At 50.7% G+C, this 140,006-nt stretch overlaps 4 protein-coding genes across 11 annotated transcripts in view; 3 read left to right on the plus strand and 1 right to left on the minus strand.

The window, feature by feature from the left end:
* Positions 1-2,867: 2,867 nt before the first annotated feature.
* Positions 2,868-16,228, minus strand: GABRD (gamma-aminobutyric acid type A receptor subunit delta). Its single transcript, XM_084787558.1, has 9 exons — positions 16,040-16,228; positions 7,107-7,219; positions 6,771-6,838; positions 6,456-6,676; positions 6,126-6,208; positions 5,464-5,601; positions 4,754-4,909; positions 4,263-4,474; positions 2,868-3,549 (listed from the first exon to the last, which is right to left on the minus strand). Exons 1-9 carry the CDS (start codon positions 16,105-16,107, stop codon positions 3,259-3,261), a joined length of 1,350 nt encoding a protein of 449 aa, XP_084643684.1. The 5' UTR covers positions 16,108-16,228; the 3' UTR covers positions 2,868-3,258.
* Positions 16,229-25,298: 9,070 nt separating this feature from the next.
* Positions 25,299-78,793, plus strand: CFAP74 (cilia and flagella associated protein 74). 3 transcript variants are annotated; one of them, XM_084786044.1, is made up of 39 exons: positions 25,301-25,510; positions 30,540-30,614; positions 31,990-32,068; positions 32,184-32,327; positions 33,945-34,043; positions 35,169-35,273; positions 38,045-38,218; positions 39,664-39,774; positions 40,386-40,488; positions 42,125-42,282; positions 43,387-43,591; positions 44,970-45,128; positions 46,037-46,216; positions 46,537-46,655; positions 50,622-50,688; positions 51,008-51,097; positions 53,183-53,347; positions 53,962-54,097; positions 55,203-55,279; positions 55,982-56,104; positions 56,800-56,921; positions 60,805-60,933; positions 63,939-64,026; positions 64,565-64,738; positions 65,204-65,337; positions 67,496-67,772; positions 70,164-70,262; positions 71,772-71,911; positions 74,536-74,670; positions 74,800-74,909; positions 75,066-75,121; positions 75,216-75,335; positions 75,572-75,727; positions 76,803-76,932; positions 77,092-77,246; positions 77,469-77,601; positions 77,832-77,962; positions 78,160-78,294; positions 78,421-78,793. In XM_084786044.1, exons 2-39 carry the CDS (start codon positions 30,548-30,550, stop codon positions 78,520-78,522), a joined length of 4,887 nt encoding a protein of 1,628 aa, XP_084642170.1. In that variant the 5' UTR covers positions 25,301-25,510; positions 30,540-30,547; the 3' UTR covers positions 78,523-78,793. The 3 variants fall into 3 exon arrangements, 1 of the variants encoding a protein (XP_084642170.1); XR_014780061.1 differs by lacking the exons at positions 63,939-64,026; positions 67,496-67,772; positions 70,164-70,262; ... (10 more) ...; positions 78,160-78,294; positions 78,421-78,793 and having other exon boundaries at positions 25,299-25,510; positions 65,204-65,334; XR_014780062.1 differs by lacking the exons at positions 63,939-64,026; positions 64,565-64,738; positions 65,204-65,337; ... (12 more) ...; positions 78,160-78,294; positions 78,421-78,793 and having other exon boundaries at positions 25,299-25,510; positions 56,831-56,921.
* Positions 78,794-80,927: 2,134 nt separating this feature from the next.
* On the plus strand, positions 80,928-82,648 carry TMEM52 (transmembrane protein 52). Its single transcript, XM_084785377.1, has 5 exons — positions 80,928-81,067; positions 81,161-81,204; positions 81,320-81,361; positions 81,823-82,001; positions 82,086-82,648. Exons 1-5 carry the CDS (start codon positions 81,002-81,004, stop codon positions 82,328-82,330), a joined length of 576 nt encoding a protein of 191 aa, XP_084641503.1. The 5' UTR covers positions 80,928-81,001; the 3' UTR covers positions 82,331-82,648.
* Positions 82,649-89,218: 6,570 nt separating this feature from the next.
* Positions 89,219-140,006, plus strand: part of GNB1 (G protein subunit beta 1) — a 68,870-nt gene continuing 18,082 nt past the window's right edge. For 3 of the 6 annotated variants that reach the window (XM_084785162.1, XM_084785164.1, XM_084785163.1), the window contains exons 1-6: positions 98,679-98,891; positions 116,021-116,069; positions 123,300-123,396; positions 130,718-130,756; positions 132,116-132,222; positions 138,537-138,600. In XM_084785162.1, the coding sequence (XP_084641288.1) occupies positions 123,340-123,396; positions 130,718-130,756; positions 132,116-132,222; positions 138,537-138,600 (267 nt within the window). In that variant the 5' untranslated portion in view covers positions 98,679-98,891; positions 116,021-116,069; positions 123,300-123,339. Of the gene's footprint in view, positions 89,239-98,678; positions 98,892-116,020; positions 116,070-123,299; positions 123,397-130,717; positions 130,757-132,115; positions 132,223-138,536; positions 138,601-140,006 lie in introns of those variants that run through there. The other 3 variants (XM_084785161.1, XM_084785160.1, XM_084785165.1) reach the window with 3 other exon arrangements.

The following is a 140,006-nucleotide window of genomic DNA, read 5'->3' on the forward strand; positions in this document are numbered from 1 at the left end:
TTAATGTGGCACCTACGCTCGTAGGTAAGCAGTGGTAGGGGTGGGTTGCAGGTGGCCTGGCTGGCCCTGGCTGAAACAGCAGCCAGAGGGCACAGAGCTCACTCTCTGCTAGTACTGCAGCCTGGGGGTGTCCACCCTGCTAGCAAGCATTAGGGACCTGGGGCAGTCGCTCGCTGGTGGTGCTTAGCGGGGAGAGAGAGATGCCCAGTGGGCTGCCCTCTCGCTGCCAGGAATTTTCCCCTTTCCCTTTCTCTCCCGGCCACGTCTCCTGTTTCTGGGGTTGCCATCTGTCCTGACTGAGTTCACTAGCTTCCCCCCTGGAAGCTTCACGCCCCAAACCTCAGAAATGTAGCTTATTTGGAAGTAGAGATTTTGTAGATATATAACTGGCCAAGGTGAGCCATACTCACGTATGCAGGTATCTGTATAAGAAGGGAAGGGACAGAAACAAGCCACGTGACAAGGACAAAGAGATCAGAGCGGTACATCACAAAGCCAAGTACAGGCAGCACGGGAAACGGAGGGAGGTCGGGTAAACTCTGCGCTGGAGCCAACCCTACCTGCTCCTCAGGTTAGAACTCACGGCCTCCAGAGCTCTAACAGAACAGATTTGTAGCCCTGGAAATTAGACACCTCAAGGCCAGCCTTGTCCCAGCTCTTCTTGAGAGCAACACAGGAGAAGTCAGCCCTCCACGCGGGCTCCTTTCGATACCCTGTGTGTCTGCGCACCTCGAGCCTGGGAGTTTGTCTTGTCCTCGCTGTCAGAGACAAACGGGGCTCTGTCTCCTGACATCCAGGCCCCCTTACTCCATCAGCCTCCGGCCTTGTTGTGTGTGTGTGTGGGGGGGCAGTACGGAGCGGTCCACATTCAAAGCATGTGCCCCAGCCCAGGACAAAGAGAAAGGGAGCTATGAACTCCACGAGCTGTCCCTGCTAGAATGAAAAGCCTCCTGCCTGTCACCCTTCCGTCCCCGCAGGCAGGAGGCTCTGGCATCCTCTTTCCAAGCTGGCTCTTCTCAGCTGCAGCCCTTGATCCACCCCCTAGCCTGTCCTCACCCTTGTCCTCACCACCGGAACAGAAGCCGGTGTTTGAAAAGCATCAGTCCTTCCCCGTCCTTCCTCCTGCCCTGTAAACATGTGGGCAGAAATAGAAGCCTGCAGGCTGGAGGGAGTGATTGCTGGTTGCAGAATCAGGCGAAGGCTGCTGCCCGGGTGGGCCCGGCTGCGTGGGAGCCCAAGGCAATCGCAAAGGCCGCTTTAAATAGCTCCCCGTGGGTACATGCAGCAGAAAGAGGGCAGACCGCAGGCGGCAGGAGGCAGGGCAGAGGAGGGTGCTGAAGCGGGTGGGTCGTGCAGTAGGAGAGGGGTAAGGCACCGGCCTCTGGGTCCAGGGGAACTCATCGGCTCTGAGAACTTAAACCCACCAGTGCCCCCCCCCAAGAGCTCCGGAGCTGGCCGTGCCTGCTCCCTTCCCTGGGAGTGGGGCCTGGGCTGCAGGAAGGCTGAGAATTGACGATGAGTAGTCCTGCACTATCTGCAGTGGGCACCGTCTAGGATCTGGTCCCCTACCCCAGGCTGAACCATGAGAGGAAACTGTAACCACGCATGCAGGAGCGCGTAAAGGACAGAGAGGTACAGCGGTGAAGAGGTGCCCCCACCCCCACCCCCACCCCCACCCCGGTGCCTCTGGGCCCGAGTGGGGGCATTCCTGTTCCTTGGCTGTCCCAGGATGGTTGGGTTTGTTCTGCCTGTCCTGCTGTCAGGAGCTGGATCCCCAGCCAGCCCAGATCTAGCTTTGGTTGGCCGCTTGCCCTCTGCTGGCTCTTAGGCCCGTTCTATTGTAGCTCTGGCCTCACTAGGGCCCAGTGGCCCCACCCACCGATGGCCTGTAAAGCCACATGACCTCCTTTAGCACAGAGCAGCCAAGGTGCCCAGAGGGAGGAGTCCTTAGGTCATGGATCTCTGGGATGGAGACAAAGAATGAGCACTGGTCTGGTCTGAGCAGGGAGGCCAATGCCTGCCTCTGCGCTTTGAGAACAACGTGCTTCTGTGTCCCTCCTGAGCCCTTCGGTGACTTTACGGTCCTGCCACCTACAATGGTTTGGGGCTGTACAGGGCACTGGCCAGGTCCTACTAAAGACATTCTTACTGGGCCACACAGTGACTTGCCATGCTCCTTGGCAAGTGGGGAACCACCAGGACTAATGGGTCATGGTGTGGTGCCACCCTGGTTAAGCAGAGTGGTGAGTCGTGCTGACTCTGTCACCCCTTGAGCCGTTAGCTGCTGACTGTGACCGAGGTTGAAAAGCTGTTCTGCTAATTGTACCCTTTGCCTCTTCTACATGGGAAAGCTGGACCCCTTTATTAGGAGTCGCCTGTCACATGCTCCGATGGCGTCAGGGCCCCCAGCTGCTGTGGGAAGTAGCCTGGCTTCTGCATCTCTGCCTTTCCTGATGCTCCAGACACAGAGCTCACCGTCTGGGGTGCAGCCCCTGAACTTCCCTGGCTCCAGATATGTTCCAGTTCTGAGATTTTTTTTTTAGGGAGGCATTTCAAAAGCATGGGGTGTTGGAATCAAGGGTTCTCAGATCTGCTTCTGCCCTAGTGAAAAAAAATGGCCCCAAAGTAGCCCAGTGACAGGGAGGGACAGATGCCGGCATCACCAACCCAAGCCCCTCCCCCAGTGTCATTCTCTGTTAGTCAGCCTCCTTGCTGGGCCCCTAACCCCCTTGCTTTCCCTGCATAGTGTGTGTTTACTCTAGATTTTATGTGTTTCCTAGGCCACCCCTGGCTACATCCTTCCTGTATAGCCCGTGGCAGAAAAGACAACAGTGCAATTACCACGTGCAGCAAAGACAGTAACCGGCTGCCAGGTCAGAGCTTTATTTCATGCTGGGACCAAAGAGGCCTCAAATGCCCTTCTCCCCAGCTCACCATGAGATTGGCCATCCACCCACACCCGCTTTCTCTCTGATCCTGATCCCCACAGAGCAAAGGGCCTGGAAATCAGGATCATCCTGAGTCCAAAAAATCCACAGCTCTGCCAAGGGCCCAGCTAATGCTAGGCTCAGCTTCAGGGGTCAGGCTGTGTGGTCCTCTATGCAAAGCCCATCCTGCTCCAGCAACAAGGACTGCAGGCTGCTGGTCCTCAGGGAAAAGCCGAGGCTCCATCTCTGTCCCACTTTGAGACCCACAGAGAGGGCTGTTCCTCCAGGAGTTTCTGGCTGCCACCTCACGCAGCGGCACACGGACCTACTGTCACATGGTGTACGCCGCCCAGTAGATGATGTTGACGGCTGCAAAGGCTGCTGGGAACACAGCTCGGGCGTAGATGTCGATGGTGTCTGCATCGATGGGCTTGAGTCTGGACCGGATGCCTCCTGGGCCCCCTGGGCGGGCCCCTCCCTCTTTCTTTGCCTCCACTTCCACAGACCTATAGGAACCCATGAGGTTCCCAGGGACACGGCCCTGACGGCGGGAGATGGCCAACTCCTGGCTGACCCCGGCAGCCGAGAGTGAGAAGAGGACGATGGCGTTCCTCACATCCATCTGCAGAGGGGGGATGGCGGGGGAGAGGAGAGTGCTGAGGATGCCCTGGCTGACCAAAGCACTCGTGCAGTAAGTACCCTGTTAAGGCCGATAGAAGTCTCCTGTCTGCACTCATCAGGCACGCTGTGACCCTGCAGTGGACTGTGCTGAAGAGCTGCCTTCAGGGAGAGGGACTCAGGGTGAGCAGTGACCTCAGAGCCCACCAGCAGAAAGTTAACGGTTCTTGGGCTGGAGAGATGGCTCAGTGGTTAAGACCTGCTCCTCAAGAGAGGTCCTGACTTTAATTCCCAGCAACCACATGGTGGCTCACAACCATCTGTAATGAGATCTGCTGCCCTCTTCTGTAAAAACCACTCATATGCAATAAATAAAATAAATAAATCTTAAAAAAAAAAGATAACAATTCTTTCTGCTCTCATGAGCCAGGTAGGAGGAATCCATCCTTATTTGTTTTTTTTTTTTAAGATTTATTTATTTATTATTATGTATACAGTGCTCTGCCTGCATGTACACCTGCAGGCCAGAAGAGAGCATCAGATCACATTATAGATGGTTGTGAGCCATCATGTGGTTGCTGGGATTGAACTCAGGACCTCTGGAGGAGCAGTCAGTGCCCTTAACCTCTGAGCCATCTCTCCAGACCCTGTCCTTGTTGTTTTGTTTTTTAAATCCTTGACTCTGAACCCTGAGACAAGCCCACCATACTCTCTCACCTCTGCCCTTGGCTTTGTGACCTTGACCTTGGCCTTCTGTTTCTTCCTGTAGTCGGCATTGAAGTGTGCGAATGCATACTCCACCAGGGCAGCGAACACAAAGACGTAGCAGATCCAGAAATACACATCCAGAGCTTTGATAGCCGATGCCCGCGGCAGGGAGGAGCGGGCGCTAACCATGAGTGTGGTCATTGTCAGCACAGTGGTGATGCCTGGTTGGAATGGGTGGCCATTGCTGGAGCCCTACTGCCTCCTTCCTGCCCTGGTCAGCGGGGCCTGGGTCCCAGGAGGAGGAGGCAGCGGAGGAGAGCTTTTCAGCCCTCCACTCCCACCCTGGACTCCTGGGACCGACCTTATTCTGGCTGGCCACTGCCCAGGGCAGACAGAATGAGGCTGAACGTCCATAGGATTGGCCCACGGCTAGCAGGGCGGCCGAGCCCTCGTACAGTCCTATCCCGCCGGCCCATGGGGAGGAGGGACAAGCTTCATACCTAGAGAGACCCGGGCAGGCACGGCTGCCTGGCTAACCCAGAAGGAGACCCAGGACATGGCGACCAGGAGGACAGAGGGCATGTAAGACTGGATGATGTACACGCCGCGGTTCCTCCGAAGCTGGAAGTGCAAGCTGAGCCTTGGGAACTGGCCCGCTGTGGGGACAACCCAGTGTTAGACCCGCTTTCCCCCAAACCACTCCATCTACTCATAACGCCTCAGGGAAGGGGTTTGGCTGTTGGGCCCATTATGAGGCTCGGATGGAAGAGCCACCTCTGGCCATGAGGGTGTTTGTTGCGTCCCTCAGAGAAGAGAAGGTTTCAGGTTTTCTGAATTCGTTCTGAGCAACCAGCCCAGCTAATGTCAGGGCAGCCGCCTCCGTCTCTGTGCCTTCTATCCACCTCTGTGATATCCCCCACTCCGAAAGGAAAGCTGACCGAGGAAGGGGCTTAGCCCTGGGGCTAAGGGCCTATAACACCCACTTTCAGGTTCTCTCTAAGCTGGAGTAGTGGGAAGGAATAACCCAAGAATCAGAAGGCGGAAGCCTGGCTGTGTGGCACCGCAGCACGGTCCCCTCCCCTCCGAGCACAGCCAGCAGCACCCAGCTAATGCCTAACTCGCCGGCTTTCCAGCCGCGCACCCTTGGTGCTCAGAACTGGCTGGCAGCTCAGGCATAAGGCGGGCGGGGCGTGGGAATGCCCGCGTTTACCCGACTTGAAGTTCATCAGCTCTGTGGTGAAGCGGTAGCTGGTGATGGTGAACTGGGCCAGCTGCAGCCTGTCCAGCCCGTGGATCTGCTCCTGGTTCTCTGACCAGTAGTAGACAATGTCCTCAGAGGAGTAGCCATCTGTAAGAGAGCCCATCGGCGGACAGGCTCAGCTCTTGGCAGCCTCAGAGGGGGCACCTGAGGGGTGGGATTGACCAGGTGACAGCAACAGAGACCTCATCCATCCGTGTTCGGTGAGGGGCCGGGCGGGCGGGGGAGTGGGAGGTTGGGGGGGAGTGGAGGCGGGGAGGAGAGAGCCCTCAGCTCCAGCACAACATTCTGCACCTCTGAGAAGGTTGATGGGGTCAGAGGTGCTGACAAGATTGGAGCCGTCATTGGTGGGGGTGCAAAGAGGCCCGGGCTACCTATCCGAGGTCTGTTGTATTGTTATAGCCTAGTTGCCACAGCCACTTGTGCTGGCCAGCTTCCTTCAGGTCTCTCCGAGCCCGCTTTCCTCCTACTTAGGCTACTGGCTCGCAGGGAAGCCCTGTCCCGGATGCTCCCCTGTTCCCTGATCCAGGCCATCCTGGCCCTGAGCTTTAACAACCTCGCCATCCTGAGCGCCCTGCTGGAGCCTCTACCCCACCTTGGGGGAGCGCACTCACAGCTCTCCAGGTCCAGCATGCACTCCTGCTCGTCCATCGGGTACTTGGCGAGGTCCATGTCGCAGGCCACCGTGGAGGTGATGCTGCGTAGGCAAAGTGGGTTAGTGAGGTCACAGCGCCCTTCGGAAGCCAGCAGGTCCCCCGCCCCTAGACAGTGGACATGAGGCCTCCTGCAGCTCCAGCTGCCTCCTGTGACTTCCGAAAGCCAGAGGGGTACAACGGGCACCATAGTCTACCATCCACGTCCCTGTGTCCTGGAGGACTGAGAGTCTGAGCCTGAGCCCAAGGCATGCCCTTGCAGAGGGCATGGGGGACGTAGGCCCAGCTCACCGGATGCTGTATAAGATCACGCCATCAGGCTGTAAGCGGATAAGCTTGTTTTCCACGGTCACGTCGTGGAACCAGGCCGACTTAGCATTCACGATGAAGGTGTCGGGGAGCCACAGCTTGTCCACGAAGCGGCTGTCCAGGCCTAGGGTCTCGTTGGTGTGGTTGTAGGAGAGCCTGCTGTCCCGCCAGCTCTGGTGCAGAAACACTGTCATGGTGTATTCCTGTAGGGAAGGAGGGCGGCGCTGGCACCACTGGCTCTTTCTCTCCTCCTGGTGGCACACAACCCGGCGGGGGGGGGTGTTGGCTGGCACCTACCATGTTTGCCTCTGAGATGTGGTCGATGCTGGCCACCTCTAGGGCGAGTGCCACATTCACAGGGGGACCTGTAAGAAGGGGCGGGGCGGGGCGGGGGCGGGGCTGCTAAAGTTGTAGTAGGAACCCCAGCCCAGACCGGGGCAGAGGGATAATCAAGGCCTTTTCAGGGTTGTTACACATTTACCACAGAGCCTGGGGAGATCCCTCTTTCCCCTGGGATGCCCAGAGCTTGAATTCCAACGGGCCCCTGGAGTTGCCAAACCAGAGCCCACAGCAAACCCAGGGTTGGAGCTGCGTCTGCCTGGCCGTGCCCCTGCCCACATCAGCTGCCTGTACCTCCAATGCCTGGTCGGAAGTTTCGGGCATAGCCCTCCATGAGGCCATCCAGGTTGGGGAGCCAGGATATCTCCAGGTTGGAGCCCACGTAGTCCCCAATGTCATTCATCGCTCTGGGAATACAAGGCCAACTGGTCACATCAGGGGGAGCACCAGGGCCCCAGGGCTTTGTGAGGGTCTCCCTGGTCCCCCCTTCCTCCACATGTCTACGGAGGAAGGATCAATGGCTTGGCGAGCGTTGACCAGAGGAGCCCCAATCCCCAGGGCTTTTCTCCAAAGCGGAGAAACCCAGTAGAGCACGTGGCCTCCCTGTCAGCCCGTATCTCTGGATACGGCCTAAGAAAAGAAGTGTGAGAGATGGCCAGAGACTCCAGCCCTGTCTTCTCAGGAGGGCCCAGCCCGCCTCCCCCAACCCCTCAAAAGCAGCCCAGGGAAGGGAAGGCTCAGCTGGAGCAGCTGGGGGCAGGTGAGTAGCTTCCTGTTCCCAGCACAGTTACTGGGCAGGACAGAAAGGCTTGGGAAGGGAGGAGCTCACTCACTTGGGAATCCAGTTGACTACTCTTCTCCCCACAGAGAAGCGAGAATTTAACGCAATCAACAACTGCTTAAGCCCAGTTTGTTCTACCCAGCTGTAAATTTGCAGTTTTCTAGGACTCTCACCAGAAACCCCACTTATAGTTACAGGGAAAGGATGTATCCTAAACCCCTTGTGCAATCCTGGTGTCTTCTGGTTCTACCAGGTTATAATCCAGGGCATTGCCTGAATCACCATATAACCTCACTTGGGGGGGGGGGTGCTTTTTAGCAACCTTTTGAGAAGCAACTTGAAAGCCACAGAAAGGGTTTTTATGGTTAAAGCTAAGACAATGCACTGAGGCTCTCCCATGAGAAGCTGGATGTTCCTCACTTTCCCCTGCTCGCTTTCAGGATGGAATCGGCATGCTAGCTACTGCCTTCTTCCTGCGTGATTTTTCTTCTCTTAATCCTCCTGCTTAGTTAAACCTATATTGAAACATCGCTAATAAAATCTGGCCCTGAAACTCAACACTCAAGAGGCAGAGGCAGGTGGGTGCCTATGAGCCAGAAACTCTAACCTGGTTTATACAGTGCGTTCCAAGCCAGGCAGAACTACATAATGAGATCCTGTAAATAAGTAAATAATGAGTAAAATCTCCATCTCTACTTGATGTACTAGCTAGTCCTGAAATTTTTCTGTGCTGAAGCCACAAAAACCCAATTTGACCTGAGTTGGGGTCCCTAAAAGTTTGGGGGCAGCCCCTCCCCCAAGCTGTTGAGGGCAGCAGGGTAGACATCCCTCCAAATGGATAAAAAACTACACTTGAGGCAGACATCGAGACCCACCCTGCCACCACATCTGAGCACAAAGCCCTCAGCAGCCTCTCCACCGCCTCTGCCTACTGAGGCCTTCCTCGCCCTCCCAGACCTCATGTCCACTGAGAACCTCAGCCTGGGACCTCCTCTGAGAATAAAGCCTTTGTGAGTGTGGTGAGGGGGAAAGGCCACATTACAGGAGGGCAACGGGCTGGCAGAGGTGGGAAGGCAGGTGAAGACAAGGCACAGGCTGGGTCATGCCTCTACAGGATGGCCGCCACAGGAAGGAGGAGTGGAAGCCCAGGGCAGCTGTCTTCACAGGCAATCCAGAGGGGTTGGCATTTCCGGCCTTTAGAAATTAAAAAAAAAAAAAAAAAGTCTGTTGTTTGAAGCCACCCTATTGTGTAATGTGCTGTGGCAGCCTAAGACGTTAATGCATTCCGTGCTCCTGCCCACAGGGGATGGTCCACCGTGAGGGAAGGAGGGGCTCTCCTGAACAGAGCGGCAATGATGGGGGAGGGGAGGCAAGGAGTTAGACATGAGGGAAAGGCAGCCTTGGTAACTGTGTTCGCTGTTGGTCGGGGTGCCCCTTTGTGCTTAAACATCCTTGAGGCTTCAGTGAGGCCTCTACGTCAGAAACAAAAGCACCAGAACATTCTCCCACACACGTGCATTGAGGCGTCCTTAAGACACCTTATGTTATTACAATATCTCCTGCATTATGATGCTGACACACAACGTTTTGTGCAAGTCATGAGGAGAAACAGCCTAAAGGAAGATCCTGACCAGCACGGTTTGGGAGGGGGGAAAGTGGTATTTTACTCCGTAAGTGTACCCCCCAATACCTCGTAAATATTCATTAAAATGTCTTTTAAAGTCCACAGTCCAGAGCCACTGAGCTGCTCCCTGCCTCGGGGCGGCCCACTCCAATCTCTTTTAGAGTGCTTGTTTTGCTAAATAAACTTCTCCTTAAATTGTCTATGGCTCTGGGTAGAATTCCCTTCTTCAAGAAAGTCAGCACCAGTGGACCTCCTGTTACGTCTTGTTACTCTGCCCACCCTGTCCAGGGACAGGAGAGGAACTTTGGATATGGCCTCCAGGTCCCTTGCTCTGGGATGGTGGAGAGAGATGCTGAGCCAGTACTACCTGGCACTACCAAAAATGAGGCTCCTGCTGGGCCACCTTGTCAGGCTACTGCAACAGTCCCCTCAGCCCTCCTGGGTACCGGATGTCTGCCTCTCCTCTGTACACTGCCTGTTTCCTCCAGATGCACTTATTTTTATTTTTTATTTTTGGTTTTTTTGAGACTGGGTCTCTCTACGTAGCTCTGGTTGTCCTAGACTTGACTCTGTAGATCAGGCTGGTCTTAAACTCACAGAGATCCACCTACCTCTGCCTCCCCTCCCCAGGGCTGGGATTAAAGACCTGTGCCTTGAGGCCCAGCTGCCTGCGTGCTCTCTCTCAGTGCAGGGTCACTACTTAATCAGGCTCATCAGACTCCTGTTTCCTCAGAGGTGGCACATGGGAATCGCAGCACCACCTCCGCTCCCGGCTCTGGGTGAGCACCACCACCGCACCCCACTCTGTGTGAGCACCACTATCACACCCTGCTCTGTGTGAGCACCACCATCACATTCTGTGTGTGAGTACCACCACCATGCCCCGCTCTATGTGAGCACCATCACCGTACCCCGCTCTGTGTGAGCACCACTATCACACCCCACTCTGTGTGAGCACCACCACCACACCCCACTCTGTGTGAGCACCACTATCACACCCTGCTCTGTGTGAGCACCACCATCACATTCTGTGTGTGAGTACCACCACCATGCTCCGCTCTATGTGAGCACCATCACCGTACCCCGCTCTGTGTGAGCACCACTATCACACCCCGCTCTGTGTGAGCACCACCATCACACCCCGCTCTGTGTGAGCACCACCATCACACCCCACTCTGCTCTGGGTGAGCACCACCATCGCATCGCACTCTGTGTGAGCACCACCACTGTGCCCTGCTCTGTGTGAGCACCATCACCGCGCCCCACTCACTCTGTGTAAGGACTTCTACTACACCCTGGCATGCCAGGCAGACCAGCTTCCCCCACCGTCTCACACCCGTGTATCCCACTGCTTTCCTGAAGGCAGTGACCCTCCGCTCTCTCTTCCTGCCCCTCCTCCTGCCCCTTCAGCTCTCTCCAGGCTGCACTTGCCCACCCCGACCCCCCCACCTAACCCTCCAGTCTTTCCATAACCCTAACCCTCTCCTCTGCCCCAGGTGTCATCGCCCCCTTCTCTATCACCTTTTTGTTTGTTGTTTTGTGTTTTAAGACAGGGTTTCCCTATGTAGCCTTGGCTGTCCCAGACTCCCTTTGTAGACCAGGCTGGCCTCGAACTCACAGGGATCTGCCTGCCTCTGCCTCCTGAGTGCTGGGATTAAAGGCGTGTACCACCACGCCCGGCTCTCTATCACCTCTCTGTTTTGTCTTGAGACATAACCCCAAGCACTCTTCAGGAGTTATTCCTAACCATCCATCCGTCCACTCCAAACACCAAGTGATGCCTTGTATGTGTGTGGGTATGTACATGCAGGTGTATATGCGTGCATGCATCTTCATGTATGTGTGCGTGCATATGTGTGCAAATGCATGTTGAAGCCAAAGGTTAACTTTGGGTGTTACTCCTCGAGTGCTGTCCACTTTGATTTTTGAGACAAGTTCTCTCTCGGTAGCCTGGAACACACCCCAGTCAGGTACACTGGAGTATTGGTTTATGTAGGAATGACCACCATAGACTCATGGGTTCGCATGCTTGGCAATAGGGAGTGGCCTTGTTGGAGGGGGTGTGTCACCGCGTAGGTGGGCTTTGAGGTCTCCCACGCTCAAGCCTCTCCTGCTGCTGCCTGTGGGTCGAGATGTGGAGCTCACAGCTCTTCCTCTAGCACCATGTCTGCCAGCCATGGCAACCATGGGCCGCACCTGTTATGAAGGAACAGGTTTAACTAGGGCTGGATTACAGTTTCTTTCTTTCTTTCTTTCTTTCTTTCTTTCTTTCTTTTTTTTAATATTTTATTCAATTTTAACTTATGTGCATTGGTGTGAGGGCGTCAGATCTTGGCATTACAGACAGATGTGAGCTGCCATGTAGGTGCTGGGGATTGAACCTGGGTCCTTTGGAAGAGCAGGCAGTGCTCTTAACCACTGAGCCATCTCTCCAGCCCCATGGATTACAGTTTCAAAGTGTTGCTATGGCCTTGGTGTCACTTCACACCGATAAAATCCTGACAGAGACAGGTAGCAACCTAGGGTCTGGCTGCCCCAGAGCTCCTGTTTGGACCTTCACATTGCTGGCATAAACTACCTCTGCCCAGCATTTTTACACATCGGTGTTCGAACTCATGACCCTACGCCTGTGTGGCAGACACTTTACCAACTGAGCCATCGCTTCAGACCATCAGGCAACTCCTCTCTACGGCTGAGACACAGACAGCCACACCTAGGTGAGGTAGAGGTCCAGCATTGTGGGGAGAGTCCATACAAGTGGTGTTAAGAGCAGTGCGTCCTAGAGGTGGGGGTCTCGGGGTCTCTTCTGCCTGGGCTGGAGGCTATAGAGCCGGACCGAGAGGGTTCTGCGTCGTGATCAGTGGCCACAGCAAAAAGGAGGTAGATGTGAAAGGTCGTGAAGACAGGAAAAACCTCAATCTGGGGTCAGGGCAGGGATTCCGAACAGCAGGCCTCATAGTTAAATTCACGGTTTAAACCCACGCTTATGTCAGATGTGGTAGGACATGCTGGTAATGTCACAGGTGGAGGGCAGGAGGATGGGGCGTTTAAGGTCAGCCTCAAATCAGGAGTTCAAGGCCAGGCTGGGCTACTTGAAATCTTGTTTCAAAGGACCAAACTGGGGGTTTGGGGGAAAGCAAACAAAATTAAAGTGACCCCGGGCAGCCAGACACAGCCCTGCCTTTCTCTGCACATGGTAAGATCACACTCCTAACTTTATTTACTCTTAGGTGTGTCTTAGAGCACATTTCTTTCACCTGCTTCATGTACTGAACTTTGAAGAGTCAGCTTTCTGTCAAGATTTCCTTAGCTAACAACATGAAGTGCTGCTGCTTTAGCCATCATGACAGGGGAGGACAAGGTGTCCGGGTGCATTGTTTACTCCAAACCAAGAGCCACTGCTCCCCAGAACTCCCCTAAAGTGACAGAGCGGGGAGAAGACAATGTGGTTACAAGGTATGAAGTGGTTAAATTAAGTCCCAGTCTCTCACAGAGTACAAACCAGAATGCAAATGAAAGTCATCCTGGTGGCCCGATGTGAAGGGACTTGACAGGCTTTATGGGCTGGAGAGATGGCTCAGTGGTTAAGAGCACTGACTGCTCCTCCAGAGGTGCTGAGTTCAATTCCCAGCAGCCACATGGTGGCTCACAACACATCTGTAATGTGATCTGATGCTTTCTTCTGGCCTGCAGATGTACATGCAGCCAGAGCACTGTATACATAATAAATAAATAAATATTTAAAAAAAAAAAAAGAAAGAAAGAAAGCAGGCTTTATTTTTGGACTACCCAGCTGTCATCTAGCCAGCTCAAAATGAGGCCATCAGGAGACACCGTCCTTCCTGGCCCTGTCTCAGGGCCACAGCATACGTGTGTGCACAGCTCTTCTCTCATCCAGGTACTAGGTCCCTTGGAATGTCAAAGTAAGCCTTCAGGAAGAGTGCCTTGGGATGGCAGGGCCAAAACACTCACTACATTCATGGAGCAAGGAAGGAGGAGAGACTTCACTCTCTCTCTCCCCTCTGCTGTGTACAGGCGACTGGGGTGTGAGAAAGACTCAGCCCATGCCACATTCTGGAACCTGAAAGCCACAGCTCCTCACCCTTCGGACGAGGCCACCGTACTGGCTCGTGGCAGGTTTCACGGAGCGGGAGCGCTAACGGTCTGGGAGTAACCATGATCTGTACTCAGGAAATGCGGCGTGCAGGCAGGAAGGCCTCCAGCTTTCCTAGTCAGTTACAGTGATCTTGGCGGAGGGCTTTTGGCTCTCCCAGGTCCCTTGGAGACCACTGCTAGCCTGAAGCTGGGGCATTATTTTAATAGATAGACAGAGAGACAGCCTCCGGGACACATGTCAGGCTTTGGTTTAGGGATTCACAGTCTTGGGGACAAAGCAGGGGCAGTGAAGGCACACTAGCTGACCCCCTTGAACCACTTCTGGTGTGTTCTGGGAGCTTCTCCACTCCTCTCCCACTGAGAGACGAACCCACCCTTACACCTCTGGGGACAGGAAGGGAAGGTGGGTGCAGCTGAGCCAGGAGCGGCTGCTCCTCCCTGAGCGTGCATCCACTGTGCACACACAAGCCCACGGATCCCACAGCTCTGCTTTTAGAGCAGCGTGCTCCTTGCTAGCATCCCAGTTACCAAGGCAAAGAAGAGTATTGAGACCATCGCACTGTGAGTGCCAGAGAGGTGGGGGTGCCAGCAGCCTGGGGGCGGACACCCACACGGGTATGCAGTTGACAAGCTCAGTGCCCGCTGTGTATGCAGGCCTCCATACTCTGCGCCAGGCCCACAGATATGACATGTACACCGTTTTCTACCACACAGCCTTCCCCACAAGGAACCACTGAGGTGAAGACTGAGGGGGGTCTGGAGACTAAAGGAAGAGGGGACGCTGTCTAAAGTAGACAGGGTGAGGGTGGGAGGCCCTGCACATGGATAGCCCCTTGCTAAATCTGAAGGTCACCACAAGGGCTGAGCTGACAGCCATCTCTGGCTCCTTCCTCCTCCGGAGAGACCCTTTAGCCCTGCCACCCTGCTCCACACTGTGTCAGACCAGGTCAAGAGAAGGCGGTCTGGCCAGAGCCATCTAAGGACTACAGACTTTGAAGGTAGGACAAGACCAGGACTGTTTTCACACAGAGGACGAAATGGGAGCTCAGCAGAGCAGTGGCATCCTTCACTTCTGCATGGCGCTGTCCACATAAGGCTAGGGTAATGACACGTCTCAACTTGGCTCCCTCGGCTTCCCTGCCCAAGAAAGCGGATACTCAACTCCTCACCCAATGCCTCAGAAGCCTCACGCAAGCCAGGATTTAAATTCTTTTTTTTTTTCCTTTGGTTTAGGGGGAATAGGCTACACATGCAGACTTGAGGGAGGGGTCTGGAGAATTTCCCAGCAAGCATCCTATAAATAGGCCCCCTAAATAGAATAAATAGACAGAAAATGAGCTTCATGTCAGCACGGGACAGGATTTGCCACCAAATGAGTTTTGGTGTCATGCTCAGACTAAAATGTTGGAGTGTCGGAGCCTCTCAAGTTTTAAATTCTTGGCTAGGTAGTCATGGACAAAGCCAACATCTGACCTCAGAGCATCAAACACAACAGCTGAAGCTGTGTTACTAGGCTTCACCTTTCTGGGTAAAAACAAAACAAAATAAAAGGAAGTAGAGCCCACAGGGACTAAAGAAGGAACCCAGGCTTCCCTGGGCATTGGCTGGTCAGAGGCGCACGGTCAATGCCCGTTCTCTGGTCTCCAACCTAGCTGTAAGGTTTGTAGCCAGACCTAGGCCTTCTGGACCTGTCCCCACCTGCCGGCAGCTGCATGACCGGCTCCCTGGGTATCTACGGCCAAAATAAAACTGGCAGGCAGCCATATCTGTTGTCTAACCCTCTCCCGTGCCCATGTCAGCTGGTCCTCAAGTCCAGAGTGCAAGGGACCTGTTCCAATGGTTTGCTTGCTGCCTTTTCATCCAAATTGTGTTCAGAGAGTCCCTTCACTTGCCTCTTATGACTCTTATGGCAGGTGGATCAGCACAAAGTGACCAAGGTGACCAAGGTTGGGTTTTGGGTCCCAGCGAGCAGAGAAAGAAGATGGGGATTGTGGGGTGTTGGAAGCCCCAGCCTTAGGCCTCCCTTCGTAGACCCTTCCTGCTCTAGACAAACAGACCTCCTTCTCCTCAAGAATGTAGTCTCCTTCCATGGCGGCCATGTGACAGGACGACTTGGCTAGTCACCTACAATCAGGAGAGTCTGTAAACTCTGAAACAACTCCTGAAAGAAGACCCACTGTCGCCTTCGCTCCACTGACAGGCTTGGGACAAATCTTCCTGAGGCGTCCAACCGAGCCAGAGGTAAAGGATGGTCATTCCTCCCAGCTCCCTCAAGGGCAGACCCTCTCCTCAGTGTCCCCCCACCCCGTTCTCAAGCCTCGCCTTTCTTCCTGCTGTCAGCTCATCCGGGCCGAGCTTCAGCTCTGCACCTGGAAGGGCACCAGCAGCGCAGGAACCAGTTCAAAGAGATGCGGTCAAGGACAAGGCTGAAGAGAAATGTCCACATTAACTCGACCTGGCAGTTCCAGCCCAGCCCTCAGAGCAGCGTTCAGCACCGAAGACGACGGACAGCACCCGGACAGCGGGAGAGAGGTCCGTGAGGTCCTCAGAACTGAGAGAGCAGCAAGCGCAAAGCCGACCCGGGGTGGAGGTGGGGATGAAGAAGATTCTGGGTCCTGACAACTCGGAACTCTGCCCCACCGAGGGTGCCCGCCAAAGAACGGGTCCCTCCAGCCCCACATCGTCCCCGGCCCAGGAGCAGCTCACCTGGCGCCGTGGCGCGGCTGCGCGCACAGCAGCAGGAACGGCGGCAGCAGCCAGCCCAGAATGTCCATGGTCGTGCGGGCTCTGCGCGGGACAGGTCCGGCTAGCCTCAGCGCAAGCAAAGTTGCTTCGCCTGTGGCCGCGCCGCAGCACCAGAAGGGCGGGAGCGCGAAGGAGACTGGCGCGGGCGCGAGGGGAGGACGGAGCGCGGAGGGTGCCCCGCCCCGCCCCGCCCCGCGTTCCAGTCCCACCCCCGCTTAGCTCGCGCGCCCCGGAGGCTCCAGCGCACCCTACAGCACCCAGTAGTCGCTCCATTGCGATCCGTGAGCCTCAAGCACAGTGGCCTCTCTCCACTGCTCGCCAGGAGTGAGGTGCCCCAGACCCTCTAACTGTTGCCCTTGATGTCTGCAAATAGCTTCCTTCGCGTGTCTGCCTGGACCAGCGCGCAAGACCTGTGTGGACTCCCGTCGGACAGATAGTGCAAAAACCTTATCCCTGAAACCGTGCTTGCTCGGGCGGTTTGTCAGGTCTCAAGCCTGAGTTGCCTAAGCAGGGGGCGTCGCTAAAGCCACCATCCCTCTATCAGGGAAAAGATCACCACGGCACCTTCCCTGGACACTCTCAACTTGGACATCCACCTCATGAGAAAGCTGGTGGGTACCGTTGGCTACATCTTTGGCCGGCGGTGAAACCCCTACTGGACAAGAGGATGCTGAACCCTGAATCTGGGACGGTCAGGCATCATCCCAGGTGTCCACACCAACTAGGACAACGCCGACATCGACCCCTCCCTAGGAAAGCAGAAGGCTCACACATCTTTCATCTTAAATTTGTCTTTTACTTTTGAAATTATAATCTAACATTTCCTGCTTTCCTTTCCTCTCTCCAACCTCTCCCGTATACTGTTCTTTTCTCTCTTCCCAATTCATGGGCCTTTTTTTTTTCTTTCGTTAATTGTTGTCACATGCAAATATGTTTACACACATATATGCCTAAGTATTGCCTGCTCCGTCTGTATAATATTACTTGTATTTTTCCCTCGGGGCTGACCATTTGGTATTGCATAACCAATTAATATGCCCTTCCCTTAGTCCTTTTGACTATAGAGTTTTGGAGGAGTCCCTTTAAGAGCTGACCACAAGGGGGCGGGAGAGATGGCTCAGAGGTTAAGAGCACTGCCCGCTCTTCCGGAGGTCCCCAGTTCAATTCCCAGCACCCACATGGTGGCTCACAACCATCTATACTGGGATCTGATGCCCTCTTCTGGCCTGCAGGTATACATGTAGATAGAGTGCTCATATACATAAAATATAAAATAAATATTTTAAAAAAGATTTATTTATTTTTTATTATGCATACAGTGCTCTGCCTGCATGTACACCTGTGTGACAGAAGAGAGCATTAGATCACATTATAGATGGTTGTGAGCCACCATGTGGTTGCTGGGAATTGAACTCAGGACCTCTGGAAGAGCAGCCAGTGCTCTTAACCTCTGAGCCATCTCTCCAGCCCCCAACAAATCACTTTTAAAATTAACAATACTGAAACGGAGAGTGGTGCGTCGCGCGTACTCATGTGACCATATAGCTGCTCGCTCTTCAGAGGCCTGCGTCCACGGTTCACGTTCACCGCCAGCCTGGGAGATGCGCCTTTGGGAGTGTTTGTGCGGCTATTTCCAGAACAGTTTAACTGAAAATGGAAGGCCCCCTCCCTGAATGTCAGTGGCACCATTCAGTGGCACCAGCATCTCCCTTGGCTTCTGGACTGCAGAGGCAATCTGACCAGCGCCTCGCTCCTGACACCAAGGGCCTCACAGCCGTGTTTCCTGCTTCAGAATAGACTGTAGCTTTACACTGCAGGAGGAAGCAATCCCCCTCTTTCTTCCTTGAACTGACCTAGTCAGAGATTTTGTCAGAGACTTGAGACACTAATACACACCCACATCACTTCTTAGCTGACGTGCAAAACTCCGGCATTTTCATCAGGTGGAATCTGTTGGACGCTCAAGGCGATGGCTGCTGTCGCTTCATTCCAGGGTAGGGAGCCATATTGCTCTCCCCACGTGATAAGGGGCAGCATAGCTGGAGGGTTTGCCTTCGTGGGCAGCCCCAGGAGTCACCAGCTCATTTTATGCATAGATAACAAGGCCCCATGTGGCACTGCTGTTCAATAATCCTCCTCCTCCTCCTCCTCATCATCATCATTAAGACCCCCAGACTTCTTTGCCTTAAGGTCTGGATGGTCACTGTTGGTGCACCCAGCTGTTATAATTATCTTATTTGTATGGCCTAGGAAGCCAGTAACTGATACAATGAGACCGAATTATATTTTTAAAGCTGCAAGCACTATGCTGGGCAGAATCTAAACTAACACTAATCTACTAGTAAACTAAACTAAACTACTCTAATCCTATGTCCTCATAACCTACATATATCCCGATCACTTGCCAATCTCATCCTCCTCAGGTGGCGTCTCTCCACCAGCTGCCAACTGTCAACTGTCTACTTCTCTCCAGGCTCCTCCCCCTCCCGTGGAAGCCCCGCCTTCCACTTCCTGTCTTTCTGCCCACCTGATTGGCTAAACAGCGCTATATTGACAACTGCTACATCCACTCAAGGCATTCCTTCACAATTCCTCCTTTTCGTCTAATAAAAAGCCCCCGTTTACCTATACATTTATATATATATATATACAGTTAGTTAGCTAGAATTTTATAACAATGAATTTAAAATAAACTTATTTACATCAATATGCAAAATTCTACACCAAGGAATTAAAAATAACCTTGTGCATAACAAATAAGGCTTAAGTTGAAGAGTAGAGTCAATAATCTACCTTTTGTCCTACCATCCCTATATATTTCTATGGTCTCAGAGAGAAATCCCTGAGTCCAATCTCATTCTCTCTCTGAATAAGATCAATAATAACATAACCAATTCCCAGTGAAAGTGAACATCCGAAGTCCCCTTAAGGGAAATGGCATGGCGTTCTTTTTTTAAAGCTTCTTTCATCTCATTTGGGATGAATAATATCTATGTAGGGGCCCGAATTTTAAAAAAAATGGGAAAATGACTAAACAAACTACAGATAGCATTTGTGGCCCAGTCTCTAAATATTGAGAAATTCAGGCTTAATAAAAGTCCTGTGTGGGACGGTCTGAAACGCTGGACCAATTGGAATCAGGAACTTTCCTCAAAGCTGTCCTGGGAGATGTGCTGTTCTGATGATGAACAGCAGCCGAAGCACTTGTGGCTGGAGCATGAGGAATGCAGGATGTCAGCATCTCTGCATGCTGGAGGATGCAGGATGTCAGCATCTCTGCATGCTGGAGGATGCATCCTGTCAGGTCTGATCCAGCATCAGTGTCTGGTTCTTTTGTTCTGAAAATTATATAATTTCTCACAAGCCTTGTACAGTCCTAAAACCATAAATGCGTGAGGTCTGCAGGACGCACAGAACAATCGAGGCTGGTTCTCTGTTCTTTGTATGAGCAGAAGACTGACACCTGCAAATCTTCCTCCAAACCATATAGTCTCCCTTTCATCCAGTTCTGTTTCATTTTGGTCTCCTTCAAAGAGGAAGTATAATATTTTGAATTTTCACAGTCACAGCAGTGAGCATTGATTTGATGTCTCTTGTAGTTTGTTTTTTGTTTGTTTGTTTTTGTCCAACTATAACTGAATCATGAGTATTTACTTCTATGTCTGCAGTAACTTTAATCCATTCATGAAGAGGTGCAGCTTTGCCCTCAAGGGTCTAATAGCCTTTTTTTGCATCCAGAATTAACATTCTCAAAAGCTGGAGGTGAAAGTAGAATTTCTCTAGCGTTTGGGTCTGCTATGGTTCTATTCAAAGCTTCAGTTATTCTCTGTAAAAAGTCAGTGAAAGATTCATTTCAACATTGGGTTGTTTTTGTAAATGATTCTGTTTGTCCCTGTTGTTCAACTTTGTCCCAAGCATTCATGGCTATTGTTCAGCATTGTTCTGAGACAGCATCATCAACGGCGACCTTTACTGTTAATTCAGAATATGGTCCTTCACCTAACAACTGATCCCTGACAATATCGACGCCTCTAGTCCTACTGCGCTGCTCCATAAGTGTGGCCTCATCTTTCCACCATGCCAGCCATTGTAATTGGGGACCCGGCTCTAAGACGGCAGTCATCAAATCTCTCCAGTCTTTTGGAATTTTGAGATTCCGTGTGGCCCAGTTATTAAATATCTGTTTGACATATGGTGAGTATAAACCATAACTACTTGTTGCCTCCTCAAACCTTTTTAAATCTTGTGTGTCTACAGGTTGCCAATCAAAACCCTGCCAACCTTGTGGATTTTCCACATCTCCCAGCAGTTCCCTTATAAAGGCTGGGAAAACTATTTTTGGTCTTCTAACAAATAATGGCTGCCTTGTAGTCTTGTTACAAAGTTCTGTTGCATGTTCTGGCCTGTTTTTCTTCAGGTTCTATCTCAGTATTATTATTTGTAACTATCAGCCTTTCTAACTTCTCTTCTAAGGTTTGTTTCCAAATTTCATATTTTTCATGTTGCTTTGTCTCCCATACCTTAGCGTTTTCCTCAGTCCAATCTATAAATTTTTGTAATTTTTTTTCCTCCAAAGCCTTTTCCTTTGAATTATAGAAAGCAAGAATAATTAAAATAAAAATAGTGGTCACAATCAGTAACACAAGCCGGGCGGTGGTGGCGCACACCATTAATCCCAGCACTCGGGAAGCAGAGGCAGGCTGATCGCTGTGAGTTCGAGGCCAGCCTGGTCTACAAAGCAAGTCCAGGATAGTCAAGGCTACACAGAGAAACCCTGTCTCGACAAACCAAAAAAAAAAAATCAGTAACACAATCTCAATCAATCTCTATTTGTATCACAGCATCATTTAAAAGAGTGTTTAACAAACCCCCAAAACTTTGCATTATTGTGTCTTCCATCTTTATATGCTTTTTGAGGGGAGAGCTTATTCCCACTGCCAGGCTATGATAAACTAAGCTATTTCAAGGGTGTGGATACCTTAAATTCCTTAGGCGCCAATTTGTCACACTGATCTTATTTGTATGGCCTAGGAAGTTAATAACTGATACACTGAGACTGAATTGTGTTTTTAAAGCTGCAAGCACTCCGATGGGCAAACTAACACTAATCTACTAGTAAACTAAAATAAACTACTCTAATCCTATGTCCTCATAACCTACATATATCCTGATCACTTGCCAATCTGATCCTCCTCAGGTGGCGTCTCTCCACCAACTGCCAACTGTCAACTGTCAACTTCTCTCCAGGCTACTTCCCCACTCCCGTGGAAGCCCCGCCTTCCACTTCCCAGCCTTCTGCCCAGCTGATTGGCTAAACAGCACTTTATTGACAACTGCTACATCCACTCAAGGCCTTCCTCCACACCCAGCCCACGGGAAGGGATGGTACAAATGTGAGGCTTGCCCAGGGCAGCTGGCCTAAGCCCATTACTGCAGTGCCACAGCAGCAGGTTGGCCCCAGGAGGTGGATGTGAGTCACACAGCCAGCAAGAGGAAACTACGATTAGCTAAATTTAAAATCCTTGCCTGGTGCATTTGTTAAGTTGCTTTGCTATTTTCCCAGGGAAGTGCGCGAAACAATGATACAAATAAGTGTTTCACTGAGCCTAGAGTGTAATTATTAATCTTGTGATTCCCATATAGAGCCGTTCGTGTGCATTAGTGGGAGGAGCTTGGCAGAAAGGATCGAGTAGAAAAAACTTGGAGCAGACTAAACTCCACAGTCTGCCCAAAGAAAGCACGCGGTCCACTCAGGAAAGGGCTTGGCTGTCGCTCCGTCAGATCTCCATCCCAAATGCCACCTCGGACACTTGGAACATTCGTTCCTGCCCGGAGCACGATGGGCGACAAAGAACCATTACTTGAATTTAATGTAGGGAACTCTGAACTCTACTCTCAAATTTTATTTCAAAAGTGGCATTTTGAAGTCTTTCACATGACAGAAAATGTGAGGTACAAATTAGCATTTCTAACAAAAGAGCTGCCAATCATGTGAGGAAAAACTCTACATCAGACATGAGCGTGATTGAGTTTGTGCCACAAAAACTCCTGAAAATGGCTGTTAGGGAGATCCTACACTAGACTTCATGTGCGAGGGTTAGACTGGAGCTGCCGTGGCTGCCCTGGGGCACCTTGTGAGGGATCGCCACTGGCCTGACTCCTCATGTCCGAGAAGGAAGGAAGGGTTTGCTAGGTAGGCGTGGTTGCCAATACCTGTAATCCTAACACCCAGTCGGCCAAGGCCGGGATGTTCAAGACCAGTTTGGGCCCCGTTAGCATGTTCCAGGCCATCAGTTTACATAACAGCACCCTGCCTAAACCGTCATAGTGGGACTTCGGACTTTATAAATGGAGTCGCACGGTGTACACCTGGTATAGGTAGCCTTCCAAAGCTGCCTCCAATGATCCCGCCTCTGGTTCTTAGAACCTGCTTCCCTTCACATGATCTGGAGCCAGGGAATTGTCGTGCTATTCCTGGGGTGATGGTGAGGAATCACCTGGTCATGAGACCCGTCGGCTAAAATCTTACAGGCTCATCTGGATTCTCCTTCCTTTGATGGAGCCCCATGCTCATTGCGAGCTGACAGAGAGACAGCAGAGCGAGAAACAAGGGCAGCTTTGACTTATTCGTAGCCAGGAGGAACACAGGCCCCGGGCCCCAGATAGAGGAACTAAACCCTGTTTCCATCCTTCACTGAGCTTGGAAGTGAGTAATGCCTGAACTACCACGAGCTCTCTGAATCCTCAGGAGACATATCTGCAGAGCTGGAAACAACCAAATATTTGTTGCTGTGTGCATCAGCATTTTGCGGGGATGAGAAGGAACAACAGAGTCTCACCATGTAATTCTGGCGGGCCTGGAACCTGCTATGTGGACCAGGCTAGCATTCAACTCACAGAAAACTTAAAGCCTTCGCCTCCTGGGTGCTGGGGTTTAAGGTGTACACCACGGGCCTGGCCATCTGCGTTATTTTTATTGCTGTTATTGCCCTGAATATACTTTAGTTTGTTTAATTTCCCTCCTGTCGATGGTCATTTGGGTATCCAGCTTCGGCTGTTATGAGTTTAAAAAAAATGCTTTGAGCTTTCAAGTAGAAATCTTAGAGTGAACATATGTTTTCATTTCTCTTGAATAAATATGTGGGTGTAGGATTGTTGGACTTCGGGGGAACAAATGCTTAATTTATAAGAGATTTCCAATCTGCTCTCCAAGGTGGCTGTACCATTTAGTGCTCCCGCCCTCCATGCGTGAGATTTCATGTTGCCTCGCCTCCTAACATTGCAAATCTCTAATTCAGATCAATCTAGAGCCATGTAGAGGTATCTTATTGGAGATACAATGTGAAATTTTACAATGACTAAGGTGCTGGGTGCCTTTTTAGTGTTTTCTTTTAATGTTTCACTAATTAAAATGATCAGGTTACTTGCCTTCTGTGTATTGAACTGAGTAGTTATGTTGGCTTTAGACTGATATTTTCCAAATATCTTCATCCAGTCTGGGGTTTCTCTTTTTATTTTACATTTCAGTGAAACTTTTGAAGGCCTAGAGTTTGTTTGGTTCTTCTGTTTGGTTGGTTTGTTTTTGTTTTTGTTCTTGTTCTTGTTTTTCAAGACAGGATTTCTGTGTAGCCCTGGCTGTCCTGGAACTCGCTCTGTAGACCAGGCTGGCCTTGAACTCACAAAGATCCGCCTGTCTCGGCCTCCTGAGTGCTGAGATTAAAGGTGTGTATCACTACAGGCCAGCAGGTCCAGAGTTTTTAGTTTTTATTATTTTTTTAAAGATTTATATATTTATTTATTGTGTATACAGTGTTCTGCCTGCATGTACACCTGCAGGCCAAAAGAGAGCATCAGATCACATTATAGATGATTGCGAGCCACTATGTAGTTGCTGGGAATTGAACTCAGGACCTCTGGGAGAGCAGCCAGTGCTCTTAACCTCTGAGCCATCTCTCCAGCCCTTTTAGTCTTTATTAAATAATCCACATTAGGGGATAGAGAGATGGCTCAGAGGTTAAGAATGGTTAGCCATTTTTCCAGGGGACCTGGGTTCAATTTCCAGCACCCACATGGCAGCTTACAACTGTCAATTACTCCAATTCCAGTGAGGGAGGGACAGGCAAAACACCAATGCACATGAAATAAAAATAAATATTTTTTTCTTTTTTTTATTTTATGTGCATTGGTGTTTTGTCTGTATGAGGGTGTCAGATCTTGTAGTTATAGACAGTTGTGAGCTGCCATGTGGGTCCTGGGAATTGAACCCAGGTCCTTTGGAAGAGCAGTCAGTGCTCTCAACAGCTGAGCCATCTCTCCAGCCCCCAAAGTAAATATTTTTTAAAAATCCACATTATCTATTTTCTTTCATTGCTGCTCTTCTTGCCTTGAACACAGCCTGGACACTTTCCTCAGGAGAAGCTGGCATCATCTGAGGGCTCAGTGTGGTTTTGAACAAGAATTGCGCCCATAGGCTTGTATGTTTGAGTGTTTGGTCCCCATTTGGTGGAATTATTTGGGAAGGCTTAGGAGGTGTGGCCTTTTTAGAGGAGGAATGTCACTGAGGGTGGGTTTTGAGGTTTCAGTAGCTCCTTTTATTCCCAGTGCTCTGTTGTTGTTGTTTTGAGACAGGGTTTCTCTGTGTAGCCCTGCCTGTCCTGGACTCACTTTGTAGACCAGGCTGGCCTCGAACTCACAAAAATCTGCCTACCTTTGCTTCCCGAGTGCTGGGATTAAAGGCGTGCGCCGCCATCACCACCTGCCTTGCAGCGGTGTTCTTTCAGCTTACAGTCTTGAAGCTGAAGGTTATCCATCTCCAAGATAAAACTAGGGGAGTTAGTTGCCAGTCGTCCCTGCGAGCCCCAGGGGCCCCGTGGGCCACCACAGGAGTCAGAGATCACCACCTAGAGGGCAGAACAGTAGCTGCACAGGGCCTGGGCAAGCCAGAGCCCAGACGCAAAGCAGCGTTTTAGAAAGAGACGCAGGGCCGTTCCAATTTTCAACATGAGTGTGAGTGGCTTTTTATTTTAAAGTTAGCAGCTGACCCAAGTTTCAGCTGGCTTCAGCCAAGTCATCAAGCACCAGTCTCCAGGAGAACCGTCCAGGCGACCTCCAGCTGGGACTCAGCGCTCGGTGCACAACCCCCGACCCCATCAGGGCTGCACTACGCATGCGCGCTGGCTCTCCCAGAGCAACCTCCCACCCCCACCCACGACGCAGCCTTCCGTTGCCATGGAGCTGCGGGCACAAACTACGCAGCCTCAGACCCACGGTGGCTGAGGGCAGCCAGGCCGTTAGGAGGCCGTCGTCAAGGGGCGGGGCCGCTGCGGAGGAACCGTTTCTGGGGGGCGAGCTCGCTGAGGGACCCCTACCGAGGAGCTGTTCCTGGTGGTGGGGGTTTGCTGAAGTCTCGACATTACTGGACTGGCCAGAGAGGTGGGTACTGATGGATGGCGGGTTCTGCTGTGGGTCTGCACTGAGGATGCGCTGAATATGGGGGTGGCTGGTTTCTCTGCGTGGCTGCACGGCTGCGGGTCACGTGGTTGCCTCGGTGCGCGAAGCGGCAGGCTCGAACCCTGCCTGCGAAGAGCCAGGCATCCTTCTGAGAGGTCGGAGTACGGGATTCACAACCTGCTGTTCCGGTATGGCTTTAAATACTGACCCCTTCATTGGAGGTGGGTGAGCCTCCTTAGCGTGGTTTTCCATAAAATGGCTCCTTTATGTGAGTAAGGGTGCTTAGAGTTGAGACAGGGTTTCTCTGTGAATCCCTGGCTGTCCTGGAACTTGGCTCTGTAGACCAGGCTGGCCTCGAACTCACAGAGATCCACCTGCCTCTGCTTCCCAAGTGCCGGGATGAAAGGCAGGGGTGTGTGTCACCGAGCCCAGCCTGGAGCCCTACCTTTAAAACAAACAAGACAGGCTTCATGCCGACGGAACACGTTTCTGTTATGTGAACAATACAGGTTGGGGTGCTTTGTTATGGCAGCCCTGCAAAGCTAATGTGACAAGTGAGAGTTTCTGCAGCGTCCTCTCTGAGGAGAGGGTCCCTTCTCAGAAGAAAAGGTCGGGTGAGCAGCAGCATGCTGGCCCCAGAGACACCCAACGTCCCAGTCCTCTGAGGCAGTGAAAAGGTGATGTTCCCCGGCTAAGAGGAACTGACGTGACCCATCAGCCGCCTTTGAGGGCCATTTCAGTGGAAGAGGCAGGCAGGGTTGACACTGCCGACCCTGCAGCGTTAAACATGTTAGAGTGAAGGCTGGAGCCAAGCACTGGGGGTGGCTCTAAGCATAAAGAAAATAGACATATTCTGTGGCTTCCAAGAAGGAACGCAGCCCTGCTGTGGCCGAACAACCCAGTCCCGAGCACACTTTACTGCTGGGTATTGGGGAACAGGAGGAACTTCACAAGTGTGCGCCCAAAAGAACCCTGCAGTGTAGGTCAAATTTTCTGGGTCAAGCCCAGCTGTGGTGGCGCATGCAGAGGCAGGCAGATCACTGTGGGTTCGAGGCTAGCCTGATCTACAAAGTGAGTCCAGGACAGCCAGCACTACACAGAGAAACCCTGCCTTAAAAAACAAGCAAAAAACCTACCCCAAACCAAAGCAAACTCATTCTTTCTGTAATGTGCCAACTTATCTTTTAACATCAAAGCTGGACTGGAGAGATGGCTCAGAAATTAAGAGCACTGGGTGCTCATCCAGAGGTCCTGAGTTCAATTCCCAGCTACCACATGGTGGCTCCCAACCAGCTGTAATGAGACCTGATGCCCTCTTCTGGCCTGCAAGTGTACGTGAGGGAAGAACACTGTATACATAATAAATAAATCTTTTTTTTTTTAAAGATAATATCAAAGCTGAATATGACAGCACGATGTTATGATCCCAGCTGCCAGGAGGTTGAGACAGGAGGATTGTGAATTCAAGGCTGTAGTGAGAGAATCAACTGGGGAATCAGGGAGCTCTCTGACATCACATCTGGCTATCAAAGTCCCACACAAGGCACTAATGATCTTACCAACTTAGGCTTTGCTGAGAAAACACAGCTAGGGCTATTTGGAGACGTCAAGATAAATATGACTCAAGAAGGTAATGGCTGTGCCCAGCATCTCCCACACATGCTTGTTAAGCACTCAGATGCCTGGCCTCTGGAGCAGCGGTCCTAGTGCTGTGGCCCTTTAATACGGTTCCTCATGTTGTGGTGACCCCAACCATAAACCATTTCTGTTGCTATTTCATGTGCATGAGTGTAATTTTGCTACTATTATTAATTGAAATGTAAATATCTGATGTACAATCCCCAAAAGGGTTAAGACCCACAGGTTGAAACCTGCTGCTCTAGAACGGATACATTTGTGTCATTTTAAGGCACCAAACATGTGGTGACTTATGAAGAAGTAACAGGGAAAGCAAAGGCTTTGTTGTCTCTTTTCTGTATAACCCTAGCCCAGTTCTTCAGCATCGCCACACTGTTGCCGTGAGAGCCTTTGTCCTGTTCATTCCTCGCCAGCACCTGCCGACTATAACGTAGCTCACTGGCTGTGGTGTGCAGCTCCCTTACCACGAGTGATGCTGAACGGCCTTTCTTCTTCCTTTTTCCCCTTGGTTTTTTGTTTGTTTGTCTTTGTTTTTGAGACAGGGTTTCTCTGTGTAGCCCTGCCTCTGTAGACCACATTGGCCTTGATCTCAGAACTCCGCCTGCCCCTGCCTCCCCTTAAGTAATGATCATGAACTAGTTTATCATTCAAAAGCAGACTCTGTTAAGCAACGCTGGGAGAATAGAGTTACAGCCACGGCTGCATGGCCTGGCTGAATGTGCCCTATAATCACAAAGCTCTCGCCGGCCTTTCATGCAGGCACTGTGTTCTGGGTGGACCCGGTAGATCCTTAATATGGTCTTGATGTTAAACCTTTTAAGTTACGGGTTGTATTTATCTTCTACCCCATAGCTTTTCTCTGAGTCTCAGAGAAGTTTTAAATTCAAATATAGGTAGATCTACCATGCTGCCCTGGACTCGCTCTGTAGACCAGGCTGGCCTCGAACTCTCAGCGATCCGCCTGCCTCTCTGCCTTCCGAGTGCTGGGAGTAAAGGTGTGCATCACCACGCCCAGCCATAAATGAGCTTTTAATTCACATGGAGCTAATTTTGCAGGAAAGGGTCCAGCTTCTTAACATCCCCACTAACATGCGTCCAGTTTTGATGGTGAGTGGTCAGATTTTTACTAAGTGGCATCAGTGTTTAGCAACCAGTGTCTAGAGCCTCTATCCTATTCCACAGGTCTGTCTCTCTTTGCCACAGCACCAGTTTAGTAACTTTAGAATAAATCTTTTTAAAAGATTTATTTATGATTTATTCAGTCTTCTGCCTACACGTAGGCCTGCACACTAGATGAAGGCATTAGATTTCATTATAGATGGTTATGAGCCACCATGTGGTTGCTGGGAATTGAACTCGGGACCTTTGGAAGAGCAGGCAGTGCTCTTAACCTCTGAGCCATGTCTCCAGCCCCGATAATTTTTTTTTTAAAGATGTATTTATTTATTATGTATACAGTGCTCTGCCTGCATTTACACCTGCAGCCCAGAAGAGGGCATCAGATCACATTATACATGGCTGTGAGCCACCATGTGGTTGCTGGGAATTGAACTCAGGACCTCTGGAAGAGCAGACAGTGCTCTCAACCGCTGAGCCATAGAAAATTGCAGGATCACAAAAATGAAGAGAAAGAGGCCAGGGAGACAGCTGAAATGTTGAGAGCATGTGTGGCTCCTGCAGAGACTGAGGTTCACTCCTGATGCCCATTTGAGCTGTTTACAACTACCTGTGACTCTAGGTGCAAGGAACCGGAAACCCTCCGTGGCCTTGTGAGCACACGAGCGTACATACACACAGATAAAAATAAAATAAACAGGAAGGGCGTCATTCTGGAGCCTAGGGTTCTTTTCTTCCCTCGGGGCACCCAGGTGGCACAGGTGCTGAGCCGGGCCGATGGGTCAGCAGGATCCCCATGTGGCGGTGACTCAGCCCCTCAGTGTCCCAACCCTTCCAGTGACACGGCTCTCTTTGTTGGGGGGAATAAGGGCTATATAAACCGTGGGGTGGGAAGGGGGTTTTTGGGTGAGTGAATACCATTGGCTGGGGCGAGGTTCTGGGGATGCTTCATTTGCATGGAGAGGAATTCTGGGTGCTAGCTGGACAGGGCCTGGTCACCAAGCTATATGACTACCTCAAAACCTCAGAGGTAGTGGTCGAAGCACTGTGTGCACAGGGACATGCAGGCTCAGGACAGGCGGGGAGGGATCCTTACTCCACTGGTTTTAGGATTGAGATTTTGAGGATTTGCACACATTTCGACCTCACTCTATCCCCGGTCACACAGACCATGTGCCCTACAGCAGAAGGATAATGTGAGTCCTAGATTCCAAACACCCCTCATCAGCAATATCAGTGCTGTTTTTTGTTTTTGTTTTTGTTTTTGTTTTGGTTTTGGTTTTTCAAGACAGGGTTTCTCTGTGTAGCCTTGGCCGTCCTGGACTCACTTTGTAGACCAGGCTGGCCTTGAACTCACAGCGATCCGCCTGCCTCTGCCTCCCGAGTGCTGGGATTAAAGGCGTGCGCTACCACGCCTGGTTTATCAGTGCTGTATTATTCCTGTTCTAGGCTGGGCTGACACACTCTTATGTCAGAGCTGGGCATGCTCTTATCTCTCTTTGAAAACCTTAGTATGTCCCTCTACTTTTAGCTAACTCACAAAATCATATCAACTCCAACAGAAAAGCAATTTCTTAATAAAATCCAACACCTGTTGCCAATTTTCAGGAATTAGCTCAAGAATGTCCTTTAGGGTTGTCTGCTTGAGTCAGGAGCCAGACAGTGTTCACAGGACATGTGTCTGTATGTATGTATGTGTATGTGTGTGTGTGTGTGTGTGTGTGTGTGTGTGTGTGAACAAAAAGGTTTACTCACCATTTCTGTATCTTGTTTGCAATATATAACTGTTCTGACCTTTTACAATTATAGTTTTATCTTGCTGATGTCTAGGACCTCTGTATTCAGATTACAAACTTTTGCCAAATATCTCTACTATAAGTATTTTTTCTTAGTCTATAGCTTATCCATTTTCTTAATGTTTATATAAGAGACTTTGTTAATTTTTTGTAACTTTGAGTCTTGTTATGAACCACATGGTGGCCTCAAACACCTTCCTCAGCTTCCTGGATACTGGGACAGCAGGTGTGTGTCACTGTATCCTTAATTATTATAAATGTTAAGGTTTGTTGGTTTTTTTGAGCCAGGGTTTCTCTGTGTAGACCTGGCTGTCCTGGACTTACTTTGTAGATCAGGCTGGCCTCAAACTCACAGAGATCCACTGTCTCTGCCTCCTGAGAGCTAGGGTTGCAGTAGCCACCACACCCAGCAAGATTTTTAAATCTATAATCCTATTTATATATATTTATCTTTTGCAAAGCTCCCAGTATGGAAGAGCCGACTTCCCAGCTTTCTGATGAGGAGTTTGTGGACAACTTCCCTACCATGGATGAAGGTAATAGCACCTGTTTCCAGTCAAACACGCTCCGAACAGCATGGAGACCAGGATGCGCCTTGGTTGCCCTTTATTCCAGGGAAAGTACATTTATTTCTCAAATGGGGAACTTCAGCTATTGTTTTTAGCTAAAAAATAATAAATAACAGTTAGGAGTCTGAATGTGGCAACCCATAGGTCTCTGGTTTCCAACATCACCATTAGTAAATTGATGCCAGTTTTATTTATTTTTATCTCATGTGTATTGCGTGTGTGTCTGTGTGGGGGTGTTGAATCCCCTGGAACTGGAGTTAAGACAGTGGTGAGCTGCCATGTGGGTGCTGGGAATTGAACTTGGGTCCTCTGGAGGAGCAGCCAGGGCTCTTAACCACGGAGCCATCTCTCCAGCCCAATTGATGCCATTTTTTATCTTAATCCTTTGAATGTGACCTACTTTTCTTTTTCTGGAATACTTTAGAATTTCTTTTTTAGAGTTCTGATGATCCAAACTTTTCTGAGATGTCCTTGATTTGGTATCCCTTCCAGCTTACAAACTTGACTCCCTGACCATGTTTTCTGGGTCTATGAGGACCCCTGTCCCTGCCCCACCCGGTCCCCACCCCAGCTCGGCCCCACCCTTGACCTTTTTTCTCCCTTGATTTCTATGACCCTCTCTCATCTAATCTAATTCTTGTGGTAGGCTCAGGCCTTTTACAGTTTCTTTACAGTAATATTTACAGAGATATAATGAGTATATGGAGACCAACCCATAATTCTTGAATATATTATGATGTAATTCGTTTTTCTTTTTCTTTTTCTTTTTCTTTCTTTCTTTCTTTCTTTCTTTGTGTGTGTGTGTGTGTGTGTGTGTGTGTGTGTGTGTGTGTGTGTGGTTTCTGAGACTGGGTTTCTCTATGTTAGCCTTGGCTGTCCTGGACTCACTTGTAGATCAGGCTGGCCTCGAACTCACAGAGATCTGCCTGCCTCTGCCTCCCAAGTGCTGAGATTAAAGACATGCACCACCATGCCCTGCTTGTTTTTCAGATTTTTAAAGAACCCTTCTATCTCTCTGAGTTCGAGGCCAACCTGATCTACAAGTGAGTGCAGGACAGATAGCCAAGGCTCTGTTACACAGAGGAACCTTGTCTCAAAACAAACAAACAAACAAACAAACAAAAAACCGTTTTTTTTTTCTTTGTTGTGTCTATTGTTGTTGTGTTTTGTGTTCTGAGGCAGAGTCTCTAAAGCCCAGGAGGCCTCCAGCATCTGGGATCTGTCCTAGAGTTCCTGCTTCTGTGTTTACTGTTCCTGGACAAGGGCTCGAGCCATCACATTCGCTCTCCAGTTTGGCTTTTTGTTGTTATTAATTTGTTTTCACTCTTTCCTTGGTTTTTAGAAAGAATCCAGCTAGATGATCCAGAGTTTGATGTAGACTTGCTTCCTCTGGAATTTGAGGAAACTGTTGGCCTACACTGGTAATTGATGGAGATGCAGCCTTCTTCCTCTGAAGGCGGCTGTGGGCTGCCAGGTGGGGAGCACCCTGTGTGTCATGCTGTGTGTGTGGAGCAAGTGCTGTCTTCTTATTTCAAGTTCACCAAAAGAAGAAGAAGTGAATACCAAGAAAATGCAGAAGACAAGGACCAAAAACACCGTCCAGGCGTTTCATCTCCGCAGGAGCCTGAACCTCCTAGACAAGCTGGATGAGGAGAAGAGCCTCTGTATCCAGAAGACCAGGTTAGCCCGCTTGCTGAAGGCCATGGCCTAGCCGCCCCTCTGGTTGCACAGCATCCATGTAGAGGTCCTGGCTTTTGTTTTCTTGAAAGTTCTGTGTAAGAGAGTCCTGCCAGAGTCTTTATAAGGAGCAACGTCAGAAGCCTGGACAACTATAGTGCCCAGGACTCCACCTCCCCCCAGCCAGCCTGGACAAGATCCCAGAGAGCTCATGGTGCTCCTGAGCCCTGCATAGTCCTCCCCTCCCCGCCTTTAGTCTAGACAAGATCCCAGAGAGCTCTTGGTGCTCCTGGGCCCTGCATGATCCTCCCCTCCAGTCTAGACAAGATCCCAGAGAGCTCAGGGTGCTCCTGAGTCCTGCATGTCCTCCCCCCCCCTCAGTCTGGACAAGATCCCAGAGAGCTCTTGGTGCTCCTGAGCCCTGCATGGTCCTCACCTCCCATCGCCCCTAATCAGGACAAGATCCTAGAGAGCTCAGGGTGCTCCTTAGCCCCACATGATCCTCCCCTGCCTCCCCTCCAGTCTGGACAAGATCCTGGAGAGCTCATGGCTCTCCTGAGTCCTGCATGGTCCTCCCCCCCCCCCCCAGTCTAGACAAGATCCTGGAGAGCTCATGGCACTCCTGAGTCCTGCATGTCCTCCCCCCCCCCCTCAGTCTGGACAAGATCCTGGAGAGCTCATGGCACTCCTGAGTCCTGCATGGTCCTCCCCCCCCCCCCCCCAGTCTAGACAAGATCCTGGAGAGCTCATGGCACTCCTGAGCCCTGCATGGTCCTCCGCTCCCTCCGCCCCCAGTCTGGACAAGATCCCAGAGAGCTCAGGGCGCGCCTGAGCCCTGCATGGTCCTCCATGACCGTCTGACTTCTGCATATTTCCGGTGTAACTGAGGCCTTAGTGCACAGCCTCTTACTCCTCAGGCTCCTCCCAGTCTTGGCCTCACTGGCACTTGGAAATACTGTGTTCCCCAACATATAGACAAGTTGGAAACTAATAAGAGGCAGCTGTCCCCTGTATCCCAACACTAATGGCTGTCTAGCTTTTCCCACTGAACACGTGCCAACATGTGTGGCATAGCTATGACGCTTTTGTTGAATCTGGCACTTCACTCCTACTTTAGTGTCTACATGGCACCCGCACATGACGTCCCCTGTGGGTGTAGGATCTGTCCAGTAGCAATCTCGTGCTGCAGTTCTCCTCATCCTCCTCCAAGAAGCCTTTACAGCTCTTGCTTGAGACTTTGCTCCGTTACTCCGAGCTGTGGTGAAAGTCACACTAGCAGGAGTGAACACTTCATCCGGCCTACAATGGGAGCCCCTGCTCTGTGCTGGGACATGCTGATGAAGGCTGCAGCCATTTGCAGCTGTGTACTCTTACGCAGATTCTCAGCAGCTGCTTTGCTCCCTCGACGCATCACCCTCAGGAGACTTTACCCGACTAGCCCCTTTGGCAGGGCTTTCAGAAAACACCCTGCTCGTGTGACCCCTAGAGTCGGAGAGACGCCTAGAAAGACAAAGTACCCTTAGTCCTTGGCCTGGGCCTTCTCCCCTTCCTGCTCCACTCGCCTCTTCCGAGGCTAGAATTTCAGGGAAACACTATGCCAATTCTTATTTCATGTTTTAGAGGGGAGCTGCATGTCTGTCGTCAGAGGATGGACCTCCTCACCAAACAGCTGGAGAGCCTGGCAGCTGAGATCGCCACGGAGAGAGAAGCCAACAACATGTAGGTCTTCCTGTGGGGGAGGAGATTAGACAAGCGTGTTAGCCAGATAGCAGAGATAGCGCCATCCCATAGGCGGCCACTCACTCAGCCAGCAAAGGTGAGTGCTGAGTGTCTGCTGTGTTCAGTCAGCCAGTGGGCAGCTGGCATCCCTCCAGGGTGGCAAACAGACAATATAACACCAGGAAGAAATGTCAGTGGAGGAGCCGCTCGTTGCTGAAATATTTGCTACACAAGAGTGAGAAGCTGCGTTTGATCCCAGCCGCATGAGCAGAGGGATGCTCACCTGCAGTCCCAACACAGGAGGAGCAGGCCCGGGGCGTCCGGCCTCTTCCTGGCGAGCAAGGCGAGCTGGGTCTGTGAGCTTGATTCCGTTTCAGAGCCTGTTTCAAAAGAGTAAGGAAGAGAATGATTGAGGAAGACATCTCACCACATACATGTACACACATGAGCACGCATACATGCACACATGTAAACACGTGCACACATGAGGGTGCACACATGTAAACATGGAAATGGCTTCTTAGAGAGCGATTATACCCTTTGACTTGGAGACAGAGCTTTGCTCTGTAGTCCCCGCTGCCCTCCAGTCTCATGCACCCCAAGTGCTAAGCCTGAGCCACCACGCCTGGCTCTTTGTGGGATTTAAAACCCCACCTACCTCTGTGAGACCTGCTCACCACTCCGTAACGCGCCTGCCTCTGGTGGCATAATGGGTCCCCACACACTGTGAGGGAGGAAGAGGGGCGCTGTGCAGACCGACGGCTCTGAGCGCGTGTGCCAGGCCCTGGTAGTGGTTCAGCAAGTGTGCCTGCGCCTTATGCTCTGAGGGGCCTGACAAGCAAGAATTTGGCTTCTAGCTTCCCAGGAGAAAGTGAGAGGCCAATAGAGGGATTGCCTGACTGGTGATGAAAGCAGAAACCCCTGCCCAATGGCCTCCAACCTCCCCAGACCCCGTATGAGGCCCTGCCTTGGTGCTATTTTCCCAGCTGAAAGTGGGTTTAGGAAGTACCTTACCTGACACCACAGGATAGATCTCCTCCTGGGTGTGGGTTGGCCGAGGGAAAGCCTGGCTGTGCTCAGCTCTCCTTCTGACGTGGCCATGCTTTATCTGTTGCTGTGCTCCAGGGCTGCTGTGGGCCGCCTTCAGGCTGCATCCAGATGCCGGCACAAGGAGCTGGAGAGTGAGAAAGCCCTGCAGTCCGAGATCGCGGCCCTGCTGAAGGACAGCGAGTACGTTTGGGAGAGCCTGGGAGACCGCTGTCCTAAGTCAGCACCTGGCTGGCGTACCCAGGACACAGAGCAGTCTGTGGGACAATTCCTAATTTGAGTATGAAGAATAATTCGCTTTTCACTCTCTAGATGCTTAGAAATTAAGAGGTGACATGTTAAAGTGGCTGAAAGAAAAAATTTTATGTTGGTTCTTTATTTTCCAATTTTCTCACTTTTGTTTATATTCTTAGTAACTGTATAATCAGCACCTTCCTGCCTTCGGTACTCGTGGGCTGGGGCTCAGTGTAGACCAGTTGAATAGCGTGCATAAAGCTCTGATTTGATCCCTGGCATTAAGATTTAAAAAGTACTCTTAGCTTTTCTAGAATCTTCGGGGGGTTGGGGGAGCATGAATTTAAGTGTTTTGCTAGTGAGAGTTTAGATTGCAAACTAGAAATGCCTCTCGCAAGTCCACACAGAGAGGGCTTCTTCTGGGGTACAAACAGCTCACGACAACAGCAGCAAGGGCCCCAACGCACACTGTCAAGTGAGCACAGGGCTGCTCCCTAGGCTGCGTCCAGAGCACAGATCTGCTGTTACATGACAGCAGACCAGTCTGTGGACAGAACCAGAGCCTGCTAATGGACTGTCCCCGTCCCTGCGGCCCATAGCATCCCTTTTCTTTAAAGCCTCTCTTGCTGTCATGGCTCTCTGACCACACTGGGGATTCAAATGAAGGTCTCTAGTGATGCGTGTATCTATTTGTGTGGATCTGAGATTTGCCACATCCCCAACGCCCTTTACTCTGTTTTCATGGAGATACACTGAGCCCACCTCTGCTCTGGCCAAGCACAGCCACCTGGCTTCAACCTCTCAGGACTCCATCAGGACTCCATCAATACAGAACCCATTTCTTTCTTCCTTCTTTTTTTTTTTCCAAGACAGGGTTTCTCGGTGTAGCCTTGGCTATTCTGGACTTGCTTTGTAGACCAGGCTGGCCTTGAACTCACAGCAATCCACCTGCTGCTGCCTCCCGAGTGCTGGGATTAAAGGTGTGCGCCACCACGCCCGGCTCTTTTTTTTTTTAAAGATTTTATTTTTATTTTTTTATTATGTATACAGTACCCTGCCTGCATGTATACCTGCACACCAGAAGAGGGCACCAGATCTCATTATAGATGGTTGTGAGCCACCATGTCGTTGCTGGGAATTGAACTCAGGAACTTTGGAAAAGCAAGCAGTGCTCTTAACCTCTGAGCCATCTATCCAGCCCAAACTTTGAGTATTTCAACTCTTAGTTCAGATTTCCTGTAGCTGCCATGGAACTGATTGAGGAAAAAGACTGCACTCAACTCTGTAATCATGATTTAAAAAAATAATAATGGAAGAAAGCTTTCTTAATGTAAATGTACTGTCTGGTTTTGTGTGTCAACTTGACACAAGCTAGAGTCACCAGAGAGGAAGGAGCCTCGGTTGAGGAAATGTCTCCATGAGATCCAGCTGTGAGACGTCTTCTCAGTTAGTGATCAATGGGGGAGGGCCTAGGCCTTTGTGGGCGGAGCCATCCCAGGGACGGTGGTCCTTGGTTCTATGAAGAAGCAAGCTGAGGGACTGGAGAGATGGCTCAGAGGTTAAGAGCACTGGCTGCCAGAGGTCCTGAGTTCAATTCCCAGCAACCACATGATGGCTCACAACTATCTATAAAGGCAGTAAGCAGCACCCTCCATGGCCTCTGCATCAGCTCCTGCCTCCAGGTTCCTGCCCTGCGTGAGTTCCTGCCGTGAGCAGTGCTGTGGAAGTGTGAGCCGAATAAACCCTTCCCTCCCCAGTTGCTTTTTGGTCATGGTGTTTCATCACAGTAATAGAAACCCTGACTAAAACAAGTTAACACATTAAACATCTACAGCTTTGCAGGACAGGCTTGAAGTATTTGCTTTACTGTCAGATATGCAAAGTTCAGCTTGAATACTTCTTCCCAGTGTTGGAGTCCCAGAGTCAAGCACCTCTCTCATTAGTTCTGGTCTAGCGGCTCCTCCAGGCAGAGCGAGGCCCCAGGAGAAGGTCTTCTAAGTCACTGTCAGTACTGTGCAGCACACGTCTCGATGCGTGCGCTGTGACGGCTGGAAGCCATCCTTGACTCGCTGCAGACACGTGGCTACATGGCATCCTGCATCCTAGCAAAGACAGTTCTGATTTACACTCTTGCTACTGGTCCCAAATGAAGACGAACTGCAGACTTCCTGGGCTTGTGCTGGGAACCTGCGGGGCGCTATGCACGTCACAGCCGCCACAGCCACGGCACTCACCAACAGCTGATGACAGAGTCAGGCAGACACCTTATGGTCCAGGTCTGCCCTGGGCAGGGCTGACTGCTGCCGTTCTCTGGGCCTCTTCCCAAACTTGTTTGAAGACCTGAAGTGGCCCTGGGTAGCTCCAGAAACCCATTTCCTAACCGCTTTCTTCAGGCCAGGCCAGGCCACCACAGCGAGCTGACTCCATCCGAGGGTCGGGTGAGTGCCGGAGACCTGATGCTAGCTCAGGCTAGACTTGTTGTGATGGTGATTTTCCTGAGTTTAGAGACTAGGTGTGAGACCTCATTCTCTGGTAATATTGAGCCAAGTGGAAGCCTCACAGGAGGGCGCTGACTCCTCATTAGTGGTGTCTGATATCTGCCTAGAGCGCTTATCAAAATAAAGATCTGCCTAATCCCCAGATGGGGGCTCCACGAATGGTTGGACCCAGGTCTGCAAATCCTCAGCTCCCATAAACAGCAGATGCTTTATTTTCACCAGGAACGCCATGTGGCACATTGAGATGCAGAAGGGGCAGTTTGAGGAAGTCCGGAAGCACAGTGAAGAGGAAGCAGAAGCCAGGCAGAGGAGCCTCGAGGTGCACGCAGCGCAGCAACTCCAAAAGGAGAAGGAGGCGCTGGAGAAGGTCGAGCGGAACCACCTGCTGAGGGCCCGGTGAGCGCCACCCAGACCTGGCCCTTGTACACCAAGGCTTTCCAGACTCAGCTCACAGCTCCTTCTGCCTAGGGCAGTCACCATGGAGACCATCAGAGCCTGCCCTCTGCACGTTTCCACCCCTTTCCTCCTGTGCCGTTCTCTGGCCCCATCACACTTCTGGATGCTCCTTTGCCTACACAAGCCTTGGAACGCACAAGCTCAGCTCCTGAGCATGCTCTGGGGTGGCGCCTATCTCTGCTCAACTGGGCTCTGCCCTCCCAAGATAGGAAACCACTCTTTTTGTCTGTTTGTTTTTTGAGACAGGGTCTCACTGTGTAGCCTTGGCTGTCCTGGACTCGATCTGTAGACCAGGCTGGCCTCGAACTCACAGTGATCCGCCTGCCTCTGCCTCCCAAGTGCTGGGTTTAAAGGCGTGCGCCACCACACCCGGCTGAGAAACCACTCTTATCTCTTTTTCCCCCTTTTGGTTTTTTGTTTTGTTTGTTTGTTTTGAGACAGGGTCTCTCTGTGCAGCCCTGGCTGTCCTGGACTCACTGTATAGACCAGGCTGGCCTCGAACTCATAGCGATCCGCCTGCCTCTGCCTCCCAAGCGCTGGGCTTAAAGACCTGCGCCACAGCTCCCACTCTTTTCTCTTTGTATCATCGTCTTTGCTGTTCCCTTCTCCTGCCAGCTCCTGCTCAGCCTGGGTCAGATCCTGGTTTTGATGACTTCCTTATCCCAGAGCCCCAGGGGCACTGTAACACATGTGGCTCTGTGTCGCTGTAATACCTGTGGCCCTGTGTCACTGTCACACCTGTGGCCCTGTGTCACTGTCACACCTGTGGCCCTGTGTCACTGTCACATCTGTGGCCCTGTGTCACTGTCACACCTGTGGCCCTGTGTCACTGTACCACCTGTGGCCCTGTGTCACTGTCACACCTGTGGCCCTGTGTCACTGTCCCACCTGTGGCCCTGTGTCACTGTCCCACCTGTGGCCCTGTGTCACTGTCACACCTGTGGCCCTGTGTCACTGTACCACCTGTGGCCCTGTGTCACTGTCCCACCTGTGGCCCTGTGTCACTGTCCCACCTGTGGCCCTGTGTCACTGTCACACCTGTGGCCCTGTGTCACTGTACCACCTGTGGCCCTGTGTCACTGTCACACCTGTGGCCCTGTGTCACTGTACCACCTGTGGCCCTGTGTCACTGTCACACCTGTGGCCCTGTGTCACTGTCACACCTGTGGCCCTGTGTCACTGTCCCACCTGTGGCCCTGTGTCACTGTCACACCTGTGGCCCTGTGTCACTGTCCCACCTGTGGCCCTGTGTCACTGTCCCACCTGTGGCCCTGTGTCACTGTCCCACCTGTGGCCCTGTGTCACTGTCCCACCTGTGGCCCTGTGTCACTGTCCCACCTGTGGCCCTGTGTCACTGTCCCACCTGTGGCCCTGTGTCACTGCAGGAAATCTTTGCATGTGCAAAAGGAGCTCGGGCTGAGACATCAGAAGCTGGTGGATGATGCCCAGAGGAACCACAGAGTCGCGGTGAAGTTCCTGAAGGCCTCTCTGGGGAGGTGGGTTTTCACCTTTAAGCTTTCCTCTGTCAACACCCTTGAAGAGTCCAGGAATGTGGGTTCCTACATTTCACTTTTGAAGTTCCCTGATTAAGTCATTTCTTAATCATTAGAAACAAATAAATCTGGAGTTCTTTTTTAAATCTGCTATTTGTATTTGAAAAGGAGCATGAGAGACAGTGAGACCCCAGAGTCTAGAGAACACCCCCAGTCACCTGTCCCCGAGGGCAGAGCATGCTCTGCTTGTCTGCTCGTATGGTAGAAATAACCAGCATCTAAGGCTCCCATAACTCTATAATTGGTAGCATTGCCTGCATACGCTCCTATTGAAATTCATATTACAACAAGCGTAGTGGCACACACTTTTCATTTTTTATTTTTTGGTTTTTTGAGACAGGGTTTCTCGGTGTAACAGCCCTGACTGTCCTGAACTCACTCTGTAGACAAGGCTGGCCTCAAACTCATAGAAATCCACCTGCCTCTGCCTGCCAAGTGCTGGAATTAAAGGCATGCACCACCATGCCTGCCTGTGGCACACACATCACTCAGAAAGACCCTGTCTCAAAGCAACAAACAAACACAAAAAATAAATAAAATGTGCATTACTGCAGAATTCGTGAGCGAGAGCAGAAGGAGGAGATGGAGTCCCGCAAGTACATGAGACGGCGCATGGATGCGGTGTTGGCGCTGAAGAACAACATCACCGCCAGCCGGGTAGGCAGAGCTCCCCCCGCACCCCCGCACCCCCCTGTCCCTGCCAGCCACGCGGGCCCCAGCACCACCACCCCCTGCCAGCCATGCGGGCCCCCGCACCCCCCTGTCCCTGCCAGCCCGGTAGGCAGAGCCCCCCCTCTGCCCCCCACCCTGCCAGCCATGCAGGCCCCCCACGCCCCTGCCAGGGCCCTAGCACCACCACCCCCTGCCAGCCACGCGGGCCCCAGCATCACCACCCCCTGCCAGCCACGCGGGCCCCAGCATCACCACCCCCTGCCAGCCACGCGGGCCCCAGCATCACCACCCCCTGCCAGCCATGCGGGCCCCAGCATCACCACCCCCTGCCAGCCACGCGGGCCCCAGCACCACCACCCCCTGCCAGTCCCGCGGGCCCCAGCACCACCACCCCCTGCCAGCCACGCGGGCCCCAGCATCACCACCCCCTGCCAGCCACGCGGGCCCCAGCATCACCACCCCCTGCCAGCCACGCGGGCCCCAGCACCACCACCCCCTGCCAGTCCCGCGGGCCCCAGCACCACCACCCCCTGCCAGCCACGCGGGCCCCAGCATCACCACCCCCTGCCAGTCCCGCGGGCCCCAGCACCACCACCCCCTGCCAGCCACGCGGGCCCCAGCATCACCACCCCCTGCCAGTCCCGCGGGCCCCAGCACCACCACCCCCTGCCAGCCACGCGGGCCCCAGCATCACCACCCCCTGCCAGTCCCGCGGGCCCCAGCACCACCACCCCCTGCCAGCCACGCGGGCCCCAGCACCACCACCCCCTGCCAGCCACGCGGGCCCCAGCACCACCACCCCCTGCCAGCCACGAGGGCCCCAGCACCACCACCACCCGCCAGTCCTGCAGGCCCCAGCGCCAGCCTCTCGAATAGCTAACCAACTATCCTGCTCAGCTGCTCCCTGAGTGTTTGCCATACCTCCATCAAAGGCTTCCTGCCACACAGAAACTATGGTCCAGGAGAAAAAGAACAACTTAGCTCTATCCTGAGAGGGCCTCAGCTCAGTGGAAGGATAGTGAAAGGCCAGGGGTCTGGGGAGGTAGGGATGTATGGTACAGGAGGGGCCACCACAGCAGGAAGACTCAGAGGCAAGGAACCCATAGGAGAGGGTGGGCATCACACAACCACACAGAGTCAGCCGGGCATGGTGGCGCACGCTTTTAATCCCAGTACTCGGGAGGTAGAGGCAGGTGGATCGCTGTGAGTTTGAGGCCAGCCTGGCCTATAAAGTGAATCCAGGGCAGCCAAGATAACATAGAGAAATCCTGTCTCGAAAAACAAAAAACAAAAACAACAACAACAAAACAACCACACAGAGTCCCATACCTAGGGGACCCACAGCTGCAGGCTGGGTGAGAAACACCCAACATGACACAGCCACACAGAGTCCCATACCTAGTGCACCCACAGGTTTCAGCATTGATTCAAAGAAAAGATCTGAATATGAGTATGTGAGTGTGCTTGTACGTGCATACATGCATGCTTGTGTATGTGTGTGTGTGTGTGTGTGTGTGTGTGTGTGCCTGTGTATGCTCATGTGAGTGCCTGTGTGTGCTCGTGTGCGTGTGCACGTGTGGGCACATGCTGGTACTGTGACCTTAGATTTCTCTATCTTCAGGAAACACTAAAGAAGTTCCAAACATGGGGCCAAAAAAGGGCAGAGCTGGCTACGCAGAAGGCCCTTAACGAGAAAGAAGTGATCCTGGCCGAGGGTGGAGATGCGTTCAAGCACCTTTTCCATCAGCGCAGACACCAGGAACTGGAAGCCCAGAGGCGGTGAGAGCTGGGAGACACCTGTCCGGGCCCAAAGAGAACCAGAAAGCTTAGCCTCACCCCTGAAAAGCAACAAAGTGAACTCTGCCCAGACTTTTCAGGAGAAGCAGACGTGGGCTGTGGGAGACTGCAGGACCCGCCCCACAACTCTCCGCAGCAGAGGTCTCCAAGGGGCTCTACCATTTGAGGGGCTTTTGGTCCAGGCATTTAGTGGGGCTAGGATACCACTTTCCTCACTCCTCTCGGCTCCCTGAGCTCCTGTGACGACCTCCTCGGGTGCCTGGGGCTCGCTCTTCCCTCACCACCCATTGCTGCATGCTGTGGTCTCCCCAGGCCAGTGGCCGGTGCTTCTTCCTTGGTCTCACAGTTTGCAAAGAGGCCTGCGTCACATCCGGTCCTTTCCACCCTACACACCTGATCAGGTGATTTGGTGCTGACGGGCTGCCTGGGTGGTCCCGAGCAAGGCATGGCTGTTGTGAGTCTGAGAACAGGGAGGGAGATGTCACCACACCCTAGTGTTGTCTGTGCCTTTTGCTTCATCTGGGTCTCCTCAGCTGTCAGCCTAGACACGAGGGTGGCAGCTCATGAGGGCCAAGCGTTATGCAGGGACTTTAGACTGGACTGAGTGAGACAGGTGAAAGCTAGCTAGGGCAAATGCAGAGCTGCGCCGGGCGTGGTGGCGCACGCCTTTAATCTCAGCACTCGGGAGGCAGAGGCAGGCAGATCACTGTGAGTTCGAGGCCAGCCTGGTCTACAGAGTGAGTCCAGGACAGCCAGGGCCACACAGAGAAACCCTGTCTCAAAAAAACAGAAAAAAAAAAAAGAAAGAAAGAAAAAAGAAAAGGAAAAATAAAGAAAGAAAAACAGAGCTGCCCAGGGCAAAACAGGGAAAAGTCAGGTGAAGATTCACGTCATCTCCAGTCTAGTGTCCCTTGTGAGCTCTGTCTGTCACACTCTCCATGGAGCTTGGAGCTCATCCAAGATATGGCGTCCTTACACCAGTCCCCGCCTAGAATGGAGGACCAGAGAGAAAAAGGAGCACCACACCTAACCCTGTCGCCACTGCCCAGCTTGCACCTGGCTCGTACTGAGGAGCACTACCCACAGGGCTTTTGAAGAGGAGCAGAAACTCCGGAAGCAGGAAATTGTAAGCCGGATTTTGAAAGAGGAAGCTGAGGAAGAGCACAGGAGAAAGAGGCAGCCTCCCCCCTGTAAAGCCACAGACAAGCGGACCCTGAGAGACAGGACCTGGAAGTACATCTCCGACTTTTGTGAGGGGAAACAAACTGTCAAGACCGACACCCGCCTGCTGGTAAGTAGGACATTTTCAAGTTGAGGTCAGGCGGGAAGGGTCAAAGGCCCAGGTGTGACCACGGCCTGTTATGCCCGCCAGGGGCCTGCTCTCCCTCGGGGACGTTCCTCATGTTGGCCGACACAAAGAGCATCGCTGCCGGATGGTGGACGAAAGGGATTTTCTTGTGGGGCCTGCTGAACAACACAGAAAGGCATTCAGTCCTCCATAGATGGGTGTATGTTGTATTCTATTTTATTTTTTGGTTTTTCAAGACAGTGTTTCTCTGTGTAACCTTGGCTGTCCTGGACTTGCCTCAAACTCACGGCAATCCACCTGCCTCTGCCTCCCGAGTGCTGGGATTAAAGGCGTGTGCCACCACGCCAGCTCGTGGAACGCTTCACACATTTGCACGTCATCCTTGTGCAAGGGTCACGCTAATCTCTGCATTGTTCTAATTTTAGTATATGTGCTGCTGAAGCGAGCACTATGTTGTATTTTATTTTTTTTGGTTTTTCTTTTTTTGTTTGTTTTGTTTTGTTTTTTTGGTTTTTCGAGACAGAGTTTCTCTGTGTAGCCTTGGACTCACTTTATATAGGGTCCCAGGGTTTGCTTTCTTCCTGCTCACTATACCTGCTCCGTCCTGTGCTGAGCTTGTCTTACTGTATCACACTCCTGCTGTGCCTGCTCCGTCCTGTGCTGAGCTTGTCTTACTGTATCACACTCCTGCTATGCCTGCTCCGTCCTGTGCTGAGCTTGTCTTACTGTATCACACTCCTGCTGTACCTGCTCTGTCCTGTGCTGAGCTTGTCTTACTGTATCACACGCCTGCTGTACCTGCTCTGTCCTGTGCTGAGCTTGTCTTACTGTATCACACTCCTGCTGTGCCTGCTCCGTCCTGTGCTGAGCTTGTCTTACTGTATCACACTCCTGCTGTGCCTGCTCCGTCCTGTGCTGAGCTTGTCTTACTGTGTCACACTCCTGCTGTGCCTGCTCCGTCCTGTGCTGAGCTTGTCTTACTGTATCACACTCCTGCTGTGCCTGCTCTGTCCTGTGCTGAGCTTGTCTTACTGTATCACACTCCTGCTGTGCCTGCTCCGTCCTGTGCTGAGCTTGTCTTACTGTGTCACACTTCTGCTGTACCTGCTCTGTCCTGTGCTGAGCTTGTCTTACTGTATCACACTCCTGCTGTGCCTGCTCCGTCCTGTGCTGAGCTTGTCTTACTGTGTCACACTTCTGCTGTACCTGCTCCGTCCTGTGCTGAGCTTGTCTTACTGTATCACACTCCTGCTGTACCTGCTCCGTCCTGTGCTGAGCTTGTCTTACTGTATCACACTCCTGCTGTGCCTGCTCCGTCCTGTGCTGAGCTTGTCTTACTGTATCACACTTCTGCTGGCAGGAAAATGAGATGGCGTCTCAACCCAAACCTTTCTGTCTACTGAAAGCCATATCCAGCGAGTCCGTGCAGGTGGACCTGGGAGCCAGCAGTACAGAGGATGAGGTACTGGCTGAACCAGACATCCCAGGGCTTTGGAGCAAAGAGTACAAATCATATCAGGTAACTGCTTTCCTCGGTCAGGTCCTTGCAGGGGTGCCCTGAGCCACAGTGAGAATCCAGATTCCTAGAGGCAGCTGTCCACCCTCTGCCCCAGCCTGTGCCTGCCTCTTCCAAATCTAGGTCCTTCCTGCCTTCCCATAATCACCAAGAGATATGGACGGGGAAGTGGGGGGATGGGAGGATGGGAGGGCGCACGCCTGTAATCCTAGCACTCGGGAGGCAAAGGCAGGGGGATCTCTGTGAATTCAAGGCCAGCTTGGTCTACAAAGTGAGTCCAGGACAGCCAAGGCTACACAGAGAAACCCTGTCTCAGAACACCAAAACCCCATGAGTTCAAACTGTCTTTAGTGGCCCTTTTCTAGAAACCTGCATCACCCAGAATGCTACAGTTTGCAAGAGGCACAGCTCACAAACCATCTGCAGCTGGGTCCTCTCGGCTTCTGTGGACATTAGTTAACACCACTGCCAGGACCAAGAGATTTGGTTTTCCTGCTTCTAGGGAAGCCATGAAGAAGGCAGGCTGGGTTGGCCATTCCATTTAAATCCAGCAGAAAGGTGGTGAGCACAGGCAGGCATCAGGCCCTCTCCACCCTGGAGAACCAGGGAGAAATCTGCCAGTGACATGGACGCTCAAGGCCACGGGCAGATCTCACATAATGGCAAAAGGAAATTTTTAGGCCCATCTTGGATTGCAACTTTTTCCAATTGCCAACATCAGCGAGGTTGCCTGATTTGCACTCACCTTGCCTCTCAGGAAAGTGTACCTTGCAGAATTCTCCAAATCCCCTCCCACCCCTGAAGCCTGAGTCATTTCCTGGGTGCTAGGCCTTTTCTTGCTCCGCCATGTTTGGCCCTTTGCCTTCTTCATTATCAGGCCTTGAACGCGTGTGGGCCTCTGTCTTTTTTAGCTCAAGGTGCCCAGGGAGGACATGGACCGAAAACCCGTGGGTGGGACTAAGATGGAGAAGGACATCCTGGCTCGTACTGTGGAGAGGCTGCGCAGTGGGGTGGTCCACAAGCAGGTGGTGTCTGGGCGAGAGTTCAAGGGTCGCCCATTCAACAGCAAGCCCGAGGTCATCCACTTCAAGGTAAGGCCTGCTGCACGGCCCAGGAAGGAAGCCTGCCTTCAGGCTCCTGCCTCTGATGCTTTCTGTCTGCACTATGGGAACCAGAGAAGCTTTGGGGCGTCCCAGGAAGGACTAAGACACATCCACTGAGGATGAGGCTACAAGGCCGGCCCCTCACTGTCCTTCAGGGGCTGCAAGGAGAGCGTTGCAACTCCGGGAACCCCTTTTTCCCGCAGGGTCCTTAGGCTCCCGTGAGTCGGCACCAGTTAGACCGTCCTCCCTTCACCATGCTCCTGAAGCCTTCTGGAGGCTTGGAGTCGTCACGCCCCCTCTCTCTGCAGGACTTTGATATTGGCAGAGTGTACAAGAAGAAGATCACATTGATAAATGCTACCTACACAATCAACTATTGCAAGCTGGTGGGTGTGGAGGAGGAGCTGAAGGACTTCATCCACATTGAGTGAGTCAAGCAGAGTCTGGGCATGAGACTGTGGGCCGCCCCGCCACCTCCCTGCCTCCCCGCCACCCCACCCTCCCGCCACCTCCCTGCCTCCCCGCCACCCCACCGTCCCGCCTCCCTGCCTCCCCGCCACCCCACCGCCCCGCCTCCCTGCCTCCCCGCCACCCCACCGCCCCGCCACCTCCCTGCCTCCCCGCCACCCCACCGCCCCGCCACCTCCCTGCCTCCCCGCCACCCCACCCTCCCGCCACCTCCCTGCCTCCCCGCCACCCCACCGTCCCGCCTCCTCCCTGCCTCCCCGCCACCCCACCGTCCCGCCTCCCTGCCTCCCCGCCACCCCACCGCCCCGCCTCCCTGCCTCCCCGCCACCCCACCGTCCCGCCTCCTCCCTGCCTCCCCGCCACCCCACCGTCCCGCCTCCCTGCCTCCCCGCCACCCCACCCTCCCGCCACCTCCCTGCCTCCCCGCCACCCCACCGCCCCGCCTCCCTGCCTCCCCGCCACCCCACCGTCCCGCCTCCCTGCCTCCCCGACACCCCACCGCCCCGCCTCCCTGCCTCCCCGCCACCCCACCCTCCCGCCACCTCCCTGCCTCCCCGCCTTGAAGAGCTGGAGAAGTTTCTGCTCCTTCTCTTGATATTGAAGTCACAGAGACCAGCCCAGTGCCCCTGATAGGCTGCCTGTCACGTCACACTTTCACTGGGTGTTGGTTTGGGCACTGCAGCAGTCCCCTTGGCACCTGGCATGCTGTCTCACTATGAAGATTTCAAGACTGTGTTTCTGAACTGAAATTTACTTTTTTCTTTGTGCTAGTGTTTCAGTTTTCTTCTCCTAAGACTCTTGTGTATATATTGTCCCTTCTTTGCTGGCTTTTGAAGTCTTTTTCTGTGGGCCCTTTTAATGCTCATCGCTTCCCCATTCCCACCCTCCCCCTCCAGCTTTCCCACCCTCCCCCTCCAGCTTTCCCACCCTCCCCCTCCAGCTTTCCCACCCTCCCCCTCCAGCTTTCCCACCCTCCCCCTCCAGCTTTCCCACCCTCCCCCTCCAGTTTCCCACCCTCCCCCTCCAGCTTTCCCACCCTCCCCCTCCAGTTTCCCACCCTCCCCCTCCAGCTTTCCCACCCTCCCCCTCCAGCTTTCCCACCCTCCCCCTCCAGCTTTCCCACCCTCCCCCTCCAGCTTTCCCACCCTCCCCCTCCAGTTTCCCACCCTCCCCCTCCAGCTTTCCCACCCTCCCCCTCCAGCTTTCCCACCCTCCCCCTCCAGTTTCCCACCCTCCCCCTCTAGCTTTCACTTTGCAACGTTTTCACTAACACTTTCTCTTTTGTTTCTCTGCATCTGGCCTCATCTTTTCTGTTTGTTTGTTTGTTTGTTTTTTCCTTTTTTCTTTCATTGTTTTTGAAATAAAGTCTTACTCTAGGCCTAGGCTGACCTTGTACTCAGCCTGTAATCCAGACTGGTCACAAACCTGCAATCCTCCTGCCTCAGTTCACAGATAGCTGATACTATAGGTGTGTTTCACTGTATCCAGCTGCAGTCTCCTAATCCCGGGCCCCTGGGTCCTCCAGGCTCTCCCCCTGCACCAGTGTTAGCCGCCGCATGGCGTTTTCTGAAGGAGGAGGAAAAGAGGAGTGGTGTGTAATTTTAAAGTGGGGGCTCATTATAAACTGGTCTCTGATCATCTGCTCAGGTACCAGCTGCCCCTCCCTCCTTCCCTGCATGATGTCTCATGAAGCTGCGCCTGTGGGACTGTCTGGGGACTTTCTCCATGAGCAGCTGTCAGAGCTGGCATAGGTAGATGTGCTGACCTCTTGGGAACTGAGTGGAGGTGGGTGTAGGGTCTTGGATTCTCTGTTCCCTCGTTCTTGCAATTTGCAGAATCTCTTAGCTGTCTGCAAAGTCTTGTATGGAGCGAGTATTGCTAAAAACTGCTTATTTTACCCACTGTGTTAATTTGAGATCTGAGAGCTTCTCTGGCTTTTAGCAGTGTTGAGTCACCTGCTGCTGTTGGCCTGTAGCTTCTGAGAGTGAATGGATGACCCAGGCTAGTGGTCACCATCACCTCGCTGCCGTAGAGCCCTCCTTCCTCCACACGTGAAGGCTGGCGTTTATTTTTGTCTCCTGATTTCTCTTGCTGTTGTGACTCTCCAGCATGTTCCTGAGTTTCCCCTGGCTGCACTGAGACCCCTAGTGCTCAGTGTCCTGCAGCCCTACTGCAGCATCTTTGACAGTGCTAGAAGCATCTTACCCCTGCCCACAGATCTCGCTCCCCTCTGAAACCTCCCCGTTGCAGCCTCCTGTCCTTGTGGCACCTGCTTCACACTCGGCCTATTCAGGGCGTGAGATGTGCCTAGCCTCCTGGTCTCTTCAGCTGTGTCTGGCTGGCTGCCGAAGCTGCTGACTATGTGTCTTCTCTCAGCACTGTTTCTCATTTCTAAAAATTCCTAGTTCCTTTTCAGATGCGCTGGCATTTCTTAACAGTGTCTTTCTTTTTCTTCCTGCCCATGATTCCCTATCTTTCTGACTTTACTATTTTACCACGTGCCTTTTAGAAGCTCCACTAGATCACACAATAGTTCCAATAGTTTATTGCATAAAGTTCTTAGAGTTGGGCCTGCTGCTAACTGCATCTGTTCATGAACATCCCACACACGCATAGCCTTGAACTCTGACCACTCACCAGATAGTCTCCAGGGCAAGAGCCCTGGGAATCTTCCTGTCTCTGCTACCCCAGTGCTGTGATCACAAACACACATCACAACTGGTTTTGTTCTTGAGTTCTGGGGTCAGAACTCTAGTCCCTATGTCTGCATAGCAAGTGGTTTTTTGGCTAAGATATCTTTCCAGCACCCAGAGACACATTTTTATACTAAGTTTTTATGTATTTCCAAGCCAAGCAAATTATGTAAAAAAGTTTTTTTTGAGACAGGGCTTCTCTATGTAGCCTTGGCTGTCCTAGACTCGCTTTGTAGACCAGGCTGGCCTGGAACTCATAGCAATCAGCCTGCCTCTGCCTCCCGAGTGCTGGGATTAAAGGCGTGCGCCACCATGCCTGACATAAAATTTAACATGGTAAAAATAGGCCTGATGCTAGGGATTTTGTAGGAAGACCCTTTAACTTACCCAGAATTCCGATGGACAGACTACCTCCCATCCCAGCCCCGCAGGTGGGGCTGTTTTACTGTAACTTACAGCCCTTTACCTATGTTGCTGTTAGAACTCGACATCCTTGATCCACGGCCTGGCATGTGTCCCGGGCAGCCACACCTCACAGCCTCCACCCTTCTGGAGCTGACTTTTGGAGATGAGCCTTACTCGGTGTGCTGGCTCACTCACTGGACACGGGTTTGAAGATTACCTGGTGTCTCCTGTTCATCAGGAACACAACAGAGCTGGAGCTGCCCAGTTGCCAGTGCATCTAGGCAGAGGCGTGGGCCTAGTGAGGGTCACTAGAGCAAGCTGGCGAAGAAAGGGTTTATCCGGCTTACACCTCCACATCACTGTCCTCAACGAAGGATGCCCAAACAAGGAACTCAAGCAGGCCAGGACCCTGGAGTCAGGAGCTGATGCAGAGGCCATGGAAGGCGCTGCTCACTGGCTTTGCTCCTCATGGCTTGCTCAGCCTTCTTTCTTATAGAACCCAGGACCATCAGCCCAGGGATCATACCACCCACAATAGGCTGGGCCCCCCCACATCAGTCACTAATTAATAAAATGCTATACAGGCTTGCCTTTAACTGAGTCTTATGAAGTCATTTTCTCAACTGAGTTTTGTCTCTCAAATAACTCTAGCCTGTGTTAATTTGACATAAAACTAGTCAGCACAGTTGCAGCCGCTGGAGCAGAAGGGCTCAGCACAGGTGTGGTTGCTGGAACAGAAGGGCTCAGCTGAGTATATAGTGATGAAGTGAGCCCCTACTCGCCATGGTGACCTAACTACTCACATGCTGTGAACCCTGTTCCTGCAGCTTTGACCCCCCTGGTCCCATGTCAGCCGGCATGTCATGTGAAGTTCTTGTCACCTTCAAGCCTATGGTGAGTCACAGGGTCACACAGGGGTGTGGGTGGTTTTCTGGCCTGACAATAACAAAACCAAACAAACAAAATTCAGCACCATTATCAAGTGCTAGAGGAGCGAAGCTTGCTGGGCTTTCTCTCCCTCTCCTACCTGCGTGGCCCTCTTGGGCGGGGAAGCGGTTCTTCAGGATACGCTTAGGTGGGCACTTTGGGACTCTTCCCGTGGGGCTCCACCAGGCAAGTAGCAAGCAGGGCCAGGCCACGATTACACAGATGCAGCCTGGGTAATCGTGTTGTCACACAGATTTGTGGTGACTGGGATTGTTTTGTTTTTTAGATAAATAAAGATCTGGAAGGAAATGTTTCATTTTTGGCTCAAACTGGCGCCTTTTCTGTTCCACTGAAATGCTCAACGAAAAAATGTTCTGTAAGTTTCAGTTCCCTGACTCTGTCTCCACATGAGGGCAGGGGCCAGGGCTCCACCGCAGACCTTGGCCCAGTGGCAGGGCCTCTCCAACTCCGACCTGGGCCTAGGCCCGGTGACATGAGGTACTCTGAAAAAGTGAATAATCATACCAGAGCTAGAAATTTCTAGATAATCCCTGCTCTGTATGGGGTCCCCTCTGAGAGGCCTACAGTCCAGAGGGGACAGACAGCATCTCCCTGTGCCGCTTTAGCTGTCTTTAAACTCACTGTGTAGACCAGGCTGGCCTCAAACTCAGAGAAATCCACCTGCCTCTTCCTCCTGGGTGCTGGGATTAAAGGCGTGCACCGCCGCACGTGGCTGTCAGATATTTTTATTGTGAGTAAATTTTCAGACATAATGAAGCAGAGTCGGGCAGTGCCTTTCCACAGATGCGCTGGCTGCAGCTGATGCTACTCAGCAGCGGCCACTTCAGAGTAAACTAGCAACATCAGGCTCAACACCCTTTTAAAAAACATTGGCATCTAGTGGCTGGAGAGATGGTTCAGTTGGCCCTTCCAGAAGTCCTGAGTTCAGTTCTCAGCAACCACATGATGGCTCACAGCCATCTGTACTGGCATCTGATGCCCTCTTCTGACTTGCAGGTATGTGGGCAGATAAAGCACTCAGACATAAAATAAATAAATAAATCTCTTTTAAATGTTGGCATCTGATAAACACAGAACCCACCGTGTCATTGTTTCTTTCCACGGTGACACAGCACAGCACACACACTCAGTGTTTGTGACAGTCTCAGCAAGTCTTTAGTCCCACACATGCTTATAAGCTCACGGGCTCACTGTGATCTGACCGACGTGGGCTGAGCCGGGTCAGGCGGCTCTGCTGTGGGTGTCTCACCATGGCCTTCTGACCCGTAGCCTCTAGGGCAGTGTCCATCCAGCATGGCTAGAGGGATAGAAACCCATGACAGCGGTACCAGCCCGTTTCTTCCTGTGCTTGCTTCACATCTTCCAAGGACTTAGCCAGGCCAGGGCTCTCGTGCATGCACAAGATGAGGGGCGCAGAGGGAGGCCTCTCCACGGCGCTGGGAGGGACAGAGGGAAAACGAAGAACTGAGGGTCCTTATGTTACACCAGCAAAATTAACAGCTCGTGGTTGCCACTAATACTCCATCCACAGCAAATGTGACCCATTGTCTCCAGTAGGTGCGAGTGTGGGACACACGAGGCACACAGCACCAGCTTCCTAAAAATGGTTCCCAACTTGTAGCGAGGTGAGAAAAAGTAGAGAAGATAGGGAGTTATAATAGTTCTAATATACTTTATGCATTCATCAAAGTGTCAAAAGTAAACTCAATATAAGCTGTCTTTTATAACTACTCCTTTTTATTTATTTTATGTGCATGAGTGTTTTCCAGCACAGACTCTGCAGCCCTTGCCCCATGGAGACCATGAACAGCACAGACTCTGAACAGCAGTGCTTTGCAGGCCCTGTATCTGCAACATAGCTCACCTCAGAATGACAGTTGTGAGCTTGTCCACCACGCCCACACAATTATGCCTCCTCTCTCTCAACCAACATCTCTCAATCAGGGAGCTGCTGGCTTGACTCTTAAAACTAGACTCAGGAAGCTGGGGCGTGGCGCCGCACACCTTTAATCCCAGCACTCGGGAGGCAGAGGCAGGCGGATCTTTGTGAGTTCGAGGCCAGCCTGGTCTACAAAGTGAGTCCAGGACAGCCACAGCTACACAGAGAAACCTTGTCTTGAAAAAAAAAAAAAAAACTAGACTCAGGAACCCCAAGATGTCCTGGTCACTACACGAATCTGTGTCTTCTTAAGTGGGCTTTGCTCCAACCTACAGTGCACAGATACTCATGGTGTGCCTGCCTGTCCTACATGGAGTCGAACACAGGCCTCATTCTGAAGGAGGAGATGACTCAGCCTTCCCCTGGCATTTGGGACTTCAGGAGAGGAACATTGTCTTTCGAGACATTGGATCAATTTCTGCAGGGACCTATACTCCCTTTGTGACTGAGGGTCTAGCCAGCGTAGAGGCCACCCTGGCTTACACTTGTGTCCTTTGGCAGCTGTCCCTTGACAAGGAGCTCATTGACTTTGGGAGCTATGTGGTGGGTGAGACCACATCCCGGATCATCACACTGAGCAACGTTGGAGGCTTGGGCACCAGATTCAAGTTTCTCCTTGATTCTGAGTCCTGTGACATAGATGAATCCCAACCCATCATAAAAATAGTGAGTCCTCTGCTCTGTGTAGCCTTGGCTGTCCTAGAACTCACTCTGTAGACCAGGCTGGCCTCGAACTCACAGAGATCTGCCTGTCTCTGCCTCCCAAGTGTTGGATATTTGAGCATTCTTAGGAGAAGCATGGAGCAAACCTGTTGGCTCTGTTCTGGTGACCCAACAAAGGCCCCAGAAAAAATCTGACTTAAGAGATGCCAGTGCCACCAGGGTATCTGCGGCCAAGGCAGCATAGACAGTGGGCTTCTGGGGGTGGGGGGAGGAAGGGCTGTGGTCAGAACCAAGGGGCAAGGCAAGTGGGATGGGGCGGCTGGGAGCCAGCTTGCTTTGGGCAGGCAGGTAGCTGGGTTGCCCAGGAGGCTAAGCAGGGTGTAAAGACAGGTGGGGTCCAGGATGGAGCACCTGTGCTGACGACAGAGAGGAGGCAGCTTGGCCAGGGTAAAGCAGACAGTCATTGCTTCGCTAGGTCACTGATTCTGTGGCCTAAAGACCCAGGATAGACACACAGGGCCAGCAGCCCTGGGCACAGATGCACTTGTGGCTTCCCCTCCCGGTGACAAGAGTGTCTGTGGACACCGATGGGCCTTAGACCCCGAGTTTCCTTTCAGAGCAGCCTCTTCACCTACGACGACAAAAAAAGCCTGTATGAGAAGGTCATGGCCAGTCTCTCCGAGCAGCCGCTTGACGGCAACGAGTCCTCCCCACCTGACATGCGCAGCCGGAAAGGGTCCGAGAAACCAGATGGTGAGGGGCGGAGGGTGTGGAGGCTCGTAAGTGGGCGGAGGGTGCTTCCCTCAGGCTTGCTGTGCTGACTCTCAGCACAGCCACCTCAGGATCTCAGGTCAGCCAGCGTGGCCAGAGAGCCAGAGTCTCAAGTAAAGCCTGACAGGCCTGTGGCCTTGGTGATACCAAGGAGAACACACATTCCTGCAAACATGCACTGGTTATGGTGCGCATTGGAGTTCCATTGTGTTGAAACTAACAGCATCAGCAGAAGCCCCCGCTGTGGAGAGCCAGCTGGTCACAGGCTGCGTGGGGTTGAGGGCTTTGGAGGCTCTGCCTATAAAATGGTCCCTGCAGTTGCTGGTGCTTGTCAGGGCCTCCAGGCTCTGAGGCGAGGACGGTTCTTGTTTCTCAGCATAGCAGTATTGAGGAGACATGGGAGCAATTTAAAACTGAGCAGTCCTTGTGCTGAGTTGGAAAAACAAGTACTTTGTCAAGGCTCTGGTCCTTCTTGCAGCCGCTCTCAGCCCTGTCTGTCTCTGTCTCTCTCTGTGTCTCTCTCCCTCTGTGTCTGTCTGTCTGTCTATCCCTCCCCCCCCCCCTCTCTCGTTCCTCTGTGTAGCCTTGGCTGTTCTGGAACTCACACTATAGACCAGGCTAGCCTCAAACTCCGAAATCCAGGGCGCCTCTGTGTCTTGAGTGCTAGGATTAAAGGTGTGTGCCACCACCTTCCAGCTACAATTTTTATTTTAAGATTTCCAAACTTGCCAGGCATGATGGTGAATGCTTTCAATCCCAGAACTTGGAAGCAGACGCAGGTGGATTGCTGTGAGTTCAAGGCCAGCCTGGTCTACAAAGTAAGTCCAGGGTAGCTAAGGCTACACAGAAAAACCCTGTCTGGAAAAAAAAAAAAACCCAGAGCAACCAACTAAACAAGCAAATGATGTGCTGGCGTATTGAGTCTTTGGTCCATACAGACGCTGACGAGTGAGCAGACTCATCTTGTCTTTCCTTAGCTTCAAACTTTGAGGCAAAGAAGTCTTACATGTTTTTAGTTTTATTCAGTCTGATAATATTTGGCTTTTTCTCCAGACTGATAATTGACCTAGGCTTGTTTGTCTTCCAGAAACAGATATTACAGCCGTGGCCAGTGCCGTGACCATGATTCCCAATGAGGAGCCGGCTGAGATCACACTGGGGGAGGTCAGTCCACCCAACCTGCTGAAATTCAGCTTCCTCCTGCCAGGAGCAGCGCATCCCCCTCAGCCCGACCCACACTCTCCAGGCCCCTGTTGTCTCGCCTAGTGCCACGGTACCCCTCCCCATGGCGAGCGTGGGCAGAACCAGAGCAGCAGGCCTGGCTTCCTATGTGAGGTCCGGCTTAGAGAGACACCAACAGTGAACCCTCCAGCTGCAGTGTGCGTTCACACAAACTAGCGGAGGAAGATGCCGAGAGACATTCCGGCTGCCTTCCTTCTTGTCCCGCTCCTAGTGGACTGTGAACCCTAGAAGCAAGAATCGGATCTTTGAAACTTCAGGGGCTTGGAGGTGGCAGGGTGGTACGGACGTGTGGATCCTATGCACAAGAGAGAAAATGCAGCCATCCTCTACTGAGCTCTTCCTGCTTCTAATGCTGCACGGGAGGCTGAGGGTCTGGGAAGCCACAGGTGGCTTCTTGCTGAGTGAGCCCCCACCCCCACTCTGTTGAGACTCAACACCAGGAAGCGCTCAGAGCAAGGCAGGCCTTAGAGCCAATGGCTGTATGTGACCAAATGGACACCCCAGGGACAGGTCTGCTGCCACCTGCCCTGCAGTGGTGGCAAGGATAGCGGTTAGTAGGAAGCCCCGAATGAAAACCGTGCTGCCTGTGCTCTGACCGCATGGCGCACTCCTCTTCTTCCACAGGTAACAGAGGGAGAAATTGGCCCCTTCAGTTCCATCAAAGTACCCATCATCTTCACCCCAGTTATCCCAGGGCAGACCCAGACGAAGTTCAAGGTCATGTTTAAGAATCCGCAGTGTTCCACAGTGAGTACCCCTGCTGCCGTCGAGGTGACTGACTGCCACCACAAAAGGTTCAGTCTACCTTTTACCTTGTCTTACTATACACTTAAACATCCAAACCCGGAAATATGGCTGTTATAGATCACTCTGTGTCAGTGTTTGGGTCATGAGGGACGACTGATAGAATCCCACAGAGAGCGGCTCCGCAGCCGCGGGGGAGGGGGGGGCGGTGGGCTCAACCTGAAGAGCCTCTTTATTGTTACACAAAAGACACTTTTAGGGAGTCAATTTCTGTACACCAAAACCTCTTACCTGATGTAGGGGTTGTCTGAAGGAACCATTACCTAAGCAGTTCTCAGCCATGAGACACTTCCTGGTTTGTCAGGTGTGTCTGAGGACTAAATCCTTCTGAAGAGCAACCCCATAAACCTCAGGTAACAACCACTGACTGCTTACAAAAGGCTACTTCAGAGCCTAGGTGCCATCACTCCACAGGTCATGCCAGACGCTAAGATGCCAGTCTGCTAATATTCTGCTACAGTTCTCTGAATCCCACAGACTAGGATAATCATGAAAAAACATCACAAAACCCTTTCATACATGCCATGTTTAGGTATTAACCTCATACTTGTAGCATAGTAAGTTGCATAAACCAAACCTGAAACTTTTTGCTAAGCATTGTGCTAGCACTCATGTTGAGTTCACGTGTTCCACGCCAGCTATATTTTAGAGCCACTGGTATTGCCATAGATGTGCCAGTCTGGGTGCCAAGGGCCACTGTGGACCTGAAGATCTGCACGTACAACCGGCTCTACCAGGACTCCATTGTTATCCACACAAGGTGAGCACCAATGGTGGCCAACAGGAGGGTCATGACTAGAGCTGACTACACACTGGCTCTGAACGGTCACCTTGGGTGGCAGAGGACTAGGCGGGCCCTGAAGAAGGTGACGTTGAAGATCCAGGAGATCCCAGTGTTGTTGGGGCATTGGAAGACTCCAGAAGAGTCGAGGGTAGAGACAGATCTGAAGACAGAGGAAGGAACCACAAGCTGTGGAATGCCAGACACCTAAAAGGGCAAAAAATGGATTTTCCCTGCAGTCTCCACATAGAACCAGCCCTACCTGCGTCCTGACCTTGGATCTAGTCATTCCCACTTTGGCCTCTGTCCTCCAAGGTGCTCAGAGAGTTGCTTTGTGATATGTTAGGTCTGAGTTTGTGGAAAGTATTTCGGCAGCCATAGCAAAAGCACACTTGCTGCAAGCCTGGGGCACTGGGCAAGGGTCTCAAGCCCTCGGGAATATGGAACAGAGTAGCAACAGGGAGAACATCAAAGTCCAAAAGAAGTAGTATATTTATTTGTATTGTTTTACAAAGGCAGACTTTAGATTAAAAGTATTTTCCTTGAAGAACAACCAGAGATGGAAGCATCCAAGATTTCATGACTTCACCAGCTTTGAAACACTAGTCCCCAGACCAAAGGGCAGCAGCTACCCATCTGCATCCCCTGTCACGACACCTTCACACATGTCCTGGAAGAGCAATGCTCCCATGACATGGTTCCCACCAGGCCTTTTCTTGCTCCATGAAGGTGAAGCTTGTCGTGTCCCCAAACTCCTTCTTGGAAACCAGAGAGCTATGAGATGGCAGTGTGCTGTTGGTGTCTGGGGATTCCGTTTAATGGAGGAGTCTGGGGGATCCCAATTAATGGAGGAGTCTGGGGGAGCCCATTTAATGGAGGAGTCTGGGGGAGCCCATTTAATGGAGGAGTCTGGGGAAGCCCATTTAATGGAGGAGTCTGGGGATCCTGTTTAATGGAGGAGTCTGGGGATCCTGTTTAATGGAGGAGTCTGGGGATCCTGTTTAATGGAGGAGTCTGGGCCTTGGAAGAGGGATTTGTTGTGTTTATCTGGGGAATGGGTTGAGCTGAGCTCTTACACTTGTTCAGTGCTTCCTGGTCATGCAGGGACGGAATGCAAAGGAGCTAAGGGACCTTAACGTTCCTACCCAAAGCACACAGTTGTCAGTATAAACTGATTTAGTAATTTTTGTTTTTTTGAGACAGGATTTCTCTGTGTAGCCTTGACTGTCCTGGACTCTTTGTAGACCAGGCTGGCCTCAAACTCAGAGATCCAGCTGCCTCTGCCTTTCTGGGTACTGGGATTGCAGAAGTGCTCCACCACACCTGGCATTCTTTAGTAATTTTTAAAACCTAGTATCATTTGTAACTGTGTTTGATATGGTAAGTTTTACCTGCACAAGTATACAAAGATGTTAACTTATTTGTGTGCCAAAGAACCAGTACTGTGGGCAGACAGTGGGGCATGCAGTGGGGCAGACAGAGGGGCAGACAGAGGGACAGACAGAGGGGCAGACAGTGGGACAGATGGTGGGGCAGACACAGGGGCAGACAGAGGGGCAGGCAGTGGGGCAGACCATGGGGCAGACCATGGGGCAGGCAGTGGGGCAGGCAGTGGGGCAGGCAGTGGGGCAGACAGAGGGCCAGACAGTGGGGCAGGCAGTGGGGCAGGCAGTGGGGCAGACACAGGGGCAGACAGTGGGGCAGACCATGGGGCAGACAGAGGGGCAGGCAGTGGGGCAGACAGAGGGCCAGACAGAGGGCCAGACAGTGGGGCAAGCAGTGAGGCAGACAGAGGGGCAGGCAGTGGGGCAGACAGTGGGGCAGGCAGTGGGGCAGACTGTGGGGCAGGCAGTGGGGCAGACAGAGGGGCAGGCAGTGGGGCAGACAAAGGGGCAGGCAGTGGGGCAGACAGAGGGGCAGGCAGTGGGGCAGACAGAGGGGCAGACCATGGGGCAGTCAGAGGGGCAGACAGAGGGGCAGGCAGTGGGGCAGGCAGTGGGGCAGACTGTGGGGCAGGCAATGGGGCAGACTGTGGGGCAGGCAGTGGGGCAGACAGAGGCTGGTACACCTTGGAGAACCCTTAGCAGTTGCTTTCCATACTGTCCTGGGTCCCTAGCAGCAGAAGCTCAGGGCCATGGTAACTGTAGTGGCAGATAGGCATTGCATGGCTTAGAGGCAGATCAGAGGTCGCCACGGCTCTGGTAACCATGTGTACTCTGATGGTCATCCAAAGAGCAGGAGAGAGGAGACAAGCTTTTCCTGTGTCTGCTTGGTCCTATCTCATGGATGCTTCCAGAGGCATCTGTGCAGGTGTGAGCCCTCCCTGAAGACCTAGATACTTCTCTCAGTGTCCCTCAGAACCTTCGGTGTCCATAACACAGCTTCACTGTTCCACATCTAGATCACCATGGACTCAGCCTTTGGGGGCACATCTGGGTCAAGAGTGCCATGGGCTACAGAGCCACAGGACAAACAAGGATCCTTCTAGAAAGCCCCCAAAGGCTCCAGGACTAATTGTTCGTGATCCCCAGGCAATCCAGGGGAAGGCTGCATGGGCTCCCTCTCCAGCCTACCCTTTCTTCCTTTGGCTAAGAAACAGTTCTACCTATGGGAACAAAAGGAGACTCCCATGGGGAGCAAGCCGAGCTGCTCTCCAGCGCTCCCTTAGGGGAGGATTTGACGAGGCTGGAGAGATGGCGCTGCTTGCTCTTCCAGAGGACCCAGGTTCAATTCCCAGCACCCATATGACATCTCACAATTGTTTGTAACTCCAATTCCAGGGGATCTGACAGCTCACGCCAATGCACATAAAATAAAATAAATTATATTTTAAAAGGAAGGTGTGCTTTGGCCACTGTCAATGCCTTTGGCTGGCCACTTGTTTCAGGGGAGAGCAGAAGACACAGGTGGGCCCTGACGACTGGATACAGACATGTCTGCCTCCTTCTGTCTGGTTGTAAATCATAACATGTGTCAATAGCTAACATCTGCCCACGCAGCACCCCACATACAGCAAACTTGCTGTGAAGAGCCCTGTGTGGGAAGACGGCCCTAGAGAGACACCGGCCATTGTCCTGCCCGGCGCCTGCGCCCAGCCGATGCCTGCAGCACTTCTTCCCGTAAAGCGCTGTAGTCCCCAAGAACCAGTTATAGCATATTTCAACTGAATTGTTTTTCGAGACAGGGTTTCTCTGTGTAGTCTTGTCTGTCTTGGAACTCGCTTTGTAGACCTCACACTCTCAGAGTACTGGGATTAAAGGTGTGCACCACCACTCCAGGTTTCAGATGAAATGTTTATTGTTATTTTTATTTTATATTTTCTCAAGCTGATTATGTCGGCTATAAACTCAGCACTCAGGAGGCTGAAGCAGGAAAATTGTAGGTTTTATAGTTTCAGCCTGGGCTACGTAGTGAGACCTTGTCTTTAAAAACAAAAAAACGAAACAAAAAAAATCAGGGTCAGCAAAAGGGCTCAGCAGAAAAGTACTTGCCTTGAAAGCCTAAAACCTGAGTTCAATCCACAGAACCAACAAAAATACAGGAAAGAAGCCACCCTACAAATCTGTCCTCTGGCTTCCACACATGCAGGCGGATAACTGTGAGTTCGAGGCCAGCCTGGTCTACAAAGCGAGTCCATGACAGCCAAGGCTACACAGAGAAACCCTGTCTCAAAAAAGAAAGAAAGAAAAGAAAAGAAACAGCACCAAAGATGCTTTCTAGCCATCAGTGTGCTGGGCTTGGCTCAGAGTACCATGTGCACTGCACCCTGCACACTGCTCTATCATGAGAAACATCTCAGTCAGAGGAGTAAGGACGCAAAGTCACCTGTGATGTTGTAACCTGTGACCTGTGACCTTTGCAGGTCAAAAGCGGCCCTGCGCCTAAAGTTTGAGGTCTGTAAGGAGCTGAGAGGCCACATAGAGCTGCTTCCAGAAACAGGCTACATCCAGGCCCAGTCCTCCTACTCAGTTCAACTAAAGTTCCTGCCTCGGTGAGAACTGGGAAAGGCCTGGAGCATGATGGGAGGGTGTGAGTGCACGAGTGCCTTGTGCTGGTCACACATCATTCAGGATGTGCACCTGCCAAGGTAAGAACACCCTGACCCTCCTCCACGCAGGGTCCTGCCTCGGCCTCTGCCCAGATACAGGGGGCACCCTGCTCTCCCTGAGGCTGTGTCAGGCTGCAGCAAACACGTAAGGCTCGTCTGCTGGCCTCTGTCGCAGAGCTCCATGTGGTGTTTCTGTCACGCAGCCCTCCCTGCGCTGCGGTGCCTGCGCTGCCGGGGTTGCTGGCTGTCCGGCTCCGTGGCATGTCTCTCCTGTCTTCTGCCTTTCCTCAGCTGGACTTTAGATTCTCCTTCAGCTGCTGGGGAGCTGGGGTGGGGGGACACCTGCCTTTGGCCCCAGCACCCACAGGCTAGCGAAGGGGGCCTCAGGCTGATTTTTAAAATCTGAGCTGCTTCTTGGACACTCTTGCTGACTGTCCAGCTTGCTGAAGGGGAACTTTTTTCTTTATACGTATACATGTGTTTTATATGCTAATTCTTTTTTTTTTTAAATCAAAGAATAACCTTTTTTGAGACAGAGTTGTACCCATGTGGCTCAGGCTGCCTTCCCTACCTTGTGACCCTCTGGACTTTATAGGTGTATACCACGCAGCCTGACAGAAGCCAACGTTTCTTTATGTCTGAGGACTGAGGATGGACCCAGGACCTCGTGCTTGTCCACCGAGGCGTATACCAGTCCCATGGGCAGCCTGCTTTTACATTGATTTTTAAAGGGATTTTTAGGATTCCTTCTAATAATAGACTCCTTACCAGTTTATTGATTTTTGTCACTAACACCTTTATTATTTTGGGCTAAAGAGAAAGCTCAGCAGGCAAAGGCCCCAGCAAGCCTGAGGACCTGAGGTCACTTACCAGAACCCAGGTGGTGGGAGAGACCAGAGTCCTGCGAGTTACCCTCACACGGGAGCTGTGCTCTACCAGCTCCCCAAGGCAAAAAGAGAAGAAGACACATCAGCTGTTAGTGGTATCACAGAATTATGGTTGTATGAGATAAAATATGGAGTCTTGGTGCACACACACACATACGGAGAGAGAATGTGAGAATGCAGCGTAATTAATTAAACCAAGCCGTTGTTGTTGTTGTTGTTGTTGTTGTTGTTGTTGTTGCCGTTTGAGGCAAGGTCTCTCTGTGTAGCTTTGGCTATCTTAGACTCACTTTGTAGACCAGGCTGGTCTTGAACTCCCAGAGATCCACCTGCCTCTGCCTCCTGAGTGCTGGGATTAAAGGTGTGCGCCGCCACGCTCAGCTGCCTTCCCCCTTTTCCCCCCGAGTTTTTTGGAATAGGATCTCACTATGGAGACCAGGTTGATCTTAAACTCACAGAGACCTGCCTGCTGCTGCCACTAAGTGCTGGAATTAAAGGTGTGCCCCATCACACCTGGCTGAGCCAAGCTTATTAACATTGTTTTATTTATTTCATTGAAAACAGATTCTTCTCTCATACAATACATCCCAACTGTACATGCAATTGGTCTATTAATATTAATTCTAGTAGTTAATATGGTGGCATATTATTCTTTAACCTGCTATTTTATAAATAAAAGGCACAGAGGCCTATTAGATCTATTATATCCCTTATAACTCTGGAGCTGGGCAGATATTAGCCCTCTAAGCTAACTTGTCTAATCCCCAGTCAAAATCCCCACAACTGCGTGCATATGTTCCACTTGAGCTGCTTCTGCTCCATCAGGCCAGTCCCCAGGGCAAGCCGCTTAGGCCACCTGCTCCCGGTTACCCCCTGGCCGCCTGCTCCCGGTTACCCCATGGCCGCCTGCTCCCGGTTACCCCATGGCCGCCTGCTCCCGGTTACCCCATGGCCGCCTGCTCCCGGTTACCCCATGGCCGCCTGCTCCCGGTTACCCCCTGGCCGCCTGCTCCCGGTTACCCCCTGGCCGCCTGCTCCCGGTTACCCCCTGGCCGCCTGCTCCCGGTTACCCCCTGGCCGCCTGCTCCCGGTTACCCCATGGCCGCCTGCTCCCGGTTACCCCATGGCCGCCTGCTCCCGGTTACCCCATGGCCGCCTGCTCCCGGTTACCCCATGGCCGCCTGCTCCCGGTTACCCCATGGCCGCCTGCTCCTTCCTCCTTCCTCTCTCCTTGTCTTCGTCCTTCTCCGACCTCAGAGCTCAGGAAACTTCATCCCACCTGCCTCCCCCCTGCCCAGCTCAGGCTCTAAGCAACCAAGAATCATTTTGGAGGCAAGGTTCACACGACGACATTTTGGTTCCTTGAGAATTTGCTTGTAGGACATTGAGGATCTTGGGGAACAGGAAATTAACATTGAATACAGAGTAGTTCCTGGTCACCCAGCCGCAGTTTCCCCTCCTCCACTACCGCTCCTCTCCCCAGATCCACTCGCATCCATTTCCTTTACAGAAAAGAACAGGCCTCCAGAAAATGATAGCCAAACAGGACAAAACAAGACCCCACAGGGCAAGGCGACCACCTCATGCCCCACTGTTAGGAGTCCCACAAAAACACTACGCTAACAGCCATAACATTTAGGCAGAGGACCTATGCAGACCCGGCGGGCCCATGTGAGTCCTGCTTAGCTGACTTTGTGAACCAGTTAATTGCAAGACATTTATTTTTTTATTGGATTTTTGTTTGTTTGTTTTTGAAACAGGGTTTCTCTGTGTAGCCTTGGTTCGTCTGGACTCGCTCTGTATACTAGGCTGGCCTCGAACTCACAGCGATCCGCCTGCCTCTGCCTCCCAAGTGCTGGGATTAAAGGCGCGCACCACCACACCTGGCTAAGACATTTATTTTTTAAAGTTAGTCTATGAAGAGGTGGTGGGTTTCCTTGTGTCATATCCGTGCGTAGCTCGTTATGCGTGTTCTTCGGCACACTCGCCCTTCAATTTTAGAACAGTTTTATTGTGCAAAATATAAAGAAGAAAAGCATCTTCAAGTGGATCTACCTCTTGCAGACACTCCCTCCCAGAAGATGCAGGAAAGTATTTTGACCCAGTCAGTCGAGTTCTGGAGGCTCCGATGACGATCTGGGTGGCTGACCAGGTCTGTACAGGACACTTTCTGGGGCTGTCTCTAGAGAACGGGGCTGCTGAGGGAAGCCAGGCCCTGTCTCCCCGGTGACAATACCCAGTGACAGGGAGGACCTGATTCTGGAACCCACCCTCCATTCCCAGTTGAGGATGTCCAGCGGCTTGACAGGCAGCCTTGCCATCTGGCCACACAACGCTGTATAATATGCAACAGAGTGGCACACTACACACACGTACATGTAACGTACATACATGTAACGCCCTCACCAACATGGCTCCACATATGTACGTGATTACAAACAATATATGCGCACTTGGTCACATCACTCACTGCCACCCCGGCTGCCTGTCCCCCTCCGCTCACCCTCACTGGGGTCTCTGGCTTAGATGTTCATTCACTAGGAGACACAGAGTAACCATCTGGCTGAGGAACTCAGGTTCCAGAAACAGTATGCTGTTGGCCACAGGGACACGGAACAGCCTTGATTATTTGGGAGCTGTTGCCTATAGCTTCTGGTGCCTGAGAATGTTCTTTGCTTTTTGAACCTTAGATCAAACCAGTGGAGTTCACTGTCCAAGCCATCGTCACCACCTCAGACTTGGAAATCAGCCCCTCAGAGATAAACTTTGGCTACTGCACCATCTATGAGGCCATCAGGACGGAGCTCAACATCAGCAACCTCTCACTGCTGCCCCAGGAGTTTGGGTTCGTTGGACTTCCCAAGGTATGTGCTGGTCAGTCCTGGGATATAGGGTGGGGCATAACAGCTGCCCTGCATGCCTGGCATCGGCCACTCTGCTGTCCTCTATACCTCCTGGGTGACCCTCTCCTCGTCCAGGAGGGAAGTCACCCCCCCATTTTCCTGGCTTTAAGGTACACCCGAAAGCCGCACACTCTCCCTGCCTGTCTTCTAAGACTTTCCCTGACCAAGCACAGGCAATCCAAAATGGCGCCCAGGCCTGGCTGCCATCCATCCAAGAAGCTAGGCTGTCCCCTATCCATCCCCACACACCTAGCTCATGACCTCACACTCAGTGTGTGAGCATTCACACATGCACACACATCTCTTGTGCCCTCCATGTGTGTCCCCCAAACAACCATGCTCTCACAGCACAGGGTACATGTTTCCTTCCAGCCGCTCCACAGAGCTTGCTTTTCCTTTTCACTCTGATGTGTTCCCGTTTTCCAGTACGTGGACATCCAGCCCAATGACGGGTTTGGGACGATCTTGCCATTGGAGACTTTGCAACTCGATGTGATCTTCCAGCCCACTAAGGCTAAAGAATACAGATTTGAGCTGGTCTGCAAATCTGAAATAAACCGGTAAGCCTGCTGGGCAGAGGGGCCATGGGACCACACTGCCCTCCCGGCCTCCTCTCCTCAGATCCCAGCAGGCTGACCGCAGGCCTGGAATAGACAGCCCTGGGGTCCAGCAGAAGCCCAAGACGCAGGAGCAGATAGGTTTTAGGTCCACATGACCTTTCACTTTGTACTAGCTTACCCTGTACGTGAGGAGACAAGGAGGGAGTTGCTGACCACAAGCATATGTGAGCATGTCAGTGTTTTGTGAAAAGCATCTTGGTATAAGAATTCATACATTACTCACTGTCAAGACTTGAAATGTCACTCCTTACTTTCCTGGGGTTCTGTTGGGAGGTCTGTTATTACAATATGTTCACCTTTGTGAGCTGGTGTCTTGGGCATAGCTTGGTAGAGTGCTTGCTTTGTGTGCTGGCAGCACTGAATCTGATCCCCAGGACCACGTGCAGCAGATGTGGTGACAAGGAGGTAATGTGAAGGTCGTCCTGGGCCATGTGATGTGACTGAGGCCAGCCTGGGCTACACACAACCTGTCTCAAAAACGTTTACTATTTAAGAGGAGTTAGAGAGGTGGCTCAGCAGCTGAGAAGACACTTACTGCTCTTGCAGAGGATCTCAGGCCAGTTCCCAGCACCACATGGTCGCTCACACACATTTATAACTCCAGTCCCAAGCATCCATGCCTTCTCTGGCCTCCTCAGGCCCCTGCACACACACAGGACACAGAAACTCATACAGTTGAGCACGTGCACACACATACGCATTTTTCTTTCTCTTTTTTTTATTTTTTATTTTTTATTTTTATTTTTTTTTTCAAGACAGGGTTTCTCTGTGTAGCCTTGGCTGTCCTGAACTTGCTTTGTAAATCAAGCTGGCCTCGAACTCACAGTGATCCACCTGCCTCTGCCTCCTGAGTGCTGGGATTAAAGGCGTACGCCATTGCACCTGGCTCAGAAGGATTGAGTTTGAAGCCATCCTGGGCTATATAGTGAGTTATAGGCTAGCCGAGGCTGCACAAAAAAAGAAAAGATAAAAGATTCCAGCAAATTTTTGTATTTTATATTTACTCACTGTCATATTTTATACATTTATTCAGTTAAATGTTAACAATAATCTCTTTTCCCCAAAAGATATAAACTTACATATTTGAATATTTGAACATTTAAACATATTTTATATATGGTTTGTGTACACAGTTAGGTACCTGTGTGGGCATGCACATGTGTGTGCCTCTGGAAGCCAGAGAGCCTTGGGTATTATTCCTCGGGCACCTGCCACTATTTCTTTGTGACAAAGTCTCTTGCTGGCTTGGAACTTTGCCAGGAGGGGTCTAAGGATTAAGGGCTGTAAGGGTCTATGTACTTATCAGACAAGTTCTTTACCAACTGGGCAGTATCTGTGTTGTAGATGATAGGAAATTCATGTACTTTTTAAAAACATTAAAAATACATGCAATGGGCTGGGCATGGTGGCGCATGCCTTTAATCCCAGCACTCAGGAGGCAAAGTCAGGTGGATCCCTGTGAGTTTGAGGTCAGCCTGGTCTACAAAGCAAGTTCAGGACAGCCAAAGCTACAGAGAGAAACCCTGTCTCAAAAAACAAAACAAAACAAAAAAAGGAAAGAAAAAAGAAAACCAAAACCAAACAAACAAAAACACCAACCAAACAGAGATCTGCCTGCCTCTGCCTCCCAAGTGCTGGGATTAAAGGCGTGCGTCACCACCACATGACCAAAAGATTTATTTATTATTATGTATACAGTGCTCTGCTTGCATGTACAGCTGCAGGCCAGAAGAGGACACAAGATCTTATTATAGATGGTTGTGAGCCACCGTGTGGTTATTGGGAATTGAACTCAGGACCTCTGGAAGAACAGTCAGTGCTCTTAACCTCCGAGCCATCTCTCCAGCTCGAAACCACTTATTTTTAAATAATATATAATTTTGCTTATATATTTCTCAGCCACCTGCCAAAATATATATCAGTCAACACATTTCTTCCAAATTGGTTAATCAGGCAGTACGTACCTGTGATGAGTGCTGGGACAGCACAGCAGACCCACCCACCAGCTGGGCTGTGGGGCTATGTCTCTCCTCCACCAGGGTTGTAGGCCCACAGGTGCTGTGGCCTAGGTGACACCACCCACACTGGCTGCTTTCAGGTGCTTCAAGGTGTCCTGCCTAGCAGTAGGTGTCCACCCACCCCTGGAGCTGTCCCACTACCAGATCAAGTTTTCAGCCACTTCCCTGTATGACACCACCGTGTCCACATTGTATGTCATCAACTCCCACTTGAGCATGAACAAGCTGATCCACTCCGTGCCTCAAATCGGCTCAGAGGACGCCTCCCCAGTGGGACCAACATCCTTTGAGTTCTTGCTGCCCCCTAATTCACCCATCACCATCTCACCATCCGTGGGGACTGTGCTACCAGGAAAGGTGAGCATGGGCCCCAGTAACCAGCTGGGAGGCAGAGCTTCCAGGCCACTCTCCAGGATGCCTGACTCAGCCCACTTAACCAAGGCATTTAACCACAGCACAGCAAAGAGCATGAGTCAGGAACCACTCAGCCTCACCTGACCTGACAGACAGAGGGAGCACCACTAGGCAACAGATGCAGCACATGCCTGCCTGGGCCTGGAAGAAAGGTGCAGACTGTCAGGACAGTGACGCAGACTGACAGGACAGTGACACAGACTGACAGGACAGTGACACAGATTGACAGGACAGACTGACAGAACAGTGACACAGACTGACAGGACAGTGACACAGACTGACAGGACAGTGACGCAGACTGACAGGACAGTGACACAGACTGACAGGACAGTGACGCAGACTGACAGGACAGTGACGCAGACTGACAGAACAGACTGACAGAACAGTGACACAGACTGACAGGACAGTGACGCAGACTGACAGAACAGACTGACAGAACAGTGACGCAGACTGTCAGGACAGTGACACAGACTGACAGGACAGTGACACAGACTGACAGAACAGACTGACAGAACAGTGACACAGACTGACAGGACAGTGACGCAGACTGACAGAACAGACTGACAGAACAGTGACACAGACTGACAGGACAGTGACACAGACTGACAGGACAGTGACGCAGACTGACAGGACAGTGACGCAGACTGACAGGACAGTGACACAGACTGACAGGACAGTGACGCAGACTGACAGGACAGACTGACAGAACAGTGACACAGACTGACAGGACAGTGACACAGACTGACAGGACAGTGACGCAGACTGACAGGACAGTGACACAGACTGACAGGACAGTGACGCAGACTGACAGGACAGTGACGCAGACTGACAGAACAGACTGACAGAACAGTGACACAGACTGACAGGACAGTGACGCAGACTGACAGAACAGACTGACAGAACAGTGACGCAGACTGTCAGGACAGTGACACAGACTGACAGGACAGTGACACAGACTGACAGAACAGACTGACAGAACAGTGACACAGACTGACAGGACAGTGACGCAGACTGACAGAACAGACTGACAGAACAGTGACACAGACTGACAGGACAGTGACACAGACTGACAGGACAGTGACGCAGACTGTCAGGACAGTGACGCAGACTGACAGGACAGTGACACAGACTGACAGGACAGTGACGCAGACTGACAGAACAGTGACACAGACTGACAGGACAGTGACGCAGACTGTCAGGACAGGCATGCAGACTGTCTGACAGAACAGGGACGCAGACTGTCAGGACAGGCATGCAGACTGTCTGACAGAACAGGGACGCAGACTGACAGGACAGTGACGTGTTGGCTCACAGCAGATGAAGCTAAAGAAGACCACACAGTACCTGCCTCCAGGAGTGCAGTGTGTGGCCCACCTCCATCCCGCATCCTTTAGTCCAGTCACAGCAGGATTTCAATAGATATACTTATTTAAAACAGGTTCTGTCAGATTTACAAAGTGCTATGTCGTATTGGCTCCCATCTCCCACTGAGTTCTTAGTGTCCAGCTCTAGTTTCCTTTCTACTCCGCCTTTTTTTCTTCTCCTTCCTCTCCCTTTTTCTCCCTTATTCTCTTACTTTTTCTTCCCTCTACCCTGCCCCCTTCACTCTTTTCCTCCTCTGTCTTCTCCTCTCCCGCTTACCTTTCATCTTATTCCCTAACCCTCCCTGTCCTGAGCATCAAGGACACACGGTCACCATGGAAGCTTTCCTGAGACATGTTCCGTGGGGACTTGCTACAAATGGGGAAGGGCTCCCTGATCCCAGTTTCACTTCTTACTCTAGTCTGGTGAGGTTCTGACCCCCCACACATGTGACCCCACCAGCTTCCTGGGATAGTGAAAAGGGAGAACATTCCTGGAAAAGCATATCTAAAACATATCTAAGCAAATCTCAAAACAAAGTGAACTTAAAGAAACGCGGCCAGGCTCAGTAGCACATGCCTGTGAGAGACAGAGGCAGGCAGATGTCTGAGTTTGAGGTTAGCCTGTTCTATAGAGAGGGAAAAAAAGGAGGGAGAGAGAGAGAGAGAGAGAGAGAGGGAGAGAGGGAGGGAGGTTGGTTGAGGGGTGCACGGGATGGGGAGGTGGATCCAGGCAGAACATCTGGTTGACCTCTGTTCCTCAAAGGGAGAGAAGCAGGAAAAGAGTTCAGACCTGACCAAACCTGACAGCCAGGGCACACGGAGAGATCTCAGAAAAAAATGGGAGAGAGGGAGAGACAGAGAGAGAGAAAATACAGGCTACTGTGGGAGGGGAGAGGTGTACTCTTAGCTGGGACACCTCTGCCCTCTGGGCTTCTGGGGGAGGGTTGGCAATCCTAGTGTCCCTCTGCAGAAGTGTTTGGTCCAGGTGGTCTTCCAGCCTGTACTGCCACATGAGATAATCCTCAAGGAAGCCACTCAGATCCTGAACAAGGAAATAGAGAACAACACGGTGAGTGGAGCATTTTAGGGGAGGGGCGTGGTGATCAGAGGGGAGGGGCGTGGTGATCAGAGGGGAGGGGCATGGTGATCAGAGGGGAGGGGCACAGTGATCAGAGGGGAGGGGCACAGTGATCAGAGGGGAGGGGCAGGGTGATCAGAGGGGAGGGGCACGGTGATCAGAGGGGAGGGGCACGGTGATCAGAGGGGAGGGGCGTGGTGATCAGAGGGGAGGGGCACAGTGATCAGAGGGGAGGGGCAGGGTGATCAGAGGGGAGGGGCATGGTGATCAGAGGGGAGGGGCACGGTGATCAGAGGGGAGGGGCAGGGTGATCAGAGGGGAGGGGCAGGGTGATCAGAGGGGAGGGGCAGGGTGATCAGAGGGGAGGGGCAGGGTGATCAGAGGGGAGGGGCATGGTGATCAGAGGGGAGGGGCAGGGTGATCAGAGGGGAGGGGCATGGTGATCAGAGGGGAGGGGCAGGGTGATCAGAGGGGAGGGGCATGGTGATCAGAGAGGAGGGGCATGGTGATCAGAGGGGAGGGGCATGGTGATCAGAGGGGAGGGGCATGCAGAGAGCAAAAGTGCTTGGCAGCATGGGAAGGAGGGTGCAGATGTGGGGGGTCTCTGGCACTGGGGACTGCAGCCTGTTCTCAAGACAGCCCATGTGGCACTGTGCTTCAAGCAAATCCTCTTCCTCTCCTGAAAGCACCACCACACAGTGGGAGGCAAGAGTGGCCCTCAGGGGCGGCTGGGGTTTAACCAAAGCAGGACTAGGATAAAAATACAGCATAGCCTCACAGAAACCAGCTTTGAAAGGCAGCCTTGAAACAGTAGGCAAGCTTCCCTCAACACTATGTACAGTGCGGGTTGCATGCTGTGCCCAGCTGCGGGGTTGTGAAGCCACTGGTGCAGGTTTCTCCTTCTGCCACATCATGGCCTCGTGTCTTATAGTACATAGATGAGCAGAGAGCCCTGACGACATTCCACCTGCTGATGGGGCAGTGAAATGCAAGACAGCCATGGAGCTGGGTGGTGGTGGTGCATGCCTTTAATCCCAGCATTTGGGAGGCAGAGGCAGGCGGATCTCTGTGGAGTTTGAGGGCAGCCTGGTCTACAAAGAGAGTCTAGGAGCTGTCTTGAAAAAAAAGAAAGCCACAGACTGGAGGGAACTGAAGACCCCATTCTGCAGCCATCTTGTCTGTGGCTTGGTCTCAGACATTTCTAGCCATGAACTTGTCCTTGGAGGTTCCTGTGCTGGGGCTTGCCTGTTTCCACTGCCTCCTTTGTTAATCCCTGTGGCATCTGTGTCAGGCTTCCCTAGGGAGCCAGTTGACTTGAGGGTACCAATTACTTCAGACTTGAAATGGTGGCTCCTGTCACTCAGCAGCCAGCAGACCAGGCCTGCTAGTCCAGGCCTCAGTGGAGCCGGGGGTGGGGCGGCGTGAGGGAGCAGGGTAATGCCTGCTCTGCCCAGGGATGAGCCTCCAGGGCAGCTCCCCAGCATTTGTTCCTGGTTACAGTTCCGAAAAGAACCAGCCCAAAAGAAAGAGCTGTGGAAGCAGTCTCTGTCTGTGGTTCGGGTTCACAACCGCGACCGACCGTCCAGGGTCTCCACTCCCCATACTGCAGAGATGCAGAAGCCGGTGGTGCTCAGTGCCAGGTAGGATGGAGGGGTCTTCCCAGTCAGCATCCCACCCCCCACCCCCCACTCCAACCAGAGAAGCTCACCCGTCCAGTAGAAGTTTCCCCAGCACTGCCTGGAGCATAGTGTGTTAGTGCCCGGCTGGCGCTCTGAGGAGGTCCAGGGCGGGGTCTCAGGTGCTGGATGCGGATGGCCTTCCAGTTGGCTTCATCCCTTGGGTGGCCAGAGCTGATGGCTCAGGCAACCAATCAGGATTGAAAGAGGAAAAAGGAAAGGGGAGCCCAAGGTTTCTTCTCTAGGGACTGGCTGTACTGCGGCCGAGGAGAACTTAAACTGACCACAACTTTCCTATGGCTGAGGCTGTAAAAGCAGCTTTTGGCCAGAAACTGCACGGGGGGTCATAAAAGGAGGCTCCTTGAGCTGTAGATAGGCCTCTTTGCAGAGATCTCCAATACGTTGGTGTAAACTGAGACTGGACAAAAGGCCCTGAGTCTGCTAACTTATTGTGAATCTGCAGCAAAGTAAGAAATAAGAGAGATAGAAAATAAGCCACTCACACACATACATTCAAGAGAAAAGGTGGAGGAAGTAAGGCATCTTAACTTCAACTGAGGTTAAGCTTCTCAATTTTCCCCGCGTTTATTGTAGAAGACCGTACTTATACTTCTGAGAAAAGGGAATTACCTCATAGTCAAAAGAGTACAATTAGATGAATTCTAAAATACAACAGGTTACATGTTTTAAATCTAAACATTTCTTATCTATGTATCCATTACATAAGTTCATGGTGAGTTCAGAATGACGAAGATTGGCAGGGTCTAAGGTTAATAGGGTCTGAAACTTACAAGAGTATATGACTTATCAATTAAGACAGACCTGACTATACATTATCCAGCTATCTCTTAGTTCATTATGAGCTCAGGTCAATAAGTTTATCTGTCTTTCATTCTGAGAAACAGAGTAAATTCAGACATCTCTAGGTAGCTTCATTCATACATGCAAAGTTTAAACAAATTTGCCTCTATTTATGGTGAAAATACCAGGATTCGTGGTGCCATCTGCAGTGCAGGCTTATCTGAAGCCACAAATCTGCTAGTAGGCTATCCTTAGGCATCTGGAGGTCCACAAAGGCATCTGGAGTTTATGCAGCCATAAACTAACTTTAACTTTTAAAACTATTTGAGTCAAATCAGGAATTCCATAATCAGGGATAAATTCATCTGAATAACAAATAGTACATCTTCAATAAGATCCTGTAGGAAGTTTGCTCAATCAGAGCTGGTCAGTACCCAGAAAATAACAATTCACACCAATGCCAAATGTATTTACTTTTGGTTTTTCGAGACAGGGTTTCTCTGTGTAATCTTGGCTATCCTGGACTCACTTTGTAGACCGGGCTGGCCATGAATGTAGTCCTGGCTGTCCTGGACTCGCTTTGTAGACCAAGTTGGCCTTAGAATCATAGTGATCCACCTGTCTCTGCCTCCCTGGGTGCTGGGAGTAAAGGCGTGCGCCACCATGCCCAGTGCTAATGCCAGATTTCAGAGAGATGCCCCAGTGCACAATTGACAGGGTAGTCAGAAGTTGGGAGCAATTTTGGGGTACATCACGATACAGACCATGCAAATACCGGTCACCTCCAGAGATCTCTCCTGCCTACTGGACTTCCCCAAATCAATGGCTCCTGACTGTGGAGAGCCACGGAGCCCTTTGTGGACCCCCGCCTCCACAGGGCGCCCGGCATGCAGCCGGAGCCGTTTCGATTTAAACAACCCCTTATTTGAAAAAGGCCCGCTGCTCGCGAGCCTATCAGAGCATGAGACGTGTCTTGGTGTGATTGGCTGTTTGAGTGCTATAAATGAATGTGAAGGGAGTGGCTTGGGGGGATTTTCACCGAAGCGAAGAAGAAAGGCCTGAATAAAGCTGCTTAGGAGAAGAACCGGTGGTCGCGTCTTTCTTGCCGGTCAAGCGAGGCGCGACACCTGACAGCATGTCAGAGGATGGAAGCAGTTTGGGGGTGCATCCTGGTATAAGACCTTGCAAACACCAGATCACCTCCTAGACAGCCCACGTGCCTAGTGAGCTCCCTTAACAGGGTAGCTCTTGGCAATAGTGTAACTGGCTGGTAAGTCTGCAGGACTCTGCTTCAGAAATAGCCAGACCCAGGCCTCTTCCTAGGCATCTGCTCCTTGGCTCCCCCTGTGGACCTGGTGTCCCTGTGAACAGACTACTCTATGGTCTGACTCTAACCTTCCTAATGAACAAATTGGGCCCCTTGCCCACCTGGGAAGTGTCCCTGTGGACCCAGGAATGTGGCCCTGTAGTGACAATCATTTACTCCCTCTTTCTGGATGACCAAGATCTGCAGTTGGGGAGAAGGTCCCTACAGGAGCCAGAGAAGAGTGGGAACATTAGCTCATCAGACAAAACTGATGTGGCCACCATCTGGGACCATGGTGGCTCCAAGCTATGTCTTTGAATACTTTGGCCTTCCCTGAGGGCCTACTGGAGCCCGGAGCCCTGGAGAGTAGTAGGCACGGTCCTCACAGCCGAGCAGGGTCGGCTCCCACACTGTTCCCTAGGCCAGATCCCGAGAGGTCATGAGGGACACACACAAATGTACTTCTCTTGCTTTATTCCAGTTCCAATGAATACCACACCGCACAAGCCACCTTGGCCAGAGCCTTCCAGGGGAAGTTTGAGAAGTTTGTGGTCCCTTGTGTTGTTGCCAGTGGTGACCTCAAAGACAGGAAGGCATCGGAACCTCTGAGCTTCAGGTGTGACGTTCTTGAGACAGGGCAGGGTGTGGCTGGCCATCACTCACTGCCCCTCCTCTCTGCTGCTCAGGTCTGAGGCCTGAAGGACACAGGGTCACCCTAATCTGCCCTTATCTGTCCTTGTCCTAGCCCCCATAACACTCTCTATCTGGAGCTGTGGTGTCCAGCAGTGGCTCCATCTATTGTGGTGACATCCGACAATGGCCATACCATCTTTAACTTCGGCGATATCGCTGTGGGTAAGCCCTTATCTGTGCTGACAGCCCTCACTCCCTAGGGGGTAGCCTCACAATGGGTGCCAAGGCCATGCCAGCTCCACCCGCTTCCTGACTTGGCTATAGCGCATGTGCTCCTGGGGTCGAGGAGCTGCTTCCTGACTTTTCACCACATTTCAGGACATCGACGTGTAAAGAAGGTCACCTTCCAGAACATTTCCCCTGAGGACCTTGCCGTATCCTTACCTATTCTCAGCTTCCAGGGTTGGAGTGGGAGTAAGGCGTGTGGCAGCGCCTGCCGAATATGTCTTTATCCTTGATAATCATCAGTTGGAGTTCTCAGTGCTGAACCCCAATGGCCCCTTCGTTCTGCTAAACCCCTGCAGCAAGCTGTGCTCTGGCGAGGAAGAGACCCTGGTGCTGTCCTTCTCACCCCATGAGAGCATACTGGTGAGCGCAACCCCGGCCATGCTGCTGCCCTGGGACCCCCACACTTGAGGCAGACACCACTGTGTTCTGAGGCCCCAGGTGAGGAGCTGGAGCCTAAGGGCAGCCGGTCCTCCTGACCCCAGCAGTCTGTGGAGGCAAAGACCGCCAGGCTGTGGCAGCAGCACAGTGCCACCAGCCAGCTGCTCATTGGTAGAGCTCCCACGTCTGTGCTTTGCTAAAGGACTTGATCTCCTTAGGCTCAGGAAACGCTGGAGATCATCACCAAGAGAGGTGCCCTGACTCTCACCCTCGTGGGCACAGGTGTGGCCTCCCTGATAACATGTTCCATTGAAGGCAACATCCTCAACATGGGCTATGTGCTCGCCAGAGAGTCCGTCTCCTCAAATTTTAAGGTGAATTAAGCCCTTATCTTGGCCCAGCTTCCTGGAAAAGGCTTTTTTTTGCGGGGGAGGTTGTTTGAGACAGGGTTTCTCTGTATAGCCTTGGCTGTCCTGGACTCACTTTGTAGACCAGGCTGGCCTTGAACTCATAGTGATCCACCTGCCTCTGCCTCCTGAGTGCTGGGATTAAAGGTGTGCGTCACCACATCTGGGCCTGGAAAAGGATTTTTTTTCCTGAAGTGGTTTATTATTTTAATCAGTATACAGTATATGAAGTATAGAATTTCTTGAAAAATGAATGATTCTGACAGGTTGCACTGTTAGGAACTGCTACGGAGAGGGACACACCTGGCTTATTACATCCATCAAAGGATTTTTTTTTTTTTTTTGGAGCCGATGAACTGTGCATGTGAAAGTACCGTGCTGGATGGTGTGCCACTGGGGGCACAGGCTGCCTCCTTCAAATGCTTTGTTCCCGAGAGGCTGCCATTTCTGGTGCATTCCTGGCAGGGACCCCAGAGCCTTTCCTTCTGGGAAAGCTGAGAGCACCCTTCCCTTGACCCTCAGCCCAAGCGCTGGCCTGCAGGATGATGCTTCCTGTCCCAGGCCTTCACTGCTCTTATGCTTCGCTACTTATTTACTTCTCCGGAGCTCTGTGCAAGTGCCCTGCAGTGGGTAGACCTCTAAGGAGACCTGTGCTGTCACCTTGGCTCCCTTGTCTCCATGAGCATGGGCCTGTCTCACCCCGAGCTCAAGCAGCCTACCTGCCCACTTGCTCTGGTGGGGTCCTGAAGCGAAGCACCAGACTGCGCTTTCCACAGGGGGACTGAGGGAGCGGATGAGACTAGATGAGGATGTGCTTCAGGTAGGAGGAGGCATAAAGGACAGCTGACAGATGCAGAGCTGGCCACACAGTTGGGCAGGGAAGAACCAAACCCTGCCATTGTGGTTTCTGGGTGGCTTGGAGCATAATGCCACCTGTTCCTCATAAGGTGTGGTCCAGCAGCAGGTAACCTAGCCATGGGCACCGCGCACAGGCCTCGGGCAGCCCGAGGGATGCCAGCTGTGTGACGCCATGGTCTTGCAGCTGCAGAATGAGTCCTCACTCCCCATAAAGTTCTGGGTGCGGCTGGAGAGCCTCTCCAAGAAAAGGGCCGAGACCCGGCAGCAGCTGCCAAAGTTCCTGGCCTCCCGTGAGCAGAGGACTGAAATTGTTGGTGAGTTAACGCACCACCAGGGGCACAGGGGTGCAGAACCATGCTGGGAGTGACAGCCTTGTTTTGGGTGGAGAGGCTGGGCACAAAGGAAAGCAGAGGGGTGTGACCTCGGTGGAATAGGACCGGAGGTGCAGACCGTAACTCCTGTCCTGCTCCCAGGCACGCAGAACTACAATGGCCAGAGTGTGTTCAGCATTGTCCCGGTTGAGGGCCTCATGTTCCCGGGGAAGACTCAGGAATTTACTGTGACCTTCAGTCCAGACCATGAGAGCCTCTACTTCTCTGACCTGCTCCAAGTGGTGCTCTTTGAAAAGGTGAAGCTCAGAGCTGTGTCCCCACAGGTCCCACCCCATCCTGGGAGGGATCCATGTGGGCCACTTACCTGCCCCATCCTGGAAGCTTTTATCACCTGGCCCTCCATGGTGGAGGCTGTCAGACAGAGACCAGCATCCCTGGCTCTCCAGGGTCACCCCTGAATCAGCCTCAGTTCCCAGCTGTCCAGCCACAGAGCAGCCTGCTCTGTTTCTTGTCCCCAGAAAGTGTCCCAGCAGATCCTCCTGAAGGGTGCTGCCCGTGAGCACATGATGTTTGTGGAGGGAGGAGACGCACTGGATGTGCCCGTGGAGTCCCTGACTGTGATCCCTGCCCTTGACCCAGAGCACAGAGAAGGTGATTGCTGGCTCAGGGAAGGGGAGGGCAGGGGTAATGTCATGGAGCAGCGAGGGGGCCCTCTAGCACCCCAAGCCAGCAGGTGAGCACGCTGAGGCCCAGTGGAGAAGGGCAGGAGATTGCTCTGGAGAGTTCCGGCTCTCCAGGCTCACCCTGGCGCCAGACGGCTGCCCTGATGCCCGGGCCACATCCCTGTCTAGCCACCTTTCAGCCAGATTCTCCCCATGCAGAAGCTGAGGAGATGAAGCCCATTCTGGTGACCATGAACTATGTCCAGTTTGACACAGACGTGCCAACCCCACCTGCCACCCGAGAGCTGCAAGTGGGCTGTATCCGGACCACGCAGTCATCACCAAGGAAGGTGATCACAGCCCCAGCTCTGTCACCTCCCTGCTCTTGCCCGTCACTGGCCTTGTGTGGGATTTTTGGAGCAGATATGGGTGGGACCCCTGGTGAGAGCTGAGGAGTAGGGAGAGCTGGGCACCCTCATTCCTGTAGTCCTACTGACTTGTGGGGATCCCTGAGCCTCTAACCTCCAGCAGCATCTATGCCTCACAGACTGTGGAGTTCAGCCTGGACAGTGTGGCCTGGCTTCAGCACAAGGGCTTCTCCATCGAGCCTGCCAGGGGTTCTGTGGAGCGCGGCCAGACTAAGACCATCAACATCTCCTGGGTACCACCTGCTGACTTTGATGTAGGTGTTGGGACCCCAGGCTGGGCAGGGACAAGGGGCTCTAACAAGCCTGTGAGGTGAAGTAGGCAGGGTGTTGGGAAAGGGCAGATTTGTCTGGAAAGCCGGCGAAGGATCTTCTTCTTGCAGCCTGACCATCCACTCATGGTGTCGACTCTGCTGCAGCTCCGGGGAGATGTGAAGGAAACCTACAAAGTCATCTTTGTAGCCTACGTGGTGGCTGGGCTCTGAGGCCACAGGAAACCACAGAGCCTCCTGGATGCACCTGCACACTCGTGAATCCCTTCCCAGGCTGTGGCCAGGCCACTCCTGCAGGACAGCATCAGTCAGAGCCCGGGCTCCCCAGCCCTGCAGCCACGGCTCTCCTTGCTGCCGAGGGCGGAAGTACTAGTCCATCCAGCTCCCCGTACACAGCCTGCTCCTAGATGCACCCCACCCCGCCATCTCCCCAGGCGCTAGAGATCCCAGATGTCAGCACAGACCTTATCAATAAACTGCGAGAACCAACACATGAGTCTGCAGTGTTGGGGGGTTGGGGGTGACACAGAGCAGGGTGGGAGGAGAGCTTGACCCACACCCCCCTCACAGACCCCAACCCACAAAACAGGGTTCTGCCTAGAAAGAACCTCCCAGAGGGTGGGATCTTTCCAGATAGCCAGAGGCAGTTCACCCTGACTCAGACACCAGAAGACCCCTCCTAATCTGTATCACTGAGGGTAACAGCAAATCTTGGGGGTGCAGAGCCAGGGTCGAGCCTGGTTCAGGCCTGGAAAGGTACAGGGAGAAACTGGAGGAGGACAAGAGATTCCAAAGTCCAGAGAAGGTCCCCTGACCCTCCCAGCACTTCCAAGCCCAGAAACGGGGTAGTGGGGGCCCAGCTCTCAAGATGGAGTTTGCACTCACACACTCCACCCCAACACTGCGCCAGCTCTTGCCCTCTGAAGTATGGCTTGTTGGATGCTTTTCCTCAGAGCCCGTGCAGCCTGCCTCCTATTGGTGCAGCATGCCTGCTTTGCCGCCCAATGGGGACAAGCAACCACAAGAGCCTCCTCAGCCTTCCCAGGCCTGGCAGGCTGATGGGGTGCCATGTCGACCCGTGTGCTCTCCTGATCGCTGCTCTCAAGGCCATTGCGTGCTTGGTACCTTGAAACCTGGCACAGCCCTGAGTGAGCCAGTGACAGTGTGGGATCGCTGCCAGCAACCTTGGGGGGCCGGCCCAGGCCCCGGGCCTTTTGCTTCCCTGACTAGAGCTGACTGGCTGTGGCCTCAAAACTGGTCTGGGATTTATGAAGACATGCTCTAGGGACACCCCCCTAGGCAGGCCACTTCCTTCTGAACCCAGACCAGGTTATACTGCTAATGTCCTCCGTAAGGCAGAGCCTTGTCTCTTCTCCAGGCTCTGACCCAGGCCTCAGGCTATACTTCCCCCCCCCCCCAAGACAGGGTGTCTCTGTGTAGCCTTGGCTGTCCTGGACTCACTTTATAGACCAGGCTGTCCTTGAACTCACAGAGATCTGCCTGCCTCTGCCTCCTAAGTGCTGGAATTAAAGGCATGTCCCACCATGCCCAGTCTTTAGCCAGAGAGTTTTCTGGAACTATTAAGGAGATCTTGGGTCCTGCACAGTCTGTGGGCTACAATGTGGATGACCGCCACACTCATGACATCATAGATGGCATCAACAACAGTGGTGCAGAGGAATGCCCAGGTGGTTAAAAAAGCAACCAGAAACTGGGCATGGTGATGCACACCTTTAATCCCAGCACTTGGGAGGCAGAGGCTGGCGGATCCTTGTAAATTCAAGACCAGCCTGGTCTACAAAGCGAGCCCAAGACAATCAGGGCTACACAGAGAAACCCTGTCTTGGAAAAATAAAAAGGCAAAGAAAAAATATTTCAACAAGAGACCATCAGACAAGGTGTGTGCTAGGGCTGAGCCGCTGCACACTAGAAGCAGGTTTTTAAGTTAACAGTCTCAGGGTTCATAATGGGATCAACCAGCCTGCAGCACCCCAGGAAGCAGCAGCCACCTCAGCGGTAGAAGCAGCAGGCATCCCGGCTGAAGGAGGCGTGCTGGTTCCCAAGGAGTGTGACCTTTAAAGCCAAGGGTTGTGAAGAGTGGTCTGTTTGCAGCGCCTCAGCGGCCCAAGCCGGGTGGGTGCTGCCTCCAGACCAAAGGGGCCACTCCCCAGAAGTGTCTACGCTGAGGGTTCACATCAAGTGCCCTTGAGTAGTGGTTTAGAAGGCTAAAGGCCTAGCATATTCACAGTTGTAAACTTCCACCTAGGACAACTTTACCTAGAGGATTGTGGAATATGAGGGTGGATTCTACTTGAGTTGAGAGGCCACAACCCAGGGCAGCTCGGCTCTCAAGTTTCAGGACAGACCCACGTCCTGTGGCCAGAGTGAGACCTTTTGATCCTTGAAGAGGCAGAGGGTGTGTGGTGTGTGGATGTGTGTGTGTGGATGTTATGTGGTGAGGGTGGGTGTGGATGTGTGTGTGTGTGTGTGTGTGTGTGCGTGTGCGTGTGCGTGTGTGTGTGTCTGCGCGTGCATTCTCAAACCTCTAGAGATAGAAAAATGGAGAGCAGGGAGCAAGGAGGGAAGCTGACCAAGGTGGGCGTGACCCTGGACCTTCAGCTGACAAGGGCCAGGGGCGGGGCCTCAAAAAGCTGAGCTGACTTTGGACTGCGTTCCGCTCGGTCCGCGGAACATGGCCCCGGGGCCGTCAGCCACACCGGGGACCCTGCTGCTGCTGCCGCTCCTGCCGCTGTCGCAGGTGGGTTGGGCCGCACACGCGGCAGGCTGACGGCAAGTGGGGCGGCCCTGAGCTCGGCCCCGCCCCACCCCAGCTCACCCTTGTCCCCCGCAGGTGACGCTGGGCTCCGCAGACGGCAACTGTGACCCCGCGGATCAGTAAGTAGCTGGGGGCCGAGGGGAGAGGCAGAGCCTGGACCGCGCTGGGAAAGGCTGGAGCGGTGGAGTGAGCTTGCAGATGCCCCACCCGCTCCAGGTGCCGCTGTCCCCGCAGGTGCCCGCCCCAGGCCCGCTGGAGCAGCCTATGGCTTGTGGGGTAAGTGGAAACCGACGGTTCCTCTGAAGGTAGACCTAGGCTAGGCCTGCCAGACCCCTTCGCCTCAACTGTTACATCTGCTGCCCCCAACTCCCTCGTCGCTGTCAGAAGAGCCCTTGAGCCCCAGGCAGCCTTGGAAGCGAGACCTGATTATAGTCAGCAGAAGGCACAAGGATTAATGCGCTTGGCTGGGGACAGTGTGTCCTGGGAGTGAACCCAAGGCCACCTCTGGCCAGCCCTAGAGAGCCAGCCAGGACTGGCCCTAGCTGAAGAGACAAGGGCATGAGGCTCCACAGGCCCGAATCTAGCTGAGGAAGCTTCTGGCGTAGAGAGACTTCTGTCGCTTTCTTCCCCCCCCCCCCCCCCACTTTTCTGTTATCCTGCTTTTGGTGGATGGGCATGGACCGGCCCCAGGGTGCAGGTGCCCACTCCAGGGGAACACCATTTCTCCTCCTCACCAGGCTTATCCTACTCGCCATTCTCCTGCTGCTGCTGTGTGTGGTCACAGCCAGCTGTGTACGGTTCTGCTGCCTCAAGAAGCAGCCACACACCCAGACACACATACCACCGCCATGGCAGCCCTGCGACGTGACGGGCATCTCCGTGGACAGTGACAGCCCCGCGCACAGCACCGTGACCTGTGAGTGCCAGCAGGATGGGCAGGGCACACTGTGGGGGTGACTGCCAGGCCATCTCCATAACCCCCACTCTTGTCTCCCTGCAGCCTACAGCTCGGTGCAGTTCCCACTGGCCATGCAGTTGGCCCTGTCGTTCGGGGAGCCGGACACTGACTCCTTGGTCCCTCCTACCTACAGCCTATACGCTTCCGACCTGCCACCCTCCTATGATGAGGCTGTGAAGATGGCGAAAGCCAGAGAGGAAGCTGCAGCTCCCTCCCAGAAAACTGGCCCTCTGCCCGAGGCCTTGGGCCTGGAGACCTCTGGGGGGCCCCAGGAGCCGGAGCCCTAGTCGTGCCCCTTTGGAAAGGGTGGGAATTCTTTCTCTTGGAGCCATTAAACCATAGCCTGGATTCTTGGCACTTAGGACCAAGGAACCCCACCTGTGCCATCCTTCCCCTGGGAAGGACCAGCCAGCCAGCACATTGCTGCAGACTCATTGCTATGCAATGCCGGGCCTGCCCTGTATCGGCCCCTCCCTCCCTCCACCCTCCTCCCACCCCCCTGGGGCCCAGCAGACCCTCAGCCCGAAGGAGCCTGATGTTGGGAGTTCAAGCTGCACTGGCATGTCAGATCTCTGAGGGAAAAATAAAGCTTACGTGAACATGGAGTCTGCCTTTGTGGAAAGGGCTCTAGTGACCCCAGGGTGTCCAGGAGGCCTTAGGGAGCCACCCCAGTGTAGACAGACAGGGCTAGTGGGGGTCCCTTTGCTCTCCTGCTGGTGTTTGTGGGGAGGGTCAGGCATCAGAGAGAAACGATCTGAGCTGTGTGCCCAGGACTGTCTCACATACCCTTCTCACGCTGTAGTCCAGGCTGGCCTCAAAATCACGGAGATCCGCCTGCCTCTGCCTCCCAAGTGCTGGGATTAAAGGTGTGCACCACCACCACCTGGCCAGGCCTACCTCTCTACCAACTCTTTCCTCCAGGCTGGGACAGTGAGAAAAAAAAAATGTAAAACGGGGCCGGGCGTGGTGGCGCACCTGCTGCTAGCTTTACCAACTCCCCATCACTCAGGCGCCACCAACCGTTAGGCCCAAGGTCCTCCTTGAGCACGGTCCAGCCTGTGTAGTCCTTGCCGTCCTTGTCAAAGCTGCCCTCAGCCTGCCCTCTTGATTCTGAGCTTCCTCATAGTAAAGTCCCATCAGCACCAGGAAGCCATAGCAGTTAAAGAACCCTTTGTTGCCTGGGGTGGTGATGGTGGCGCACACCTTTAATCCCAGCACTCGGGAGGCAGAGGCAGGTGGATCGCTGTGAGTTCGAGGCCAGCCTGGTCTACACAGTGAGTCCAGGACAGCCAGGGCTACACAGAGAGACCCCCATCTCGAAAAAAAAACCAACCAAACAAACAAACAAAAAAACCCTTTGTCCACAAAGAGCTTTACTGGCCCTGGAACCAAGTTAGAGCCTGGTGCCACTTCTCCCCTTTCCTCTCTGCCTACATCTGTCCCCACTCACACGCACAGGTGACCCACACCCCACAAGCCAGCCCTGACTTCTTGTCTCTGTCCACATCCTTGCCCAAGTAGGCCAGGTCACTCTGGGTGACGCTGAACGCCCAGCTGGCTCACGAGCTGTTCCACACTCCAGCCTCCCTCTTCCCACTGCTCGCCTCATCAGACATCTCAAAGACACCCACCCTCGCCAGGCGCTCCCCTCTGCCCTCCTTGGCTGTTCCTCGGGGCGTGTAATTAGAAAGGAGGCCGCAATGGGGAGATGATGTTCCGGAACAAGCCGGCACGTGAGTACAGCTCTGACAGAGGCAAAAGTAAGCAAGCAGAGAGCAAGGGCAGTCAATGAAGGCCCACACAAGACCAGGGCACAGGCCAGCCTTGTGAGGTGGCATCAGGGACTGAAAAGCCTACGTGACACCAGGCAAGGCCCAGTGAGGGACACCTACACAGGGAGATGCCCAGTGAAGGTCCCCAGGTAAAGGCTCGGGTCACAGACCTGAGAAGACATCCTGGGAAAAGGAACATCCTGGGGACAGTTCAACATCTAACTGCCTGTGCGCACCTTTGCAGCAGCAGCTCCCTGTGAAGACCTCAGGAAGGTCCTTTCATGCTGGGCGTGGAGGAGGGACCTGCCGGTGTGAAAGGCTTCTTCCTGGGGCCTTCCATGCCCCTCCCTGGGCTCCCAGGAGGCCCCCCTCCCCACCTTGGGAGCATCATCTGCCTGCAGGCCCTACTCGAAGTCCCTTCCCAGCCCACCCAGCTGGTCCATCAGCGGTTCCACCTGGTGCTGAGACCGCCTTACCAAGAAGAAAATGCAGTGAACTCCAAGCTGCTTTGGGCAAAGCGTGCTGAGCACTGGTTGCCAGCCAAGTCTTAGCTAGGCTAAACTACCCAGGGTCCCTAGGATACAGATTCCAAAATACTTTCAGGAATAGGAAATCCTGCCTTTCCTATTTCAGGATGGGCCCAGTGCTTCCCTACAGGGGCCACTTCCTGAACTTTCTCAGCTTGGCCATCTCCTCACCCTGAAGATGAGCGCTAATGGCTGGTGGCAGGGGACCAGAGAAAAGCTAGCCGGTGCTAGAACCTTGCACGGGCCATTCCTTTCTCTCAATCAAACACTACATCTCCACATGTGTGAACACACACAAACAAATAAAATATAATCTTTTTTTAAAAGTTTTTTCTTTTCTTTCTTTCTTTTTTTTTTTTTTTGTTGTTTTTGTTTGTTTGTTTTTTGGTTTTTCGAGACAGGGTCTCTCTGTGTAGCCTTGGCTGTCCTGGACTCACTTTGTAGACCAGGCTGGCCTCAAACTCACAGCAATTCACCTGCCTCTGCCTCCTGAGTGCTGGGATTATAGGCGTGAGCCACCATGCCCAGCATTCTTCTTTAAGTTTTTAAGTTCAGGGCTGGGGAGACGGCTCAGCTAAGAGCACCTCGGCTCTGCTGCAGGGTTGCCATCTGCCTTCGTCCGGCCAATCTCCCATACTCATGGACTCAGTACCAATACCACTGCCAAGACGTGGCAAACACTCTCTACAAAGGCAGAGTGACTGAGCAAGCGCCTGGGGATCCCGGCTACCCTGCACAGCCGGGCCTGAAGGGCCTCAGTGTAGTGAAAAAACATGAGCTCAGCCTGGGGCCAAGCAAGTGCAGCGGGGCAAACCGCCACAGAGAGGCTGGCAGGTTGCCTCCTGGCAGTTGGGGGCTATTCTGGGGTTTTATGGGAAACCTGACCTCCCTCCCACTCAGAACTGCAAAGACAACTCCCTAGGGAGTAGCGAGGTGCCACAGGAACACTCAGATACCCTGTGCCCTGACTTACACATTTGTGCTCTCTCAGGCGGGTAGCAAGCCGCCAGGCAGCAGTGCTGACCCCCACAACCGTAGCTGGGGTCCTCCTCCCTGCTCCTGTCCAGGCAGTGAGCAGGAGCCCTGCTGGCGAGAGACCACAGCACTCAGAGGTTTACACCTGCACATCTCAGCCACTGTGATCACTCATGACCTTGGCCCACCTGCCCCATGGCTGCCTGAGGACTCTGGGCATGTGTGGCACTCAGTGTGCTCCAACAGCGCAGCCCTCCGCTTGCCAGAACAGCCAGGGTTGCAGGGTGCTCCCTGCTCCAAGCAGGTCAGCTGCTGAGGCTAATGGTGTGTGCCTGCAGTGAGAGTCCCCACAGCCCAGCCCAGGTGCTCATGGCTGAGCCATCTCCTCTACCCTGAACTTAAAGACTTAAAGGAAAGAAGCAAAAGACGGGAAGGTTCCGGTGTGCGATGGGGCTGTCTCCCAGGTGAGGTGAGGACAAGGACAGTGGGAGGGGCCCGCTCTGGTTTGATGTGGTTGTGGGGACACCTGTGTGCTTTTTCCAGGGGCGTGGAGGAACCACAGCATCCAGACACAGGCCACCCTGCCTGGAGCCTAGAGTCACAGCCGGGAGGCGGCAGGGTACAGAAAGATGACCTCACGGACCTGGGCAGCCATGCCTCCCACCTCCCATCTGACTGTGGCTCACCGCTGTGAATAGTAGCCTGACTTTCCTGTGTCTCAGACTGCTATCTGCTAACAGAGTTAGGCTGCAGCCCTGGAGTCCTGAAACCCTGGTGCCCAAGCCAGCCCTGTGACAGCTAACAGCAGGAGGGTTCCAGAGGTTCACACTCAGGTTGTCCGAATTGGTGTGAGTTGCCGCTGGGCCACCTTGCTGCCCACAGCTGGCACTTTGTCCTTCTGTAGGTTAGCAGCATCCATTAAATGCGGAGATCATATTTTGGTTCTTCGTACATTAGCAGGTTGTTTCTACTTCTTTGCATTTGTGAGTAATTCTATTTTATTTTATTTATTTTTTATTTATTTATTTATTTTTGTTTCTTTTTGTGAGTTTGAGGCCAGCCTGGTCTACAAAGTGAGTCCAGGACAGCCAAAACTACACCGAGAAACCCTGTCTCAAAAATACCAACAAAACGCTGACTGGTGGCGGCACATGCCTTTAATCCCAGCACTTTGGAGGCAGAGGCAGGCAGATCTCTGTGAGTTCGAGGCCAGCCTGCTTTACAGAGAGTCCAGGAAAGCCAAGGCTACATAGAGAAACCCTGTCTGGAAAAACCAGAGAGAGAGATAGAAAAAAAGCCACCATAATCATGTGACCCACTTCTTTAATTTCATTCTCTGTCCTTACCCAACATTTGTGTGTGTGAGAGATACGTGTGTGTGTGTGTGTGTGTGTGTGTGTGTGTGTGTGTGTGTTTTTTTGGTTTTTCGAGACAGGGTCTCTCTGTGTAGCCTTGGCTGTCCTGGACTCACTTTATAGACCAGGCTGGCCTCGAACTCACAGTGATCCGCCTGCCTCTGCCTCCCGAGTGCTGGGACTAAAGGCGTGTGCCACCACGCCCGGCTATATTCTTAACACATATCCTATCTCTCTAATCCAAAAGGTCACACAAGGGCCAAAAGCCAGAAAGGCTCAGGACCAATGTGTTCCAGGAACCTTGAGGCATTCCCTGCTGTAGAGCATGCTGTACAATTTCTGGATAAGACAAGCATGTACCAGAGGTTTGGGAGAACATGTATAAGACAGGAAGTTCCCAGGAGCCCCTGGCCCTCACTTGTATTTCCAAAGACAGGGATCCAGCGTCCTAGTTTTATTCCTGGTGTTAAGGTGACATATCCCGAGAAAAAGCAACTTAAGGGATAACCGGATTTATATAGCTCACAGTTCCAGGTCACCCTCCATCACTGTGGGGAGTCAGGCAGCTCATACCACACCAACAGCCAAGGGCAGAGGGATGACATCATACACGCTCGCTTGCTCAGGGCCTCCTAACTACTGAAGGTGCTACCCACAGTGCACATTAATTAAGAAGACCCCCACAGACATGCCTATAGGCCAATTGAGACGCTCCTTAGGTGACCCCAGGTGTGCCGCATTGATAGCTACAATCATCACAGCTGCCCACTAGGCCCTTAACTTCCCTTCCTTTGGTGACCTCTGGCTTCCCCACCATCCACAAATTCCCCCAAACTGGATCCTTATCTCAGCATCTTCCTGGAAATGTGGGTCACAGCTTGTAGAAAAGGGGTGAGCCAGATTTCGCAAACCTGTGATCCCAGCACTTGGGAGGGAGAGGCAGGTGGATCTCTGTGAGTTCGAGGCCAGCCTGGTCCACAAAGGCAAGTCCAGGACAGCCAGTACTACACAAAGAAACACTGTCTTGAAAAAACAAACCAAAACAACAACAAAAAGTTGTGGCACAGCACAAGCCTTGGCTGCAACATTATAAAAAGAAGCAGCTGGGCGTGGTGGCACATGTCTTTAATCCCAGCACATGGGAGGCAGAGGAAGGCAGAGTCCAGGACAGCCAAGGATACGCAGAGAGACCCTGTCTCCAAAAACCAAAAACCAAAAAAAAAAAAAAAAGAAAAGAAAGAAAGAAAGAAAGAAAGAAAGAAACAACCATTTGCCAACGTTCCCGAACTCTGCACACTTCCCACCCACCACAGGAGTGGGTTCCTGTACCCAAAGAGAGCTGGATGAACGTGCCAGCCACCAGACCGTATCCACCAGAGAGAAGGGAGGCTTTGCCCACCCTTAGAGACCTGCCTGTCGGTGGCCTCTGGAACCATCGCTGCCAGGCCAGGCTGTGCCTCAGCTACCCTAGTGAAGGAAAAGGAAGGGACAGATGGTGCAAAACACAGGAAATGTCCTGCCAGGTCTTCTCTCCTTTTCATTCGTTTGTTTGTTCCTTCGTTTTCGAGACAGGGTTTTTCTCCGCGTAGCTGTGGCTGTCCTGGAAATCTCTGTGTAGACCAGGTCGGCCTTGAATTTAAAGATCTGCCCCGCCTCTGGAACGCTTGGGATTAAAGGCTTATGCACCACCGCCCAGTCCTTTTTATTCTTCTTTTCCCCTAAAGATTCATTTATTTTTATTTTATGTGCACTGCTGTTTTGCCTGCACATTTGTCTGTGAAGGTCCCAGATGCCCTGGAATTGTGAGCTGCCATGTGGTTGCTGGGAATTGAACCCTGCTCTTAACCGCTGAGCCGTCTGCCCAGCCCCTTACTCTTTTAAAAAGGAATGTTTACTTTTACTTCCTGTGCATTTGTTTGAACGCACAGACGTGTACCGCGGGATTGCCCGGTGAAGGCAGAGAGGGGCTGCAGCTGTAAATAGACGTGCACCACCGGTGTGGATGGTGGACAGCGAACCTGCGCCAGAGCAACAAGTGCTCTTAACTGCTGGGCCATCTCTCCAGCACCTTCTTTTTGCTTTCTTGAGCTAGCTTTTCACCACGTAGCCCAGGCTGCCGTGGAACACGGAATCCCTTGCGCTTCCTGTCTCCTGAGTGTTGGGGTTTCAGACTTTGCCACCAGGCCTGCTAGGATTTTCCTTCTGCAATGTTTCTGAGGGGTTGGGCGGACTGCAGAGGCGTTGGTGGTGGTGCACGCCTTTAATCCCAGCACCCGGGAGGCAGAGGCAAGCCGGTCTCTGAGTTCCAGGCCAGCCTGGTCTACACCTGTCTCGGTCCAGGCTCCACTTTTAGCCCCACCTTCTTTGCTTCGCTCCACCACCCGGATGCAGCGCCGCTCGGAAGTTCTGCTCGCTCCCACCAGGGGGCGCTCGAGCACTGCTCGCAACCCGGGCGCCGGGGCTCTCGGGAGTCTGATGGCCTGGATGGAAATTGGAACTAAAAGCTTGTGCTGGAGACCAGGGGTGGGGCACTCTCCTCCGCTCCCTGTTTTCGAAACGCTGCCGTGTAAGTATCACCTTCCGGTTTCCACAATTGCAAAGAACAAACATAGACATAAATTTCATCTCAGGCACCCGGAAAACTCACGGACAGCCACAGCCCCGCAGGTGCAGGCTCTAAGTCTGTCGGGGCGGGGGGGGGGGGGGTTTGGGGGGGTTGGAGGAGGAGGGGAGGACACGCGGAACTCCAACCTGAGTCGGTGCTGGGAGCCAGGCTTCCCGACTTAACAGTCCCTACAAACAGCCTCCTGCGCCTGGTGGCGCCGCGTTCCCACCGGGCGAGCCAGCAGGCCTGGACCTAGTCCTCGGATTGGCAGCACCACGCTGTGCTTCCTGCTCTGGCCAGCCACAGTTTGGCTCAGGCTCAGCTGAGCAGCCCAAGGCCCCGGATTCCATGGTGGGACTGGGATGGGCTCGCCCTTGGTCTTTTCTGTCATAAGTGTGCAGCAGAGCCATTTTATCCAAAGGCGTTGAGCAGAGACCGCCCTGCACATAAAGTCTAGTGTGGCCAGTGGGAGAAGTGGCCTTTGCATCTGCCAGGAAAACAGGCTGGGGCAGTGCAGGCATTTGGCCCGGGAGGTAATAGCCACAAACTGTGGTGGGCAGATAAAGGCAGCAGCAGAGAGACATAAACCTGCTTCCAGCAGGACCCAGCAACACCTAGTCAGTGTTGAATCAAAGGCCTCTACTCCTGTTGTCCCCACGGCAGGGCAGAAGTGCTTTCCCCTTCTATAGTCCCTTTTAAACGTCAAGAAAGGGAGGTAGTGACGGATGCTTTTAATCCCAGCACTCTGAAGGCAGAGGCAGGTGGATCTTTGTGAGTTCAAGGCCAGCTTGGTCTACATAGGGAGTTGCAGGACAGCCAGAGCTACGTAAGGAGACCTAAGTCTCAAGAAGAAGGAGAGGGAGGAAGGGGAGGAGGAGGAGAAGCAGCAGCAGCGACACATGACCCCAGAGGGTAAGCTGGGTGTGGTGACACACATCATTAATCCCAATACTTCAGAGACAAAGGCTGACAAATCTCTATGAGATCCAAGTCTCCATAGTGAGGCCCTGTTTAAAAAAAGAATTGTATATACATAATATACACATATATTTTATATATATAACATATACATATATTATATATGTGTGTATGTGTGTATATACATAATAAACTTCAGAGAGTGGTCGAAGGGCAAGGAGGCAAACCAGGAGACAGACCCTTAAAAGTCTAAGCTAGTTTACAGGGCCAACCCCAGAGGACTCAGGGCAGGCCTAGGCATGAGCCCCAGAGGCATCGCGCAGGGCCCAGCCCATCTCACAGGGACGTCACAGAGAGAAGCTCCAGGGGCCCCCCAGCTCCCTTCACGGCCTGCTATGCTGGTTTTCAAAACAGGGAGCACCTTTGGCCCAGCCTCCCCAGGAAGGGCAGCTGAAGGCGGTAGACATTGCTGGCTGTGGCATGCGTATCAGCAGCTGGAGACCAAACGCCTCCCAAACCACAGCACAGTGTGCTGCCTGGAGCCCTGGCTCGCCCTTGTGCCCTGCCTCTCTCTCCTTGTTGCCTCCTTCAGGCAAACCTTGCATCATCTCCCAGGTGCCAGGTGACTGAACCACAGGGAGAACATTCTAGACAAACAGCTCTTGGACCCCAGAGGCCCCCTGAGGAGGAAGCCGCCCCCTGCAGGATCCAGGGCCTGCCAAGCACGTGTGGGCTGAGCCCCTGGGGTGCTGCCCTGGGCTTGAAGCTCAGCATTGGGACGGCTCTGCAGAAGGCTAACCTCTCACTGTGTTTTGCACAGTGAGGCCCAGGCCCAGTCTGAGAACGAAGCACAGTTGAACATAGCTTGGATCACAGCTCAGTGGCTCTGGGTGAGGAAGTGAGGTGACTCCTTCATCCCTGTCCCTGCTCAGCTCAGGGTGCCTTACAGCCACTTCAGAAGGGGCTGGTACGAAATATGAGTTCTCACAGGGGTCCTAGTCAGAGGCCTGGGGGCAGCGTCGGTGGCAGGATGGGCAGACTCATACATGAGGCAGAAGGTCAGCTGGTCTAAGGAAGAGGCTGGAAGGCCCAGAGCAGGCAAGGAGGGGACCAAGAGAAAGGCCTGGTCTATCCCACCCCAGATTTGAAGACTGACTTCGCAGCTAGCGTGGGGCCGCTATGTGGGAATCAGGAGTCCAGCAGTTTAGGAAGGATAGAAGTGTGCAGGTGCCAGGGGGCCTGGGCTCAGTGATCACGAGCTAAAAGCCTGCTTATGCTACGTCAGATCCTGTCTCAGAGCCAGTGGTGGTGGTGCACACCTTTAATCCCAGCACTTGGGAGGCAAAACCAAAATAGGAAAAAAAAAAGAAAAGAGAAAAAAAAATTTCCTTCTCAAAAAAGTTGTTTTAATTAAAAAACAAAACAAAACAAAACAAAAACAAAAACAAGAAGTGTGTGTAGTGATGTATCATTTGACCCCAGCACTTGGAGCATAGACGCAGGATTAGGGGTTCAAGGTCATTCCTGACTTCATAGTGAGTTAGGGGCCAGCCTTGGATACATGGGACACTCTCTCACATTTTGCTGGGTGGTAGTGGCATAAGATTTTTATCGCAGCACTCAGGAGACCGAGGCAAGCAGATCTCTGAGTTCCAGGCCTGCCTGGCCTACAGAGTGAGTTCTAGAACAGCAGGGACAGCCCTGTCTCAAAAACCAAAAAAGCAGCAGGGCGCGGTGGCACACGCTTTCAATCCCAGCACTCGGGAGGCAGAGGCAGGAGGATCTCTGTGAGTTTGAGGCCAGCCTGGTCTACAAAGTGAGTGCAGGACAGCCAAGGCTACACAGAGAGACCCTGTCTTGAAAAACCAAACCAAACCAAAACAACCCCCCCCCCAAAAAAAGTACCTGACAAGGTAAAGTTGGGGAACTGAGAGTCATTAGGGACATTTGGGCAGGGGGATCTGGCTTCTGGTTGTGTCCATGAGGCCCTGTGAGACCTGGGGAGATTATGGAGACCTCCATGCCTGCAGCTAGGGCCTCAGGGAGGGGAAGGGGGTTACAGGAGGTGGGGGATGCGGACAGTGAAGAGAGCAGGTGAAGGCTGCAACCCAGAACTTTCCTCAGGGAACATCAATCTGTCATCTTTCTGTTAGAAAGGATGTGGTATACGGATCTTCAGGCTGAGGGTGATCTAGGACTCTATGTATAGGAACTCTGTGACCAGAACTCTGACTGCCGGGGGACCTGGGCCCGTTGCACCTCACGTCAACACCCTGCAGCGGGCTGTACTAGGAGTCCTGTAGTGCCCAGAGCCCAGGCAAGGCTTGCAGATGCCCTCCCCGCGTCTACTGTGCATTGTCTTATCTGGTGACCTCAGCTAGCTTCTCAGTGTGGAAGGGCACTTGCAAGCACACATCCCATCTTCAGCAGCCCATACCTGCTGGGCACAGGAGTCTGGGAAAACTTCAGCGCTAGCAGCTCTCCTGTGTCCTCTTAGCCAGAACCCCCAGGAGCCCAGACCCCATGGAAACTTTGACAGCTGGGTGGCCTGACCTACTGCTACTGCCACAGGTGTGAGATGTTTACCTGGCAGATGTTGGAAAAGCCTAGTCTCAGGAGAGTGGGTCCCAGGGTGCCATCTGCCGGGAGATGAGGCCCCAGTATGTCAGGAACTCTCTTCCCTGAGGCAAGGCTCCAAGCTGAGAAGAGAGCTGGAGGCTAGGGGCCTGCACCAAGCAGCCCTAGACAGGCTCTCATGACCTCAGGTCCATGTCAGGCTCCTGGGTCCAGCCTGGCCTGTAGTATGCATGTGTTTCCATTCACTGGCCCCAGGACCCCCTTCCTGCTCATGGCCAGGTCTGTAGGTAGCACCTTATCTGGGAAGGGAAGGTTTTGGTCAGGGAACTATGAACTGGCTCAGGGCTCAGAGCTGCCTCTGGACCAGGCTGCCTCACCAGGCCACCTGTCAGGCCTCGTCTCTGGCCACCGAGACCTGCACCCTACATCCCTGTTCCCTCAAGCCCTGCCATCTGTGTATCTGTCGGGATCTGGGTATAGGCCTCTGCACCCTCAACCTCTTGTATCATCAGGCCCGGAACCTATGGCCTGCAGAGAATGGCGGAAGCCCAAGAAAACGGCTGGGGCCTTTGCTTAAGTTGCTTTTCCAGAGTGGGCAAGAAATAGGACTGGGGACTTGTTGGGAAGGAGGGAGCAATGGTGGCCCCAGACTGAGATGCCATAAAGGGATCTGGGGGTAGGGCTGGGGGAAGGCAACCCTCGCTTGCTGAAGCCGTTGGGCAGGACTGAGCCGTACCAGGGTGCTGGCACCGTGCTTATCTAGTTACCCTCCCAGCACTCCCTGGACATTCTGACAAGTGTCCACTCGCTCCTGTATGGGACAGGATCTTCAGCCATGGGTGCCACAAACAGCAAAGCTTCCTTTAGGTGTAGTTTAACTGCTCTCCAAATTCTGAAGTTTTATGTTTTCTTTTCGTTTTGCTTTTGGGTGCATGCCCGTGTGTGTGTGTGTGTGTGTGTGTGTGTGTGTGTATGTGCACTGGTGTTTGGTGTGTGTACATGCATGTGTGTATGTGTGCATATGTGCACTGGTGTTTGGCCTGCACACCTGTGTCTGTGAAGGAGTTGGATCTAGTGGAACTGGAGTTACAGACAGTTGGGAGCTGCCATGTGGGTGCTGGGAATTGAACCTAGGTCCTCTGGAGGAGCAGCCAGTGCTCATAACAGCTGAGCCATCGCTCCAGCCCCTTGGTTTTGATTGTTTTAAGACAGGGTCTCACCGGGTAGTTTATGAGGACCTGGAATTGGCTGTGCGGACCAGGCTGGACTTGACTTCATAGCAGCAGTTGCCTCGGCCCTGGGTTTTGGGATTATGCGCCCAGCCATGTTGCAGCCCTGGGTTTTGGGATTATGCGCCCAGCCATGTTGCGGCCCTGGGTTTTGGGATTATGCGCCCAGCCATGCGTAGCTCCACATTCTAGTTTTAGTAGGAGGACTGGTTGTGTGTGAGATGGACACTGACAAGGTTTCTTCTACTCTTTAGCAGGGGTTTTCTCCTGCCTGGTAACAGGTAACCGTTCTGTCCTTTGTGCTGGGAACTTATCTAAACAGAGCTACTAATGGCAGCGTCCAGCTTCCTGCCACCAGGGCCCCTTGAAGTCTGAAGGAAGCCCTTCAATGTCTTGTTTGTTTTTTGTTCAGTTTTTCAAGACAGGGTTTCTCTGTGCTATCTTGGCTGTCCTGGACTTGCTTTGTAGACCAGGCTGGCCTCGAACTCAGTGATCCGCCTGCCTCTGCCTCCTGAGTGCTGGGATTACAGGCGTGCGCCACCACTGCCTGGTCAGTGTCTTCTTTTCACAGATACCTCAGGTGCTTCTGAAACTGCAGTGCTAACTCACGATGTTCAGCTCCTGTGATGAGCGCTCTAGCCGCTGAGCCATCTTGCCAGCACTTATTTTTGAGACAGCTCTCTCCATGAAGCCCAAGCTGGCTTTAAACTAGACCCGGCCTCCCCAGCGATGGGGTGATCACTGTGCTGGGCTCACTGGGCACTTTTTGACATCCCTTCCTTTTCCATGTAGTTGTGGTGCCCCGCATACCGGATGTCTGGTTTGTAACTGAAGGTGAGTGTTCAAAAGTGTCTGGGTTAGAAGCAGGGCGGGAAGAGTGGGCCCAGGGCTGATCCTCCGTGAGTGAGCCGGGGAGAAAGAAGACCAGCCTCTGAGCACCACCCGCCTGCTCCCCGCCTCCCGCCTCCGCATCCCCTGCTTGGGGAGAGCTGTGCCACTGGAGCTTAGGACTGTGAGTTGCATGGGTCCTGTCCAGGTTGCCTTAGCAGAGATGGGCGCTGGTAATTATGCTAAGGAGCGTGAAGTAGGCCCGAGGGTCTCCTCACTAGCCGTGGCCCCATTCTTTCACCAAGCCCTGCCTTTGGAAGCCCACAGGAACCAATTAGCACTTGTCACCTACATTCTGAGTCCCTGGGCACCATCACATGTCCCTCCTCTCTTTCCTTCCTCTTCTCAGTGCTGGGGGTTGGGGGGGCGGGGGCAGGCTGAAGTCTCACTTACGGGAAGTGATGATGGGACAGCTGTGTGGTAGAGAAACTGACAGTTCTCAGCAGGACAGGGATGGATGCCCACAGGGCCTGAAGCCAGCCATGACAAAGGGACTTTACTGGACACTACCTTGCTCTTTTACCAGATCTGGAAATCTAGAAATGTTCCTTGGTGTTTCAAGCCTCTTCAAAGCCTGGCTTGGAGCAAGGGACCAGGGCACTGCCTTGCTCTGGGTCCTGGTCACATGCCTAGATTGTTTGAATAATTCAGGTTTAAGAAGACCTACTTTCCTGTTAGGCCATTTCCTGCTGAAGAGCAGGTGGGGGAGGGGCATCTGAATTATACATCCATGCTCCCTGGGTTTTTAGAGGAGGCTGGGCACCGAGCCAGCCCCTGGGCACTGCTTCCACCCTAGAGGCAGGCTCAGCCCTGCAGCCACTGCTGATGGGCCCTCAGCTGGTCACATCTGACTGGGTGTGGCTATGGACTTGCCAGCTGACTTCTGAGACGTTTCCTGAGAAGGGAGTGTGCCTGGAAAATTAGGAGAGGCCTGGACTCTGGGCTGGAGGCAGGGATCCCTCAGAGTGCTGTCTAACTGTGGAGGGGGCTAGGCAGCAGTGTGGGAGCCAAGAAACTCAAGAGGCCTGGGCTAACGGGGGGTGGTGGTGGTGGTGGAGGGTTGTGGACGGAGACGGTAGCTTCAGACCCTCGGGGATACGAAAGGGAAGGCTAGCTTTTTATCATGTTCAGGGCAGGACCTGCAAGGTGGAGTAGACTGGAGAATGACCAAGGTCCAGGGCCAGAGCTTCCTGCCGCCTGGGGAGGGCACATATCAGAGAGGGTGGGGCCGGGAGGCAGCCTGAGGCTTCAGCTAGGGATCTGAGAATCGGGCCAGCCCCTCCCTCTTCCTTCCTTCCCCTCAACTTTGGCCCCTAACACCCTGTCCATAAACACATACGTGATGACTTCAGCAAACGCTGTAGGGCAAGTTCCAGGGAAGGCTCTGCTCCACCCTCCTCAGTCACAGAGCCCCGGGAGCTCAGAGCCTGGGGAGGCCAACGCTGGCCTGCACAGCAAGATCCTGTCTCTAAACCAACAGCCACCCATATCAACCACATTAGGCTCAGTGTCCTCGGTGGGGACCCTACTCATGGGCTGACAACAGCTGGGAGCAGAGGTGGCTCATGGGACAGGGGAGATCCATAGCCTAAGCCAGTCTGCTCCCTCCCCCGGCACCATAGGGCTCTGCAGAGATAACTGTACACTTTGGGCTAACTGCCTCTGTCCGTTTCCCTTCTATACTTCCTACCTCTTCCTCGTCTCATGTCTACTTTGAGTCCTTTACCAGGGACGGCCTGAAGGGCGGACACGAGGCCTGCTGGAGTGTGATGACCACCTTAGACTCTGAGGCCACCTGACGACACACAGAAGCCCTGACCCTCTGATTTTCTACTGGTACTGGACTGTCCTCCGTGCTCCAGCCCTTCTCTGTGGAACCGGCAGGGGAGGAGCCTGGGGCCCAGCAGTGACTAGTGGAGACCTTGTCCCTCCCGCCCACCCCCGGGTAGTGATCACTCTGGTTGCTGGGTCTTGGCCCTCCACTCGGAACTCGGAATGGCACTTAGATTCCTTTCTTGTCAGGCCTTGAATATTGTCCAGCATCCTCTGGGGGTGGGGCGTGTGTGGTGGCTGAGCAAGTCTTCACAGGAGTCACAGAAAAGAGCCCGGCCAGACTGCTGGGGCTAGGCCACTCACGCTCGAGAAATGAAGCTGGCAATGGATGTTCTCAAGGGCTTGGGAACAGCTGTGCAGAAGTGACAGCGGCAAAGGCCTGGCCTTCACAAGGTTATGGACCAGAACCTTCTGAGAAGATGGAGTCACAGTGACAGTGGACAGGACGGGGCGACGGGGAACCCTTGTCGGGAGAGGGGGGACTGATGGCTTCAAGTAAAAGACAGGCAGGAATGAAAGAAAGTCAGGCCTTGGTCAGATGGGGTGAAGGACATGGAAGCCAGGGATCAGAGGCCCTGGGGTGGCCGACAGCAGGGGTGGCTACATTTGAGGTAACTGGAGCCAGGCTTCCCACTCTCAGAGCGGGTCACTCACAAGGAAGGAAGACTACGCAGAGACCCTGCGGTGTTTTGCCGAAATCTGTACACTTAGTGTGCTCAAGAAAAGCACACACAGCTGGGCGTGGTGGCCCAAGGCTTTTTTAATCCCAGCACTCGGAAGGCAGGGACAGGCATGTCACTGTGAGTTCGAGGTCGGCATGGTCTACAAAGTGAGTCCAGGACAGCTCGAAAAACCAAGCCACACACATGTCCAGTATATAAATGTAATTTCATTTATAAATGTGCCCCCCCCCACAGTGTGTCTGCTTAGCAATGGCATTTAGTAGCATTGAATCTGCAGCATCTGAATCCCCACGTCACTGCCCACTCGCAGGAGCTGGGACTCCTGAAATAATGTGTCAGTTGAGTGAGGGCTGGCACAGGGAAAGCCTATGAGGAAAGTATGAGGCTGAACAAAGCCAGGGACATTTCTTCCCCGCCCCCCCCCCCCCAGCCCCGAGACAGGATTTCTCTGTGTAGCCTTGGCTGTCCTAGACTCGCTTCGTAGACCAGGCCTGGCCTCTGCCTCCTGAGTGCTGGGATTAAAGGTGTGCGCCACCACGCCCGGCTGGCAGAGACATTTCTATGGCCAGGCAGGAAGCACCCAGGGACATGGAGGGGAAACTGTGAAGCCCACCCAAAGGCTGCTTCAAGAAGCAATAGGGAGGGGAGGCAGGCCTGGCTGCACGGTGCACAGGCGTGACCAGGGATGGGAGCTAGCAAGCATGAAGGAAAAGCCTTCTCAGCCGCAAGCACGGAGAGGTGCCAGGTCCCAGAGGCCAACGTGGTAGCCAGGCTGAGATGAGGCCACGGGAGGGTTGCGGCCCTGGCTTAGGAGAGGCTAGTGCAGGCCTGGAGGAAGTTAAGGGAGGCCCTGAGCCTCTTCTGGAAAGGACAGAATAGGAGTGACAGGAGAGAGAGGCAAGATGGGACCTGACCGAATGGCTGGTCTTAAAGATTCTGGGAGTTACTCCCAGGCCACCTTCCGGTCCCACCCGGCTACTCTCGCCTCGTCTAGGCCGCTCACGCTCGCCCTCCGGCCTTCCCGGCTGGCCATGCAGGCAGGACACACGGTCCTCCGGCTTGGGGCACGTGTCACCGGAGCCGACACCAGCCGGCCAGGGCGGTCCAGCCTTCCTCCCACAAACCCCCCGAGCCCCGAAGACCCTCATGCCGGGTCACGGCTCCTTTAAGCCTATCGCGCACGCGCGGAGGGGGGAGGAGGAGGGCGGGGCGGAAGGCGCGGCGCGCGCACGCCGGCCGTGCGCGGGGACGCGACGTGGGGTTTCCCGAGGCTGCGGGCAGGGGCCGCCGCGCCCATCCTGATGGCTGGAGGCGTCTGAGGGGCGGACGGCGGCGGCGGCGGCGGCGGGCGCGGGCGCGGGCGGCGAGGGTAGCGGGGCCGGGACTGGAACAGCCGCCGCGCGGACCCGACCAGCCTCGCCGGCTCCTGCCCGCAGGCCGCGAGCGCGACGACCCGGGGCGACCGGGCGGCGGCGGCGTGGGCGAGGTGAGCGCGGCTGGGGTCTGCGAGCGGCGGCGGCGGCGGCGCCTGCCCCGGGGCTGGGTGGGGCCGGCGGGGACGGCGACCCCCGGTGTGTGCTGGGTGGGCGGCGGGGCCTGGGTTCCAGGCCGGCTCCCGGGTGGATGCGGGGCTGCAGGTTGCTGGGGGGGGGGGGGTCCTGGGTCAAGGCCGGGGCCCAGTGTCGGTCGGGATTCGGTCCCGGGAGCCGCCGTGATCCTGGGATCTAGGCTGTGGCGAGGAGGTCTAGGCCGCCGTGCGGGCCCCGGCGGGGGTCCTGAACTGAAAAAATAAAAATTGGAAAAAAAAAAAAAAGGGAACGGGGATGCAGCCCCGGGTCGTGGGTTCGAGCCTGGGCGGGACCGCCTGGCTAGGCCGGGATGTCCGGCGCGCCGGGTCCCCGCGGGAACAAAAGCCGAACTCTGCCCTCCCGGCCGCGCCTTCCTGCGGGGAGGGCGTGGGGCCGGGGCGGCTCTCCCGGGTCCCAGCGATCGTGGGGGGCCCCTGCCGGATGCGGGCCTGCGCCTGCCGCGCTTCCCGGCGATCCCGGCCCCAGGCGCCCGCGAATGAATGGGCGCCGCGTCCGGCCGCCGCGACAAGATGGCGATGCCCGCCTTTGTCAGGCAGGACCGCGCCGTCCGCCACCGTCCGGGCTTCGCCTAGGAGCCGCCGTGCTGGGAGGGGACGTCCTGCCCAGAGCCCTCGGCGGGTGGCCTAGCCTTTCTGCGTCTGCACAGCCTCGGGTTCCCCTGGGGGAACTGCAGCTTGGCTTTTGACCTTTTGATATATTTGAACATTTTTTTTCGGTTTTTTTTTGTTTTGTTTTTATTTTTTAAAACGGCACAGTTAGCATCCCGAAGTAGTATTCCTTGTATGTCCATCTTAACAGAGGTTATGCTAGGATTTTTATTTTGTAGAGGAGAATTAGTGGAATTTGCAACTAAGTACGTTAACGACATGGGTGCAGGGATATTGAAATTTCAGGTGTAGCGTTGGTTTGGTAGTAATGGTTCTACTGTATTGTTAATGTTCCGCGCTGATAGCAGCGATCAAGCTGCTGTGTGTGTGTGTGTGTGTGTGTGTGTAAGTAGCCTGTGAGATTATTAACCAAGAAAAACAGTCAATTTTTTTCATGATGAGCAAATAAAGGACAGTGTTAACCTTGTGAAAAGTTCCACTTCTGTGGAGACTAAATGTGTCTTCAGAATAAGCAGTAATCACTTAATTAGAATTAGTTAATTAACTGAGTAATCAATTCATTAGAAACTAAGTTTCTAGATAGTTTATTGTTATTTTACATTTGAAGCTGTAGTGGTTTTGGTGGTGGGAGAAACAGTATTTGAAAATAAGGTTTTTAGTTCTCATGCTAAGATGTCTTCTGGATTCTTCTGGAAGGTTCTTAATACTGCAGAGAGAAAATGAAGGAGCAGTCCCCTTTCTCCTGTCTCACATTGTGTGTGTGGCCGGGGATGGAAGTGTGAGGACAGGCTTTGGGAAGTAGGTTCTGCCTTCATGAGACCAGCCTTTCTGTACAGGAATATGGTGCCGCCAGGACGCCCCGGTCTCCGTGGGGGAGGCAGGATTGTAGGTGTAGGGTCCTGCCTGGGTTTTATTTCACGGCCACAGTGTGCGAGCTTTCTTAGAAGGTGAGAGTCTGGAAAGTCAAAAGTGGGTTGTCTGAGGATATGTGCTCATACCTGCTGCCCGGCTTCGGGGCGGAGTGTCAGATGCCCAATGTCAGGGTTGTATTTCATCTGCTGGGTCCTTGCAAGGATCTTCTTACGCAAGAGATTGAACGTACAACGGTGACCCCTCCCCCGACCCCCCAGTTTTTCGAGATGGTCTCTCTGTGTTAGCCTTGGCTGTCATGGACTCGCTTTGTAGACTAGGCTGGCCTCTAACTCAGTGATCCACCTGCCTCTGCCTCCTGAGTGTGCCTGGCGTTGTCACCCTTTTTAAGAGTAGAAACTTTTCCACTAGTAAGGATGACTTCAGAGTTTATCCAGGTGCGCGTATATTGATCACTGGAGAAACGAGCTGACTTAGAGAAAGTTGCACAGATGTACTGAAGGTTTGTTAGTTCCACTTAGTTAAAAAATACTGAGTTGGAGGTTCAGGCCTGAGTAAATCCCTGGGATCCCTGTGGGGAAAGGGGAGATGCCTCCTCCACATCCTTGCACTAAGATTTAAGGAAATGTATCACCCATTGGTAGTATTGGAAAAGTGAGCAGCTCCAAGTGTAGCCTTGAGAAAGGCAGGAGCAGTCTGGAGTCACCTATGGTCAGCGGGCTGTGTGGCCGCTGCTCATCCTCTGAGCTGCAGGGTTAAAGTGTGGAACCTGCCGCTACTAGTTTGTTCATTGGATTGTTTTTCTCTGCCCAGGAGATTTGGCTCATTTCGGTCCCTCAATTGGATTAAATTCTTTCTGTGGGCTTTGGCTTTAGCATTAGTGGATTGGTAATAGATATTCCCAGTTTTATTATCTGGACTTGACCATATGGTGTGTCTTTCCTAACCTCCCTTTAGTGTTTAAAAGAACACCTCACTCTAACCCAGGCTGTCCCAGTGTTCACTGTAGTCCAGGCTGGCCTCTGATCCCTGATGACCCCCTCCTGCCTCAGCCTTCCAAATGCTAGGATTCAGGGATGAGCCATCATGCCCAGCTCTATGTCATATTTTAAACCTCTATTTAGCATAACTTTAAAGACATAGTACATTAATATAGAATCTTAAGGTTTTTTACAAATTTTTAAAACCTTAGTATTTTATGTGCATAGGTATTTTGCCTGAGTATGTGTGTGCACCCATCTGTGCTTGGTTCCTGTAGAAGCCAGAAGACTGGGAACTGGGAATAAAACCCAAGTTCTCATGCAGAGAGAACAAGTGCTCTATCATCATCATCATCATCATCTTTTATGATTTATTTTTGTTCTGTTTTTTGAGACCAGGTTTCTCTGTGTAGCCTTAGCTGTCCTGGACTCACTTTGTAGACCAGGGTAGCCCCAAACTCACAGATCTGTCTGCCTCTGCTTCCCAAGTGCTGGGATTACAGGCGTGCGCCACCACCGCCTGGCTATTAATTTTTATTTAAAGTTTTGTTTTGTTTTTTCGAGACAGGGCTTTTCTGCCCATCCTTGCCTGTCCAGTACTCTTGGTAGACCAGGCTGGCCTCGAACTTTGCCTCCCTGAGTGCTGGGATTATTGGCATGCGCCACTGTGTCTGGCTGAAGAAGTGTTATTGATGGCTGAGCCAGCTCATTTTCTTAATCTTAAATCTTTAATTTTTTTCTTAATCTTTATAATAATATTATTACTATTATTAATTATGAGACAGGGTTACATAGACTAGGCTGTTCTTGAACCCACAATCCACAGAGATCTGCCTCCTGAGTCTAAAGGTGTAAACTACCATGCCTGGCATCTTCTTAAATCTTTATATTTTGAGACAGAGTTTCTCTGTATAGCCTTGGCTCCCAGCCTCAAACTCAGAGCATTGTGTCTGCCTCTGCCTCCCTGAGTGCCAGGATTAAAGGCATGCACCACCATACTCGCTTCCTTAATCCCCCACCACCCCAAGACAGGGTTTCTTTGTGTAGCCCTGGCTATCTTGGTCTTGTTTTGTAGACGAGACTGGCCTTGAACTCACAGCCGTCCACCTGCTTCTGCCTCCTGAGTGCTGGGATTAAAGGTGTCAGCCACTACGCCCAGCCCTTGGCTCCTTCATCTTAACCTGACTTTAGGAGTGATGTACCTGTAATCTCAGCACTTGGGGAGTGGAGGCAGCATCAGGGGTTCAAAGGTCATTAGCTACACTGTAAGGGAAGCCAGACTGGGCTGCATGAGATCCTATTGGAACAATTCCAGGTTTTATTGGGGGGGTTGTTTTGTTTTAAAGGCAGAGCTCCCGGTGTTGCCCAGTCTGGGGCTTCTCAAGGAGCCTCATCCCTCAGCTTTCCCAAGTGCTGGGGATTACATTCTCCCAGAACTGTGTTTGTTGTTAACAATATTTGTAGAAATCATGAAGTAGAAGTTCAATTAAATGGTTGTTTAGTGATTATTTAACAAGAGGAGAAAAGGACATATTGAAATTAAAATAACATTTACAAAACTAAAATACTAGTAGTGATGGCAGAGTGGTCCTCTGATGTTGTGTGGATGTGTCTGTGAAGAAAGGCTGCATCGTGTTAACTGCTCTGGAATAGGAATGGAGACTGTGCCTTTTTAAAACTTGAATTTTGTTGCATAACTCATTTCAGAGATGCAGACTTCTTAGACACTGCAGACTGCTGGCTGCTCTTTGTCCTCCCTGTGCAGTGCTGGCTTTAAGGAGCCGTGTTGGTCACCTGATGCTGCTGCTGCTTCCAATGATAGAAAACCCTTTTCTCTCTTGCCTTTTTGTTTTGTTTGTTTAAGGTTTACTTATGTCTGCAGTGCTCTGCCTGCAGGCCAGAAGAGAGTATTAGATCACATTATTGGTAGATGTGAGCCACCATGTGGTTGCTGTAACTTGAACTCAGGACCTCTGGAAGAGCAGTCAGTGCTCTTTAACTGCTGAGCCATCTCTGCAGCCTGTTTTGTTTGTATTTTGGTTTTGGTTTTTGAGACAGGGTTTCTCTGTGTTGGCCTTGGGTGTCCTGGACTCGCTTTGTAGACCAGGCTGGCCTCAAACTCACAGTGATCCACTTGCCTCTGCCTCCTGAGCGATGGTATTAAAGGTGTGGACCACCATGCCTTTAGTGATTTGTCTTAAATCAGAATTTTGAGTGTTTCTAGAATTTCTCCAATTTACAAGACTAAGATTACATAAGATGGTTCTAAGGATTAGTTGAATCCATTTGCTGTTGATAAAAAGATTGTTATAGCCAGGCGCAGTGGTGTACACCTGTAATCCCAGAGGCAGGTGGATCTCTGTGAGTTCCGGGCCAGCGTGATATACAAAGTGAGTCCAGGATAGCCAAGGCTACACAGAGAAACCCTGTCCGGAAAAACACAAATGAACAAAAAAGATAATAATTAGTAATCTCAAAAAATTTTTTTTCCTAGATGGGGCTTTCTGTGTAGCCTTTGCTGTCCTAGACTCGCTTTGTAGACCAGGCTGGCCCCAAACTCACAGAGATCCACCTGCCTCTGCCTCCTGAGTGCTGGGATTACAGGTGTGCGCCACTACGCCTGGCAGTAGTCTCAAATTTTATAATGTATTTTATCAGGAGGGGAGATCGTATATATCAATTAGCTCATAAGACTGTTAGATGGAGAGCTGTGAGCATGGGTGAGACATGCCTGTTAGCGTGTAGTAGTTGTGTGGTAGTCTGCTAACTCAGCAGCTCTGCGGTGATCATAAAACACTCCCTACAAGAAAAATAGAAATATAAGAAATATAGATGGGGCTGGAGAGGTAGCTCAGCAGTTAAGAGCACTGGCTGCTCTTTCGGAGGACCTGGGTTCAATTCCCAGCACCCACATGGTGGCTCACAACTGTCTGTAATTCCTGTTATAGGGGATCCAACTCCATGACAAATGCAGGCAAAACAAAACACCAATGTACATACAATTAAATCAATTAAAAAATAGACTATAGATGCTCATCTACTTGTCTGTTGATAATCCCTTTCCTTTATGTGAATTAACTTACTTAGTTTTTTTTTTTTTGTTTTTTTGTTTTTGTTTTTGTTTTTTTCTAGATAGGGTTTCTCTGTGTAGCAGCTCTGCCTGTCCTGGAACTTGTTGACCTGGCTGGCCTCGAACTCTTGGAGATCCAATTGCCTCTGCCTCCCAGTTGTTTAATATTTCAAATGCTTACTCGGCACCTTCTTTTCTGGGTCCTGAACATAAAGTTGTGGGAGCCTGGCCAGGATAAGGAAGTCAGTGGCTCTCAGGGTTACCTAAGCTGTTCTAGATCGTGGTGAAGTCTCTAACGTGAACCTGAGGTCAGGAGAGGAGAGGAGATGGTTGGTGTGCTTTTCTTGTATTTTTGGTTGTCAGCCTAGCCTTTAATGGCTGAGCCATCTCTTCAGCCCAGATAGTGTGTTTTTCATGTAACAAACAGCAGCCAGACCCCATTATCTGCTTTGTCTTGAGCAACAGAGCAGTGTCTGGCACATAATAAGCACACAATAATTATTTATCCAAGGCCAGACATTTTCCCGGGGAGAAGTAGATACAGAAAAATCAGAGTCTTGGAAAAAATTGGGAACTTTGATCTAGAGAGCTCCAGACTGGCTGGCTGGGGACCATGTGTAAGTCTGGAGCATGCTCAGAGCAGAGAGGGAGGAGCCTGGCCGGGTTTCAGCGGTGCTGCAGCTGGAGTGAAGCTGGTGGCAGACAGGGGCCTGGGGCTGCCTGAGGCGCTGAGTCTAGTTGTGACCTGGTGCCTGCTGGGCAGATGGTGGCTGGTTTGTGCAGCTTCAGTGGTGGCTACTGTACCCTCACCTTCTGCTTCCCGGGCGCAGGACAGTCCCTGAGCACCCTGCCCTGCGCAAGCCTGCCCAAGTGTGTTGGAGTTCACCCCCCACCCCCCTTTAGGGCCTCTCTTTTAGGGAATTCCTGGACTCCAGGCTTTGTAGCCTGATGTTGAGCTTCTTGTTAGTTCTAAGCTTCAGGAAGAGAGGTCGCCTTTGCTGATGCCACACTAGCTACACACACCAGTGAACCATGGCTTCTGTGATGTGACTAAGGCTCTAGAAGAGTGGAGGTCTTTGGGAATTAATAGCATTTTGATGGTGATTGGAGCCTTGGGATCAGTGCTTACTCTGACCTGTGAATCTTTTTTTTTAATTTATATTTTTATTTTATGTGTATTGGTATTTTGCCTGTATGTATGTCTGTGTGAGGTTATCAGATTCTGGACTTAAGAGAGTTGTGACTACCATGTGGTTGCCGGAATTGAACCCAGGTCCTCTGAAAGAGCAACCAGTGCTCTTAACCTCTGAGCCATCTCTCCGGCACCCACCCACCCCTTTACCCCCTTCTTTTAAATTAACTTAAGTTTTGAGGAGTGAAGAGCTGGAGGTCAGAGGACTACTTGCAGGAGTTAGCTCTCTTCTATAATCCCAGGATTAAATTCAGGTTATCAGGGTTAAGTGCGGAGCTTTACCCACTATTCCATCCTTGTAGTCCTGGACTGCAAAGCTTTTAAACGTTAAACCAGACCCTGGGAAATTGGTTCAGTGGGTAAGTCAACATGAGGAACCAAATTTGAATCCCTAGAACCTAAAAAGCAAGGTGTGGCAGCGTGTCCCAGTCCTGAGAGTGAAGTGGGGCTGGGATGGGAGGCTGGCAGCTCCCACAGCCCTGCTGCCTCCACTTTCAGTCAGAAACTTTTCTCAAAAATTGAGGGCCATCTAGAGATGCCTCAGTTGGTTAGGAACACATGCAGTCTTTCCGAGGATCCGAGTTCAGTTCCCAGCACTAACACTGGGCAACTTAAAATTGCCTGTCATCTCGCTCCAGGGTGTCTGATGTACTCTTCTAACTTTTGAGGATACCCACATCCATATGTGTACACACACAAGTAATTAAAATGAATAAACTGGGTGTGGTGTCCACACCTTTAATCCCAGCACTCGGGAGGCAGAGGCAGGTGGGTCGCTCTGAGTTTGAGGCCAGCCTGGTCTACAGAGTGAGTCCTGGGCAGGCAAAGCTAACACAGAGAGACCCTGTCTCGAAAAACCAAGATAAATAAATAAGTAAATAAAATAAGAAAGTGTCAAGTTCTACCAAAATACAACTAAGGAAAGTATTAGATCCCAAGTCAACTTCCATCCTCCACACACACATGTAGGAGAATCCCCAAATGTTTGACATAAACACCATAAAGCCTGCTCCTCCCAAATGTATATATATTAAATCACTAGGAAAGCATGTTACTAAGAATAACATTTTTAGCCGGGCGTGGTGGCGCACCCCTTTAATCCTAGCACTCGGGAGGCAGAGGCAGGCGGATCGCTGTGAGTTCGAGGCCAGCCTGGTCTACAAAGTGAGTCCAGGACAGCCAAGGCTACACAGAGAAACCCTGTCTCAAAAGACAAAAAAAAAAAAAAACAACAAACAAACAAAAAAAAAAAAGAATAACATTTTTATGGAGGAAAAAAACTACAGCTCCAGAGGACCCAGTACCTTCCTCTGGCTTCCAGCAGAACTCAAATAGGTTGTGTTCAAAGATGGACAACTTTTAAGAAGTCAGGCATAGTGGCCCATGCCTTTAATCCCAGCACGTGGGAGGTAGAGGCAAGCAGATCTTTTTTAAAAAAAATATTCATTTATTACATATACAGTGCTCTGCCTACATGTACATCTGCAGGCCAGAGGGGCACATCAGATCATATTGTAGATGGTTGTGTGCCACCATGTGGTTGCTGGGAATTGAACTCATGACCTCTGGAACTCTCATGACCTCTAAAAGAACAGTCAGTGCTTTTAACAGCTGAGCCATCTCTCCAGCCCCAAGGCAAACAGATCTTATTCAGAGTGAGTTTCAGAACAGTAGGGCTACAAAGAGAAACAGTCTTGAAAAATTAAACGAAGAAGGAAAGCAGCCTCTCACAGGGAAAGGGTTTTTATAGTCTTGTTAAATAAATATTCTTTAAGATTGGTTGTAGTGGCGGGATGGAGTCCAGGGCTCCCACTGGAGGCAAACACTGCCACAGAGCCATCCTGACTGCTCAAATGGTCCTATTCTCCTTTTCTAATGTGTGTGTGTGTGTGCGCGCGCGCGCGCGCGCGCACATGCATCAGAGGATGACGTCACAGGCCTGCTCTCTCTGTACACTCTGCGGCGGCGTTTTTTTTTTTTTTTTTTTTAACAATTTTTATTTACTATGGGGGGTTATATTGCTAAGATATTTCATGAGCCCAACCTTGTTTTATTTATTTTATTTATTTGTGTATCTAAGCATTGTATGTCATGTATGCCTGCCTGACAGCTGAGAGCAACAGACAGAAGAGGGCACCAGATCTCATTACAGATGACTATGAGCCACCATGTGGCTGCTGGGAACTGAACTCAGGACCTTCGGATGAGCAGCCAGTGCTCTTACCACCTGAGCCATCTCTCCAGCCCCAACCTTGTTTTTCAGGCAAGGCATGTTTCATTTGACCCACACTATGTACCCAGGTGGTCAGTTTCTTTAAGAATAGTTCTAACTTGGAATCTGAAACTGACAAATTTCCAAATAGCTACATGAAACCATTTTACTCCAGTTTATGCTCTGAATGGATCTTTTATCTATCTGTGAGTTAAAAGCAACATGTATAGGTCATTCGGGAAAGGAAAGTTCACTGATAAAAAGAGAGAGTTCAAATGTAGGCAGTGCTTCATTTGATAATTAACAAAAGCCATTTTACTAGTACCATCCTCAGATCTCATGAGTACACTGAGGATGTGTACCTTAGTGGTAGAGCATCTGCCTAGCATCCATAAGGCTTGGGGTTTCATCCCTATAACACATGCCTACCATTTAAATGCTGGATACTGTCTGTCATGGTAGCAGGAACAGAAACAAAAACACCAACTTTTGTTTGAAAACTTTTTTTTTTTTTTTTAATTTTAAAAATGTATTCATTTTACCTTCCACTCCCCCTCTCTCCCTTTTCCTTCATCTCCCCTCCCTTATTCCTCGGAAAAGGGGACCCGCCCCCCACATCAAGTTGCATCAGGACTGAGCACTTCCTCTTCCTCTGGCCTGGCGAGGCAGTCCAGTGATCAGAAATCATGCAACTGGGTCCTCCTCTGAGACAGCCTCCTTTCCGCTTACTAGGGGCCTAGGTCCAGTCCATACACGGTTCTTCGTTGGTGCCTCAGCCTCACAAGCACCTCTGGGCGAAAACAACTTTTTTTTTAAAGATATGTTTATTTATTTTATTTTTTGTTATTTACCTAGTCTTCTGCCCACATGTGCGCTTGCACACCAGAAGAGGGCACCAGATCTTATAGATGGTTGTGAGCCACAATGTGGTTGCTGGGAATTGAACTCAGGGCCTTTGGAAGAACAGACAGTGCTCTTCTGAGCCATCTCTTCAGCCCGAAAACTTGTATTTGTTTGGTTTGGTTTGGTTTTTCAGGACAGAGTTTCTCTGTGTAACCTTGGCTGTCCTGGACTTGATTTGTAGACAGGCTGTCCTTGAACTCAGTGATCTTCCTGTCTCTGCCTCCCAAGTGCTGGGATTAAAGGCGTGGGCTAGAAGTGGAGGCAGGTGGATCGCTGTGAGTTCAAGGCCAGCCAGGGCTGCACAGAGAGACCCTGTCTCGAACCCCCCCCCCCAAAAAAAAGCATGGGCCACCATTGCCCAGCTCCTATTTTTTCAAAAAGATTTTATGGCCAGGTGGTGGAGATACCTGCCTTTTAGTCTCAGCACTGGGGAGGCAAAGTCAGGCAGATCTCTTGAGTTCAAGACCAGCCTGGTCTACAGAATGAATTCCCAGGACAACCAGGGCTACCCAGAGAAACCCTGTCTTGAAAGACAAAAAAATTTCTTGTTTTATGTATGTGGGTGTTTTGCCTGCATGTATGTCTGTGTACCATATGCATGCCTTCAGAGACCAGAAGATGCCCAGAACTGGCATTGCAGATGGTTGTGAGCTACCATGTGTGGGCTAAGAATCAGACCAGGTCCTCTGGCAAAGCCAGTGACTTAGCCCCTGAGCAGTCTCTCTGAGATGTTCTCTTTTATTATATTAAATATTCCTATTATTTTATTGCCATCAACACTTGTTATTTTAAGTATCTAGTTCTCTTTGTTCATGTTTGAGAAGCTATCTATATCTGAGCAGCCAGTTGTTTAACTCAGGTGCACAGTGCCTGCCTGTGTGCCTCATGCCTGCTTCCCTTGCTGCCACAAGGCAGTAGAGAGCGGGTGGGCAGTTGAGTTATAGAGTATCAGAACCTTCTGATTGTTATCCCCTCACTTGTATCTTCCCAACAGAACCAATTTTTGACAATCCATCAGTGGCACTGGGTTTTTTAAAGGCCAGACTGGGACCCATATCAAGATTTTGTTTAATAAAAAACAAACTACAAATCATCAATGTGAAGAATTAATGATTTTTTTTTTTTAAATCCTTGGTTGGCCTGAATCTCACTATGTAGACCAAGCTCGCCTCTGCTTCTTGAGTCTGGGATTAACGACATGCCCAGTGATGAACTGAGCCCTGTGAAAATGACCAGTTTGTAGCATAGCCTTGATCTGTGCGAAGTAGTCATCAGTCAGTACAGATTCAACATGGCAGTCAAGTAAAATGTTCATGCGATTACAGATAGTTCTCGATTGGGACCCTTACAAGGGTTTCAGGAACTGCTAAGAGTTTATGGATTTACACTTCAAGATTCACAGTTTAAAAAAAAAAAGATTCACAAGTCAGTAGCGAGGTGCAGTGGTGCACACTTGTAATCCCAGCATTTAGGGAAGCAGCAGGTGGATTTCAAGTTTGAGGCTAGCCTGGTCTACTGAGTGAGTCCAGGACAGCCAAGGCTGTCTCGAAAAACCAAAAAAACAAAAACCCACAAAGTTTATATCTTCTTAATCTTAATTTCTGAATATCATAAATACAAATTAACCTACCAAACTGAGGGGATCCTGAGTGATTGAGAATGGAAAGGGATGGTGAGCTGCAAATTATAGAGCCTGGAGGCCGTTTTCCTGTAGTCAGGCACTCTGCACTTTCCAGGGGAGGAAAACCCAGAGTTTGTGTGAGGTGTGTCCTGCGAATAGGCATGAGGAACAGTAGCTCTCAAAGAACAGGTGAAAAGAGCTGTAGTGCATGGAGGTCTTGTGAGAGTGCGAGGGTGGTCAGAGGTGACACTTCCAGTGAAGGGTGGGACACAGATAGTGGAGGAGACTCCCAGGGCCCACAGCGATAATGCGAAGCTCTGGTGTTTGGATGCTTGACAGGAGTGTTTAAGATGACTATAGAGAGAAGTGGGAGATTTTCAGTGAGATGTACTCTCAGGGCCTTGCAAAGGGGCTACCTGAATTTCTCTATAGAAATAAATTCCTTTAATCCTTGGCTCTCTGCTCCGTTGTCTGACATCCCTCCGGAGTAGATGAACTTGGTGTTACCATGTTAATCCAGGTTTGTAGGATTTGTTTGCTTGTTTTTTTGTTGGGTGCTCCTGTATGTTGACTGAAACTGATGTTAACGTGTAATCCACAAGATAAGTATTTGCTGTCAATAGTGCAGGGAGGCGGGCATATGCCTGCCAGCAAAAATAGCAGTTAATTGGCCTGGTATTGGTGGAGCCATTCATAAACTTAAGTCATAGGTCAGTTGATGGTGACATTTTTCAGTTCATTTCAAGAGCAGAGTGTCTGCCACCATCATGTATTATTATAAGATTTGTTTTATGTGTATGAGTGTTTCACCTACATATATGTCTGTGCACAGTTTATGTCTGGTGTCTGTCTACTGAGGCCAGAAGAGGGTGTTGGATCCCTTACAACAGGCGTTACAAACAACTGTGTGCTGCCGTGTGAACACTGGGAGTCCTGGATAGACAGGCAGCTCTCTCAGCTGTTGTCACCTTAGCAGCCCCTCAGTTGTTTTGTTTTGTGTTTGTTTGTTTGTTTGTTTGTTTGTTTTTAGTTCTGACTCTGGAGGGAAGAGCAACAACATTGCTGCCAGTTGTTCTCCCTCCCTCCCTCTCTCTCTCTCTCTCTCTCTCTCTCTCTCTCTCTCTCTGTCTCCTCTCTCTGTGTGTGTGTCTATCTCCCTCTGCGTGTCTCTCTCCCCCCTCCCCACCTCTCTCTCCCATCCCCTCTTTCCCCCCCACCCCATCTCTCCCTCCCTCCCCACCTTCTTTCTCTCTCTCCCCCCTCCCCACCCTCTCTCCCCCTTTCTCTCAACAGCCCCACTGTGTAGCCCTAGCTGCCAGTTGTGTTGCTCTCTCTCTCGGGACAGAACCCACTGGGTGTCCCTAGCTTGGCTTGAGCTCAGACGTTAATGCTGGGGTTGGAGGCTTGTGCTACCACTTCCAGCCAGTTGTGTTTTCTTTTCCTCACAGTTCACATGTCCATTGTTGCACATTTTCTTCTCCCCATTCTACATCACTGTCCTCATAGGTGTGGTGAGGGTTAAATGAGGTGAGCACCAGGGCGGCAGGGGCAAGAAGATGTCTGGGTTCAAGGCCAGCCTCATCTAAGTAAGGACTGCCAGAATGGCCAGGGCTACCTAGAGAGACTGTGTCTCAAGGCTCAGTTGGTGAGGTACCAGGCTTTAAGTCTGGAGGTCTGGGATTCAAACCCAAGTAGAACCGTTTTGCCAAATGCGGTGGCACACTCCTATAATCCCAGCACTCTTGAGTTCTAGGCCAGCCTGGTCTACAAAGTGAGTACAGGACACCCACGGCTACACAGAGAAACCCTGTCTTCAAAGCAAAACCCAAAACAACAACAAAATCAGATGTTTTGCCGGGTGGTGGTGGTGTACATCTTTAACTGGCATTTGGAAGGCAGACGCAGGTGAATCCCTGGGTTTGAGGACAGCCTGGTCTACACAGAGAAATCCTATATCGAAAAACTGAAGAAAGAAAAATCAGAAGTTTCTGTAGTGGGCAGTTGGAGGCTAATTGGGTCATCTGTAAGAAGGAGCAAAAAAGAGGAACCGCCTCCATGATGAATAGCTGTGATTAGACACAGGTTCCTGTGCTTTCCCGGCTGTTACTTACGTGGCTGAGGGCTCTGGGGTTCAGCCAGGGAGGGCAAGGACTGTGTGAAAAGCCCTGCCAAGCCCTGCACCTGGGCTCCTGCACCTCCCTTTCCTGTGGGGGTCTGAGAGTTGTGCTGTAATTATGCTTTTTGGCCTGAATGTTTAACTGAAATGCGCTTTACAATGCTTTATGGTAACACTGTGCTGTGGAAGTCAGCGGTTCAGGCTAATGAGTGGCTGGATGAAGTGTGGCGCGGCAGACGCCCAGCTTTGCGGCTTCTCAGTGCTCTTCTCTAACTAGCCGGCTTTTGGTTTTTTTGTTTTTTAAAAAATAGAATTTACAGGTTTTGTTTTGTTGGGTTCTTAGGAGAGGAAATCAGCTTGGTGCCATTGTTTTCAGGGCCAGGCTTTTTTACAGCTCTTGTGATGTTTTGTGAAAGGATCTTCCTATGGTGCCTAGGCTGGTCCTGAGCAGCTGTGTGTTTGCCATGTTTACTGTCGTGCCTAGCTGTGTATTCATAAAAGTTACATTCCTGTGAGGTCCCTTTATGCAGCCCTGTGAAATGTTACTTCATGGAGGTCTAGGAAGGTAACAAGAACATTTTTTTTCTTTTGAGACAGGGTTTCTCTGTGTATTCCTGGCTGTCTTGGATTCGCTTTGTAGACCAGGCTGGCCTCGAACTCACAGTGATCCGCCTGCTTCTGCCTCGCAAGTGCTGGGATTAAAGGCGTGCGCCACTACACCCGCCATTATTACCTGATGATGTGTTTTGAATCTATGCATGGTGCTCTGTGACTAGTTTCTCTAGTTGGATGGTGCAGAATGAAAAGATGAATACTGACATAGTACATAGCTTACAGCCTGTGTTGCAGGGCCCCACGGTTGCTTGGCCTACTTGTGCCTCTTTCCCACTCACCCTTTCCGTTCTGGGGCTTGCCCTGGGGACAGCAAGTAAATGAGCTAGCACGGACCTTTCCTCGGACAGACTGATAGTTGGCAGGGCTGTACGGAGGTTGATAAGCCTTGTTGGACAGGGCCAGATACCATTGTTTAGTTAATATTATAGAGGACAATGGAAAAACTTGAGAAAAGATTTTTAGAAATGGTAGAGGTCTGTACAAACAGCCTATCACCTCTTTTTAATTTTTATTTGTGTGTGTGTGTGTATACACATGTGCACCATGCACATTCCTTGTGCCTACTAAGAAGAGGGTGTTGAAGCCCCTGGGAACAGGAGATTGGTTATAAGCCATTTGGTGTGGGCACTGAGAACTGAACTGAGGCCCTCTGCAAGAGCAGCAGTGCTCTTCACTGCTGAGCTCTCTTTGCAGCCCCCTGGCTTTCCTGTTTCCTCTATGTGCTTGCTGTCCTGGGGCCTGTCAGAATCCTTTTCTCCTTCCTATAAGAGCCTGAGTTAGATGAGGGAAATCGGAGAAAGCATCAAGAATAATTTAATATTTCGCTTCTAGATTTAACCATTTCCTTAAAGATGTAATTAAACTTTTTTATTTTAAACAAATTTGAGACAGAAAAAAAAAGAACAGCATGTTTAATTTGTGAAAACATAGGAAATTACAAGTCAACTCATTCTACACATAGACTTCTTCCGAGATCCTCTGCCTTAGGGAGGTCCAGTGCATGGTGCATTAGGATTGGGAGGAAGCAGAAAGTTCATGAAAGTAAAAAGCCCCCGTTAGCCAGACAATGGACTCTTTGTGCCAAGCATGCAGTGAGAATTTGATCCTTTTTTTGTTTGTTTTGTTTTGTTTTTCCGAAACAGGGTTTCTCTGTGTAGCCCTGGCTGGCTGTCCTGGACTTGCTCTGTAGACCAGACTGGCCTTAAACTCACAGAGATCCGCTGCCCGTTTGCCTAGTGCTGGGATCAAAGATGTGCGTCAGTGTCTCTTGACTATAGAGGAGATATTACCTGGGCTGCAGCTGGGCTAGTGGTGGTGTTGAAGCAGGCATTAGAAGTTGGGCTCTACTGTACACCTGCCAGTTGCTGAGCAACTTACCTTCCCCAAAGAATAACTTCACCCCAGATAAGCCAGAGCAAGATGGATATGGTGGCATACGCCTTTAATCCCTGCACTCAAGGAAGCAGAGGTAGAGGCAGGCTGTCTATATGGCGCCTATTCCAGACAGAGCTACACAGTGAAACCTTGTCTTCAAAGTAAAACTAAAAAACCCTTTAAAAAAATGCTTGGGAGACAGAGGCAGAGGCAGGCAGATATCTGAGTTCTGAAGCTAGCCTGGTCTACAAGAGTTTTAGGACTGTTACACAGAAAAACCTTGTTTTGGAAAATAAATAAATCAAAAGTAAATAAATATCAGGGTGCCAGGTTGAGACCCTTTTTAAACTAAGAGAATTTGATGGTTCCTCAGCCATGTACCTCTGGGACCTTTTCAAAAAGGATTTGTGGAGGTGGATGTAGCTGATTAACTTGTGTTCTCCCACTTCCATTTCAACACCTACCTTTTCTTTTTGGGGGTGGAATTCACATAATAGAAAATTAAAGCATTTTTAAGAGAATGATTCAGTAACACTTAGTATATCTACAATATTGTGCAACTACCTCCTCTACTTAATACTATATTTTTGTTACCCCAAAAGGAAGTCCTGTACACAGTAAAATTTCACTTTTAATACACGGCCCCTGAGACTCCTGTGTGTTTGCCTCTGTGTATTTGCTTCCCCCCACACTTTTTCTTCTGAGACTCAGGCTTAGGCTCTAACCCTAACCCTTGGCTGGCTGGCCGGCCTCAGCGATCTGCCTGCCTCTGTCTTCCTAGTGCTGGGATTACAGTGTTAGGATTTTGCCACTGTGCCGGACTGATTTGCCTAATTTGCATGTGTTATAAATGGAATTATCTACTATATACCTGGCGGTGGGGGCGGGGGTGGTTGGTCGGTCAACACAGGTTCTGGGGAGTTGGTTCTCCTACCTGATGTGGCTTCTAGGCAGCAAGTTTTTTGTCCACTGAGTCAGCCATCTTGCTAGCCCTGTTTCTCGATTTTGTTAAGTGTGTTTGTGACTGCCATTTACTTATTTAGAGAAAGGGTCTCACTTTGTAGACCAGGCTGACTTGACCTCAGATCTAAGTTCTGTGTGTTGATTAAACGTATGTATGCACCACCATACCTGGTTTCCGTTCTTGTTTACTTACTTACTATTTATTTTGGTTTGGTTTTTCCCTTAAAGTGAGTATAATTTAAAAAAAAATTTTTTTTTTTCAAGACAGCGTTTCTCTCTGTAGCCTTGGCTGTCCTGGATCTCTTTGTAGACCAGGCTGGCCTCGAACTTACAGTGATCCGCCTGCCTCTGCTGGGCGGGGATTGAGTACTGTAATGAGTAGAGCAGCTTGTGGGGAGAAAGTGCTAGAGAAGAGGATGTTTCATGTGTTCTTTTCCTAGAGTGTAGCTGCGTCGCTGTTAGCGCAGCCCCAATATGATAACAACCTTTTCTGCTGTTACAGATAGACTTACATGTGTGGGAAGCTGGGCCAGAAGCACTTCTGAACTAAGGTAACTTCATATATATATACACAGTTGATACTCTGCAGTTTCTGTCTGGGGTGGGGGTGCTTCTGAGAGAGTCTCACTGTGTCCTTGAGCTCACTGTGTAGACCAGGCTGCCCTTGAACTCAGAGATCTGCCTGCGCTGGCTCCTGAGTGCTGGGAATAAAGGTGTGCTTCATGCCCTTGTCCTCTGAGAGAGCAGCTAGTGCTCTTAACGATGGAGTCATCTCTCTAGCCTTAAAAAAGATTTAATTTATTTTGTATGTATGGCTGTTTTGCCTACATAAATGTATCTGTATCCTACGAGCATGCAGTGTCTTTGGAGGTCAGAGAGGACATTGGATTCTCTGGAACTGAGTTAACAGACAGTTGTGAGAACAAAATCCCAGTCCTCTACAGGAGCAAGAAAGTATTCTTTACCACTTCAGTCACCTCAGAAGCTGCTGCTCCCGCCCCTTCTTCAATGTATCACTCCATAGCCTTAACGAGATCACAGGTATAAACTACCAATATCTGACCTACTTCTCTATTCTGAAATTTTATTTGTGTCCACAAATGTGTATAAAGTGCAGACTGGTGTCGAATGCCTTCATCTATAACCCTACAGCTGCTGCTTCTTTATTTTTTTTAAGTTTTATTCTTGTTTTGTTTTGTTTTTCAAGACAGTTTCTTTGTGTACCCTTGGCTGTCCTGGACTTTGTAGGCTGGCCTTGAGCTCACAGAGATTGACCTGCCTCTGCCTCCCAAGTGCTGGGATTGAAGGCATGCGCCACCACCACCTGGCTTAAGTTTTATTTTTAACTATAAATATGTATGTTTTTGTGTAGGGTATTTGCATGTGAGTGCAGGTGCTCTCGGGGGCCAAAGAGGTCAGATACTCTCAAAAGCGGAATTAGACTCAGGCCTTCTGCAAGAGTGCTATGCACTCTCAGTGTCCAGAGCATCTCCCAGACCCTCCATTTTAGTTTTTTGAAACAATGTCTTTCACTAAATTAAAATTGACTGGTAAGTAAGTTTCAGATATTTGTTTGTCTCTGGCTTCCAGTGCTAGAATTATATAGGTAGTTGTGTCTACATGGTGCTCAGATGTGTCTGCTGAGAGCTTTACAACCTGAGTCATCTCTCCATCCTCTAAATTGTGTGTGTGTCAAGAGAGTGTGTCTTACCCTTCACAAATGCACTTAGACGTTTGCAACTGTGAATTTGTGTGCTAAGATCTGGACGTGGGTCTGCATGTCTGAGTAGCAAAGCTTTCTTAACTGCTAAGCCATCGCTGGGCCCCCTTGAGTCCCTAGTTTTATTTCAAGGTAGTTGTTGCTCGAAAGGATGTGTTCCTAAGATACTCCAGGTACCACATTTTATCTGTTTGGAAAGCTTGAGGCAGAATTGCTTGCAGTCAGGAGCTAAGACCAGCCAGAACAACATAATGAGACCCAAGAGCTTTTTTGTTTTTGTGTCAAATCCCTATTCAGTGTTTAGCAAGGCTTCAGGTCCTGATAGACTCTAGGCTTGAGAGACAGGGTCTCTGTGTAGCCTTGGCTGTCCTAGACTCACTTTGTAGACCAGGCTGGCCTCAAACTCACAGTGATCCACCTTTCTCTTCCTCCCGTGTGCTGGGATTAAAGGCTTGCGCTATCACGCCTGGTTTATTGCTCAAGGTTTTAAAAGATTACTTTATATTATGTATACAATACTCTGCCTGCATGTACACCTGCAGGCCAGAAGAGGGCATCAGATCACATTGTAGATGGCTGTGAGCCACCATGTGGTTTCTGGGAATTGAACTCAGGACCTTTGGAAGAACAGCCAGTGCCCTTAACCTCTGAGCCATGTCTCCAGCCCCCAGCTATCACTCTTTAAGGCAAATCATGTGCTGAGAACATACAAGTTTTTCAAGTCATGCTGATCCCTGGCCGTGGCCTTCATTTAGCATGAGAAATTGGAGAAGAGAGGTGGGTAGAAAGCCAAGATGCCAGACAGACTGTTTACTGGGGATGAGGGGCTAGATATCTGCTGGGTCATCTAGCAGGAAACCAGCAGCTTCTTCTATCTTCTGTTGAGTTTCCGTTTTTAAAAAAATGACTATATCTGAATTTTTTTCTTTTTTCTTACATTTGGATTTTCAGTCAAAAATGAAGATTGAAAGTCTACAAATAATTTGGGAGTGGGGTAGCAGCAAAGAGATTTGAGACAGGATATCAGTGCATAGCCCAGGCTGACCCAGTTATCAGAGTGTTCCTGTCGTAGCTGTTTGAGTGCTGAGATTAGAAGTGTGTTTCCCCTCACTTTGTTTAAAAGGTGAGTATTAATAGAACACTGAACTCCATGCAAAGATGTAATCACTTGGAGAACCAACAGCAAACTAGAGTCCTCACTAGCTCACAGCTGTCTCATGTTTTACCTGTGTCTCTGATTCCTGCCTATTTTGAAGAGACTCTTTGTTTTTAAATACTTTGTCCCTTTAAACATAAAATCATAAACAATATTTACACTTATAGATCATCACACTTACAAAATGTATTGGCAATTGCTTCCTAAAGAGCTCCTCAGCTGTGCTGTTGGCTTGGCTTTGGCTTCACAAGTGGTCTTATTCACTGTGCAACCCTGGCCTGAAATTCACTCTGTAGACCAGGCTGCCCTCCTGATGCTGGGATCAAAGGCATTGACCTGTTACTCCAGCCACTCTCATAACCTTACATTGTTTAGAAAGTCCTGTCATCTCTGTTTGGAGGTTAGCCTGGTCTACAGAGAGTTTTGGTATAGCCAGGGCTATACAGTGAGACCCTGTCTTGAAAAACCAAAGAAAAAAGAAAATAGCGTCTCAAGGATAGTAGTGTTCTTGGCTGATGTGACTTCTACTCAAATGTCAGTCATTAACCTTGGAGTTGTTCTGTTGAAGGAGACATTTCAATAGTATAATCACTGAGAGACTTAATTTTTGTCTTAGCTCTGTGACATAGGTGATGTTTGTTTTTCAAGGCAGGGTTTCTCTGAGTAGTCTTGACTATCCTGGAACTTTGTAGGCCAGGCTGGCCTCTGGCTTTGAATTCAGGTTTGCTTGCCTGTGCCTCCCAAGTGCTGGGATCAAAGCATGCGCCACTACCACCAGCCAGCTTTATAGGTGATGCTTTTTCCAGACCAGACCGAAGTGACTTAGTGAAGTCCTATTTGTATGTTGAAGAAATCGAAGTTATTTTTCAAAATGTGCACTTTTGAAACAGTTTAATAGTTGTTGGTGATGGTGGTGGTGGTGTGTGTGTGTGTGTGTATGTGTGTGTGCGCGTGTATGCATGCACACCAGAGTATACAGGTTGATTCTCCCTTCCACCAAGTGTATCTTGGGCAATCAGAATCAGGTTTGACAGCAGGTGTCTTTTCTGGCCCTTCTTTTTTTTTTTTTTTTTTTTTTTTTTTGGTTTTTCGAGTCAGGGTCTCTTTGTAGCCTTGGCTGTTCTGGACTCACTTTGTAGACCAGGCTGGCCTCGAACTCACAGCGATCCGCCCAACTCTGCCTCCCGAGTGCTGGGATTAAAGGCGTGCGCCACCACGCCCGGCGTATTTCTGGCCCTTCTTATCAGTGGGAGGCTTGCAGCCCAAATGTCATTGTTAGTAACTGTGTAATAGTGGGGTCCTGAGGTCACTGCTGAGGTACCCTGTCATGACCTCCCTGAGGTCACTGCTGAGGTACCCTGTCATGACCTCCCTGAGGTCACTGCTGAGGTACCCTGTCATGACTTCCCTGAGGTCACTGCTGAGGTGCCCTGTCATGACTTCCCTGAGGTCACTGCTGAGGTACCCTGTCATGACCTCCTTTGCTGAGGTTATGGCCTCCTTCACAGGGGTCTTCTGCTGGTGCTGCTGCCTTTGTCCCAAAGTTTTACATCTCATCCCCTTGTGTGAGCTATTCTAATCACACTAACATTTTATTTAAAGATGCTGTGTGTTAAAGAAGAGCACATCAACTTGTTTGTTCCATAGAGGGCAAACACCTACTTCTGAGCTATGCCTTTAGCCCCATTCTTTTAAATTATTTAAGCTTCCTAAACAGCAGTTCTGAGTTAAAGCTGAAGGCAGATGTGGGTCATGGGCAGTCCTGAGGCCTCAGCAGGTCCTGTCTTAGTGGATTAGGTTGGAAAGTGCTGCCTCAGCACAGCCAGAGCTTACCTGGGACATGCTCTGGAGGAGAAGAGCTGCCCAGTCAGGTGGGGTTTTCAGAAGGGCCAAAGGACTAACGACACTGAAGAGAAAGGCAAAAGTGATTATATGTAAGTAAAACTTTTAAAACAACATTCATTTTTAATTACTAAAGTAGTATAAATAGCACTATGGCATACTCTTTAGTTGTGTGCTGCACTTGACTCAAACTGTGAAAGGGTAATACTGGTTCAGGAGGTAGTGGCACTCGCTGCAGTGCTGCATGGCAGGAGAGAACCAGCTTCATCAGGTTACCCTCTGTCCTGGCTCTATGTGCTGTGGCACACACCAATACGTATACACAGTTAAATAGATAAAATGTGAAAACAAACACTAGTTATTAAGATCTTATTTCTTTCTGTTCTTGTGTGGAGAGACAGAGGGTAGCTGTGGAGTGGTTTTCTCCCATCTTTGCATGGGATTGAGCTCCGGCCATCAGGCTTGTACAGCCAGAAACGTGTATGACAGTCACCCAGCTATATTGCCTAAAAGTAGTAACATGGATGTAAAATTGCTGGCTGCCGAACCTGAAGAGCTGTTCAGGCAGCTCAGAAAGACCCTCTGTTTACAGAGGACTGGTGGTGTGCTGTTTTCAGTCTTTGATGTAAGGCTTTAGCGTTTATGTCCAGGTCAGATGCTACTTGCTGACTAGACTAATTCAGGTACTTTATGACTTTGGTTGCTACTTTTCTTAGGTTAATGCCGAACTGGGAAGAAGTATTCCCCCCCCCGCCCCCCAAGAGTTAAGGACCGAACCCAGGACCTTGCGCTTGCCAAATCCCCAACCCCAGGAAGGATTTTTAATAGGGTAAGGAGTGCCAGAGGATAGTGGCCCTGACTGTAAAATTACCCTGACCCTGTGTAAGGTAAAGCAGGCAAGACACTTTAATGCCAGCACTCGGGGAGCCAGAGGCAGGCAGATCGCTGTGAGTTTCAGGCCAGCCTGGTCTACAAAGTGAGTCTAGGACAGCCAAGGCTACACAGAGAAACCCTGTCTTAAAAAACAAACAAACAAACAAACAACAAAAAGCAAGCAAAACATATGCAAACATAGCATTACAACTTTCCATCTGTGTTTTTGTTTTTGTTTTTCCAAGCAGGATCTCTCTGTGTAGTCTTGGCTGTCCTAGACTAGCTTTGTAGACCAGGCTGGCCACAGCGATCCACCTGCCTCTGCCTCCCGAGTGCTGGGATTAAAGGTGTGGGCCACCACACCCAGCCTCCATCTGTGTTTTTATTCATTTGGGATTTTATTGTCATATAGGGATATTTCTAAACTTCAGTCCTTAGGTTTTGTGTACTAAAGACAGAATGGCCCAGTCTTTCCTGTAAAAGTAGATGATGTTCTCTAGTGCCAGAGATGTCCAAGGAGGGCCTTGGTGAAGCTTCGCTAATGAGTCAAGCATCCACTCAAGAAACACACTTGAAAACACGCACCGTAGCCCGACCTGCAATACTAGCACTGGGCATCATGCTAAGTTTTAGTCCATCTTAGGCTGCAAATTCTGTCTTAAGAAAAGGCAGGAGCAGGGTGAGAAGCACCAACAGAGCAGGAGAACACTGCTGAGAGCGGCAGCAGGTGCCGGTCTGGGACCTGGAGCACCTTGTAGGCCCCTCTTGGTCTCAGACTCCCCCTTCTCAGGTCAAGCACTTGGTGAACTGACCCTTCTCTCTGTCCACCCAGCACAAAGGCACGTTTGATTGGAAGGGATTTCATAGTGTGGATGATCTGTAGAATAGAAAAGTATGAGGGACCTTAACAATTTTGGGGTCATCTAGATGATTTACTCCAGATGTGTTTTACTCTTAATGACAATAACAATGATCCTAGCACTGAGGAGATCTCAGTTCAGAGCTATCCTGGTGTACAGAGTGTTCCAGGACAGCCAGAGCTACACAGAAAAGCCTTGTCTTGGTTGGGAGGGGACAAAGAAAAGGACAATAGTTGAGTGGTTTTTAATTTTTATGTACATTAGTGGTCAGATCTCCTGGAACTGGAGTTACAGACGGCTGTGAGCTGCCATGTGGGTGCTGGGAACTGACCCTGGGTCCTCTGGAAGAGCAGCCCATGCTCTTAACTGCTGAGCCCACTCTCCAGCCCCTGCCATTTGATATTATTAACTTTGACTTTTTTTTATATATAATTTTTTCCTTTATTTTATGTGCATTGGTGATTTGCCTGCAAGTATGTCTGTGTGAAGGTGTCAGACCTTGGAGTTACAGACAGTTCTGAGCTGCCATGTGGGTGCTGGGATTTGAACTCCGGTCCTCTGGAAGAGCAGTCCTTGCCCTTAACCACTGAACCATCTCTCCAGCCCCTAACTTTGACTTTTGAGAAAGAATTCAGACAGGATCATTTTTCTTTTTGGTTTTTTTTTTTTTTGAGACAGGGTTTCTCTGTGTAGCACTGGATGTCCTGGAACACTCTTTGTAGACCAAGCTGGCCTCGAACGCAAAGATATCCACCTGTGTTTGCCACATAACCCCTCCCCCCAAACCCCCCTCCCCATGCTGGGATTAAAAGAGTGCCCCACCACGCCCTAGCTAGGCCCTGCTGTTTTAAGTTATTTTATTCATTTATTTAGATTGGGTGTTTGTGGTACAGATAGCATTGAACCTAAGATCTGTTTCTGCCACCTAAGTAGTGGAATGTACCACCACTATTGTCATTAACAGTTCTCTTTTTCAGTTCATCACCATATTTTCAGTAATATATTAGAAGTATATTAAAAATAATGACTGTTTTTAACCCACTTTTAGATGGAGTTTTAAAGTTCTGATAAAGCTGGGCATGGTGGCACACACAGAGGCAGAGGCAGGTGGGTCTGTGTGAGTTCAAAGCCAGCCTGGTCTATAAAGGGACATAGCCGGGGGCTGTGTTATACAGAGAAACCCTATCTTGAAAAAGCCAAAAAGAAAAAAAGGGTAGGGACAAGTTCTGTAAATGGTGCACAAAGTTTTCTGCTGAGGCCATAACTCTGGAGTGTTCGGTTAAGCAATCTCACCATAGCTTACCCTTTTTGTGCCGTTTTTCTGTGGCAGAGCTTGGATTCTGAAGGGTGGGCAGCACTGAGACCTGAAGATGAGTGAACTTGACCAGCTGCGGCAGGAGGCCGAGCAACTGAAGAACCAAATTAGAGTAAGTAGCCACGTGTGCTTGTTTATGGTCAGGTCAGGGCTGGGGGCAGAGTGAGGTGAGATGGGGCTAGCATGTGCACGTTCAGATGCCTGGGCGATTATGTTGTTCCAGGGATTTTGTTCTCTTACTAACTATAGTTTGTTGCTTGATGTACATGGTATGTTTTTGTAAGATTTATCAGAGCTTTTGAGCTTCTTCCCCTGAGGAGCGAGGTTTTGGACCCTCCTTTGTGGCTCCTGTAGGCCATTATATCAGAAGGTGGCATCTGCTCTGAGGAGCAAGGCTACTACATTGACAACAGAAAGATGGAAGATGGAAGGATCTAGCAGAAATGGCATTTTAGATGTGTCTGTCTTCTTTTTCATAATCTTGAAATGGTTTGTGTCCCAGGACAGCCACTGGAATGTACTTCAGAGCTCCACAGAGAGCAGATATGTCTACCTGAGTACAGAACTAAAGAAAGACACACTTCAGTGCAGTTTGACTCCTTACTTTGAGGTGGGGAGTGACTTTAGAGTAATGCTAGAGATGTTCCAGGCAAATTTGGGTTCTTTAGTTTTGGAGTTTGTATTTTATTTTTGTTACTTGAGACAGGGTCTATTGTGAAACTTTTGACCGTCCTGGAACTCACAGGGTAGACCAAATCGGCCTTGAGTGCAACGTTAGACAGAAACAATTAATTCAAATATATAGTTTTCATTTTCCTCTTCCCCTAAACTTTATCTAAAGAGCATGAAAAAACGACTTTAAGACCCACTAGGAAAATCCCAGTTTTTAGTTTAGTATTTTGTGTATTTGAAGTAGCTTTCTCTGATTTTCATGCTCTCGTCTGTAAGTACAAAGCTGCCCTTCAGAGTCTCCATAAGTTGTTGGCAACAGTCAGTACCTGTCTACACTATAGTCCGCTGTCTTCAGGCTGCCAGGGGGACTAGATGGGAAAGTCTAGTTGGCGTTATTTTAGCCAACTTTTTTTTTTTTTTAATTTAAGAAAGTCTGGAGAGATGGTTTAGCAGTTAAAAGTACTGACTGCTCTTCTGAAGGACTGGGGCTCAGTTCCCAGCACCCACATGGCAGCTCACAGCTGTCTGTGACTCCATGATCATGCACCCTCACACAGACATGCAGGCAAAACTCCAATGCACATAAAATAAAAATTTTCAAATTTAAAAATTAAAAAAAAAAAAAAAAAAAGGAAAAGAAAACATACCAGAATTGCCTAAGATTTAGAGCAAGTGATAAAACAGAAAGTATCCTGTGCTGTAAGCTCTTCACTTGATGTCTGAGTGTAGATTGTTCCGGTCAGTGCTTTTCAGTGTGTCTGCTAATAAAACACATTCTTTTTAGACAGGGTTTCTCTGTACAACCTTGGCTGTCCTGGACTCACTTTGTCAACCAGGCTGATCAAACACATTCTTAAATATTTGGTGTGGGATAGTTATTTTCAGAAAAGTTAAATAATATCAGAAGATATTTTCCTAAATTGCAAATACTATAACATTGAACTGTACCTCTAGCCCTAGAACTCACCTAAAATGTTTTTAGGGTTAGGATCTTAGGGGTGGGGCAGGGCAGGGCAGGGCTTTTACTATGGTACCTAAGGCTGATTGTGGGTTCAAGTGATCCTCCTCTGTCAGTCTCCTCTGGTGACTGGGAATGCGCAGCATGCCTGGCTTCTCCTGAAAATTTGCATGACTTAAAAACTTAAAGCCAGTGGACTGGAGTGATGCCTCTGCAGCTGAGAGCACAGACTGCTCTTGCAGAGGTTCTGAGTTCAGTTTCCAGCAACCGCACAGTGGTTAAGAGTCATCTGTAATGGAACCTGTTGAGTGCCCTAGGGTGCCAATAACCACAGAGATTGTAGTGTATTTTAAAGCTGCAACCACTACACCAGGCAGCCTATGGCCTCTTAACCTACATATATACCAATAACTTGCTAAACTGATGGCTCCTGGGGTGGCTTCTTTCCCAACTATCTACTGTTCAGCTACCAACTCTGCCAACCAACCCCCTCTCAGAAGCTCCTGTCCTTCTGCCCAGCTGATTGGTCAAACAGCACTTTATTGACAACTGCTACATCCACTCAAGGCATTCCTCCACAGTAGAGCATTCATACACATTAACTCAATCAGTCAATCTTTTTTTTTTTTTTAAAGATTTGTTTATTATGTATACAGTGTTGTATCTGCATGTACACCTGCAGGCCAGAAGAGGGCCTCAGATCACATTATAGATGGCTGTGAGCCACCATGTGGGTGCTGGGAATTGAACTGAGGACCTCTGGAAGAGCAGACAGTTCTCTTAATCGCTGAGCCATCTCTCCAGCCCCAATCAGTCAATCTTGAAAACAAAAAAATGTAAAGCCAGGAACTCAGCATGGTGGTACACACCTTTAATCATAACACTTGGAGGAAGAGGCAGAGACATGAGAGTTCAGAGTCATCATTAGTTACATAGTGAGCTCAAGGCTAGCCTAGGCCCATGAGACTTGTGTCAGAAGATGACAGAGCTAGAGAGACAGGTCACACTTTGAGAGGACCCTAGCTGGGTTCCCATGCCCAGGTCAAGTGGCTCACAACTCATAATCCAGGGAATTCGACACCTTCTTCTGGCCTCTGCAGGTACAAACACACAAAACAAAATAAAAATTTAAAGAAAAAAAAAAAGCCCAAGACAGGGTTTCTCTGTGTAACCCTGGAACTCATTCTGTAGACCAGGCGTCTCCCAGGTTCTGCAATTAAAGACATGTACCACCACTTCCTGGTATAATTGGAACTTTTTGAAGGGGACCAGGGTGGAGATAGCTATACTATTTTTAGATTAAGCCAACATGGAGGTCATCTTCATGACAGGGAGGGGAGGAAGGATTAGAAAGCATGCTTAGGTCAGAGATAGAAAGGAGAAGGGGAAATATTCAGAAAAGCTACATGGTTCTAGCCATGTCGCTGCTGAGACTGAAATCATTTCACAGAAGATGGAGATTTACCTTGGACATGCATAATGCCATGCAAGGCCTATATAATATGCAGGCTCACCCACTCCCCCTGCTTCCACTCTCCCTAGTGCCCTCCTTTCTGCTTTCACATGTGCCCCAGTAGTTGCAGCATTCAAGAGGATCAGAGTTCAAGGCCATCCTTAGTGAAATAAGTTTTGAGGTCTAGTAGGCAACAGGAAGCCCTGTCTCAAAGAGAAAATAAAAAGCAGCTAAAAACAATCTTAACAAGTTTCATCTAGTCCCATCTAGCTAAAGTATTATTTCAGTCAATAGATTTCTTTGTTGTTGTTTTGTTTTTTCCGAGACAGGGTTTCTCTGTGTAACCTTGGCTGTCCTGGACTTGCTTTGACGCTGGCCTCAGAGATCTGCCTGCCTCTGCCTCCCAGAGTGCTGGGATTATAGGCATGTACCACCACACCTGGTAGTCAATACATTCTTACAGAGATACTTTGTAGTACTTATATTTCAGTTTTATTTTTATTTTAAAGGTCACCTCTTGCCTCATTATAAGGGCATTCCTCAGTGTACATTCAACTATGTTCAACATGCAGAGTAATTCATGGCCAAAGAGCTCCATTGTAGACAGCACCATTTGACCGTTCCTTGTGGAGTGGCTCTGATTGAGCCCTTATGATAAGCGTCCTCTTCACAAATGACAATTGGGGTTTGGGCCTTGCCTTTCAACACTGCAGTACTTTACAATGGGTTGGTGAGGACAAGTTAAGGCTGTTAAGTCTCTAGATGGAAATGGAGGCTCTTGTTTGCTTTTGAGACATCGTCTCATTAGCCTTGACTGCCCTGGACCTTGATAGGTGGACTACTGGCCTCAAACTCAAAGATCCCCCTGCCTCTGCCTCCCAAGTTCTAAGATGAAAGCTGTGTGGCGCCTGACCTGGCCAGGAATACTCTTTGAAAAAGTAAAATTCTGAGCCGAGTCTGTAATCCCAGTACTCTGGGAGACATAGGTAGGCAGATCTCTCTGAATTTGAGGTCAGCCTGGGCTATAAATCTAGTCCAGGACAGCAAAGGCTACACAAAGAAACCCTGTCTGGGGGTGGGGGTGGGGAATGTAAAATTCCTGGTCTAGAGAGTTTAATCCCAGAACTACCTATAACTAGCTCTAGAGGATCCAGCACTCTCTTCTGGTTTCTATGGTTACTTGCATAAACATAAATCAAAAAACAAAAACCATTTTCTTTTTTTAGAAGGCTATGATACAAAGGAGGAAAAAAGTAAAATGTTCTCTACCAATTGCCTCTGAATACATGCTTGTTAACGAATTTAGTGCAAGGCCTGCAAATGTTTCACAGCTCACTAGTCTAGTGCTTGCCCAGCAGTGTAGTCTCCATCATGTTGGTGTGCTGGAGCTTGGCATACATGGTACTTAATCTTCATAGCACTAGGAATGTAGGAGGGTTTTTGTTAGTTTTGAAGGCTAGCCTAGATTACCTAGTGAGTTCCAGGCCAGCCTGGGCTACAAATAAGACCCTGTCTTAAACTCAAAAGCAGGAGGCCTGGTGTGACAGCATACACACTTTTTTAAAAAAAATTTATTATGTATACAGTATTCTTGCATGTATACCTGCACACCAGAAGAGGGCACCAGATCTCATTATAGATTGTTATGAGCCACCATGTCGTTGCTGGGAATTGAACTCAGGACCTTTGGAAGAAGCAGCCAGTGCTCTTCACCTCTGGGCCATCTCTCCAGCCCCAGCAGTACACACTTTGAATCCTAGCACTCAGGAGGCAGAGTGAAGTGGATCTGAGTTCTAGGACAGCCTCATCTACATAACAAGTTCAAGGACTGCCAGGTGGGGTATAGAGAGAACTTGTCTCAAAACAAGCACATAAAAATCAGAAGCAGTTGATCAAGTAAAGATTCTTGCCACCCAGTAGTGTAAACCTGCACCCCTGACTTCCATCCCCGGAGTCCTTGTGCTGTGCCCTCCTTACTCTGTAACTCGCACTTTGACACATGCCAGTCAGTCTTGGGTTCATTTGTTTGTTTAGGTTTTTGCCAACAAAACAGGTTTTGGTTTTTGTTTTCAAGACATGGTTTCTCTGAATAGCCCTTGCTGTCCTGGAACCTGCGCCATAGTCTAGACTGGCTACAAACTCAGATCCACCTGCCTATACCTCCCCAGTGCTGGGGTTAAAGGGTGTGCCACCAGCAGCTGGCTTAACAGAGCCAGCCAGGACTAAGCGGCCCTCTCAGGCCAACCAGATGGCTCAGTGTATAAAAGCATGCTTGCCCCCTTCCCAGGGGCTTGAGTTCAGTCTGCAGATCCACCTGGTAGAAGGAGAGCGTCGGCTCCCACAGGTTGCCCTCTGTAAATTACAGGTGTCAGGTGAAGTGTGTTCATGGCTTTGTCTTCACTTAAGCAAAGTTGGAGCTGCTTGCAGACCAAAACAAAGATGGCTGGAATCTGCTTCATTTTTTTCTTCTGTTAGTAGTAGGTGCAGTATCAGAAACATTCAACCTTTTTGGTCTTTGGGTACCAACCAAAATGAAGCTGTTTAAATATCAATTTTTATTTTTTAAATTCTTACTAGTCTCTCAAACCCAAAGCTATACATTGTAGCAACAAGCAGGGTGTTTGAAAGTATCTTTACTGATTGGCATGAAAAAGGGGTGTTGACAATGACTTGCTGTTCTAAACCCTTGTTTTATACTTCAGAATTTTTTATATAGAAATACTTGGTTACATAATTTCTTGTTTTGCTTACAAGCAGAATCATTAAGGATGAATTTGGAACCTAGAAGTTTATTCGTACAATAATAGTCATCTCAGTATATTTACCATGTCATCAGTTTCTAATATTCCCACAGTCTTTTTTTTCTTTCTTTCTTCTTTTTCTTTTTGCTTTGCTTTTTCGAAACAGGGTTTCTCTGTGTAGTCTTGGCTGTCCTGGACTCCTTTAGTAGACCAGGCTGGCCTTGAACTCAAAGCGATCTGCCTGTCTCTGCCTCCCGAGTGCTGGGATTAAAGGCCCCCACTGCTCTGTGCGGCAACTTATCTTGAACATGGATCTGCTTTACCTGTAGCCTGTTGCCAGTGGCTGCTTTGGAAGCAGGTGGTCAGTGTCTTAGTCAAGATTGTCAGGAGTTCCTTTGAATTGTGCCTGTACTGAAATTTTCAGCTTTTTAAAATTTTTTTTTAAAGATTTATTTATTTATTTATTAAGTATACAGTGTTCTGCCTGCAGGTGTACCAGAAGAGGGCACCAGATCTGATTTTAGATGGTTGTGAGCCTCCATGTGGTTGCTGGGAATTGAACTCAGGACCTTTGGAAAAGCAGGCAGTGTTCTTAACCTCTGAATCTCTCCATTCCCCGAAATTGTGAGCTTTTAAAAGTAGAATTATCAAAAAAAAAAAAAAGAAGAAGAAGAAGAAGAATTGTTTCATTTTCCTTTAAAATGGATGTCTTTATAACTATGTGCTATTTTGAGATTTCAAGGCTTATTTCACTTACTAGTGAAAACACTTTAATTACTATGGTAAAAATTAAAGAAAAAATTATGGTAGTATATCCTTTTGTAGATGTTAGCTACATTGGGAGAGTTATATAACTAGAAAAGATGGCCTGCTGTTATTTTGTTACCAGTCTTGTTGGAAGTTTATTAACCATTGTTGGTCCCTTGCTCTTTTTATGGAGCTTAGATTTAATCGTTGGCTTGAGGACGAAGCATTCTCAAAAAGAAGTTGTTGGACCTCAGTAGCTCACTGGTCTTCAGCCTGTCTCTTTTCCTTGAAACCCTCGGGCTCTTGTGTAAACTGTGACAAAGACAGCGGGTGTGTGTCGGCTGTGGGAAGTCAGTCTTGGCTCCAGGCTGCTCACTGTGGGGCCAGCTTCCAGTGTGGCTTCACCTAGGTTTGTCTGTAGTTCCAGGGTCCCCAGGGTTCTATGGAGTTTGCATAGTTAGGGTTAGGGATTGTGCGTTGTGTCTGTTTTGGCCTCCACAACTCAAAAGTGGCCATGGGGGTGGTGCGCTGGAGAGATGGCTCAGTGGTTAAGAGCACTGCCTGCTCTTCCAAAGGATCCGGGTTCAGTTTCCAGCACCCACATGGCAGCTCACAACTGTCTGTAGCTCCCATATCTAACACCTTCCCACCGATGCACATGAGTTAAAATTAAATAAAATATTTTGGGGAAAAAATGGCCGTGTACTTGGGATTATTTGAGAAGAAATAAGCAACAAGAGTGCTTTCTCATGTACACTGTGCTTTGCTCCTGACAGTTTGTGGGGCTGCCTGAGCCTTTGGTAGGGAGGGTCCTGAGCTTGAAAGTGTGAAATTCCACTCATTCCCATTTGTTCTTTCCTAGGATGCTCGTAAAGCGTGTGCAGATGCGACTCTTTCTCAGGTAAGAGAGAATTCCAGCCGTCAGTCATCCGTAGTGCACAGCCTGGGGTGGGCTTTTATGTCTTCATGTGGGGTGAGGAGGCTTTCCATTTGGAGCTTGTTCTGGTGGTAGGTGAGGCAGTGAGGGCCAGTGGATGTTCTGCCGTATAACCCAGCAGCTTCACTGCCAGACTTGTGTCCACAGGAATCAAACTGGGTTTAAAGCATGGTCAGGGCTCATGAGATGACTTGGCAGGGAAAGGTGCCCACCCCCAAGATTGACTACCTGAGTGCAATCCCCAGAGCTCACATGGGAGAAGGAGACTGACCTCTGCCCAAATAAATAAGAAGTATTTAAAGTACATGTATGGCCATTAACTCCTGTTGTGTAGTCTGCTGCTGTGATGAAGCACTTGGGCTAAATACTCTGGGGAGGAGAGAATTTATTTTGGCTTATGCTGGCAGGTAATGAGCCATCATTGAGGGAAGTCAGGGCAGGAACCGTAGAGGAATGTAGCGCACTGGCTTGCTTTCTCAGACAGCCCAGGATCATCTGTGTAGAGGTTGTGCTAGACCCTCCTACATCAATTAACAGATACGCCCACAGAGGAATCTGAAGGTCCCTCTTCTCCTGTGACTCTAACGTGTCAAGATGACAATAAAAACTACCTAGCACCCCTTCCCCGCAACACACATACACCACACCTCCTTGGAGAATCGATAAGCCTGGTCCTCAAACCTCCTAGACACACATAGATCTACCCTCCTTCCCCCATGGCTGTGGTAACCTGTGATTTGTGTGTTACATAAAGGTGGAATTAACTCACAATTTAATAACCAATAGTAAAATTGTAGCTGTCTATAGTAGTTACATGAGCATATGCTCATGATCTCAGTGTCTTCCTGCTCACACTGAGATGACAGAAGTGGGCAGCACAGGCACTGTGAAGAGCATGGCGGCTGCAGTGTATTGCTAATAGACACGCTGTATACTTATAGCTCGGCCTCAATGGACAAAGGGACTCACGCCTCAGGCACTCCAGGATGGGTAATTTATCGTGCTACTGAAGAGATGTGCAATTTAAGGTTTATGCCTTGGCTGCTGGAGAGATGGCTTAGCAGTCCAGAACACTTGCTGCTCTTCTAGAGGAGCTGGGTTCTGTTTGCAGCTCCTGTGGGACCTCCTAGGGCTCCTGCATACACTTCACGCACACAAACACCCTGGTATACACCATACCCATAGGAACATTTTAAAGTAAATATGGGATTTTCCATTTAAATTGATTTTTGGTTCTCAGTTGACATTATATAACAGAACCTACAGAATGCAAGTGGAGAGTCCATTTGCTGAAGTTAATCTGCACTGATTTTATTTTTTAAGATCACAAACAACATTGATCCAGTGGGAAGAATTCAGATGCGAACCAGAAGAACGCTGAGAGGTCACCTGGCCAAGATTTATGCCATGCACTGGGGCACAGACTCAAGGTACGAACAGGCCCTTCCAAAGCAGTACATGGAATGTTAGCTGGCCGGGCGTGGTATCCACACCTGTAATCCCAGCACTCGGGCGGCAGAGGCAGGTGGATCACTGAGTTTGAGGCCAGCCTGGTCTACAAAGCAAGTCTAGGACAGCCAGTGCTACACAGAGAAACCCTAAGCTCTGCCCTCCCCCTCCCCAGAAAGAAAGAAAGAAAGAAAGAAAGAAAGAAAGAAAGAAAGAAAGAAAGAAAGAAATGTTGGCTGACTGCCAGGATTTCTAAAAGATCATCATCTTTTAGGTTAGAAAGTTGAGTTGGGGCCTGGAGAGATGGCTCAGAGGTTAAGAGCACTCTCTGTTCTTCCAAAGGTCCTGAGTTCAATTCCCAGCACCCACATGGTGGCTCACAACCATCTATAGCACCTTCTGATTTGCAAGTGTACATGCAGGCAGAAAACTGTATAAATAATAAATAAATTTAAAAAATGAAAGAAAGTTGAATTGTGCCAGGCAGTGGTGGTGCACGCCTTTAATCCCAGCACTCAGGAGGCAGAGTCAGACGGATCTCTATGAGTTTTGAGGCCAGCCTGGTCTGGATAGTGAGTCCAGGACAGCCAAGGCTACACAGAGAGACCCTGTCTCTAAAAACAAAACAAAATGGGAAAAAAAAAGAAAGTTGAATTGGTGTGGGTATGGTGGCACACACTTTTAATCCCAGTAGTTCTACTCAAAAGGTAGAGGCAAAAAGATCTTTGAGTGTGAAGACCAGCCTGATGTACTCAGTGAGGCCCTTGTCTCAGAACTAGGTGTGGAAGGTGGGATAGACAGTGTGTTGTCTGCCTGGCTGCCAAGTCTCCCGTTGACAGGTGCAGGCTTTACTGAGCCTCCGTTTAGCTGGTGACTGCACTATCATCGCTCTCACACCAGCTCCTGCGTTTCCTCCCCTTTTAGCTGCTCTGTGGGTCACCTTGTAATGTAAGAGTTGGCAGCGGAGGTGAAAAGTATTCAGTTTACAACTGTGTACTGTGGTCCCAAAAACTAAATGTGGGCATCAGTGGTCTTTTCATCCTCACTGGGAAGCCTTATGGAATATAAATTAATGTCTATAAACTACCCTTTGTTGGACTTCTGAGTTTCTCTTCAAACTTTTCCACTCAAAATGAAACAAAGTGTGTGACTGTAGCATGCCCCTTCCAGACCCAACAGAATCTGAACATCCCTCTCTTTTGAATCATTTCTTTCATTTTCTGTTACCAGAGTGGAATTTCTGCTTGGCTTTCTCTTTGTGAAATTATCTGCTGTTGGGTTAAATAGCTAGAGAACAAAAGATCCTATCTTTAGTTCTCTGCAGGGCCCCATATAATTGCTTGTACAGATGAGCACATTACGGGACTGTTTAATGATGGACGCAGTCCCATCAAAAAGAAGAGGGGAGGGTTGCCTGTATTGTTCCTCAAACGGTGAAGCTTCAGCTAGGGAGAGTGTGTGTCAGAGATCTGAGTGCATTGAGTAGTTGCTAACAGAATTTCAAAGGGCAGATTGGCTGATTGGTTGATTGATTGATTGATCGATCATGCCTGCTAGGCAATCAGTGTACCTACCACTAAAGTACACCTCCAGCCCAAGAATAGATCTTAAAAGTTCTCACCACAAAAAGATGCTAAATGTGGGGGGTAATGGCTATGTTAATCCACTTAGTCTAATCGTTTTGTAATGTAAACATTAGGCAATTTATATAGTCCATAGTTAATGTCAATTAAAAATAAAGGTCATTCAAAATAAATAAGTAAAGTTAAAAAATGGACCAGGCAGTGGTGGTGCATGCTTTTTTTGTTTGTTGTTTCTTTCTTTTTTGTTTTTTGGACAGAGTTTCTCTGTGTAGCCGAGGCTGTCCTAGACACACTTTGTATACTAGGCTGGCCTCAAACTCACAGAGATCCTACTGCCTCTGCCTCCTGGGTGCTGGGATTGTCGGGATTGGTGTGTTCATATCTTTTAATCCCAGCACTTGAGAGGCAGATGCAGGTAGATTGCTGAGTTGGAGGCCACCCTGATCTATAGAGTGAGTTTCCGAACAGCCAGGGCTATGCAGTGAAACCCTGTCTTTAAAAAAACAAAAACAAAAAAATTGCAAAAAAAAAAAAAAGGGAGAGAGAGAGGAAAAAAAAAGTTAGAAAATGGTAAAATTCAAAGTTACCCCATTAACAATGTATAAAATTAAATATGAGAAAGAAAGAAAAATTCTTACTAGCCAGTCCATCAGAGAGTGCCTTATCAAAGGTAAGTGGTAACAAACAGGTTGTGACGTCTGCAGCGTTTCTTCCGTGTGTGAGAACATAACAGTAGCTGTGCATTACTCAGTAGCCCTTGGCCCTGGGCTTCTGGAGGAATTACATCATCCTTCAGTAGTCAGGTGTGTGTGCTGCAGACAGGTGTATTCAAAGATCTCGGGACAGGCACATGGCCTGAGCAGTGAAAGGCAGGGTGAGATATGAAGCCTTCCATTTCATCTAGTCTTAAGCATGAGCATGGTTTACCTCAGAAACCTGGGTCTGAAGGAAGGTGTGTCTATCACAGGACCCCAGGTCCAGAATCAGGATGTGCATGTGAGCAAGAGCCTTAAGGGAAGCTTGTGGGTGGCTGTTGGTCTGTTCTCATTCTCGGGTGGTATGCAGGGACCATGGTGTTTGTTTTACTGTTGTCTTTTGAACCAGACAACATAACCCTGAGACTTGAAAAGACTGATTAATCAATCAGCTGGAGCTGTTAAGTTGTCAGAGTACTTGCTTAGCTTGCAGTAGGCCCTAGGATATTGCAGCAAGGAGGACCAAAGCAGCTTTAGATCAGTCTCAGCTATATAGCAAGTTTGAAGACAGCAAACAAAACCTTCCGAAGCAGTACTCAGGGTTGTTTTAGATGAGCATGCTTCCTGGCTAGTCAGTGGCTGCGTCTTACCATTCAGAGTGCCTATTCAGGGAGGTGAGGTGTTCTGGGTAGGCACAACCCCACCCTTTTACATCATTTTCCTATTTCTTGCCTTCATAGTAAAAGGTTACTGATTGGGCTTGGTGTGGTGGCAAGAGAGTGAAGAGCAGGGTAACAAGTCCTCTCTATCAGAACATTCATTTATAGGGCAGGCGTGTGTGGCCAGAGGACACTCCAAGGAACCAGTTCTCTTCTACTACTATGTGGGTTCTAGGGGATCAATTATTTTGTTAATTTTTATTTTATTTTATTTATTTTATTTTATTTTTTGGTGGTGGAGGGGGAGGTTCTTTTGCGGGGGGAGTTAACTTTGTTTTTTCAGGACAGGATTTCTCTGTATAGCCCTAAATGTCCTGTAACTCTGGGTGTATGAGGCTGGCTTCAAATTCAGAGATCCTCCTGAGTGCTGCGATTAAAGGTGTGTGTGACCTGCCACACCCTTCAGATCAGGGAAGGAGCTTTCTTGACAGACACTTTTGCCTGAGCCATCTCTCCGGCCCTAAAACTTAACTTGTAATAATATTCGAGATGCTTTTTCCAGTTCTTTGAGTTCTCTTATCCCCCCTCTCTCCTTTGTAGAGCCTAATCTCTGGCTGGATCCTTCTCTAAGTAAAATGAAGAGAATGCCGTGTTTGCGCTGTGACTGCCTCTTCCTGGTCTAGGCAGCTATTTGGCTAGTTCTCAGGTTCTCTCCCTGTTGGAGGACAGAGAGGGAAGAACTTAGCACAGTGAGCTTTGTTGGTTCCTCCGAGTCACATGACCTGAGGTTAGAAGGCGTGTTTCCTTTCACCTTCTGGAGGATCGGCTCACAGCTTAGCATTGTCTTAATCTTCACTGAGTTAGCAGTTACTGAGCTCTCCGAAGGTGACTTTTTACGTCAGAGGATGAGCTGCTATAGATGTCTTTTAATACCCTTGCCCAGAGCCTTAAAAAGACCAGGCAGAAATAGAGCAGTGGAGGGACCTTACGCTGTCCTCTGGAGATGGCTGAAAGCACCCTAGGTGTGACTGCTGAGCAGGCATGGAAGAGCAGACTTTAAGCACCATAGGGAACTGGGAAGACCTTGAGCAGCCTTGGCTACTCAGTACCCTATCTCCAGAAACGTGAAAGAGTCTTCTGGGGAGGGAGACATAAGGGCTTGGTGGTTGAGTTTGCTTTGTATTCCCAAAGCTCCAAAAAGCTGAGGTGTACAATTTACTTGTGCAGGAGTCTGAATTCAGTCTCTACAAGGGGCAGGGCGTTGGGGGGGGGGGCGTGTGCTGAGAAGCAACACACTTGGTACCTGTGCCCAGGTCTGTGGTAAGTTTTGTGACAAAGGATTGAAAGCATTTTTTTCTTGTCACATATGTGTTCTTTATAAAGGAAGTTTATATATCAAATAAAATATGGCCTGACAAGGTGTGGTGGTGCAGGCACTTTGGAAAGTGTCAAAGGGCTCAGAATAACCTTGTTGAGTTTTACCTCAAGTCTTTGATCAGCTTCAAAAGTCCAAATATGCCCAAATATATTTGTAGTTAACATGTCTAGGATGTTTGTTTTGACTGAAATTTAAAAAAATAAAACTTGTATGTCACTCGTATTGAAAAATAGGTCTTTGTGGCCTTGGACGAACCTCTTGCCCTTCCTTGAAACAAAAGAACACATTGTATTAGGACCCTCTGCCCGAGAAGCTGTGGCTCCCAGCATTACGCAGATTGCTTCCCAGATAGCACAGATCCCTTTGCCAGCTAGTCGTGCTCGCCCTTTATAATACCCTGCTAATTCTGCAGATAGAAGAGCAGACTCCACACGCAGCCCAGCTGCCCTGGACCAGGACAGAGGCCGGAGCAATTATAATTCACTCTAGGTGGTGGTCTTGGGCTGGACCGCGTGCAGTTCTGCCTCCTTAGGTCACATTACTACCATGAAGATGGAAACGCCTAAGCTTTACAGAGGCTGGTATTCTACTCTTATCTGTCTGGGGAGTTTAATGTTTGTTTGTTTTCCCTTGGTTTTGAGGGGTAGAGTCTGAGCCCCAAACTAGTTAGATAGTCAAGTCTGGTCTTGGCCTGTCAATCATGCGTCTGTGGCTTGCAGTGTAAACTGTCATGCCACTCCAGCCCATGGGTGCTCCAGTTTGATTCCTAGGGTGTGGTCAAACACTGTGAGCAAGAGCAACGTGAAGAGTTGTAGTTCATCATGAAAGGAGATGGGCAAATCCCAAAAGGAATACTGTTGACTAGTGTTCTCCTTAGGGCTGGCTCAGCCTACTTGCCCCCCCCCCCCTTTTTTTAAAGATTTATTTATTTATTATTATGTATACAGTGTTTCGCCTGCTTGTATACCTGTACACTAGAAGAGCACATCAGATCACATTACAGATGATTGGGAGCCACCATGTGGTTCCTGGGAATTGAACTCAAGACCTTTGGAAGAGCAGACAGTGCTCCTAACCTCTGAGCCATCTCTCTAGCCCCTCAGCCTGCTTTCTTACGCCATCCTGTACCACCTGCCCAAAGATGGCACTGCCCACAGTACGCTGCTCCCTCTAGATTACTAATCAAGAAGATGCCCCGGAGGCGCCTGTGGTTCTGCTGATAGGGTGAAGGTGTTTTCTCCGTTGAGGTTCCTGCTTCCTTAGATGACTTTAGCTCCACAACAGTAGCTGATCTGGATGGGACGTTGAGAATGGATTAAGTTGGCTCCTGAGTGAGGAGCGGTTCAAGCTTTCCCCATTGTATCCAAGCTTTCTTTGTGTCAGAACAAAATGGTACTGCAAACATTTGAAACTACTTATGGCTCCGGACTGGTCTGTGTATCTAATTTAACCTGGAATAAAAAAAAAAACCTTGTGTGTGGAGTGGTGGTGCATGTCTTTAATCTTAGCACTCAGGAGGCAGAGGCAGGCGGATCTCTTTAAGTTCCAGGACAGCAAGAGCTATACAGAGAAACCCTGTATCAGAAACAAGAAAGCAAACCTTACAGAAACAGGTCAGTACCACCTCAGCTGGTAAAAGAAGAGCTATCCTCTGATCATCTAGGTGTCCCCAAGGCTGAACTGTTACCTGACATCAATCACAGTCTCACATTGGTCCAGCAGTTAGATCCTCTTTTTCTTATTATTAAGTATATTTAATGTTAAGCAAATGTGGTTTCAAAGTGTCTTGGTGGACACTTTAGTTCCAGTGTTTGGGTGACAGAGGTAGGAGGATCTCTGTGAGTTCGAGGCCAGCCTGGTCTACAAAGTGAGTCCAGGACAGCCAAGGCTACACAGAGAAACCCCGTCTCAAAAACAAAAACAAAACAAGCTCTAGTTGGACATCACCAAGATTTGTTTGCTCTTTTCCTTTTGCTCCAGGCTCCTTGTCAGCGCCTCTCAGGATGGAAAACTCATCATCTGGGACAGCTACACCACAAACAAGGTGGGCAGTGTTCGGGTCTTCCATGTTCACACAGTCTGTTCATGACAGCGCTGAGGGCCCTGAGGGCCCTGGGCTCAGCACATAGTTGTGCTGTGCCTCCCTCCTGTCTTACCACGTAGATAGGAGCTGAGTGCTTCCCTGTGTTTCTACAAGAGCTGCTGTGCTGGGCAGTGGTGGCGCACTCCTTTAATCCCGGCATTCAGGAGGCAGAGGCAGGCAGATCACTGAGTTCAAGGCCAGCCTGGTCTACAAAGTGAGTTCAGGACAGCCAAGCCTACACAGAGAAACCCTATCTCAAAAAACCAAAAGAATAAAATAAAATAGTATCAACAGAAGGAACCCACTTTAAAACGCTGGGTGAGTGTGTGGCCAGGCTGCAGTTCCAGCCTTTGGAAGACAGAGACAAGGAAGCCCCAAAGCAGTCTCCCAGCTAGAATAGCCATGTAGACGAGCTGGAAGAATTAGGTGGAAACTGGTCAAGGAAGATTCCCAGAACCACCCTCAGGCCTCCGTGGTCACCCGCACTGGCACGTGTGTATACACAAGCACACACACACTTCTTAAAAAAATCTGCCGGGGCTGAAGAGATTGCCGAATGGTTAGGGCCACTGCCTGCTCTTCCAGACAGTCTGGAGTTTGGTTCCAAGAACATACTTGGTGGTGCACAACCATCTGTATCTCCAGTTTCAAGGGGAATCTAGCCTTCCAAGGCACCGCACTCATGTGGTAAACATATTTAATCAAATGCTCATATACTAAAAATAAACGTCAAAACAAATTTTAATGCTGTCATCAGTTCAGGTAAGTCCCAAAAAAAGAAAAAATAATTCAATTGTGTTTTCCTAAGAAATGCTAGATATATATAAAAGATTTTAGAAAATTTAATAACTCTATCTAAACAAGATTATGTTACCAGTTACTTATTTCTTTTTCTTTTTTAAGATTTATTTATTATTATGTATACAGTGTTGTCTGCATGTACACCCGCAGGCCAGATGAGGGCATCAGATCACATTATAGATGGTTGTGAGCCACCATGTGGTTGCTGGGAATTGAACACAGGACCTTTGGAAAAGCAGGTAGTGCTCTTACCCACTGAGCCAGCTCTCCAGCCCCCCAGGTAGCTTATTTCAAAGAGAGCAAGAGAAAGTAAAGCGTGAGTGTGAGGGAGAGAACATGGATGACTGCTGTCTCCTAGGCTGTCCTGGTATTTGCAGTCATTTCCCTGCCTTGGCCTCCTAGTGCTGGGATTAGCATGAACCACTCACTATACCTGGCTTGTTTTTCATTCCCCCTCCCCCCTTTAAACTCATGACCGTTTTTATATAATTAAAGGGAAAAATAAGTAAAACTTAAAAATCATATTAACAGGGCTGGAGAGATGGCTCAGAGGTTAAGAGCACAGG

The sequence above is a fragment of the Acomys minous genome (genome assembly GCF_964271855.1).
Source record: "Acomys minous genome assembly, chromosome: 6".
In the NCBI taxonomy this organism is placed as follows: Eukaryota; Metazoa; Chordata; class Mammalia; order Rodentia; family Muridae; genus Acomys; species Acomys minous.

What these genes read in the sequence shown, in the direction of transcription:
- GABRD (XM_084787558.1), bottom strand. Translation starts at nt 16,107, where the DNA reads ATGGACATTCTGGGCTGGCTGCTGCCGCCGTTCCTGCTGCTGTGCGCG. An exon ending in ACATCTCAGAGGCAAACATG is followed by an intron (nt 6,677 to 6,770) that starts GTAGGTGCCAGC and finishes CCTTCCCTACAG; the next exon opens with GAATACACCATGACAGTGTT. An exon ending in CATGCTGGACCTGGAGAGCT is followed by an intron (nt 5,602 to 6,125) that starts GTGAGTGCGCTC and finishes GCTCTCTTACAG; the next exon opens with ATGGCTACTCCTCTGAGGAC.
- CFAP74 (XM_084786044.1), top strand. Translation starts at nt 30,548, where the DNA reads ATGGAAGAGCCGACTTCCCAGCTTTCTGATGAGGAGTTTGTGGACAAC. An exon ending in AGACCGACACCCGCCTGCTG is followed by an intron (nt 43,592 to 44,969) that starts GTAAGTAGGACA and finishes TTCTGCTGGCAG; the next exon opens with GAAAATGAGATGGCGTCTCA. An exon ending in CGATCTGGGTGGCTGACCAG is followed by an intron (nt 64,027 to 64,564) that starts GTCTGTACAGGA and finishes TTTGAACCTTAG; the next exon opens with ATCAAACCAGTGGAGTTCAC.
- TMEM52 (XM_084785377.1), top strand. Translation starts at nt 81,002, where the DNA reads ATGGCCCCGGGGCCGTCAGCCACACCGGGGACCCTGCTGCTGCTGCCG. An exon ending in CGCTCCTGCCGCTGTCGCAG is followed by an intron (nt 81,068 to 81,160) that starts GTGGGTTGGGCC and finishes TGTCCCCCGCAG; the next exon opens with GTGACGCTGGGCTCCGCAGA. An exon ending in CGCGCACAGCACCGTGACCT is followed by an intron (nt 82,002 to 82,085) that starts GTGAGTGCCAGC and finishes GTCTCCCTGCAG; the next exon opens with CCTACAGCTCGGTGCAGTTC.